The sequence below is a fragment of the Python bivittatus genome, unplaced genomic scaffold, assembly GCF_059951505.1.
Source record: "Python bivittatus isolate LINGU-HERP-01145 unplaced genomic scaffold, Pbiv_v1 ctg000180_np1212, whole genome shotgun sequence".
NCBI lineage: Eukaryota > Metazoa > Chordata > Lepidosauria > Squamata > Pythonidae > Python > Python bivittatus.
Genome location: NW_028277047.1, coordinates 2031073 through 2152968, shown reverse-complemented (window position 1 = coordinate 2152968; position 121896 = coordinate 2031073). Strand labels below are relative to the sequence as shown.

The following is a 121896-nucleotide window of genomic DNA, read 5'->3' as shown; positions in this document are numbered from 1 at the left end:
CCGTGGTAATACTTGTATTGTTTGCTCGCCCCCCCGGCCCCCTCCAGCTGGGAAAAAAGACCACGGCGGGCGTGAGAGGAGCAAAGCCAAGGCCGGGGCGCTCCTGGCTCGAGATACGAGAAGGCGAAAAGGCACCGTGGACGGTACAAGCCACCAAATTCATTTCAGCTTGGGGGGGGTGGCAGCTGAAAAGGGGGTGCACGGAGTGCATGACGCGAGCTGCCTAACCCCCTCCGGTGCCCCCCCTCCTCCAGGAAACCGCCTTTTGCACATTTTAATGTCATACACAAAAGAGTTCACACTACAAAAGGACATCGACAAACGGTCACAATATCCATGGCTAAGCTGTCTCTTTTTTGTCGTCTTCTTTTTCTCTATACAATGTACAACTTTTGTTTGTTTGTTTTCTCCCCCTCTCCCCCCCCAACTTTTTTTCTTTCTTTCTTTCTTTCTTCCTTCCTTTTTTTCATTTCTTTTCTCTGGTTTTTTTTTTTTTTTAATGTGTCAAGAAATAGCTTATATACAACAAAGGAGTCCTTGTTATAACGTTTTCGGCAGCAAGGTTACGGTTAAGCAGAGAGGGTTTTGTTGAGGAAAGGGCGCGAAGGAGCAGGAGAGGAAAATAAGGGGGGGCAGGATGGCTGTTTCCCCTCCCCGTTTTCCCAACGGAACCATTACATACAAAATAAAACGGAATAAAATAAACAAAAAACAGACAACGACAACCCCCCCCCCCCAAGCATGATTCACAAAGCAGCTAAAACTAAACTGTAACCAAAAGAAAACAGAAACAGAAGCCGGCGAATTTCATTTCTGTACCTTTTTTTTTTTAATTAAAAAAAAAAAAGGTTATTTTTCTATATTACATTCCAGAAAGAGGAGACAGAGAGAGAGAGAGAGAGAGAGAGAGAGGGAGAGAGAAGGAAATAGGAAAAGTCTTACGTTACTGGAAAGGAGTCAAATTTCCGGAGAGCGCTTTAAAAGGAAGAGGGGTGGCGGGCAGGTAAATTTACGACCCCGGCGGAAAATCTGCCTTCCGGTCTGCAAGACCCCCATCTATTTTGGCTGAGCTAATTTCGTGGCAGAAATTCGAACGGGGCTCCATCTGACCCCATCAGAGGAGCGCAGAGCAAGGGTCTCGGAAGCTACTCGCCCCACTCTGCGGACTGGCTCGCCAGGGGCGACTCGCCGATCAGGAAGTTGGGCTGTTGCTAAGCCCAGGTTTGGCTTCCCATTTTAGCACTGCCGTTTTTAGGGGAAAAAAAGAAAAAGAAAAAAGAGAGAGCCTTCCTCCTCCTCCTCTTCCTGAACTCCTCCTCCCTCCTCCGAGCCAGGCTGTGGTACAAACTTCTCCTTTCCTGACATTTAAAAGTATTTTGGGGCCAGAGAAAACAGGCAGATGCATAGATTGGGGGCGGGGGGGGGGAGGAAAGAACTTGGTGGGGGAATGGGAGAAAGCAGGGAAGGAGCACCCAGAGGTGATCTTGGCCGGGCTGAGCGGCTGGTCAGGCACCGAAAGAAATCGGGGGTTTCTTGGGATCAGCAAACCCAGGGCTGGGGCTGTTTCCGAAAGAGAAGCTTAAAGGATCTTGGGGATTCGGGATGGGGTCTTACAAGCCATTGGGGGTGGGGGGAGGACAAGATGGTGAAGAGACCCTCCCAATGGGTGGGAAAGCAAACAGGCGTCCGTCTGATTCCTGTCTAAACTGGCCAACTTGGGAAGGGGGACAAGCAGGAGGAAGAGACCCCGGATCCTTTTGGGGGGGGAATCTTCCCCTTCATTCCCAAAGGTCTGTATGGGACCACGGGCACGGGGAGAACCTGCCTGGTGGATCTGTACTCCTTCCCCCACAACTTAATCTGCAATTTATTACTGAGCAAGAATTACTGCACATTTCCTACATCATCACCACTATCGGAAGGAAGGAAGGAAGGAAGGAAGGAAGGAAGGAAGGAAGGAAGGAAGGAAGGAAGGAAGGAAGGAAGGAAGGAAGGAAGGAAGGAAGGAAGGAAGGAAGGAAGGAAGGAAGGAGAAAAAAGCAAAGAAAATTGGCACAATATCCAAACCAAACTGAAACCTCAAATCTTAAGCCGGGTGAGCCGCTGAGTTGGGGAGCCCCTTGGCGACACCCAGCTAGAACCACCACGGAGATCGAGCCGAGGGGAGGAGGATTCGGGGCGGTGTGCCGAGGGTGAGCCGAGGAGGCTTAAAACGCCCCGTTAGTTAAAAAGAACAAGAGGAGAAGAAGAAATAGGCCTCTAAGGCTGCCGCATCGCAAGGCTGGCTTTGTAGAGAATTGCACGTTTGGGGGGAGAAAGGCGCAAGGCGGCGTGGGGCTGTCTAGGTTTAGATGCTGGGGCAGGCCTGCGTCTGACTCGTCCCGAGCTTTTAAGGAGTGCTGTGTGCGCCCGAAAGCGCATAAACCAGGTCTCTCTCTCTCTCTCTCTCGTGCGCGTGCACGCCCAGTTCCTTCCACCTCCTGTTATTTGTAAGTGCTCAGAGGTTGGAGGGCAGGAGAGGGAGCAGGGGTGTGCCGGGGAGAACGTCCCGGGAGCCGCCTGTCTTTCAGAGGGACTGATGGCTGGGGAGGGCTGCTTGGGACCCCGAAGAACCTGCTGGCAGGTCCTGGGCTAATACTTTGGAGCAAGGAGGGAATGGCGGTGCCAAAGGCCAGGAAGTCCTCTTGGGGTGCTTATTCTGAGCAGAAAATAGCTTCGCTGCTCCTTGGGCAGGCCGGGCAGAGAATTGGCGAGTTGCAGACACAACCGGGGGAAGAGGAAGCGTCAAGCGCGAAAGGGGCCTGGCGGCTTCGGGAACGCTCTGCAGGAGACCCAACCCACAAGCGCAGATTCCCCCCACTTCCCTGGCTGCTCCCGCACCCAGCATCTATTGGTGGGAGGGCAGAGAGACCCAGCGGATGCGAGGAGGACCGGGCTCCCTGCCCGGGCCAGGAGCCCCCTCTGCTGGCCAGCGGCTTGCAGGGTCAGGACGGGAGCCGGAGCCCGGAGACCCTGGATCTCTCCGAGAGAGACTGCCTGCGGCCACCGTGGAGACAGGAGGAGGAGGAGGAACCCCAAGACAAGGGTTCAGCGAGTCTCCGGCGTGCGGAAGCGTCATTTTCCTAGTGTGGGCAGTTCAAAAAGCGATGCCCTCTTTCTATTGCTGGTGGCCTTCCCGCCCCCCAAGGCAGCCTTCTCCCCATGGACCCTCTCCTGGGAACCCCAAAACAGGGCTGGCTCTAGGGCGCAGTCCGGCAGCGGAGGGGGGCAACCGTTATATCCCCTGTCCCTCCTTTTAGGCCAGAGGGAGAAAGCTGTCCCGAGACCCCAGAAGCCCCTTGCCCCGAGGGTCTCCTTTTCACCCTCCCGTCGAGGCAAAAAGCAACAGGGAGGCGTTAAAAAACGAGAAGAGCGGCCGTTAAAAATTCTACACGTTGCCATTACAAACGGAAAGCCAAACGAAAGAAAAAGAAAAAAAAATAGCGCGTAACACCAGCGCGAATCGGGCCACGGTGCAGGGTCCGAGCGGATGTGTCCGGACCTCGAGGGGGAAGTGGGGGGGGGGCAGGGAGGGCTCGGGGGCTCCCACCGCCAAAGTCGAAATCCAGAGCGGGCGGGGCGCGCAAGCGAGCCGGCTGCAGAAGAGGGTGGGCCGCGCGGACGTTTCAGGAGGTTCCTGTCTCTCTTTTTGCCTCTGCGTGGTTTTCTTCTCCTCTTTCCGACTGTTTTTGGGGCCCTTCCCTCCACGGGTGGCCGTGGGCACCAGGACAGGCGCTGCATGCGACGGACGAGGGGGCTCAGACGGGGAGTCACGGGGAGGAGGAGGAGGGGGGGCACGGCTGGTGTTATTTTTGCCCGCTGATGGATTGCGATATAGAGCGTGGGGGGATCATATCTAAAAGATATTCCCGCTGCCGGTCTGCCAAGCTGGACCCTTTGTGGCCTCCGATCCCGGCGTTCAGGTAGGCAATGTTGACTCCTGAAGGGAGGAAAGGGAGAAAAAGTTAAGCCCCTTTTTGGGAAAACTCGGGCGGCGACTCGCTCCCGGGGGAATTTCGTCGCCCGAAAAGACACCTCACAATTTCAGTTTGAAGAACCCCCGCGCCCCCCTCCCGGCCCCAGTGTGGCCCGCTTACCTGGCATCCCGAGGAGACCGCTGGCGACAGGGAGCTGCGGGGCCTGCGCGAAGTTGGACAGCATGGAGCGTGCTGAGGTGGGGAGGCTGCGTGGTAGGGAGCTTTGGGGCTGGGGGGCCTGTAGGGAGGGAAGGAGGAAGGAAAAGAGGGGCGGGTTAACGGAATGGCCTGACTTCCCATCGGGGGCCAAAGCCCCCCCCCAAGGGGCTGCTTCATTGGGGAGGCAGGAAGGAGAGGAAAAGCGTGGGGATCGCCCCACGGCATTCAATCTGCCCTGCTTGGCTAGAGAAGGGGCCAAGCAAACAAGGGCTGGGCCACGGACACAGGCCAGCTGGATGACCCTTTATGCGCAAAAGAGACGGCAGACAGGCCTTTCTAGGCCCGCCCTGAGCACAGAATCCCACCACTTAACTATCTCGGCTTTCATTCTGTTAAGTTTCGAGTCCTCATGAAGGCTGGGGACGAGCTGGATGAGGCTGGCCGAACGCAAGCCTGTGCGTTTACTGTTCTTCGAGGAATCAAGGTTTAACATGGGAAAAGGCTGCCCGCCAGCAACGGGTGCCAAGGGGAACCGTGGGACGCCCATGGGGAGCCCTTGAACCGAATGGCGTTTTGACCGAAGGCGCAACTCCCGGGGGGATGAGGGGATGATGAGCCAGGCGGGATCCCCCGAGGGGGAAAAGGGCCTCACCTGACGGAGGGTGTGATGTCGCATGATGGTCTCCTGTTTGCTGACGCTGGCCACGCTGGCGGGAGCGGTGGTGGGTGACAGGGCGGCCTGCTGCTGCAGCCGCTGCTCGATTTCCTGGGGAAGGCAGGAGGGAGGCCGTCGCAACCCAGACTGTGAGGCGAACCCGCCCCGGCCAGTCCCCCCCACGTCTGGCCACCCCCAGCTGTATCCCCTCTCCCACCAGCCCCAAATCTCTGCCCCTCAAAAGCTGGTTCCTCCAGGAGGTCCTACGTAGCTTGCAATGGGGGGGGGATCTGCTTTGCCCATGCCGCCCGCCCCCCTCCACCTGCCTGTTCCTGCTGCAGGGCTTTCACGAAGGCGTTCTTCAGCCGGTTGGTGTGCTCGGCCTTGAGGGCCTTTTTCTGGTTGGAGGTCATGCACTGCTCGCACAGGATCTTCCCATTCTTCTCCTGCTTCCAGTGCGGGGTGAAGTCTGTGCGGCACTGGGCGCAGACGAAGGGCTCCACTCGCAGGAGGGAGGCGCAGCCCTTGCCTGAGGATTTGGGGGGGGGGAGAAGCCGTGTTATCCAAAGAATGCAGTTAACAGAAGAGAATATACATAGCTCAGGGTCGAACTGGGGAGTCCTTGGGGCTCCCGGAGCTCGGTGGTTTGTGGCAGACGTTTCGTGACCCGACTAGGGAACATCATCAGGGCTGGGGAGGGTAGGGTTTGCTCCCTGTTTGTAGACAATGCCCTAATCAAGGGACTAGCAAGGAGAAAACTTCGCCCCACCCACACTGGTGGGGCAAGCGACTGCATATGGACAGGGAGCAAACCCCACGCTCACTAGCCCTGATGGTGTTACCTAGTTGGGTCATGAAACGTCTGCAAACAATCCACCAAGCTCAGAGAACCCCAAGGATGCCATGAAAGCAATTAAACCAGGAACGCGCGAGGTTAAGGCTGATTTCTAGGGCCTCCTGAACTTATTGGTAAGAGGTCCCTCCTATCTCCCCCAACCTTCTCCCCAGTGCAACCAGTATCTGCTTGGAAGCAGAGAGACTTTTGAAGGCCAATTCCTGGCTGAATTTGGAGAAAAGGCTGGAAAGAGGGGAAAAAGTTAGCAGCAAGTTAATCTAGGGAAAAACATGGAGGATGCTGGTCTTCCTCCTACAACGGCCCCCCAAATGAAGGCTGCTGGGGAACGGAAAATAAAATTTGGGGCTTTTCCTGTTCAAGTCTGGCGCCGGCTGACCAAGTTTCGATCCCCACTTTGCCCTGCCCGGCCCTTTACCTTGGCTGTCGATGACACTCTGCACCACTTCCTCCAGTCCCACCATATAGATGAACTCGCTGTTGGCCGCGCTGGGCAGGAAATGAAGCAAGGGGGCGGGGGGCTTGGGGGGCGGGATCTCCAGCAGAGTCTTTTCCAGCTGCTTGCGCAAGGCAAGCTTGGCGGCGGCCTGGGAGTTGGCGGCGTCATTCAGGGTGCTGGGGCTGGGCAGGGGCGACGCCACCCTGTTCACCGTCCCGGGCTGGATGTGGGAGGCGAGGTTCATGTAGATGGCGGAGGACGTGGTTCGCTGGCAGGGGACCGCTGAGGAGGACTGCTGGGGGGAGAGAGATAAAAGACACAGCTTCGAAGTTTCGCCCTACGGTTGTGGGGCACCAGCCTGCTCCTCCTCTGCGTCCCCACCCTTCCTCTCCCAACGGAAAGGTTCAGGCTTGGCTGGGCCTCTCCTCCGGCTCCCGTCCGCCACTCACCGGCTGGTAGTTGATGGCAGGGCTCATGTTGGGAGTGGTGCTGCGAATGAGGCCCGGTTTGGGAGGGATGCGCTGTCCTTGAAGCTGGGTGGGGTTGGGGGCAATGACGCGCTGGGACATAAGCATGTGGGGAAGGGCGGTATTGGTGGCCGATCGGATGACGCTGTGACCCTGTCCGAGGGGGCAAGAGAAAGGTTAAGTCACCTTCAAGGCCTGGTTTGCTAACGCTGGGACCGTTTTCCGACTTCCCACTCCAGTTCAGCGATACCCAGGGGGTGCCCATCCAAGGCCTGCCCAGATCAGACCTTGCTTAGCTTCCTGGCCTAGACCACGCTGGCAGACAAGCACAATCTGCCTCCAAAGTGGAGAAGAAGGGAAAGGATCGAATGCAAGTTTGTCTTCCTTTAAGTTACCATCTCACTCAGCCTGCTATTGAGCATTAAAGAGAGAAATCAGAAAAGCTTCCTCTCTTCTCATTTAAAAACAAGCTCCTTAAAAATAGCAGAACGTCAGCTGGTGGAATCGGTGGGATCGTTCAAAAGGTAGTGGGCCAACGAACAGGCTTAGAAAGATCAAAACAGCCAACTGCAGATTAAAAAACATCTCCACCACCTCTTTAACGTGTCTCCCCTCACCCTAATTCCAAAGGAACAATGGACCTCAGATTGGGCTACAAACGGCCTTTGGGGGCTCGCAGGACGGGGCCATGCCAGAGATATCAGCCACTCCTTCTTGGCTTTCCTAAACATTCAATAGTTTTAAGGCAACTTTTACTAGGCTATCAAGCAGAATACCATTTATTCTGTTCGCGCACGCTTCTGATCTTTACAGGCACGCATGTTTCTTTTCATACACTCATTTCTGATCCACACCGGGGAGAGTTTTCAGGGAGAGGGTCTGTTTGAAGGTGGGAGCACAGCAGGGAGAGGCCCTGGGTGGGAAAGATACAGGAAGCGAACATGCTCACGTCTGGAGGTCTCTCACCTGTAATGTTCGGAGGTTTTGGGGCTCAACCCCTTGAACTCCAGGTCGGGAGGGGAGTTTGGACAGAGCCTGCTGTCCGACGTGGGCAGGAGATGGCTGGACTATAGACGCTGCGTTTTGGACAACCGGGGTCTGGCCGAGCGCAAAAGGAAAGGAAAGGAGAGAATTTAGAAGTTTGTGGAATAAAACGGGAGGGGACGTTTCTTGGAGGGAAGAAGAGAAGACAAACTTTTCTTTATCAGCTCGCAGGGAACGGGCGATCCTGCCCACCCAGCCAGGGAGAATCTTTGGGAGGGAAAAACTTTTATGGGCAATAGGGGAAAAGCAGAGTTAGGCTTCCACGTGGTTGTTGGCTAAACTGAAGGTCAGAGTTACCGTTTCGTTTTTGCACTGGGAGAAAACCTGGGTGACCAAGGTTCTCCGTGCCCCCTTCTGGACTGGCAAGGCTGGCTGACTTGGCCTGGCAAAACCCACGTTGGGAAGGGACGGCCGGGCCCACCAGCAGTCGGCGCCTCACCTTCTGTACCACGTTCTCCTTCTGCAGCTGGCTTTGCCGTAGTTTCTTCAGCAGCACCAGCCGGGCTTCCTCGAGTCGTAGCTCGTCCCGGAGCTGTTTGATGAGTTGCTGCCTCTCCTCGACCCCTTTCCCCTGTGAAAAAGAGGCCCGGGGCTGAGGATGGTTGGCAACCTTCCTGCAGGGCTGGCTCGTGCCCTTGTTGGCCTTTGGTGGCGAGGGATCGCTGGTCAAGACTCCCAGCGGGCATTTCCTGCCTCCCGTTCGCATGGTTTAAGTTGCCGCCGTGGCCCTGGAGCCAGGCCCAACCCAGGGAGCGTCCTGTGCAAGCCGCAAACCTCCATGTACTTTTGCGACCCTGCTCCTCCAGCCCTTGATGTACCTTGAACATTTCCAGATTGGCCGCCTTCAGCCTCTCTTCCATGCGGGAACTGGAGCGAGGACTGGAGGCTTCATTATCAGACAGGACGATGATGTCTGGAGAAGGGGTGAGCCGTCCCCTATCTTGATCGCTGCTGATTTAAGAAGGGGTGGGGGGAGGAGGTGGGGAAAGGAAACCCAAGTTACGTAGTTTTTCTGGACCAGGATCCAACAAGCTATCTGAAGTTCCCTGTTACACAGCCTGACCCACAAAGGAAAGGTATCAGAGCCCGTAACAGCTGCTATCCCCTCTCAAATGTTGCTGCCAATGGGTGATGCAGTTTCAAACCTGTTTAGCGGGCATCATGTCAAGACAAGGTTGGGGGGGGCAGATTATTCTAAGACACTGATGGATTATGTGATATCAAGCAACTACATTGATTTTCTCCAGGAAGATCTGTCCCCAACCTGGCCTTCCAATGGGGCAATCCATCACCGCTATAACCGAGCATCTGGACGTCCCCTTCTTTGCTTTCAACTTCCACCTTTCCCAGCGTAAGAGCTTTCTTTAGAGAGCTGGGTCTTTACCCAACGGGTCCAAAACATGATCGTTTGGCCCTGATCATTTGTGCCTCGAGCGAGAGCTTTGGAGCAATTCGGTCTATGACTCATTTGCTTGGTGTTTTGGGCTATCCCTCACATGTCTTTTCCAACACCAACATTCAAAGGGGTCAATGTGCTTTCTCTCCTGCTTGCTCGAGGACATCATGAGGATTTTTATTCTTACGTTCAATTCTTAAGTCTGGCCCTCTTTACAAAAACACCTTCCCAAGGTGCGTGCGTGTGTGAACGGATGAGAACCGAGCAGAAAACTGCCTTCAGAATAATCAAGGCGGTCTCTTGCCGGCCATCAAATGATGGTTGTCGGCTTTTTATAGCTTTTCCTGAGCAACTATTTTCTGCCTCATCTCTGCTCTGATCCTGCCTGGGGTGTTCAATTATATAAGCCCACGTGAACAAACAGCCTGAACAGCCTACGAGTCAACAAAAGCACACTTTTCTCGGGGTGTGTGTGTGTGTGTGTGTTTGGAAAATAGCCACAAAGGCTGTGACTTAGCGGTGGAGCACCGGGTCTGCCCTAGCAAAGTCCTGGGTTCCAGCTGTGGCCCTTCGGATTTCAACCTGCAAAAGGGCTTCCGCAAGTCAGATGGTCTCAAAGTTGCCATCTAGTCGCCTATAGTGAATCGGAATTACCTGGAGGAGATCAGGAAGGTACACATTAAAAGGAATGTTTTTCCCCCCCTCGACAGATCTCAAAGTTACGGATTTGTTTGCAAAGGCACCATACACATCTGGAAAGGAAAATTAACTGCCACGCGTGTCCACGATTCTGGAGGACTGGATAACTTGCATTTTTACGGCCCTGTTTGGGTTGGTGCTAAGAAACCTATTCCCTGACTAAGAAAAAAGCCACACGACTCGGCTGGTGCCTCCTGGAGCTGGGGTTCCCTGCCACATTTCTGGCAAAGGGGGCCCAGCGCTATGCCTTAATTAACGGGTCCTTGCCTTGTTAACTGGTTCAAATTTGGGTCATCCGAGGAATGACGTTTCTAAGAGGCCGATTAGCCGGGCGTTTCGAAGAGCGCAGCACAAGCTAACCGAGTTCTGATTCAACAGTAAGCAAGAATAAGGGGGTGGGGGGAGTCCCTGCTTAGGGGCTGATGGAGAACGGGCAATTCCTTGGCCAAACCCTCCGGAAAAGCTGACTGAAAGAAGCCCTGAAATCGGAACGCCAGCCGGTACCTGAATCCCACGCTCATTTTGGCCCGGTGCGCTCCTCCAGAGGAAGGGTAAGCGGCGACTAAACCAAATTGAGACCTGGAAGGAGACCAGTGGACACCAGAGGCGGCCGCCCCTTCCCGTTGCCTGGAGACGAATGATGTAGCCCAGTGGTAACCAAGCGCTGCTGGACGCATTATGACGTCACACAGAGGGGAGGCCCACTGGCCACCCAGGCTGTTTGGTGGGCAACTGGCCCCCAAACCACAGGCATTGGAATCCAGGGGGGAAGCATGGCTCTGTTCTCTCAATCCCTCGACCTGAGATGGCTCTTTTCCCTCGAGGGGAAAGGGGAATGAGATGGCCACCACGGTGGAAGGACAGGTTGCAATATTTAACTTCACAAATGGAGACCCTCTCCTCCCTTGAAGGAATTCTAGTTGCCCAGGAAGCTTGGATGGCCACAGGGATCTTAGGTTCTTCCCCTCATCCAGGATCTTCTGCCCCCCACATGCACAACAGGACTATGCAAGGTGGAAAGTCCAGACATCCCCCTTCCATGAAGACCACAGGGTCCGACCTGCTTCCTAGTTTTGCTCAGGTCTCATCCAATAAGGCTTGACCCGGTCACCTCAGCTCTGCCCCCTCCTCACCCAAAGGCATGCAGTCTGCTTCTCTCGTAACAGCTCACAGCCCCTATGGAAGTGGGGCTCCTGCAGCTGGTCCGAAAGCATCTTCTGTTCAAGGTCAAGGGAAGGGAGGATGACCAACGAGCAGAGGCGGTGGGGCAGATGGTGAGTAGACAGCCTGGACCCTCACCAGCAAACAGAGCAAGATCCAAGGAGGTTCTGCCTTGGAGACGCTCTTCACCCGCCTACGGCTGACAACTTGTCCCTTTGCCACCCGAATGCACGAGTGAGTCAGGCATTCACAGCTGACGCCAGGCCCCTGCTAAACCTTGGTCTGATTGACACCTCTTCCACCCCTTGCATCGTGGTGTAACAGCATGAGTTCTCCAGGCGTCCGAAGTGGACAGCGTATCTGTTATGGACCCACAACCCTTCTCTCCCCACCATCGTATCTGCTGGACCAGCATTCAGTAGAAGGTTAAAAGCTGGAAGAGATGGAATCCTTCCAAAAAAATATCAGGTTCTAGAACAGATGCTTTCGGGGGAAGTTATCTAAGGGAGACTTAAGACACGACGTTGCTGCATAAAATAACCCTCGTCAACTACAGACGATTCGGTCATCTTGGGGCGGGGGGGAAACTTGGCTACTATTCATGGCATATTCTGGAATCAGGTGAAATCTGCAGGAAGTATGGATCAAGAAATACGTTAATTTCTTTTTTTCCCTTCTCTTTTTCCCTTTTTAATGAGGTGTAGACATTTCAGATTTTCTTCGCTTCCACTTGCTTTGCTTAAACAAAGCCAATTTAATTAATTTTAACACATTAACATAATTCTATTAAAGAAGGTCAGAAGAGGGCTTAATCCAAGGCACTTTCACATGTTCCATCATTTTATGTGAGACAGTCATCCTTGACGATTAAGAAACGTGGAAGAAGAGCTCACGGAATAATATAGCGACTCTTACGATACCTCAATGCTTTCGAACCATCAGAGCTGGCTGTACGCTAACCCTGGTTCGTGAGAATTAAAACAACAGGTAGCCCCTGAGATTTCTTCTCCACGTGTAATACTACTAAGACCTAACAAATGGGTGTTTTCCTCTTAAATACTGGTTTCCCTTCCTAGACTTCAAGTTTGGCACAGCCCAAAGTGTTTTTCGCTGCCAAGATGGCGTGGTCTGCTGACTTGTCCTGAGTTCTGGTCCACTGCAGGATCCAGAGCCATGCTGAGAGACGAGTCCTTCTTAAAACAGAACCCCAAACCAGTACCTGGCCCCTGGTTCTAAATGGCACAATTCTTAAGACCAAATAGCGTTTTTTACCTATTATCTATCAGAATAAAGAGGAAGCAGAATGCACAGTGGCCAAAACTGATTTTCTCATGGAACTGGGCACTTGGCTTCCAACTGATCAAAATTCATATGCACCACGCCTCCAGACCAGCCGTGGGGGTGAAAAAGAAGCCACAGGGAAGATGCCCTTCTGCTCCCCTCCCTACCTTCGTCTTGCAGTCATATCCACCGGCTCCTCATTGATGTTCTCCTTGCCGGACCTCCCTGAAGACCGGCCATCTGTGTGGGGTCTCAAGTTTCCATTCAGCTTTTCCTCGTAGACTTTCAGGCCATCCTGCTTGACAGGCAGCTCGTGGGGCACCTCGATCCCCGCCAGGTCTTTCCTCTTGAGCAACGCCAGCATCTTGAGGCGCTCCATGGCCTCATGGCCCTCCATCTTCAGCCTCTTGGCCAAGACATCATCCCGCTCTTCGGCTTGGTCCAGAGTCCGCTTCAAGCGGTTGAGGCGCAGAGCATCCTCGGTCATGCGGTCCATCCTGCCGTGGGGGAGGGCGAAGCAAAGAATGAGAAACCACCACCTGAAGATGTTACCTCGTCTGGTAACGAAACATCTCAAGAAGAAAAGCCAGCTAAGAAAACACCAAGAACCCAACACCTCAACCCTGAATTACTGTCCATCATTCAAAGCCATGCACCAGGTATCACCTCTTAGTGTTGGTGGTGGACAGTAGTAACCAATTCTTACTGTCCTCAGTCTTAGGGATCCAAGCTAGCTTGGGCTTGTGGAAAGAACAGCCAACTCCTGAGCTCCATCATTCTTCCTACAGCACATTTTAATGTAACTGATTGAAAGTATCTGTAAACTGCTCTCTCCCCAGCTTAAAAAAAAATTAGAAATATTTAACCACCACAGTATAAAGGCTGCCTTATTTCACGTTGATTCTTGAAGGATCTCTCTTGACTGGAGGAGGCTGCCTAGAGTTTCATGTCTGTCCCCCATCCTCTGTCAGCTGGAAATCCCATGCACCAAGTTGGAATTCCCTATTCCAAATCTTCTCCCTTTATTATTTATCGGTTGGATTCATAATCTGCCTTTCCTGCAAGAGCTGCAGCCACTGTATATAGCCCTTCCTCCTATTTTTTCCCCACCACAACAATCCTGCAAAGCTGGCTGGGCAAAGATAGAGTGGTTATCCCAAAGTCCCCCAGGGCTGAGGATGGACCAGAACCTGCATCGTCCCACTATTAGTCCACCTTAGTTACTACATGATGTACAGCAACGAAAAAGCTTCCTAGCTCCCCAACACTTGGGGTTCTGCTCTGGGTGCTTTAAATGCAAATAAATGTGTTCGTGTTGATGATGTTGTTCCTAGGACAGTTTCCAAGTGACTTTTAAGAAGACAAAGAGTTCTGGTTTTACAGGTCTACAATTCAATGCATCTTCCTGCCCCAATGTTTTATAGGAAGCATTGCCGCCTTCCCCAACCTGGTGCCCTCCAGAAGCTGCTGGCTTATAACATTTCAGGCAGTTAAACCCCAATCCAGCTGCCTCCGTAAGCATACTTTGAACCCACAGCAGCATAATTTGCTTAGAAATCTAAAAACCGAGTTAGGCGGATAAAGCAATGTCCCCTTATTGCCTGGGAAGGGACAAACTTCCAACGGAGCCAAGAGCAAACGTTTTAAAACCCAACACGAAACATTGCAAGAGAAGACGAAAATGTTTAGTGTTATAAGACCGCAGAAGAGTGATGAGTGTGGGACTGGTAAGAGTTGAGGAATAATCGTCTTAATCACAGCACAGGAGTGAACAGACTACACTTGACATTGACCGCCAGATGCCACCAAGTCTCTCTTTAGAGGGGGGTAAGATGGTGGGCCCCCAAAACAATGGTGGGTTTCTACCATGTGTCTCTCCTGTAAAGCCAGAGGTCTCCCCTGATCTTGACCAGTGCCGGAACCTTCTCGGCTTGCTGTGAAGGCTACTGGAACCAAGGCGTGAAAAACCACCCCTTTCCAATTCAAGGTGAGAAAACCAGCAATTTTCCAATATGCCTCTCCCTTTTTCCATCTTATGAACCGGGGGGTGCATTATTCCCCCTGGCAAATGAGCGCAGGAGAATGCTGAGTCTGCAGGTGAGGACGAGGATGAAGATGGTATTGCTGGTGGCTATCTGAGGAAAGACAGAGAATGTAATCCTTCCTGAAGGATTTTGGTGCTGCAGGTGGGGTTATCTCTGATGATCTGCTACAGTTTTATGATAGGCTTAGAGAGGGGACAAGCTGCTCCATCTGTCAGCCCAGCCACTTAGCCTCATAAAATGCCCTGTCACCTGTGGACTATCAGCCCCATGGTTAAATATGGATTGAACCAGCCTAGATTTTTTTCTTCCTAGTCACATCATTTGTGGAGCGTGCACCAGCTGACAAAGGGGAGAACCTTTTCCTAAGAAGGCCCACCTTGAAAGCAACGGTGACTCGCCCTAGGCGAGTGGCGACTGGCCAACCTTATCCACAGGTCTAAGAAGGACCGACAAGCTTACTTTTTGGGGGGGGGGGTTCAGTTCCTTCTACAGAATATATTAAAGGTATTTCTGGGTAGGTCTGGAGAAAAGGGAAGCCCGTGGGTCAGTCTGCCGTTTTAGCAACCATCTCAGAGAGAAGATTTGGAGAATAATTGAGGAGTTCACGGAGTGATGGTAACGAGATGGCCAGGATGAAGCTATGCATTGAATGGTTTGCATCAAAGGGCGATGCACCCGGCGTTCGTCTAAGGGCTGTGAGAAAAACAGGATTCAAATATTCCTGATACCCCCTGCTGACAAGTTCAGTGAGTCCTCAAGGCAGCTTTTTCATGTGGTCCAGAAGGTGAACCTCCCCCAGTTCTGGAAAAGACTTGGTGTGGGAAAGGATTTTGGAAGTCAGACAAGCTGAGACATGTTTAGGAGGAGATGCGCAAAATTGTATGCGTGCCTGTTTTTTTTTAAAGCATGCATCTTAGGAACCAGGACTCACCAGAGGCTGACAATTCTGTCCAGTAATCGATTCGTCCCAGTCAATGTCAAGGTAGATATTTCTTACTGCTTTTTTTTTTTTTTTCCAAACGAAGCTTAAAATAAATCGCAGTTTCGAAAAGTCAGCCTGATTAAAACAAAACAGCGCCTTCCATTTCCTTTCCCTGATTTCTTTTTATCCCGGACTAGGAAACAGATAGATCGCCTTTTCTCTCCCAAATCTACAAGTCGAAATTTCACTGGCTAATCTAGCAATGAAACTCAGATATCAACATCAACAACAAACATGGGGATCAGTGCAGATTTGGTTATTGCTGGACACCAAATTCCAACCCAAAATTCACCTGGGAGCATATCCTGGTTAATCCATGAGAGGCTAATTCTCAAGTAACCGGGTTTGGGCCTAGCCACCGCAAAACTGGACCTGTGCCCCATACGTAGCACCGGAAGCACCCTTCCTTTAAGCCCCCCTACCCAAAACTTAGCAGATGGATAGAAATCAGCACGAGAAATTTAGCCTCTCATCCTGAAAATGAAGCTCTTCTAAAACTCCGGGAAAAGAAGGTGGAGAAGCCGTGGTCAAGAATTTAAGAGGGACTAAGAGGAATGTTGATGAGGTCTTGCTGCTGTATCACCTGATCCTGGTTTATTCTTCTGAAGTTAAGGTATATCACAAAACGAGCCACAGGAGAGTTTCTAGTCTCACTGGGGCTGTAGAAAAACAAAGGTGGGGGGAGACATACAGGCTGGCCCAGCATATGTGAAGCCTCTGGGTCCCAACGCCATTTCTTGCTAGAGCTGCCCAAGACTTTCCCTCTGTCCAGCGACCATCCAGCCGGACACCCCTGAAACTGCCCTCCCCGTTTCTCCTCTCCCCCTGCGCCGGTGATGAACATTGGAGCCCATCGTAACATCGGCAGCCCTGGGACCATCTTCTCACCAATACTCAGAGAGGTTTCTGAGAAGTTCTACTGCTAGCATACCTCTCTAGAGACGGTGTTGCTTTGATGAAATCTCTAAGGCAGTGTTGTCCAAACTTGGCCACTTTAAGATGAGTGGACTTCAACTCCCAGAATGGCTGGCTGGGGAATTCTGGGAGTTGAAGTCCACTCATCTTAAAGTGGCCAAGTTTGGACAACATTGCTCTAAGGGTTGGGTCGTTCTTCTGAAACAAAGAAGCTCTCCAGCTCTTTTTGAGTCCATCCAGGACACCAGCCGTGCCTAATGTCGAACCCTTTCCAAAAGGAGCGTATTCTTTTGAATACGGCTCCCCGTTCTCAGCCAGAGAAGGCTGCAAAGGTCCTTCGAGGAAGCGTCCTGTGTTTTATTTTAATTTTTTTAAAAAAAATGAAGAGCTTGCTTTACAGGCCCTCTTGAAAACGAGGTGCACTGGGCAGCTCTTGAACTTAGATGAGGATCGTGATCCTTTCCCTGCTCATTACCTTCCCGCCAAGGAAGCTGCTGAGGAAACAGAAGAGTCCCCAGGAGAAACGAGCTCTCTGTTGGAGGTGAAATCTACCATATCTGGCAAGACAAGGTTGAGGAAGATCAAATAAAGCAGGGCAAAGTGGAGGCAGCAAGATGCTTTTCGGGCAGTGATGTTTCATACAATTGGACAACTTGGGTACAAAGGACCGGGTCTCAGAAAACTGAACATAACTGCACATGACGTTCGAGCGGGAACCTTGCGCGCTAGATTAAATCTCGGACGCAGAATGGGGATTCCAGCAACCTGAGAAACCAAGTGCGTTGGCTCTAATGTGGAAGTTGACGGCTCTGTCTTCGAGGACAGTAGTTGTCTTGACTGGTTTCGGGCTAAATCAACAGAGGCAAGCCTGCTTTGCACGAGTTGTGAAAACTGAAGGGGCTGGCTTGCTGGAAGAGATCAGAAGATGATTGACCGGCAAGCTCATCTGAGGTTTTCCCCCAAAATCCCACAATTAGACCCAAAAGCTTTGACTGCTGTGGCTTTTTTCCCTTCAAATATCCTAATGGAGATGGCTTCTGTCTGTGGAGTTTCCACCGAAATAATTTAGCCACCCGGAGCCTTCCACCGTGCGCCGGAGTTGTAAAAGTTCTATGGGAAAAGAGCGTTCCCCACGATCCAAGATGCGCTTATGAAGAGTTCCCTTGATTCAGGGACAGGCAAAGTCATCTGTGAAGAATTTGCAGAAACTCTCCTGTACATCTACAGCAGTGTTTCTCAACCGTGGCGACTTGAAGATGAGTGGACTTCAACTCCCAGAATTCCCCAGCCAGCCTGGCTGGCTGGGGAATTCTGGGAGTTGAAGTCCACACATCTTCAAGTTGCCACGGTTGAGAAACACTGATCGACAGTAATAATAACAATAGCCTTCTGTCGTTGGCACCAATTCCAAGTTTGAAAAGTGGAACCCGGAAGCCCGTAAGTCATTTTCTAAGAACGGTTCAAAGATGGCCTACGACGAAAAATCATCACTTTTCAGCCCACCTGAGATCCTTCTCCGTCCATCCTTGGAATCACCCTGATTAGGCTCTGCAGATGACTGCTCCATGGTAGCAACAACAGAAACCAACCTGGCTTTTCCAGAGCCCCCCAGTGTTTGAGGTCCAAGAACAACGTTATCTTTGGCCTGGTTTTCTAGGAAGAATGTTTTTTTTCCCTCCTCCCAGCTGACATGCTCCCAAGTTCTTTGGGGATTTTGCAGAGCACGTGCAAAGTGGCAACGCGATTCGGGGCTGCTCGACCCTGGGGAAGCGTGGCTCAGTTTCTGCTGCAAAATGCATCTTTCACCAACCGCAGTCGGGACCACAGACTGGGAACTTTGCGCTACCCCTAAGACTATCGCCGGTTTGGCCCAGTGGGGCAATTCCAGAGTTTGGGTTTTGCCCCCTTCCCCGGCCTTCCCCACGATTCAAGACCCTAAAGATGTCCGCAAAGCATGTGAGCGCAATCAAGCCGTTGGTGCTCAAAAACAAGACGGAAGGCATTGCTCAGCCTTGCCTGATCTAAGTCAGCAAAAGCAACATTTAAAAAAGAAAGGGGGTCAAATAAAACGCATTTCCACCCTCCTCTTCGTCCCTTCCTATGGGAACAGCACAGGAGGGCAATCTACGAGCCTCTAGTAAAATAAATACCAAGAAGGAGAAACCAGGAATCTTCTGCCTCATTCAGTAGCCTACTTGATTTCCGGGCTGAGTGCGCTGGACGGGTAGGAGATCTGTCAGATCCCGCCAACCTTATTCCCAGGCGTCTATGGCTAGATACGAGCCAGATCCAGTGATTACAAGGTTAGTAGATCTCTCTGTGTTACACAATCCTTTTTAAAGACACCCCCCCCCCCAAGACGATCTAAGGCGATGATTTCTGTTGCATTATAACACCCCATCACATGCTAGGCATTTCTGTGAGAGGCCCGTGGTAACTGCGTGAATGTTACAGATTTCAATGATGATTTCCAATGAGCTTTTTGGAAAGAAAAGCGAGAGATCCATCGAAACCACGGAAATTTTATTAATGAAGCCCTTCCCAATTATCTCGGGTTCTCCATCTCACAAAGAGGGGCTCGATCAGATCAACAGTCTGTCAACACACGTTGCTAGGAACGCTGAGCCCACCCGGCGGTTGGCACAACTTCTCAGCCACAGCAATCTATGCTCAGAGATGCCAGGAATGGCACCTGCGCAGTGACGGGAGGACCGCTGTCCCACGGCTACCGATCTAGCCAAGCATCCGGTTCCTGGCAACGGCCAACCAGAGGCTTTGGAAAAAAAAAAAAAAAAAGCAGCTAAGCGGATAAAAGCACCTTCTCTTTTGCTCGGGCAACAGAGATAGACTGCTTCTAAACGTGGAAGGTTTCCTTCTCTCGTATTCTAGCGAATGAAGAAGAGCGAAGGGGGTCAGGGCGGCTCATCTAAGCAACAGGAGGAGGAGAAAGCGACACGCAGCCTATTCTGAAGTTGGACCCCAGAGGATGGCATCCAGGGGTAGACTACTCCTGGGCACAGAGGCTCCATCTAGTTATCCGGTTTACGTCTTGGCACTGGTTTCTACCCTTCAGCCGAGGGGGATATTCTCTGAGGCCCAAAAGCGCTTCTGAGAAAGTGGGATTGTCAAGATGCGCTTGGCAAAGAGATGTCCCCCCCCACCCCCTCCATTCCAGCTCGTCCCGGAGTTCAGCCCTTGGGGCCTGGGGAAAAGAGCGAAGGGAGGCAGGCGACCAGCGGCCCCCCCCGCCGCCTGCATCTCTCCAACTTCTCGGCGTGGTGCTAACCGCGAAAGATGCATTTCGAGACAGAACACACAAAATGGCTGTCTCCCAAGACGAACCGTTTCCATACAATACTATAAAAAGGACAATCTCCTAAAAAGGAAATCGGGAATTGACAGCCAGCAGGTCACCGAGGGTGGGGGGGAGAGGGAAGGGGAGGGAGGGGGAGGGAGGGAGGAAGATGCAAGCAGATTAGATCGGCCCGCTGGCTCCGGCCCAGACCCTGCTCCGTCCTCCCGGACGCCTCTCGTCACGACCTTTTCCCACAGTCTCAACCCTGTACAGAACTTGCACACAATGCTGCGACGCCTTCTTACACTGGGAGGTGCTGGGGAGCCAGGCAGGCGGGGGGAAAGCCTGCGTGCTCGGCAGCCGAAGAGCGAAATGCGGCGGTCTGCCGAGGGGGCCCGCGATCCTGACGGTCCATCTCGAGAAAAGGAAGGGGGGGTTCAGGTCGGGCTCCCTGGAGGGCTGTTGCTGGGATCCTCCGGTGGAGGGACCCCCCCCCAGACAAGGTGGGCTCCGCTGGCGAAGAAGGGGAGACTTGTTGAGCACACGTCTGCCCCCCTCCTCCTCTTCCTCACCCCTCTCTGGGTCTTCAGAAGGCTGCGGCTTGGATTTTAAGGGAGCCTTTAAGGAAGAGGAAGGGCGCAGCAGGACGGTGACCGACCCAGGAGGGAAGGGGATCAAGAAGGCCAAGGGAAGGGATCCGGGATGCTCCAAGGGCCAAAATGGGCCCAAAGCAGCCCTTACAAGCCGATTCTTCTAAGGGCCCCTAAAGGTTAAACCTACGGCTAGCAAAACTGCCGGCCCAGGAAGTAGGAACGACCGAGGGCTTTCCAGGAATTTTAAGTCCAAAGATGCAAAGTAAGTGGCCTGGGAGCTTCATGCCCTTCTGCCCATCTGTTTGAACCCCCACGCGGGGTACGTCGTTCCCAGGCCCACCTATAAAAGCAGAAAAGGGTCGCCCAGGGACCAGCCATTTAGAGCCATCCTCCCTGCAAGAGAGAGAGAGTCGGTTCATCTCAGGAAAGCTAAGTAGACCGGTCCCTCCAAAGCGTGGAGCCAGGTTGGTTTTTAAAGGGCCTGCTCCACTTTATCCCAAGGAAACTGACAAGCGACAGACGCAAGGCAGACAAACACTTGATTGGTCTACAGGCCTCCTTGCCATGGGACCAGGGAAGGACCTGGCAGAGGGTACAACGTGCCCGCTTTGATTGGGGTGTGTGTGGCTCAGTGTCCACTTCAAACAACCGGACAGCCAATTTGGGTACAAACGCCGGTGCACGCGAGCGGCTGGGTCTGCCGGAAGAGCAGGAAGCCGCTTTAGGCCACCCAGTTCGGTGGCAGGGGGAGGGATGACGAAGACCTGCTGTAAAGAATCTCTGCCCATGCTCAGAGGCAATCAGCGAAGGAACAAGACTAAGGAGTAATAGAAAAAATGTAGCGCAGGTGGGTATCTCATGGCCTTGACATCCAGCAGTTGGGGGGGGTCTCCGGAGTGGGGAGGCAGCTGGTTGGATGCAAAAAAGCTGAGGGACTAGAAGCTTAAGAGGACCCTGTCTGGTTTCCCAAGCCAGTTCTTGCCACTGAACTGAAGACCCACAGAGCTAAAACGTTTCCAAAGCGAGCATTTTGATTTCATTTTACCTAGTTCCGTACACGCGGGGAGTTAAAAAGAATCAATCCAATCGCCCCCCTGCCTAACTCGGACAGGACATAAAGACCGATCTGCCCTCGGCTCCTACAGGTGGGGAGGAAAAATAAAGCAGAACCAATATGCCATTTTGGAGCGTTCACAGAAAACACAGAGCTTATCATTTTATCGGGCCCCCAAGCGAGGCTGCAATTCTGCTGACATTAAAGGGCGTAACAGGCGAGCAGAGGGAATATACTCAGCAGAACTCCAATGGTCCCCGAGCGACTTGAAAAAGTTCTGCGACGCGGTCCTCAGATCCAAGATCTGGATGCGAGATTTTTGTGGGTGCGGACTCTGGGCCCCTTCGATTTCGCCAGCCAAACGGTGCCACTTCCGTGAACATCCGCTCCTCATCCTTGAAATAACTGGGGGAAACTCTTCCGTACAGCGGTGTTATCCGTGGGCATCACGGATGGTAGGAGAAAGCCCTCCGGGGTCGTCTGCTCTCCTCTAAACACGCAACGCCCGTGTTAAATCTAGCAGTGCCGACTCTCACGGGAGCAAATGGGGAAAGAGATGGACACCGTGCATGCCCAGAGTGCCAGCTAGGGGGATCAACTCAGGCTGCTGCCCGTCTTCCAGGGGGACAGAGAGGGCCCGGGGCCAGAATGACAACAGGACGGCCGCTCTCCCAAAGCCCTACGTACCAAACCTCGCTACGGAAAAAAAAAAAGCAGGGATGAAAATCGGTTCAGAAATCAGGAAAACGAGCTACGTCGGCGGGGAAACGATGCGGGGAATCCTGCAACCGAACCAAGATCTTTTCAGTTCTCTCCCTGGAATCCCCGAGCCACGTGCCCAGAGAGGAGAAATGGGGTGTGTGTGTGTGTGTGTGTGGGTCTTTGCCCCCCAGGAAAATTGAAGGACCACTCCGGGACAGCTCCGGATTTTCAGGAGAAGGAAAAAGAAGCAGGGGGCGAAGCCTGACGCTCTCACCCCCGTAGGGAAAATAAAGGGAGGCGGGTGGGCGAGGGGGCTTCAAAGCTCTCTCCTCTAGGGCTGCAATTTCCCTAGAGTGCAAGAAAGGCCTTCCTCGCTCTTCCACGCTTTGTGTTCGCCTCTGTACACTTCACACACGCGCACAGCTGACTTCCAGCCCTTGGCACCGGGCCAGCCCCGCGCGCTTGCTCTCTCGTCAGCCCGTCCCTTCCATTCACAGAGCAGGGTTGTAACTGACATGAAGGGGGGGGGCGGGAAGGAGGTGGGGGGGCCGAGGGAGAGAAGGAGAAGGTTGGGGTGTTTGATCCAACTACCAGCACGCCAGACAGACAATAGAACGCGTTTGCCGTATGCCTTAAAATCACGCCGCCCCTCCGCCTGCTCGCTCGCTTTCCGAGGATCCTCTCCTCCTTCAGGGTGGGGGGGCCCTCCAGGACCGGTAACGGATGAATGCGCAAAGAAACGCCTTGCATTAAGGATTATTGATTGGAAAGTGGGGTGGGGGGAAGAGGAAGAGGGGGGGAAACCAGATTGGGAGAGCCCCGACCCTAGGCGGGGGGGCGGGGGGAAGAATGAGCGAGAGAAGATGGAGACGTTAATTTGGGAAAGTCTCCACTGATCCCCGAGGGGTGCACTGTTTTTGTTTCCAAAAAAAAAAAGAAGGAAAAAAGAAAAAGAGGGAGAGGAAAAGACGGTGAGAGATAAATGGAAGCGCAGACGGCCCCAAAGAATACTTACAGGTAGCGTATTCTATCACCCTCCTTGACTTGTCAAGAGGGGGGGAGAGGCAGACAGATGGAGGGGAAGCCGGATCGTGAGCACGCGAAGAGGGCAGGGGGCAGAGGCGCCAGGGGGCTTTTTCACCAGAAGCCCCCTCGGTGGAACAGGGGCGGCCGCGGCGTGCCATCCCCCTCCAGGGACCAGCCTGAGCCCAGCCGCGGAACGGGCACGTCGCTGCCAATCATCTGTGGTGCCGTTATATTAAACAAAAGAAAGGGGGGTGGGGGGAGAAGGCTTACTTTTACCCATGATGCCTAGCGGGGGCAGGGGAGAGGAAGGGAAAAAAAAATAAAACCAGTTGCAGCCGGTTTGTAACCTCAGGACATGGAATTATCGCTAAAAAAAAAAATAAAAAAAAAATTAAGTTGGTGGTGGCACGGGAGCCGTCGCCCGGCTTCGGCACCCCCTGCCCTCGCCTGGCACCGCTGGGGCGCTTGCTGTGCCTGCCCCCCCGCTGAAAGGAGAGGCTGGCACCCCGCCAAACTTTGCCTCCCATTCATAAGTGTGAACTTTTCCTCGGAGGGTCTCTGAAGCATTTGGGGCCAAGGATGGAGGACGGAGGGGAGGGGGGAGGTTGGTTTTTTTTTTTAAATGCCCCCAAGGGGGGCGTCTTCGAGGTGGGGCGAGCCAAGGAGCAGAGCCCGAAAAGGTTCGACCCGGGAAAAGGAAAACGATTTCCGCTCAGCTTTGCCACTGGAAAGTCGACAGCGCCAAAGCGGGACCCGGAGCCCAACCGCTGCTAAATTAGAACCCAGGGGTTTGCCCACTTGCATGCAATTCCATTAAAAAAAGAAAAAAAGTTGCTGTGGGACGCCAGGCCGAGGCTTCAGCACGCCTCGCCATCAGATGAAATCTCCCTCTGGCATCGGCTCCGGATGGGCTAACACGCCGGGTGCTGTCTTCCTATCAATCATCGTCGTCATCGTCATAATTTATTAAATTTATATGCCACCCAACTCCCAGCGACTCTATCATCCAGAGGGAAGAAGAAGAATGGGAGCTTGTGAACCACCAGGCCTCACCTGGAGGCTGCTGGCCAGCCAAGGCTGCTCAGGCCTGGGACGGGGCCCCGTTCAAACCACTCAGGCTGGATTCAGAGACCCGTTCGGCCGAGGATGCCCGCCAGCTTCTGAACCTTTTTGCTTCTTGACACTCTGTCCTGAAATGGGCTGACTGGGGCAACAATGGGGTTGGCCACGTGTTGGACTTCAGCTCCTATAATGCCCAGCCCAGCCCAGAAGTCCTGCTTTGGAGGATCTCTTGCCTAGCCAACATACAAAATCTAGCTACCTGGAGGCCTTGGTCTACCCACCAGTGGTTGACCTACGTAGGGCGTTGGTGGGGTGGGAGCAGTTGGGTTCTTCAACTGAAGGGGGGCAGCAGACATAAAGCCCTTTCACCCTAAAAACCAACGAAGAACCTGATGAATTGGAGTTCCGGGGCAGCTACCTTAAGACATTAAATTCAGATTGCGTGTCTTATTTCTGAGGGAAGCCAAGCTCAGTCTGGATCCTCACCCTTGGATCAATTCCACAGAAGCTTGGACAAACCTATCTTCTACCTTCCATGCCCACGTTTTCCACTTAAAATCACGAGGCCACTAATGCAAAATGGCCTGCGGAGACTGCGCCCGTGCAGATATGACATTATGGCATCTTGAAGGACATTGATGCTGGTGGGAAACCGTCTATCCGTGAGCCTTCTCGTGTGCGAGTAACAGAGATCTTCCCAGCTCTAATGTCCAATCCATGTATTTCTTCCCCAGATGATTCCAGTATCTGATGGATGGCAGAGGAGACACCGTACACATTGTGACATCATCAACCCAAGGACGCAAACGACACAACTTGCCAACTGACACAAACGACATCACGGCGTCATCAGTGTGATGACATTGTGTCACGTGGGATGTCACTATGGTAGTGATGCCTACAATCTAAGGAAGGATCCCATCACCACAGCGCCCTCCCTGAGGGGGCTTCGAGTCAGGAATGAGTACCCGTTTAGTTGGAGCAACCTGATGCAAATCAGAAACTGTTCTCCACCCCAGGGATCCTTGTTGAGACAGACCAATCTGGAATAACAGGTGGTTGGCGAGAGATAAACCCATCACAAAGCTGCCCCTCGGTTCACTCTGCCCCAGAGGAAGGAAGGAAGGAAGGAAGGAAGGAAGGAAGGAAGGAAGGAAGGAAGGAAGGAAGGAAGGAAGGAAGGAAGGAAGGAAGGAAGGAAGGAAGGAGAGGAGTGGCGGTGAAGGGTATGGATGGATGGAGGAAGAGGAAGAGGAAGAGGAAGAGGAAGAGGAAGGAAGGAAGGAAGGAAGGAAGGAAGGAAGGAAGGAAGGAAGGAAGGAAGGAAGGAAGGAAGGAAGGTAGGTAGGTTTTGGAATCAGAGGGAGCGCAGCCAAAGAGCTGCTTAGCATTGGGTTGAATGGCAGCTAACCTGGACCTGGAGGACCTTAATAGTTGGAGCGGGTCCTTCAGACAAATAGGCTTTGATCTGACTCTGTTATCAATTTGCAGGGAACGTTTTCTCCCTGTGACGGTGCTGAGACCAAGCCACGGGGAAAATACAGGAGGCGGTTAGTGCTGGCCTTCAGCCTGGGCATCCGTCTCTTGCACCCCACCTGCAGTGTGCTACGGGTGCCCTGCGTGGGAAGCGTTTCTACAACTCGCATCTCCAGCCTGCACCCCAAGCAGATCGACTGTCACCTCTTCTTTCTTTAAAGCAGCCGATCCCTGAAAACGTTGCTGGAGCAGGGGGGCCTCAAGCTGAGAACCGCCAGCTGCTCTTTTGCAGAAGCATCCCGTCTTTGCACCCTACCACAAATAAGACCTTCCTTGCCCCATCAGTGCAACAGGAGGCGCTGCTGAGGTATCGGCCGAGTGGCCTGGATGGACTGGGGGGGCCGCGCACCAAATCCCCTCCCGTTTCGTCTCCTTCGGGCCAAAACAGACAATTTGGGGCAGGTTTGCTAGTTCTGTTAATTATTCATGTCTATACATAAGACAACCACGAATGAGGGAGCCCTGCTAGCGATTCAAAAAGCGATGAGCAGAGAAATAAAATATGGAATATGGAAGCAGGCTGAGGTGGGAGGTTCACTTTCAACCATCTGGTTACAGACCTCTTCTAAGCACTTCACCCCTCGCTTTTAAAGCCCATCGAAACCAACGGTTTTCACCTCGTCTTGGGGCAAGGAGTTCCCGTGAAAAGGGGGCACCTGGATTGCCCCAAGACAATCCGCCAGCAGAATTAGAGGAGGCTCATGGGTCACGGGGCCACGGTCATTCAGGACCTCAGCGTATCTCACAGAGTCCATTTGTGGCTGATGGCTGCCATGGGCCGCAATCTGGTTCAAGAAATCACCAATCGATTAAGCTTCTACATTTTAGCAGACTAAGGAGCTAATTACATTAGGTGGGGAGTGAAATCCATCCATTTAAAGATTGAAAGAAAGAAAGAAAGACAGAAAGAGTGAGAGAGAGAGAGAGAGAGAGAGAGAGAGAAGGAGAGAGGGAGGGAGGGAGGGAGGGGGGCAACTGCCTGCAATAGGTAAGAATTATTTTAACGCAGACAGGAGGCATGATTTTTGAAGTTGAACAACGAGTAACAGATCTTTGCTAAGACACTGCTACTTTCTGTCCATTTAAACATTAGAGTGGTGCTTCTCAGCCTTGGCAACTTGAAGATGTGTGGACTTCAACTCCCAGAATTCCCCAGCCAGCTGGCTGGGGAATTCTGGGAGTTGAAGTCCACACATCTTCAAGTTGCCAAGGTTGAGAAGCACTGCATCAGAGTAACTAAAATAGGAGGGAAAAGTATACCCCGATGTTGCTTTAATTGGGGGGGTAGGGTTTTTTTTAGCTGATCCCAAGTTTGTTTTTAATCCATTAACTTTACCTGCCTACACCTTCCTGCTTTAATTCAAAATGATGATTACTACACCATTTGCAGTTAGGCGCTATTCAAATGGGGTCTGTTCAGGAAGGTGGCTTAATCTGGCCTGTAATGGAAGTGAGAAAAGTCATTTAATCATTACAGTTGGAGCAACCGTTTTTTCTCTCTGTTACCAAACAGTCCAAATTCTGACCAAACAGTCCAAATTCTGTGCTCTCAGTGAGGCAAATCGAGTCAACATCTGGAGATCACGGGTTCCCCTGTTCTGCAATATAACTTTAGATAATGGTGGTGATGGCAATAATAATAAATGGGAAATAGTCCATAATTTTGCTCCCTTCTTATGAACCTCTCAGGACTATCGTCCCGTTGGAGACATTATCAACTGGGCTTTGCTGAACGGGTGGGGTCACACAACGCCTTAAATGAGTCAAAGCGGGGGGGTTTTCACAATTCTAAAAAAATCAACCAGGCTTAACAGTGTGCAGTAAGTCGGTTATCTGAATGCAGCTGTCATTCTGGAGCTGACTTGCGACGCGGGCACAGGCAAGGGGTATCGTAACATTCAACCAAAGGAATTGCCCAAAGAGACCGTGGGATTGCAAAGAAATTGGACGCCGGAGCGTGCAGGGAAACGTACCCAGATCCTCCCCCGAGCCCATCGAAATCCTTAATTAACCCAGCCGTTCGGCCAGTTCAACGTCAAGACGGAGCCCAAATCCACCTAACCCCTCTTTAAAGGAGTCTTCTTTTTTTTAAGGAAAGCCGGGATTTCACCGGCCGTTGTGAGAAACGTTGGCGTCTCCCCCGCGAGCCCCCAAACAGAAAAAGCCAAGTTCACGTTCTGTAACTTTTCTGCACTCCTGCAAAACGGCACTGTCCGAGCGGTCCTACCTAACAGGTAACTCGTTCAGGAATGAAATACACACGCTATCGATTCTGTCTGTCTCAACAGCAGAGAGGCAGTTCCTATATAACGGTTTCGAATGGCAGAATGGGTTTTCTTCTCCAGAGCAAGGAAAGAAAGAAAGAAAAAAAAGCAGGAAAAAGGACAAGAAAGCCCTTGTTCCATTCCCAAGGCCCAGGCAGAATTGGGTTGCGTTCAATATTTCCCACTTTTATTTTAGTTCCCAAAGGGGCACCACGGCCATCTTTATGCAATCGAAGGAAATTAAGATGGCCTGAAAAGCGTTATTAACACTGGCTCAAATGACGGGACAGCGCTGTTCGCAAACCAGGGTTTCAAGATTTTGAAAGTGTGTGTGTGTGTGTGTGTGTGTGTGTGTGTGTGTTTTATATCAATGGGGCCTGGGGGTGGATGAAACTGCCCCACCTCCTAAGTCAGAAGCCGGGGACTGCCCCATGGAGTTCGCAAGCTGTTTTCTGTTCACTTTCCCACATCAATCCTCATTCCCTTTGCAACGAACTGACCTCAAGGCTAACTTGGGTTTGTGCAAACCACCTGCACAAAACTGGAATCCCAGAAGGGCCCAGCACCGAAATTCCTTTCGTCTGCAACCTCTCTGAGATGGGGGAACCAGCTTCTGGTAAGCAAACCGGGCCTGGCACCGTGCCCCAGTACCCACAAAAGAGCCTCCAAGTGGGGTGCCCCTTGTTAGCCTCATAGGCAAAGTCAGCCAATGGGAGCCAGCTCATCAAATCTGGGTGCTCCGCTCTCTAAAAAGTGGAACCCAGTTTCTGGCAAGATGTTGCATTAACGTGGAGAATGCATCAGGGAGAATCCCAGCTCTCCTGTTCCTTGTTCAGCTGGAAGAAAAGGAGGAGACTCTGACTAATACCAAAATAGCCCCCCCCCCCAAAAAAACACACCTTGGATCAAGCAGACTAGGCAAATGTCTGTTATGGCTCAAACTTTGCAGATGCTCAGGAGATACAGGAACAAGTCCCCCCCCCACCTTTGCACCAGGGCAGCAGAAGCTGAGCCTTGTCAGCTTACATGGTCTCGACTTCTACAGCAGCCACAGCAACTGCTGGGCACATCACCTGCTTCTTCTGCTCTGAGCACTTAGTTCCCCTACAAACGCACTCCGCTCCGGGTTTTGGGGGGGTTCCTGAGGCTGCGGCTTGAACGTTCCATCAGCTGTCCCCAACCGCCAATCCCGGCTCGCCAGGCCCTATAAAAGCAGCCACCTCCAAGTGGGACACTCAGTTCAAGGAGGTCCTTACAGGACGGAGGATGCTCTATGGGCTCCGACTCCCGTGGATCACGGTCCGTCATCCTCAGGAGCTCATCCCCCACCCGGGTTCCTTGCTTAGCTCTTTCAGCCTCTCCGGCGCGCCTACCTGATACCTGATCGCGGATCCTCTACCCTGCCAGCGCCAGGAGCTCCCTCTGCACGCGTTCCTTGGGGAGACAAGTGGCCAAGATGCAAGTTAATTTTATTCCACTCCGGCTGTAAATCTGGGGCTGTGAGAAGGGGAGGAGGACTAAAAATGAAGACCCACTGCAGGGAAACAAGTTTTATAATTCATTAAAGTGAATTATCTTGCCTCCCGTACACACAAGGATAAAGCAGCTGGGGTGGGGAGATGGGGAGACAGAAGGGAGGTGGTGGAGGAATCCAACAAGCAAACTGTGTGTGTGTGTGTCTGTGTGTGTGTAAATAAAGTGTTTGGGGGGGGTGGAAAGGTGGCTAGTCAGCAGCAAAAACCTTGTCTTCCGAGCCATTTGCAGCTATCCATCACACTTAACGTCACCCTGCTCCTAGAAAGCAGGATTCAGTACCGCCACTGAGATACGGTGAGTAGCCTGACGGGTCGCAGGGAAAGAGGTAATGAACCTCACGAAGGGACAGAAAAAGGAAGGAAGTGGAGGGCAGGGGTGCGTGGGTGGGTGAGACAGCATCTCTGCCTTGTCTGGCCCCACTTGGCCACCAGACCCCAGGACGGTGCACTGGGGAATCCGTGCAGGTCGAAAGAAATGCAACTAATCGGGGATGGAGGGGTGCCAGAAGCCTCAGAGGAGGCGGCTGGTGGCTTTATCCACCCCCAAATCATGTTGTTTCTGGATCGGAGTCCATCAAACCCTTGATTCTTGGGGTACGGGGCCTCTCCCCAGGGCTCTGCAGTCAGGTGTGAGCGGAGTGTCTGTTCATTTGGGAAAGAACCCACGGGAGAATTAGCCACTTCCAGAGATTGCTCCATGGCTGCCTTTCCAGGATTATTCCGGCTTTACCTTCGCCTGCACCCGGATAGGGAGAGAGCAGATCGTTTCCCAATGCAAATATATTGGAATGAACCCCTCCTGGATGACCACTGTGCCCGATACCAGCCCCAACTCAGGGCTTTCTATCTTCCAGCCCGCAGAATTGGGCTCTGCCGCTATTGAAGGGTCTGGTGAGTTCTTATTTAAACCCTCCAAGCTGAGGTTGTAGTACTTGAAATCGAGAACCAGGTAGAGTTGACGCTGCCAAGATATGGCTGCATGGACACACGTGGAAGCTCGGCATGAACGCAGCCTTAAAACAGACATGCAGGGATTCTAGTCCTCATGACTACAGGGCAGCTTGAGGATTTCGGGCTAACGCACGGCAAAACCTGAAAGAGACAGTGGCAGGGTGTGCAATACATGGTTTTGCTTTCTTTTCCTGCCCCTGACAACCATTTTTCTCCACTCCATCTCTAAAACTTTAGAGCAGTGTTTCTCAACCTTGGGAACTCTAAGATGTGTGGACTTCAACTCCCAGAATTCCCCAGCCAGCATGGCTGGCTGGGGAATTCTGGGAGTTGAAGTCCACACATCTTAAGAGTTCCCAAGGTTGAGAAACTGCTTTAGAGACTTTCTTTTCCGAAATCAAACTGGGAGACACATTTCAATTTTTGCACCAATCTTAAGGAAAAATTCCATCTTCCAAGGAGGAACAGGACCTGTTATTTATTGGACACTTTCACACGGAGCAAAAGACATTCCCGCAGAGCGTAGCCGCCTCCGCGAGACCCCCTGCCCTTCCCCAAAATGAAAGAAAAAGGGGGTTAAATTGTCCCAAGCTTTTCCTGAACTGCTAACGTACAGCTCATGTCATTCTCAGCGGGGAATTGTCTTGCTATCAATTTTGCTTGCATTCTTTATCCCTATCTTATGCAGATTTGGTTAGATTATCTGAAAAACCCTCTCGCCATCGCTGAGACTATAGGATAGGCTAGGAGTCTCAAGGCCACACATTTCGAAAGAAAGCCACCCTCTGGCCATCAAGCCGGCATTTCATCACGACAGGGGACTCATCTCTGCACCGTCACTGGCATGGAGTAACCAAGGAAAGGGTTGGGACAATTCCCATAAGGAAAGAGATGACATGCAGCTGAACTATTGAGAAAACCAATGGTGCTATTATTTGCAGGACGTTCAGAACACAGGAACATAACCAGATTGGACCCCGGCTCAGTCTGTCTTCACAAAGGCCAACCAGCTACACCAGGAACCCCACACATCTCCTAGCAAATGGCCTTCAGAGGCAGTCACACGGCCATCAAGGCGAAGGGTCATTGCCCTCCAGGACTTCCATGAACGTTGCCATCCCCAAAATCAAAACTGGCTTGAAATTCCGTCCTATTCTTTAGCAAAGGGGAGAATCTCTCGGCTTCCAGATGTGTCTAAGTGGCTGGCTGCGAACATCTGGAAGCATGAGATCCTCTTGCCCCGTTTGATAGCAACCGGACAGGAAGCGGATCAGACTATTAGGGTCAGTCTCTACGTGGCCTGATCTCCAACAGAGACAGCTGATGCCTCCGGGATGCACGGAAGTTCCCGTCTCGTTGCTAAAAGGAAGAAAAACTGCTTGGTTGCTTAGGAAAATACTGGTCTAACCTCGTTTACCATAATGCTTATGGAAGACTAAGAAGTTCAGATGTATGAAATGAGAAATACTGGGAAAAGCACGAATCAGAAAATCTGCAACGTACGCCATGGTGAAGGAGACGCAGGAGCAGAGGACGGGGCACATTTTTCTCTGCCTTAAGTTGAATTAGAGAAGCCATTCGTTCAAATTTAATTTTAGAGGGCCACTGTGCCTCAACAGCTTCAATATCCTACTCTCACCTAAGTCGGAAAGACGGGCTTGTAGGTCTTCACTTACACCTACAGAAACTTTTTACAGACGCCATTCAAACTTTTGCAGAAGCTGAACGGAGTTTTCTGAACAAAGCCAAGACCGGTTTCCAAACTCCCCTCGTTTTCTGGGGTCTCTCAGTCCTAGAGCAAGCCAGATGGGGAGGTTCAGTGCTGACTGCTAATTTGGGGCAAAGTTACCCCCAAATCTGTGAAAGATGCCAGTTAGAAAGAAGACAAACGGTTCTGTAGTGGAGTAACCTGTAGATTGTGCCACTAGCCAGAGGATCTCAGGATGCATCCGAAAACTGAAACAAGGACACAAACTAAGGAGTTTCTCCTGTGATCATGACACATTGTGAGGCTAGGAAGTGACTTCTCGGTCTAGGCAAAAAAGAAAAGGAATTGGCACTGAGTTGAAGGATAAAAGATCTGACTCAGTTTAAGATTGGTTTTCTTTGCCCCCCGCCCCCCCCCGCTGCCCCATTTCTCAAATTTGGTTGGGATGATCAGAAACAGATGCAAAATTTGCTTCTCCTGTAGTTAGCAACGCTTTCTATAGACATGGGATTGGAGGCAGGGAAGGTGTTTTAAAGTGCAGGGAAAAAGAGTGATCAAGGACTGTATGGCGGTCATATATTCAACCAGGTTAGCAATGACTGACTCAGCTCGGAGGCTTCCCCTGGCCTTGGGGATACTAGGCCGTGCTGGATTGGGGCCGGAAAACTGAGAATCCTAACGCTGGCTGACAGATCCTAAGAAAGAATGAAAAGGAGGATTCGGAACCCGCAGGCACTGCTCAAAGAGCCAGAAGGATGTCTCTGAAGGCCTGGCCGACCAACTGCAACCACACCACCCTTTTGGAGCGACACAGAAATACTAGTAAATTTAGCAAACCGAGGATGGGGCAGAGGACAGGTCCCCCCTTCTGCAAACCGAGAGGCTGCCCCCACAAAGGCTTCTCCACGGCGTAACAGCCAGGAGCGTATGCAGCCCACGCTTCGAAAATAAAATCAAATAAAAACCAAACTTTTATCGGTTTTCCAATTTGTACAGGCAAAGTTAAATTTCTTCCCCTGCCGTGGGATTTACGTGGAACCTCCTGAAACAGCTCGAGGCCAAGGAGTGCCCAAGCCAAAACTTCTAGCTTAGGCACCTACCTCTGTGTCCAACACAGCAATTTAGTATGTGTACAAACACACACACACACACACGCACGCAGCACACACATCTACCACATTCTCCCCATGGGCTAGGGCGGGGCTCAGACATTCCAGAAAAAGCTGCTGCCAATCTCCACCGAAGGATTTTCTCCTGGAGATGCTGAAAGTCTACCCGCCGGAGGGTCCCAACCAGCTGGATTCATTTGGAGGAAGCGCATCCCCGGGGTGGCAGGGGGTGGAGGGAGATCTCCCATCCCCTTCCCTGCACATCCTGGCCTATCGAACAAATCAAATCGTACCAGGAGCCTGTCTGAAAATAGACTCTACTTCCTCCAATTAGCTGTGGGGGATGCTACAGAATCTGGGTCTTCGTGAAGTGGCCGCTTGTAGTATCTGGGTTCCCTTTCCTCACCCTCGGCTGGATAAAACCTTCGCTCGAGCTGCCCGGTGCTGCCAAGCAAACCAGCAACTGCGCGGTGCCTGTCTTCTTTCCCCTCCCTTCTGCCAGTTCCACCATCTCCGGTCAAAGCCTCCAAGAAGCATTAACCCTTCACTCCAGGGAGAAAGGAACAAGAACGCCGCACGCTTTCCAAATTAAAATGTCCTCTCCAGCAAGGGGAGGGGACAAGGAGACCTTCGCGCCTCCCCTCCTTCCAAGCAGCTCAGCGTTTTTGGGAACCCCTGGGGATACCTTGGCCCCAGAGGTGCCCAGGGCGAGGAAAAAAGCCTCCCCCCGAGTTTTTTCAGGGCAATCAAATGAAATCTGAAGGCAGCAACCAGATTCATCTCGCCACCCACGAGAGGCGGCTTCAGCAGCCCCGAGGGGGCGAGGACGAGTGGGTTGAGAAAGCACAATTTGGAAGGCAAATCATCGCGCCGGGCTGGGCGGAAAAGAAGCGCGAAGGGGGGCCGAGGCTCCCCCCTCCCCACGGAGCAAACGCCAAAATCAACAAGGCCAGATTTTGGAGGACAGATGTTCCATGCAGAGGCTAGGTTGGGTTTAAAAAAAAAAAAAAAAGCCTGCAGCTATTCATTCGCGCTCTCCCCTGGGTCTAAGGCCGGCATCCCCCAAGCCTTTGGGGAGAGATTCACCGTTCCCCACGTGCCTGGAGAAGCGCAGCCAGCCACAGCAAAGGGAGCCAGATGCCCTTTGCTCCCCCAAATAAGAGGGGGAGGGACCAATCCCACATCTCTCCCTGAGAAGATGAGCCCCACTGAGAAGAGAACATCCTCAAGACAGCTGTGCCTCCTCCCTGGTCCTCTTCCTCTCCAGCCTCCAATTCACTTCGGGGGGACCCCCAACCCCCCATCCCTCTGCTGACTTTGGAATGGCCGTCAGGAGCATTTCAGGGGAATGCCAAGGCTGTTAATCTCCCTGCAGTTGCCAAGTCAGCCTCTCTGCTCCGGGCTGGCACTGTGACCCTTCAGGGAGGGACTTTCTGCTCTGCGAGGCCTAGTTTTGCCTTTTCTTCTCCATCTCAGACAGGTGTTTTGACCCCCATCTGGCTGAAGAGAACCCCCCAAGAGCTCCCGCTTCCCCAAAGGTCTCACTCCTCGGGAGCACAACCCAATCCCCTCCCTCTCAACTCCAAACCCCCTTTCCTCGATCATGGTCTCCTTGGACCGCTTAGCCTTCCCTGCTTCTTTTGAAACTGACCCCCACCTGGGAAAACCACAGCCCCCCCCTTCTAAAGAACCAGAAGACTAGCCTCTCCCAAATGACGAATGCCCCTGTACCCGCTTGCCCACCAATGCAGGGGGAGTCCTGCTACCAAAGGCTAGCCCCCCCCCCCATATTCCCCTGCTGAAAGTGATCGCCCCACGGTTTAGAGGCCTGCCAGGATGTTGCCTCCACACTGGGCAACGCTCCCAGAAAAAGCCACCCCCAAACCTTTAATTTGAGGCACATAAGCCACGGCTTGGTTTCCTAGTCACTAGTATCAGCCCCCCCGCCGTTCCAAGGCTCCCCCAACCTCAAGACGGCGGACCCCCAGAAGCCCCCAACCCAGGTTTCATTGGCCCAGCATCCCCCACGGCAACGCTTCTCCCGATGGCATCCCCAGACTTTGCCAGGCGCCCAAAGAGAAATGAATGAACGGAGCGAACGAATGAATGGACGCGCGAGCCACCCCTCCAAAGGCCGGCTTCCCAGCTGACCTCTCCCTGGGGGGAGAAAAAAGACCCCCGGCCCTCCGGCCTGGCCCACAGCCCCCCCCCAAGTCCACAGAGGCTGCCCCTTTTTCTGCCCCCCCGGATCTGGGCAGCACCCCTGCCTCCTCGCAGCCGGACAGCTCCCAAGGCTGCCCCACATCTCGGAACAAAGGTAACCCCCGGAACAGCCAAAGGGGAGCCCCCCATTCAGGCCCCCCGCCCCAAAAGCCAGATGTGCCTTTCCTGGACTGGGGAAAGGGTGGTGGGGCCAAGGGCAGGCGGGGGGGTGGGCTGCCGAGTTGCAACAGGCAACCCCATCCCTCCATCCCTCCATCGGGGCTGCTCGCCCCCCAAGGGCGCCCCCCGCACGCGCCTGAGCCCCCAAAGCAGACGTGTCTCCCGGGGGGCACTATTCAAGATGGCCCCTTCGCCCCCAAATTGACAACCCCACCCCTTGGCGGACCCCCGCCCGGTGCTGGCGGCGGGCGAAGCCCCCTCCCGGCAGACGCCCCCCAGCTGCCCGCGGCTGGCGGCGAGCGGGGATCCCCATAGGACGCCGGCCTGTCAATCAAGCCTCGGCCCCGCCCCCCTCCGGCTCCACTCACCTGACGGCGTCCGCGGCTCCCCCGCGGTCCCTCAGGCCGAGCAGGAAGGCGGCGGCGGCGGCGGCGGGAGGGCGCAGGGGGCCGGGCGGCGGACAGCAGACGCGGCGCCACCAGCAGCGACACCGACACCTCCGCCGCCGCCGCCGGAGCCGGCACCCGCCACAAACAATGCTTTTGATTGGGCTGCGGGCCCCGCCGGGCACGTCCCGCCCCCGCGGCCGCCAGCGACGACGACCGTTGGGCGGCGGGCGGGAGCGACGTGCCGAGCGGCCAATGGGCCGGCGAGCCAGGCGCGCGGGGGGCCGGGGGAGGGCCCCGCCGGGCGGCGCCCATTGGCTCAGCCGAGCGGGTGACTGGCGTCGGGCGAGGCCAACGAGCGGCGCCGAAGCTTCCCCCGCGGAGCGCCTTTTTTTTTTTAATGAGCCGCCACATCCGGGTATCCAGCCTCATGAAAGATGTGTCGGCGTGCGGGGGAGAGGCGTCTGTAGGCGCCCGAGGGCGTTTTTTAGGCCCTCGCAGGCCACCGTAGGCTGCATTGCTTTGCTCCAAGTAGCTAGGAAAAAAATCCCTAATTAAAATGTGCAATAATTACACCCCAAAAATGCATAATAGTTGTGGAGCCTCCTGGCTTGGGCAAGTCCTAAGCTGTCTTTGCACGATTCAGAGTGGCAACAGGCAGACCTAAAGCAAGAGCCAAATGCGGCCTGTATAAATGGCCCCAAAGCAGAAAATCTGGAGTCCCCCCAGGCAAAACCATGATTTGCTGGACCATGGTTAAATGAATAAGCCCCTCTCGGCTGGGTTTGCACCAACCCTTATGCCTCCCCCATAATGGCTTGTGTGAACCAAGGTTGGTTTGGCAATGTTCCAGAAGCAGCTGCCATTGACGGGTTTCACCCCGTGCCCCAAGCAGTAAGCCATGGTTTCCTACTGAATTAAACCACGGTTGAGCCACATGGGAACATGATTGGTGGTGGCACTCACGCTGTTTGTTAAGTCGCTTGCATTTGCTCACATCCCACCTTTCCTCCAGCAGCTCGAGGCAATGCAAATTGCCATCCCTCTTCCATTTCCTTAACAACCACCCTGTAAAGTAGGCTGGGTTGAGAGCGACTGACCCCAAGGCACTCCATTGTCATGGCTGAGGCTGGACTTTACCAGCACGTAAGGCAGAGTTTCTCAATCTCGGCCACTTCAAGATGGGTGGACTTCAACTCCCAGAATTCCCCAGCCAGCATTGGGGAATTCTGGGAGTTGAAGTCTACAACACACACACACACACACACACAATGAGCATCATTGCCCTCTACCTCTCTGCAGCCATAAAGAAACGTGAGAACATGAATGTTAAGAACATCCAAACAAAAAAAGGACTTTTTCCTGCAAGGGAAGAAGAAAAAGGGGGGGGCTATGCAGGATCTTTGATTGAATTGATCCTTCTCGATTCCCCATCAGCAGACGGGGGGGTGGACAAGTGGGGAAAATATGTTTTTAGGGCCTGGGTCCCTCTGGATTCCATTTTGCATTGTCCCATAAAGCCGGCTCCTGCTGGACCATGTTGCTCAAGGACACCCTATATTGGGGCAGGGGTTGGACTAGATGACCTCAGAGACCCCTCTGATTCTACCAGCGTTGTCTTCTGTGCCCAGAGCTGCCGTCAACCCACCTTCTCCCCCAGCAGGCTGGGAAGCGGACCCCCGAGGGCCTCAGCCCCAGAGGCGGAAGGCCCTCTGCGCGTTCTCAGAGGCCCTCTTTCCGTCGGGCCGGACGGATGCGCCGGGAGCTTGGCTCCGTCCGGGCTTCCCCTGTCATGAAACGGGAGGCAGACCCGGAAGGAAAATACAGAAGCATCTTTTATTTACAGGACGAGAGGAACGTGGAAAATCCAACTCAAACAGTAACACAACTCGGCAAAAGGGGTCTCGGGGGGCTCCATATTGCTCGGCCTGAGCCCTGAGGAAGGAGGGGGGGCGGGTCACCAGCGCAGGGGGTCTCCCCACTCCGCCACCCCCAGTGCAGAGAGAGTTTGCTGCCCTGGGTCGGCAGAGGAAAACCCTCCCCGGGGGGTCCCCAGAGGGGACCCTTTCCCCAAACCGAAATAGGGTGCCGCGGAGAAGCAGCGCGCCCCTCTTTCCGCAGCGGGGCACCCCGACAGTTAAAGCACGTGCCACGACGTGGGACAGGGAGAACAGCAGGAGGGTCTCGGTAATAAATAAATTTACAGAATAGCTTCTTCTCCATCTCCCTTTTCCTTTTCCCCTCCCTTGTAACACTGGAGGTAAAAATAATACTTTAAAAAAAAAGGACAAACACTGAGCGAACCAACTCGGCTGGAAGTCGGACAGGAGGGGCGGTGGGGACTGCCCCCTCCCCAATTAACCCCCCATGAATCGGGGGGGCGGGTGGAAGAGAGGGGAGAGAGCGCAGTGGCTGGAGGGGCCTTGTCCTTCACGGGGGGGTCCTAAACACCCCCCCTTCCGCAACGAACACTGTGCACAAAAATAGACATTTACGGGGGCGAAGGCCCAGATTTGGGGGGAGAAAGAAAGAGACTCGGTGGGGGGGGAGAGTCGGGGCTCCTAGGCATGTGCGAAGTGCAGTGCTGGGCCTGGAATCGGAGACTAGAGCCCCCCTCCTCCGAATTGGCAAGGAAGGGGGAAACTTCGGGGCATGGTCGGATGGCCGAGAGGGTGCCTCCCCCATCTCCGTCCCAGGGCCCCCCAAAAGGGCACAGCACCCAGGGGGGCTGGGAGCAGCCAACGGGGCCCGGCTGCGGCCCCCAGCCCCCGCCCCCCCTTTGGTATCAGCTCCAGTTTCCTCCTCGGCCTCCCTTCCTACGCCGCAGCAGCCTCTGGAGGGTCTCCCGGGCCGGGAGCAGCCGGGGGCCCGCTAGCATTCCAGATTGGCCCCGAAACTCTTCCGGCAGTCGACGGCCTTGGAGGTGAGCGGCTGGGCCCGCTGCTGCCTGAGGGCCTCCTTGCCCATGCTGCCGGCCAGCTTTGAGAAGGCCGACTTGTACTTCTTGTCGAAGTCGGCTGCGGAGAGACAGGCGGGGATGGTGGTTCAGAGACCCGGCTTTCCTGCGTTTTTTCCCCTTTTATAAGGGCACGGGCAAGGTGCTAGTCCTCATGGTGGGAGATCCTGGTGGTGTTTTTTTCCCCCTTTTATAAAACTCACCGGGCATGGGCTGGGTGCTAGTCCTCGTGGAGGCCGCCTAACAAAAGCCTGAAACGGCTGAATCCCAAATGCTACAGCGAGGGCAGCATTCTCCCCCCACCCGTCCAACTCAGAGGGACGCGTCTGCACCCCCTTCAGCCCTGTCCTCCATCTCCCTCCAGGTTCCTACCGATGTCCACACGGTCTCTGCCCAGCGCGGCTATTTTCAGGAAGAGGAATTCACGATAAACGCTCCTGAAGGGGGGGAAAAATGGGGCGGTTGTGAATATTTGCCAAGATGCTCTCCAGAGAGCTGTTTTCCCCCCTCCCCAGCTTGGCAAAAGCTAACGTTCGGGAAACTAAGGGGCGCTGGAGATTCTGCCCCAAATCCCTCCTGATCAGGGGCTTATTTCCCCCTGCCGTTGTCTTTTTTGGGGGGGGGCTTCCAGCCAGGGGTCTCGACCCAGGGACAGGAGGGGGGAGCGTACCTGTGCACCAGCCCGGGGCTGGCGTGGCCTGCCAGCTTCTCCACGAAGAGGACGATGGCCTTGTGGATCTCGCCCAGCCCAAGGTAGTTGATCACGGCTTCCAGGACGGAGAGCGAGAACGGGTGGTTGCGCCGGCGCCAGTGCTGCAGGCGGGTGGGGATCTGGCCTGGGAAAGCGAGGTCACCGGGGTCACGCCCGACGGTTCCTCCCCCCGCCCCGCCGGCCGAGGGCAGGACGGAAGGCCCAGCGCCCGCGGAAAACAGGTGCCGACTTCACGGTCGGCCAAGCCCGGAGGGACCCCTGCGCCTCGGCCGCGCCGCTTGACCGAGTCCTGAGTTACGTCTCCTGCCGCTTTCCTTCCCAGGGGAGCCCGCCGGGGGCCGGCAAGGGCATCCTGAAAGGGACCGTGTGTCGAGGGTCATCGTAATGCCCCATGGGGACGGAGGGGAGGCTCACGGGTCAGCCGCCAGAAGCGGTGTTCCTTGGAACTGGGCGTGTGACGATGACGGGGCCTTTGACCGTCTGAGACGCTCGGGAGGGACTTGATAGGGAACAGACAGGCAGAACCACCTGGTAAACTGGGCGTAAATAGCAATAATAATAATGATAATGCTGATAATAATAAGAGGAGGAGGAGGAAAGAGGAGGAGGAGGAGGAAGAAGGAAAGGAAGAAGAACAAGAAGGTGAAGGAGGAGGAGGAAGAAGAGGAGGAGGAGGAGAAGGAAGAAGAAGAGGGTGAAGAAGAGGAGGAAGAAGAAGGTGAAGGGGGAGGAGGAAGAGGAGGAGGAGGAGGAGAAAGGAGGGGGAGGAGGAAGAGAAGGAAGAAGAAGAAGGTGGAGGAGGAGGAGGAGGAGAACGGCAGCAAATTAACAGGCAATGAAAAAAAATCAGGCTGGGAAGGTGGGAATAAAGACATCTTTTCCTTGTAAGTTTGTGTTTTTAACCACGGGAGCGTGATTTCCCTGGGGCCAGCTTAAAATACTACAGGGAGATCCAATCTGAGAAGGTTTGGGAACGAGGGGGTGTTGGTGGGGGGGGAACCCTTTGGAAACACACCCGCCTCTCTCTGCTCCCCTTCTCAGCTTCCCGGCTCCAGAGACGCTGCAAATCTGGTCTCCTCATGAGTAAGGGGGTGCCCCTCTTGCCTGGAAACTCAACCCTGGTGAGGGCTGCCTGGGTTTTTAAAAACCTTTGGGGCACCGCTGCACTGGGCAGGGGGTTGGACTAGCGGACCTCCGAGATCCCTTCCGAGCCCGGCATTCTCGGACTCCTGACAGCGCCTCCCACCCGACGCTTCGGCGCTGCGGTTCCTGCTTTGTGTCGGCCCCGGGGGCTTTTCCGGGGCTCTCGCACTCACCGTGCAGCCTCCAGAGGACATAGAGGGGGGGGAAGCTGTCCGGGTCGGGGCTCAGCACATCCCAGAGCAAGCGCACGTTGACGGGGGGCCCCTCCTGCGTCGGCCCCTGAAAAAGAAAGGAAGCAGGAGGGTCTGAAGGATCTGAAACCCTCTGGCGCCCATTTCTCCTCGGACGCCGGCTCTGCTTTCGGGAGGAGCTGGTTGGGAGGGGCACCCCGAGGTCATCGAGTCCAGCCCCCTGCCCCTGCCGGAAAGCCATTCCTGAGAGCTGGCCGTCCAGCCCCTTCTCGAAAGCCTCCAGAGATGGACCTAGACCCCGACTCTCTTTCCGCCGCGATCCCCTCGATCCCCTCCTCGGCCTCGCCTCCCTCACAGGGTGGTGGCGGAGGACAGGCACGCTACCTGGGAGCCCGGCTGGACGTGCTTGGAAGCCAGGAGCAGCTGGGGCAGGCCGCTGCACAGGCCCAGCCGCTGGAAATACCACACCAGGTTCCAGTATATTATGGGATGGTTGTCCACCAGCTCCGGCTGAGACAAGAACACGGCCCCCTCGTTCTCCAGCAGGGTCTCCAGCTCCTTGCGCAGGACCAAGGGGCTGAGGTAGGCGAAAGCCAGCTGTTCCACGTGGGGGGCAGGACCCTGAGGCACCTGGGAGGAAAAGGAGGGGTCCTAATTCCCCATCAGCCCCAGCCAATCCCCAGGAATATGGGAGTTGTAGTCTCAGACTCTGGGAAGGGGACCAAGTGGCGTGGCGTTCTGTTCTATTCTATTTGTAATTCTCATTATGCTAATTGGGACCGTAAGTCGAAAAACCACAGGACCATACTGCTTAGCGACGGCAGTCCCGGCAGTCCCAGTTGCCATCGTTAAGTGAGGACTGCACAGGTCATTAAGCGAGGACCTCGTGTGACCGTGACCTCCGACTTCCTGCCAGCTTCCCCACTGACTTTGCTTGCGGGAAGCCGGCAGGGAAAGGTCACAGATCGTGATCGTGTGACTGCGGGATGCTGTGATGGCTGTATGAGGTCCGGTCATAACTTCCACTTGTTCAGCGCCGTCGTAAGTTCAAACGGTTGCTGAACCGAGGACCTGTTCTGTTCTGTTCTGTTCTGTCAGATCGGCTGAAAACCTGCCCGCCTGCCAATTATTCTTTCTGTCCTGCTTGGCATCCTCTGCTTTTCCCAGGCCCCCGAGAGGCTCAAAAGCACCCACACGGGCTACAACCTCCGTGTGTGTACCGGTGAAGGCGAACCCTCGCCATGAGGACTGGAAACTTAATGCTCAGGAGGAAGGCCAGGACGGGTACCTACTTGTAGCATCTGAGGCGTTTGGGACTAATTTGCTACACCTCCTTCAGAAATGAGCCTCTGAAACAGAAACGCCATTTGCATTTGCACATCCCAACCTATCCGTGCCAGCGTCCGTACCGGGGATTCACTGAAGCCGTTGCACAGAGACCCATTCCTGGATTTCCGCCGTGGATCTGACTCGGCCTCGTCCAGGAGGAGGCACTGGGACCGATCGCTGAGCACCGGGCCCTGACCCCCTGGGACGGGTGCTTCATTGTCCCGGGGCCAATCAGAGGAGACCGAACTGGTGTCAGAAGCATCAGCCATGCTGAAAGGGGATGAACGGATCAGAGATGATTTATTGCTGTCGTTCTTTCTGACAGCTTGAGGACTAGAAGACTGCTTTAGAAACAAAACGTCTCTCTATCCAGAATTGCAAGCTCTCTCTCTCTTTTAATCCATGTTTAGCTTCAACTGTTTCATAGATCAGACAGTCAAGGTTTTTTAAGCTCACTTCAGACGGTGGGAAGAGGAATCTGATGAAGAAACACTTCTGGGCATGAAATATCAAAAAGTCCCTGTTTGTAGAAAACTAGCAAGTCAAGGAGATGGTAGCATGGAGGAACCGTTGGTAGCATTCTCCTACCTATTTTTGTTCTGGGCTGGGTTTTATTTTTGTTAACAAGACAGGCCCTGCAGAGTATTATCTTTGATACTGCACACACTGAGGACAGATTTGAACTTGGGCTTTCTCCTCTCAAAGCTCTGTTTTGTTTACTCCAGCGCAGATGGCTCAAGCAAGTGAGTCAAGTTACAGGGAGGGTAGAAAACCATCACACGTGCCCACAAGTCTCACAATACACTTAACTTGGTGAATGCATTAAATCCATTTTCTGGGTTCACAGGACCCCTTGTACCCACCTTTGCATGGCAGGTTAGCCACAAAACCCCCCAAAACAAACAAAAAAACTAATGTGGAGTCCTTGGGGTTCTCTGAGTTTGGTTCTTTTCTTGCAAACGTTGCATTACCCGGCTAGGTAACATCTTCAGTGGTAAAACTAATCAAATGCAGCTACCAGGTTTTCACCAGTCTGGTGAAGGGCGTTGTATTTACTTAACACAATGTGGCTGCAACAGTGGTCACCAAACGGACCGTGAGGGCAGCAGATCTGGGTGGCTAGGTGGGTACCCCCTTTCTCCCTCACTACCCATGTGGGTCCCTCCTGAAGTCGGACGCTCGGTGGAAGAGGACAGCTGTCCCAGATCATAGTCAAGGCTATATGATAGCTGCCAAGATCAAGGGTGGCAGGCTGGCACTCGGGCCCTGGGGGAACCGTCAGGAGCGAGCCTCAGATGCCAGGGGTAGGGGCGGAAAGCACCACCGGGGCTCTGACCTGAGCGAAACAATCTGGAAATCTTGGATCTCGATGCTGAGGAAGGGCACGAAGGGGCGCCCGCAGAAGGGGCAGGTGGTGTTCAGGTTGGAGTCGTCCGAACTCCACCCCGCCATCACCTCTTCGTCGTACACCAGCGAGTTGCAAGCCTGGCAGCGCGAGCAGCTGGAAAGCAGCACCTGAAGAAGCAGGACAGTCGTTCAGAGCGGGTAACGGTGGGGCCAGGGACGAGGAGTCCTCCGAGCGAGCAGGGACGCGGGGGATTGAGCTGAAAAATACCTCAACTGCCGGAGGCTCCAAGAGACGATCGCTGGATTTACGGAGGTTGAAACTGCACAGGGAAGTATCCGAGAGATCGTACTCGCTGCCCAGCGAGGCAGAACTCTGTTGCAGGAAAGAGCGGGTTAAGCCGAGAAAAAGGGAGACCTCGGACAAACGATCGGGATGGCTCGTTCTGCATGAGATCCTGCACGGGCATACCAACCTCTGAGGCTGTGGATCTGGGACGTTCCGGCGGGAGCAGCAAGTGACCGTCAAGCGGACTCTGGCGAGAGGCGTGTTCTCGGTGCTCGGACCCGCCGCGCCCGTGGGAGATCTCCCCGCCAGCCCCCTGTCTCAGAGAAGGCCGCTTGATGGGGGACAGAAACTGCTGAAGCTTGGCTGTCAGACTCCGGCGGGGGGTGCTCCCCAGGCGACGGTTTTCAGCAGCCTGGCCCGGCCCCGGCATCGTTCCCTCGGGATGTCCGGTCTCCACGCTGCTCACGGTTATCCTGTCGCTCTCGTCCGTCAAGAAACTGGTGATGTCTGAAAGACTGCTGTCCTCCGAGCTTCCGGGCCCGTCCCGTCCACCGCGCAGCCAGGGAGGGAGAGTGGATAGCGTGTTGGTGCTTTCGGATCTGGGACTACCCAGTGTTTTTGCTGCAGCAAGTAAGAGATCTTACTTTTAAAATGTTATCTTTCCATCCCAATTTCTCCACCTCGCGGAGAACGAGATCCTCCCTCCCGGAATCCAGACTCACCCGCGATTGCGCCTGCTGGCGTTTCCTGGTGCGGAAAAGTCAAGCTGCCACTCTTTGCGAGAGAAGCGGGTTGCAGGTTCTCACTCAAGCTGCTCCCAGACCAGGTTGTCTGCCGCTGAAGGCCGGTGCGGGGCTGGGATTTGGGGGGCTTGGCCCCTCTGCCGTCTGCCAGCCGAAAACAGAGAAAACCCACCCCCTTTGAGAGATGCAGCATGTTCACCAGCTTCTCTGAGCTGCTGTTAATTACTCCCTGTCTGTTTGGCTAGGATCAATCATCGTTTCTCTCCTCTCTCCACTGGACTAGTAGCCTTCCCTGCTCCAAAATGTATTGCCGGCCTATCATCTCAAACAAATGTTGTTCTATTTCTCTCCATCATTGTTTTCCTTGCATCGCATTAGAGCACAAATATTATTTTGAGCTAACAGCTGACCTGGGACAACACATGAAACCAGGGTTTCTCAACCTTGGCAACTCGAAGATGTGTGGACTTCAACTCCCAGAATTCCCCAGCCAGCATGCTGGCTGAGGAATTCTAGGAGTTGAAGTCCACACGTTTAAAGCTCTACTAAATCTAATAGTTGACATAAATTGATAGTTGATTGCGCGGATACTGACAGCTGGCTGGAGAATTCTGGGAGTTGTAGTTCACACATCTTAAAAGCATGCTGGCTGGGGAATTCTGGGAGTTGAAGTCCACACATCTTAAAGTGGCCAAGTTCGAAAAACATTGCACTAAGTCCTAGTTGACAATGAGAAGCACGTGCTCTTGACTTCAGGTGACTCAGAGTTAAGGCTGTGGGAAAGGATTCCTGCCTTAGGCAACGGAGTGGACTATATGATCTCCCAACCCCCTTCTATGCACACACATGCACACAACATTTGATGAAAATACATGCAAAACCAATCACGTATTTTAACCAATGCACATGCTTTGTTCCAGCTCTGCAAACGTGAAAGTACTGATCGATTTGTGGAACTGGCGCCGCCAGGTTCGGTGGGGTGGGCATCATCTGGGTCTTGCCTGTACCTGTTGGAGGGCTGAGGCTCCGTGATTCCGCCTCCCGCTGGCGCTGGCGCAGGGGCTGCCGGAACTGGGCGGCCCCCAGGACGACGTTGCGAAGCTTGGCCCAGCGAAGACGCCCCCCTTGGCTACTGGACGGCCACTTGCACTCCAGGATGGCCTGCAGCGAAAGCGGGGGGGGGGCGGGAAGCCCGGGAGATGAAGCTGAGCCCACCAGCTGGGGCAGAGAATTCAGGGCTGCCGGTGACCCGCTTCGTTTATTTTTATTTGGTTTATTTATATTTCAAATTCGTCACCGCCCATCTCACCATGGAAGTGACTCTGGGCGGTTTACAGTAAAGATAAAATAAACGTGAGTTAAAATTGGGGGGAGATGGGTGGGGGAACAAATTTAATAAATAAATAAAAATAAATAAAAAGAGAGAAATAGTAATTAATTAATTAATTAAAATAGGCTAAAGACAAAAAGCACAACGCTTCTGCCCCCCCCCCCCCCGCCAGCACTCTTCCTGATGTTTTAAAGAACTGGGTTCCTCTTTCAGACTTTCAAATTTTGTTTTCGCTCTTCTGGGAACCATCTACGTTTTCTGAGTTTTGGAGGGGCTTTTCCCTTCTTTTTTTATCATTTGGGACATCACGGTTATGATGATTTTCCTTTCCCCATCTTTTTCGGACCTTTTGGATACGGTCACGGAGCTCGCTCCACCTTTTTCTGGATGGTCCGGACTTCCGAATTTTAATTAATGGTGCTTTCCATCTTTTTCGGGATCCTTCAGACCTCGTTCCCCACCATCACCGCCACCGTTATAATTTCCTTTTGCCAGCTTCCTTGATCTTTTGGACGATGGTAAATTGGTGATTTTTTTTATTCGTAAACTGCCTAGAGTCGCTTATGCAGGGAGACGGGAGGTGTATAAATTTGATAAATAAGTAAATAAATAAATAGATGACGATGATTATGATGAAATTTGCTTTCCCTGCCTGACCATGCCGCTTCAGGGTCACGGCTACGTGCTGTAACCATGCTAAACCGAGGGGAAAATGCATTCAACGGGGAGAGAAGGGGGCAGAAATACCTTGTTATAATAGCCGTAGGTGATGGTGTTGGGGACGATCCCGGCCCGCTTCATTTCCAGCATGACTTGCACGGACAGTATCGGTTCCCCGTATTGCCCGCAGAGCTGCATCAGGATGCGATAGCACACCTTTCAAGGAGGAAGGGGAGGAGGTGTGGATGCCAAGGAGACACGGGGCCCTCTGCCCTCTGCCCCAGCTAGGTCTAGGGGGAATCCTGACCACGGCTTAGCGGCTGTGGGTTCACGCGGGGCCACTGCGAAAGAAGGGTCTCTCAGGACGAGCGGGGAGCCGCACAGCAGATTGGGGAGCCGCACCGCTGGAGCAGGTTGGGCATGGCCAGGGGTGATGGCTGCTGGAAACTGTAGTTCTACAACATCTGGAGGGCTATAGCCCCCCCAGCATCAGGGGCTGGGGTCTGCCCGTCACTACATCCGAGGATTGGCGATCGATAAAAAGCGAGATAATCCACCGCGAGCAAATTCAGCAGAATGGATATAAAGGCCTCCCTCGACCCATAACCAAACTCCCTCTCTGCTGGAGCCACACGGCTTACCCCGGGGGGAGGGGGGAATTTCAGAACCCCCAAGTTACCAGTCCTCAAGGTGGAGAAAAGCTCGGAAAACTTGGAGGTTAGGAAGGGCGGACCTCGAAGCAGGTCCTGCCTGCGCCAAGCTCAGGATCGCTCCAGCTGGAACCTCTCCGTGGAAGAATGGAGTCCTACCTCGTCTGGTAAGACCACCTCTTTGGTCTCCATCTGCTTGAGTGCCTCGTACGCGATTTGCAGGGCCTGCACCTTCGATGTCGCCATGCGGACGTAAGCGGGCAGCGTGATAAACCACAGAGCGTAGCAGTGACCCAGCAGGCACTTGGCCCACATGTCCGGCACCGAAGAATACTTCTGTGCTACTTTCTGAGCGACCTTGATTTCCTGAAAAGGATGGTGATTTCATTTCAGTTCATTTCTTCCTATTCCATAGAAGCCCATGGTAATCGTTCGCTCAGTCCGCGAGATCTCCCAAATGGATCCCTAGTGCTGGGAAGAACCCCGTTTCCCCTTCAACCGGAAAAGAGGGGCACTGTGCCAAGGGATGAGATGCCTAAAAATAAGCTCGAAAGGCAGGGAGGCACCTGACCAGCCAAGCGGGGGGGCGCGATTGGAAATCTCCCCCCGCCAATATTGATTCTCTGACATGGAGGGATGCGGTAAGCTCTCACCACCGATCCTGGGGATCGTTTACCTGCTGGGTCCGGCGAGGGGCGGGGCTGCTGGGGGCGCTGCTTCGGGCTTGGCAGAGTGAGGGCATGAGCTGGTCCTGGGGCCGCTGAAAGAGCTTGGTCTGGAGCATTGGGAAGCCATCATATCTAGGGGGAGAAATAACCGGAGAGCCGAACCTGGATGTCTCGTTCTGGGCAGCAGGAGCGATGCAGGGAGGCCATTTTTAAGCCAAAAGGCATTTCAGAGCCACCTTGTTGGTCTTTTATGTACTTCGGTAATTTAGACAGGCGCCCAGCTCGAGCGTCGTGACTCTGGACCGGTCACAAGGCTTACCCACGAAAGCAAAACAGAAAGAACGCTGCGGGTGGATTCTCTTCCCTTCTCCTGTAACTGACGTACTTGGGGGGGGGGGGAGAAAAGCGTTTGGGTTTGCAGGGAAGAAGAAAGAGGGTGGAAAGAGAATCCCAAAGTCTCCATCTTAGCATTCACAGAGACGTCTTGGGTCTAAATGGGAACTGGTTCCGTTGCTGGAATTCTTGCAACTCCATCGTTTCCCTCTCAATAAATCTCGCTAAAGAAAACTCCGGCTTGGAAAAGAATCTGGATACGGCTTGTGACCCTCCCAGCCTGGCGAACTACGGGTTCCGGCTTTGGGTTGCCTACCCGGCAAGGTGCTAACAAACAGAGGAGGCACTCTGCGCCCTGCCCCGAGCGCTTTTCTGCGGGATAGAGTTGGGAGGGTGAAGGAGGAAGGAGCAAGGAAAGAGGCTAAGACAGAACGATTTGACGTTATATTCCCGTCGGAAAGCCACCCGGCTGGGACACTCACTGGTAACGGGGTGGCAGTTCCAAGCCGTTGGGCCCCGTGGGTTCTTCGGGGGGCATGATGAAGACGGTGTGCTCGCTGCCGTGCGTGTCGTCCAGTTCAATCAGAGGAGCTTCCTCTGGTTTCTCTAAATCCACCTGCACCTGAGTCGACGTGCCGAAAGGAGAAGAGGAGTTGAAATTTAAGCCGCCGTCCCACGGAGGAGGCATCTTAAGGACTTGGCCAACAACTGCTCATCTAGGATTGAGAGGTGGGCCTCGCAGGCAGAAACTCTGCTCTTGGTGTTGAAAAACCTCCAAAGCAGGAAACACTGAGAAAATTTAACTTCTAATTGCTTCCCCCACTTTTTAGTAGCATCTGCTCAGTCATTTATGGGCCCCTGCAACTAAGGTTCAACTTTTCAGGACAGCACGGGAATAATTTTGGTGTTGGGCTTCACCTCCCTCTCTCTCTCTATATATATCTACAGGGTGCACCAAAATTCAGGCCCCATAGACAAATTTATTACATAAATTCCATTAAATGTTCCAATCGGTTGCCATTTTCTTCTACACTCTCCCTTATTCGTTCGACGCACAACCTTGGAACACTCCTAAGTAGTCACCTTTGCTCTGAGAAAAGAAATATTATTAATAAGACATTGTGACTAGACACTTGGTACACTATATATGTGTGTGTGTGTGTGTGTGTGTGTGTGTGTGTTTTTCATCTTCTGCTGCGGTTCTGCCTCGTTTTAGAACTTCTTTAAATCCAGTTTTTACTGTTTTGGCTCTTGTTGTTTGGCTGATAATATTATTATTATTATTATTATTATTATTATTATTATTATTAAACTTAACAACTTAACTTAAATTATCGTCATCCTTCAAATAGAAATTGAGCAAATCTAATGGTGGGGCCAATAGCCATCGACCATAAGAAAGAATCTTTTTCTCTTTCTCATATTATGAATAACAATCAAATATAGTAGATAAAAGGTTTTTTTTTTTTAAAAAAAGGGGGTTGATGGAAATATTTATTTCCATGGTTTCAGAAAAATGTGATGCTTGGAAAAACTCTGCCTCGATCTGTTTTGGCTCAACAACTTTCTCACCCTCTACAAGTTTTACACTGGTTAGGGAGCCAGTAATTAGAGCCCAGGTATGTAGGTTAGGGACAGTAATTAAAATAAAGCCCAGTTGAAGGTAAATTCAGGTCCCCTTCCAGCTACCTTGTCAACGCAGGAATCAAAAAACTCTAAGCAAGCATGCCGGTCGCTGACAAAGGAGCATTCCTCGATGAATTGTGTGAAGAGCTGCGTGCGTAAAAGCTGCCCGTAGAATTTGTGGTAGGCTCGATCGCGTGACTTCAGGAAGCCTGTAAAGGGAGCAAGCGAGAGAGGAGTTCCTTTTACTATGGTTCTTGCAATTACCGTTGCCCCAAAGTTCACAAGGAGCAACAACCATAAAGGAAAGGGAGTGGGGAGGGATGAGGAAAACACACGCAAGCGTTCCTTCCTAGGCTGACGGGAGGGGCCAAACGTCTCTCCACATCAGTAGCACGATATGGAGTGGATTCTTAATTCAGAGACCTTTCTCTTCTTATCCTGGCTCCCTCCAGATGCTTGAAGCGCTCCCTTGCTTCGCGTCCTCGTTCCGGAAGCCGCCGTTTTCAAAAAGGATTTTTAAAAAAAAACTGTTTATGGAGGGGACTGTCGGCAGCAAGCCTTTGAAGAAGCCGTGCCCTTCACACCCAGGGAGACGCTTGCTCTGAAACACGTACATCACCAAGAGCGGGGAAAAAAAGGGGGGGCCCCAACGACAACACGTTTTTGGGCAAGGGGAAGAACCGATCAACCCCAGGCTTGAATGGGAACAGCCGATGCCAGCCTGGGTTCAAACAGGGGGAATCTCCCCGGTCTCTCCCGGTTCTGCGCCTGCCACCCCTGACCTGCGTCTTGTCCCCGAAACGAGGCTACCTTGCAGGAAGAAAAGACTGCTGGAATCGCGGGTCTTCTCCGAAGGCGCCTGCGTGATGGGCCGGAGGTAGCTGCGGTAGCCCTTCAGCAGACAAGCCATGAATCGGAGGAGGGCCCCTCGGATGTCCAGCTCCAGCTGTTTCCGGCGCCCGTAGATGACGTCGTAGTCGGTCAGCAGAAACTCCAGCGAGGCTTCTTCCACCGGCCGGTTGTACACTGCGGAGGAAGGACTGAACCGTCGGCCGGAGAAGGCAACGCCGAAAACCGCCTTCGCCAAGTCAGGGAGCTTGCCCATTAAGGGAGGTGGGCAACCCTTAATTCTGGCTTAATATTTTGCAGAGGGCGGGCCGCACTGAAGAGGGCGGCGTCGGGGCTTGAAGGACATCTGGGGTCCTCGATTCTGAAGGGTTCGAAATAGCAAGAAATGGCGCTTTGGGTTTTCAGGTCAGGGGAGCAGAGGATGGGAAAAAAGGGGATCTGGGGGGCACCGGGAACCCCACCGTGTTGTCTTCCCCAACAGCCTCACTCCCGTTTCGTGATCAGAGACGGTCGGTTTGTCGGTGGTGGGACGCCACGCCGAGACACTCCCACTGGGACTTACTCTCATCCAGCTGGTGGTACTGGGAGTTTAATGACGCCAGCAACACTTTGCACGGTTTCCGGGGCAGAGCGCGGGTCGACAACGGCTTCCGCTCCTCACACCTGCGCACACAGCAAAGCTGTCCCTACGATTAGTGCCTCCTGCTGGGGTCCCCGGGAACGCTAGCCTCTCCCCCGGATTGCTCAGCCTGAGACCCTTCCCCTGCCCACGGGGTAGAGAATCGAATCAGGAGGAAGAAGGGCATCGATCAAGAAGAAGTGCCAAAAGCCACCGGGCGGACTTTGGGGCTCACTGAAAAAAAGGGCGCGTCCCAAGGTAGAAGGGAAGGTGAGAAACAAACTCAAAGCGGCCCCATCTTGATTTTCTTTAGTATGCGATGGGACAGAAAGGACCACTTTTGAGATTCGGTGGTTAGGGTTAGGGTGTTATAGGTATAAACCCTAGAACAATAATAAAAAAAAAGAATCTTATTTCTCAACTTGGCTTGTTGACAATGCAAACTTCTACAAATATTGCCTTCATTCCTAGCTTTGGCTGACAGAGTTCAGTGGCCACGCTTCGCCCTGATTCGATCCCCGAGGTTTTCAGACCGGGGTAGGAAAAATCTCTGCCCCAAATCCTGCGTCAGGTCTTGCAATCTTTTGAACCGACGGAGTTGGGACCTTCTGCTTGCGCGCTGGGCTGGGGTCTGTGGATCCCACGACTGCGGGGCCCTGATGAAGCGGGATGAGAAGACTCACTGGAAGATGGTGTTCGTGTCAAGGTCGACGCAGATGACGTCGTGCGGAGGGTCGTAGATGTCGAAGTAACTGGAGTGGACCCCCACGATGAAGGGCACCGGGGCGCACAGCACATCGGCCAGGGTAAGTGGACAGAGGGGGATATACGGGCATTGCCAACGCAAGGGGAAAATCATCTGGAGGAACAAAGAGAAGGGGGGGTGAATATAGAATTATATTATGCGCGCGCACGCACACACACGCATATACATAGGCGTGTTCGCTGCTCTGAGTTGACCCAATAGTTTTTAAAAGCTGGATTAAAAATATAATAATAATATAGGTACGGATGTATCTAAAATTTTACACAAAGCTTCCACGGAGGGAGACTGCATTTCACGGCAACCGTCCATCCGTAATCTACGCCACAAGGCAACAAGGTTGGGCTTTCCATCCGCGGCGTAACGCTCGATCCTTCCAATTTCTCTTAGCCAAAGAACGGCACACGGAGACCCCCCCCTTGTTTTGTGTGTGCTTGAGGTTTCCAGCCCCCCTCTTTTCCCCTTCCCCAGCCTTTCGGATTGAAGGCCACGGACGCTCACCGAGACCAAGGCTTCCCCGATGCTGGTCAAGACGTCCGGCCGGAGGGAATGGATAAGGAGCTTCTGCTCGGTCAGCACGGCCACCAGGAGGGCCACCGTGTGCTCGGAGCCCAGTGTCTGTAGCAGGGTGAGAAAGCTGGCCCCGCTGCAAGCAGAGGAGGGAACCGTCAATTCTCCGCCCCGGCAGAATTTGGGCGAGAGTGCAGATCCGGCTGCCCCGTCCCGCCCATACCTGAGAGGTAACGGTGACGACACGGGTTGGCACAGCAGCAGGTTGTCGTAGGGGGACATCTAGGGAGCGAAAAAGAGGAAGGGGGGATGAAGATGGAGGAGCTGATCCGCGACCCCACGCGGGGCGAAAACGCACGGCCGGCGGCGCTCCTCTTTGCGCTCCCGTTGGCACCCGAGCAAAACGCCCCAAAGGTGTCGCAAAGGAGGTGCCCGGGTTTCTTTGCAGCAAACGGGAATTGTCTTGAGCCTTGGAGAGATGCATGATGGGCCCAGGTGGGGCAAATTAAAGGCAAAGCAAAATAATAATAATAATAATAATAATAATAATAATAATAATAATAATAATAATATAGCAGCAATAATTTAGCCTCCAGAAATGGTCATTTAGACGTCAGCAGGATAAGCAAGTTCCTTTCCCCCCCTTAAAACTGAACATGGGCAGAGCAGGGAGATTTTCCTGTTTCCGAAAACCCGCCTGGAGATAGACTGACGAATGCCAACGCCCAAATGCCACCTACAGATCGGGCCCCTGGGTCCCACTTACCTGGACCAGGATCCGAGGCCTCTGCGGAGACGGGAAGGGGACGTTGTGCATGAAATGAGACACGTGCCTAGGAAAAACAACAGGGAAGTCACCGGAAAGGAAGGGAGGGGGTGGTTGAAAATAACAAGACACCCCCCACTGCCATGATGATAGATACGACACGTAGGCATCCGAGGAACAACGGTTGGGCCACTGCGTGCATTTGGACTTGAGAAGCCTTAGGATGGCCTGGACTGGAACTTCCACAGCCACGGGCAGTCTACCTGAGAATGCCAGCGGGTGGAGCACGAACCAGAGAGGAGGGCCGGCTTCTTCATGCTCCCCGCCCGCCCCGTGGGCTTCCCAGGACCACCTCTCCGGCCCCATCCTCCACTTACGCCTCGAGGGGCAACACGTGGGGCCCCGAGATGCTGTAGCGGTAGAGGAAAGTGAGGAATTTGCGGAAGACGTCGAAGAACGGCCAGTGGGACAACACGCAGATGCTCTTGCGGGTCTGCACGGACTTGCTGGTGATGGGGCGGCGGTCCACCACGGTCAGCAGGTTGAGGGACATGGACTGCCGGTCAGTGAGGCGCTCCCGGGGAAACGGCTCGTAGAACTGCATGGCAGCCCCGTAAACCTGGGTTGGGGGGAAGAGAGGCCCTGGGTCGCTCCAGCCACCGGTCACCTCGGGCGGGCGGCAAGAGGATCTAAGCGAGCGGGTCAGGGGGGGTCTTTCATTTGAACGCAGCAAAACGTATTCAGAGATGCCCGGCTGCCAAGCAACCCCTTTTGCCCCGTCCTGCCGAAGGGGTAACCAGCTAGTCACCTCGGGCGAGCACGAAGAGGCTCTAGGCGACCCGGCGGGTGGTGGGGGAGCCTTGGGTAAATGGGCAGCTCCATGTTTCAACATGGCAAAGAACATCCAGAGACGCTTCGGGGTAAAGCCTTAACATCGATTTCTACAAGGCTGACGCTGAGGTTGTGGATATTATGGGCCCAAAGTATGTGCCAAACGAAACACAAGTTTTGTGCCCTCCTGGAAAACGGGAGAACCGCCTTCCAGCTCAGAGAAGCCCAGGTGGGGACCCCCAACGTGGCATCTGTGCTTCGTGGCGCCATCTAGACTGGCCCAAGGGAAGCCCCTTCCCTCGGCATCACGGTACCTTGTCCCCCGAAGCGCCCGTCAGCACAAAGGTGGAGAACACGGGTAGCTGGTACTTGGTGTCGGCTGGCCAGCTCTCGATGGTGGCCCCCATGGGTAGGCAGAAAACGGGGACCGACTCGGGAAGCGGGAAAGCCTCGTTGTCTTCCTCCGGGTAGCGGCTGAGGAGGCCTAGAGAGCAAGAAGGCCACCTTCTTTATTTTCATTTTATTTATTGATTAAATTTATACGCCCCCCATCTCCCCCAGAGTTTTCCTCCTGGGTGAAAACAAGCCATTTTACAGGACAGAGACTTCAGGCTATCCGGATCAGTGTTTTTCAAACTTGGCCACTTTAAGATGTGGGGACTTCAACTCCCAGAATTCCCCAGCCAGCATGGGCGGACTTCAACTCCCAGAATTCCCCAGCCAGCGTGCTGGCTGGGGAATTCTGGGAATTGAAGTCCCCACATCTTAAAGTGGCCAAGTCTGAAAAGCACTGGTGTAGATCATGGTCCTTGATATTTGAGTTTATCTTGGGCCAGTTTAATTCTCCTTCTCTGTCTCTCCCTTGACGGAAGAACTGCCCTGCTCTCTGCGCTTCGGCAAACTCCGGGATTGACTACTGGATCCCTACCTTTGCGGGTCTGCCCTTGAAGACGGTGCCCGGCTAATAAACCTGCAAAGGCCAAGATTCCTATCGTCCCATTTCTGCCGCACGAACCCTTACCTGCTTCGTACACCAGGGTGTTTCCTTTAGCCAGAGCCATCTTGTAGCAGATGTAGAGGGCTGGGCCCCACTGCGGGGAGAGAAGAGCATTAAGGAGAGTCTGTCCCACGGAGCAGCTGACGTACGTCTCGTAGACCAGGCGGTTCATCCGCCTTGTCTAGAGCGGTTGCAAGGCCTGAAACCAGGGACGGGCTCCCCGTTCTCCGTAAAAGACCGTGGAGCTGTCCCCACCCTGGCCGAATTTCCAAGACCGGGAGTCTGGTCCTCTCCAGGGGCTTCAGACCACAACTGCCGGATCCCGTGACCCATGGGCCACGCTGGGAGGGACTGCCGGGAGCTGCAACGGCCCGGACCGTTGCTCTTCCTTGCCCGCCCTGCTGCCCACTCACCATGCCGGCGTTGAGGTTCCGGTCCACGCGGCAGAAGGTGTGCGGCGTGCTCTCGCCTTTGCTCGGCATGATCAGGCAGATGTCCGTGATGCCCAAGGCGCTGTACGCCTGGCCCTCGCTGGCCCGCCGGTACGTCAGGAAAGTGTGCTGGTGCCCGGGCGCTCCCGAGGCCAGGTTTGCCGAGTGGCTGTAGGGCGTGGTGTCGATGATTTTGTAGCCCGGTTTGGGCTGGTCCTTCCCACCGTAATGCACCCTAGGGGGAACAGGACGCCAGACCAGGTGAATGGGGTGGGGGAGTCTCCCTCAGGTGGGAATACTGGGAGGTGCCCCACGAATTCTGGGCACTGCAGCCTGGCCTTTCCAAAAGGGACCGGACGGGAAAGGCTGTTCCTGGTACAAAGCGGGTCCCTGCCCCGCCGAACCCTCTCCCTGCCGCTACCTACCCAAGTTCCACGATCGAGGGCTTATCCCGCCCCCGCCGGTAGCAGATGAACATCTGGGGGTTGCTGAGCAGGCTGGTGTTGAGTTCCACGGGGTGCCCCGAGGTGGTACGGTCGATGCAGGTGAAGCCATGGGGCACCTCCTCGCCTTGCGAGCGGACGATGACCGCCACGTCCACGATGGGCTCGCTCGGCCGGGCGGGGCGGGGCGCCTGGCTCTCGTCCTCCAGCGGCTTGAAGGTGTCCACCAAGCCGGCTACCACGAAGTAGTCCACCAGCTGGGGGGCCCGCTCCTCCGCCATGGCGGGGGCTCACGGCATCTGGGGCAGGGAAGAAAAGCGAGAGGGTGAGGCCAGGGGCAGGAGGTTCCCCCAGCTGACCGTCCGCCTGTCCGGGTAGGCCTGGCCAACAGCGGAAGCCCCGTGCGGAACGTTGGGGGGCCGGTTGCCGTGGGAGAGACGGCGAGACCCCCATTCCCTCGTTTTCCTTGTTTTCTCCCTAATTTTCTACTGGATCAGGTTTGATCTGAACCAGAGTTGGTACATTTCCCTCTAAACATATGGAAAAGAATTAAAGTTTAAAGCAGTGTTTCTCAACCTTGGGAACTTTAAGATGCGTGGACTTCAACCCCCAGAATTCCCCAGCCAGCCAGCCTAACCCTAACCCTAACCCTAACCCTGGCTGGCTGGGGAATTCTGGGAGTTGAAGTCCACGCATCTTAAAGTTCCCAAGGTTGAGAAACACTGCTTTAAAGAGTATTTTTAAAAAAAAGAAAAAGAGGAAAAGAAAAAAAGCATTTCCGTGTCTCTTTAAACGCATTCCTGACCCAGCCTCTTCTTGCTCCCCATCGTCATTTCCCCCCACCCGTAAGGGCGACCCAGCCAACAGTGCTGGAGTCCAGTTCCCATCACTCCAGCAGCCAGAGCAATGGGATCTGGAGTCCCTCAGCCTGGCTGAGGCTGCTGGGCGCCGCCACTCAGTCCCCGCGCTCTTCCTCCCGGGTGCCACACGGTGCCGTCCGACCGGCGTTCAGCACCTCCTCCGTCCGGTGGCCCACCTGCCCAGCTGAAACGCGGCTGCCAACCCCAAGGTCTCCAAACCAGGGAGGGCCCGATACCCAGTTCCCCGTGGCGAACGGGGCTCGGCCGCCTCTTGAACCCTCGGCCGGGCTGCAAACGATCTCTGGGTCTTCTCCCCAGAAAGGAGAAGGGTTGGGGCGTGAGGCTGCAACTGCTGGGTTGGTATTTTTGCAGCGAACGCAGAAAGCCGGGAAGCGAGAAGAGGAAGTGCTCCACTTCTCGTTTCTTAACGTCGCTTTAAAAAAAAAAAATCCCCCGAGATTTATTCAGAGTAAAAGTCACCTTCTCCAAAAGGGCCTTTAGTTCAAGGCGCAGAAGTCACGGCCAGGATGGACTCTGTGCATGCTCAGAGGCGTGCAAACCTCCCCCACCTTTGGGGAACCTCAGGGCGAAACAAGAGCTGGGTTCCTACCGGAAGGATACCACAGAAAAACCGAGGAGAAAAACAAACGGCGTCACTGAAGGAGGTGGGGAGCAGAAACATCCCCGGTGAATTGGAAATCTGGCATCAGCAAACGGGGAACGGCCCTTTCCCCCCTGAACTGCTACTTTTCTACTGGCGGGGAGCCGGTTTCTAATATGGACCCCCTTCCCCTTTTCCTAACCGGCTGGGTCTCACTTGCTGGAGAAAAACGGACAATGCACCATAAGTATTGAGTTTTTACTTCTTCCAGCCCCTCCCCGCCAGTGCCAAAGTGTGATCAGCTATTTTGGGCCTGGTGCACAAGCAGTTCACACTTCCACCATCACCTGGCTGTGGAAACAGGAACACCAGTGCGTCCTGCTTCCCCTCCTGTCCCCAAATGACCGGCTGGCTCGGCCCTGCAGCAAAATCATTTTCTGCAAAAGACCGTTCACAGCCCTCCAGCCCTGGATGACCAGACGGGTGGGTGGGGGGCTTCGGCTACCAGCCCCACCCTTTGAACTCCTGTCTGGAAACTGCATTGAGGGAGCCAGGAACCTGGAGGCTCTGATTGGCTTTAGCCAACCCGACCCTCCGCTCTCAATTTCTCCTTGGATTTTTTTGCAAAAAGCCCCCGCGCAGTCTGCAAAACGGCAGTCACCGCAATAAAAATTCGGCCACGCGTCTCTCGGGATGTGCTGGGGGCCGAGGAAGCAGAAATTCCAGGGTCTTTTTATGCAGAAACCCCGCTTCCGGCTCCCCAAAATCTTCTCGTTCCCCATAGGATGTGGCTGTCTCGGTGGCATATCCCCGCACACAGACAACTAGTATCTCCAGGAAAATGGCTGAGTCTTCTCGGGTGCACCGTCGGCTTCCTGCAATGGCCTTCCACCACGCAGCGGAAACACCCTGCAAACCGGGTTTTTGCAAACCACACATTTGAGGCTGTTTTGGAAGAAGGCGGCAGAGACCCCCTGAATGAAACCCACCGATGCTCAAGGTTGCTCTCCTCCGCCCAACCCGTGGGGAGCCTAGCCAGCCCTTTACCCCCAACCCCAGAACTGCCAGCCTGCTCGCCTGGCTTGGGGTTGGCGCTAACAGCTCTCCAAGCACAGCCTGCCAAAACATCCCGGCTTATAAGCCTCTGGCCTTCCTGTCCAGCTGCTTATCTGACACTGCAGGCGTGGAGCACGCTCCACTCTACTTCGATCCCGGCTTAGGGCTGATGCGCACGCTCCCCCTGCGAGGGAGGCCAGCCGGCAATGCCCTTCCCCAGCCTCTGCACGCTCTCCCTGTTTAACGTTTTTAAAAATGCTCCAACCTGGCGTGCCTTCAGCTGCGTCAGCCGGGGATGATCGGAACGCTTCCCCGACTCGGTTTATCTGTCTCCGTCAGAGGCCGCACGGCCCGCGCGAGGAAATACCAGCTGGCCGCCACGCGCAATGCCGTTCTGCCAGGCTTTGCACACCCGGGGAGCAGATTCAGCAAAAAATACTGTTGGGCATGCCACAGAGGCTGGAGAACAGCACCTTCCACCGGCAAGAGATTTAGTCAGGGGGTCACTGCCAGTCCACGTCCTCCCACTTCCTCCGCGGGCGCCAAGGGGAGGACAGAGAAAGTGAAAGCAAGCGAGAACAAATGCCGCCCGGCCTGCTCTCGGCCGAGGGCAGCGTGACGGGTGGGTGTGCAAGAGAGAGGGCGTGCAAGAGACAGAGGCCTTCCCTCCCCGCCGGGTGCAAGTCCTCGGCTGGAGCGCCGATCACTTAGCTTCTTGTGGTTAGAAATCGTTCATTGCCACCCGTGCCAACCTCTTTTTTCGGAGGCTTCAGATCAGCCCTCCTGCAATCCAGGGCAACAGAGGGGCCTTTTGGGGACGGCTACCCGATCCGTGGCATCCCTCCCCAGGAAAGACCCGCCGAGCGCCTTCTCTTCTCCCTTTCGGGTGGCTTTTAACCAGCTTCCCATTTTTGCGCGGCTTTTGATTCGCACGGGACTTGTTTTCTCACGCCTGTTACTCTAGTGCATTCAGCGGGCAGTTTTTCTTCTAATCCGCCCTTCTCTTTGGCACGCGGCGTGTTTCCAATGCCTCTGCACATGCGCAGAGATCCGATCCATGGCGTCCTAGGACCGAATCTGGAAATTAAATCCCACTCCGGGTTGTTTGTGGGTGGAAAGAGCAGGGGAGCGCAGGGCTTGCCTATGGGGGGCTAGCCTGGGAAATAACGACTCACCTGGGGCGAGCAGGAATATTATTCCTAGGCGACCACCCAGCCAGGGGAACATGGATGCCTCCCTGCAGGCCCAGTTGGCATCTATCAAAGGGGTAAGAGGGCAGGTGTTTGGAAAAGGGGTCTGATGGGGGAGGGAATGGGAGGGGGGTATCCTGGTGGGGTTTAACTGCCCGGCACAAGACGCAGGTGCCGAGCTGAAACCAGAAACTCAAAGGCACGGAAATCTGGGTTTCAACTTGAAGGGGGAAAAGAAACAGAGAAAAGGAAGCCAGAAGTCCCCAAAGACACCTGCCTGCCTACCGCAGACACGTGCTCAATCCTATTACAATGGTTATTAACCCCCAAACAGCTGCCCGCATTCATTTCAAAACCCAGCGGTTGCCAGGGGGGTAAAGAGGGCACCCTTTCCCCTCCGCCCAGACTCCGGGTGAGACCTTGAAAAGCCCACAAAGGCTCCCCGCTGCGGTGCCCCCGAAACGGAGCTCAGGTAGACTGCCTTGGGACCCGGAGGCTCTGCTCGGACGCTGCAGGAAGACAGGAGAGGGGCTAGAAGGGGTTGGGGGAGAGTGAACAGTAGGGCAAAAAACGGGGGGGCTGGGAATGCAGCTGGGGGGAGAAGCTGGGGCACGGCTCCCATCATCCCCAGCCAGCCCCCCGGCTGCGCACGATGGGCCCCAAGCGGGAGGAAAGCACGCAACGCCGCCGCTTTGACAGAGGAGGCGCCTGCTCCAACAGCGGAAAAAATGCAGTTGCGGGAGGGGTCCTCCACGCCAGCCGACGCCCCCCCGCAAGGGTCAGCTGGGCGGAGAGGGAGGGGCCAGAGGGGGTCTCTCCAGCCCCCCCCTTGCAACCCCGCTTTGCAAAACCCCCGGAGTTGCAATGCTGCAATCCGCGCTGGGGCACTGCAATGGGGGGCAGGGAGGGGGCGCGCGGGAAGGGGCCTGGGGCGGCGGGGGGCCCCCGCTGCAAAGCACGGGGGGGCACGCGAGCGCGGCGTCACGCCTGCAGACGTGCGCGGCCACCTACCTGTGCAAACTTCAGCCCCGCTCGCGCCGCTCCTCCCTGTCGCTGCCCCCCCACCCCGCGGGCCGCTCTGGCCTGGCGCGGCTCGGTGGCTGGCGGGGGCGCACGCGCGCCCTCTGGCGGCGCGGAGGGCCTTCCCTCCGCCGCCCTCCGGCCCCGCCCGCGTGAAGGCGCGACGGCACGTGTGAACGCCTCCCAGCAACCCGTGTTCCGGGAAGAGGAAAAAAACCGCACCCGGGCGGCTTCCCAGCGACGCGGGAAGAGGAGGAGGAGAAGGAGGTCGCTTTTCCTACGGAAAAAAGTCCAGGTTTTCTGCAGCAACTTTTCGGGAGCGTTGCCCCTAGGGCGAGACAGGGGGCCCCCACGGGCGGGGCACCACCAGGAGATCCCGGAGCGGGACCCTTCCTGCGGCTTGCTTTCTTTTGCGACGCGATTGCCCCCCGAAAACGGAAACCAGGGAGCAAATAATTGCAAGGACAACGTTGGGGGGAAACAGCATCAACCCCCATCAAAGCCCCGGAACATGACACCGCAAACCCAAGTCGAAGCATTGGAAAAAGACCTTGCGGTGCAGGCCTGGAGCTCAGCTTGTATGGCAAGTGTCCAAGGCACTCTGTACATGCTCTACGGCGCTGTGTTGAATCTTTTCCATCCCCTTGGAAGCAGCCGCAGAACGGACCGGTAGGAATTTTCGGCCTCGGGGGGGGGTCTCTTTCTCCTGGGCCAAGAGGAGATCCGTTTCACAAGGTCTCTGTTCTGGTTTTTAAACCCGTTTTGCTTTTTAAACCGGTTTTGCACCCGAATCGAAACTGCGGGAGGGGAATTTCGCCTGGGCGGGGCGCCCTCTAGCGGAAAGGCGACGCCACCAGCAGCCTGCAACCGGCCGCCTCGCCCAGCGGAGCGTCGGACCGCAACCCCATCATCCACAGCCAACGTGGCCCGTTTAGGAGGCACAGGGCGCTCTGAAAGGGGCTGTTGGCCACCCCAGCCGAGGATTAGGGGACCTGTAGTCCTGCCCCTGGACCCGGCGGGGGGAGCCAACGATGGCTGAAGAGGGTGATGAGGAAGATGAGGAAGATGAGGAAGATGGCCTTATGTATTCAATGTATAGTCTGCCCGACTCCCGACAGCTCTGAGACCCTGCTGGTAAAGCCTGTCGAAATCCAGCCAGGAGGCAGGGGACGATGGGATCTGGGGGAAAAGTGGGAGCCAAACGTTTGGCGGACGCCGGCCGAGGATGGGGTCCTCTGTGCTTCTGGTTTGAGCACCCCGTGCATCAAAAAAAGAATTAATCCGATAACCAAGTTGCAGGAACAAACCCGTAATAAAGCAGATGTTGGCCGGGGGGGGTCCTTTACCTGTCCGCTCCGATCACCAGCTGGAGATGGGTGGGAGAAGGATCAACGAAGGATCCCTTCATCGCTGGGAGTTTCCTGCGTCTTCGGATAAACCAGGTTCTTAAAAGGCTGAGCGATCCACTTTGGGATCGTGCTCCGTTTCAAAGGAGAGAGGACGGGAGACTTATTTTTGCCCCCCCCCCCCAGTTTGTGGGTTGGCTTGAAAAGGGGTCTGGAGATCCATCACGACTCCTTATGCCGAAAGGGGCTTCCTTGACGCGGAGACGGGCTACGAAGAAATGCCTTTTTCCCATGACGCGGAAAATTCCTGCAATTTCCCCTTTGCCGGGAGCGAAGGATGGAGGGACCCCATCCTTGGGAAACCCACTTCTCAAAATCCAGGCCGCCGGACCCCCTCCCCCCTGCTTCGAATCATGCCCCTGCGTGATTTTTAAAATGCATTTGTGCCTTTATTCTGATTTTTGACCGATCGTATCTGGAGGCAAAGATGCGCCTCGCGTTTCCAGCGGCATTTCTTAATTCTTCACATTGGATTTCTTTCACCTTGATTTTTATTGGCGACCGATAATATTTGGAGGCAAAACGGAGCCCAAGGCAGGGAAGTCACAGATATTTATTCCTTTCTCCCTTTTTTCTGCCCCCGGAAAACTCGATTTTTTTTTTTTTTGAAGGGCGGGGAGTGCTCAGGTGAGACAAATGGAGAAATCCCCAAAGAGCGGAAGCTGGTCATTGGCTTGCAATGCATCTGAAGCAACCGCTGAGTTTCTTGCAACAAAAAGGTGTCACTTAGTGAGAATTAAAATCCACTTCCTTAAAAGCCTTTTGTTGGGAAGCTTGAGAAATCCTTCAGCCTGTTGGTCTTCCTGCTCTTTGCAGGCCAAGATTTTTATTTTTATTTTTTAATTGTAAGCCACCCAGAGCCACCCTCTGGGGGAGATGGGCGGCATATAAATTTAATATTGAAGAAAGAAAGGAATGCAGATTGGAAGAAACTTGCCTCTGGGATTTTAAAAGCTTTTCTCCCAGGCTGTCACTCATTGGCATGACTCCAAAAAACCACCAGTGCCAAAAACAGAAACAAAAAACACACCTTTCCAAATGCCGGCTGGGGAATTCTGGGAGTTGAAGTCCACACATCTGGAAGCTGCCAAGGTTGAGAAACCCTGGGCTAGCGATAACGGGCAACGATAAAGTGGGTTTTTTTGGCCTCATCCAACGAGACGATGGAACCCGTCTGAGGTTGAACACGACAACTCCAAGCAATTGTGAGTGTGGGTTCGTGTGTGCGTGGGCGTGCGTGGATGGATGGAGAGGCCTGATCCAGGATCTCCATGGGAAGTTGCCCCTTCAGCACAACGGAGAGCTCTGGGGAGTCAGAACAAGCTGTGGAATAAGGCTGACTTGGATTCCGACAACGCCTTAATCCGCAGGGGGAGACACACTTATCCAGGTTAAAATTAACCAGGGATAGAATGGGTGGGACCTCACCCCATGGGTGGGTGGGTTCTTTCTGTGGGTTGGGCAGAGCGAGCACGCGTGTTCCTGCCGTGCCGCGTGCAGAGGGTCAAGAATGCATATGTTCAACCGTTTGGGGGATTGTTTTTTAATCTCGTTTTTATCGAGGGTCAAAAAAAACGAAGACAAACTAATATAAAGTCAGAAAAAGCAAAGAGAAAAGCAAAGAGAAAACTAAACGGGCAAGGAAGGGGGGGGGAGGAAAAATAGAAAAGGAAGAAAAACGATCCGTCCTTTAAAGTCAGCCCACCTCGGCGGATCTTAAACAGCTGAGCGAGATCGGACCAGATTAATACTTGGAGAGGAGACCACCCAGAAACCTTGCACGACTCGGCTGAAAAGGAGAGAAGAGCAAAGCATCTGAGTTGCGCTTGACTCGACGGAAACGTTGCAAGCCAATGCGATCAACAGCCCCCCGCCCGGTCCTCCCCTAAATAAATACCCTTTAAAAAAACAGGAGGGGAGAACGGACACAAGGCTAGATGTTTACGCTTCAGATAAGATCTTAACGTGTCTAAGCATTTCCTGGCGCTGCGACTTAGCTCTGAGCAGCGGAGACCAAGAAGCCTTACTCATTTGAATTGCTTATTTCTTAACGTTTAAGAAATCCACCTTTTGCCATCAAGACTGTACAAAGATTGCTGGAAACAGCTGAACTGGGTGACGGGGAGGGGAGCGAGGTCTGTTGTGCAATATTTCGCACTCGGGGCTAAAGGAAACAGGGCGCCCTGGAATAACCATCCCCTAAGGTTTCGGATGAGAGTGACTGACGTGGGTCTCCCCGGCCTTCCCGATCTAATTCAGCCCCTTCCCACTTGGGTTGACATCCAACGCCGAAAGTCTTATTCACAAGCTTGGCTTTTGACGTGCCTCTTCCTAGCTCTGCAAGGGGAATGGCTTTGGGGCTGATCTTCCAGAAGAGCCGGCGGTTTCCCAAAGCTGTAGCTTTTTTTATGGGGGGGGGGCTCTGAATCATGGCATTCCTGCCATTTTAATCTAGGGTATGGCTGCACCCGAAAAACGAAACTCAGAAGGGGAAACTTTGATTCCCTCCCCCAAGCAGGACAATTTGCGTGCCAGCAGACACCCCAAATGAGAGAGAGTGTGTTCGATTTGGCGTGACAAGGGGGCCCTCCTCACCATTTGAGAATGCATTGTTAATCAAATATATATATATATATATATATATATATATATATATATATATATATAAATCAATTATGCACTCAGTTAATCAATTATGCACTCAGTCCATCAATTCAATCAATTATTTAATTCACTCCATTCAATCAGTTAACAATTCGCCATCGAAGGCTTCCCAACCTTTCAGTCGGCGTTGTGAAGCCGAAGTTCACCTATAACGCAATTCCACCGTGCTTTCTCTCTTTTTGAAACTCCTCTGTATGTGTGTGTGTGTGTGTGTCTTCCCAATGCAGATCAAAAGCTTGGAAAGAATGAATTGCATTCCAAAAGAAGGGAGTTGCCGTGTTGCGCTCGTGTGGGTGTGTATAAAGGGGAGTGCACGGCCTGGAATTGGGCTCCCGGCTCTCTGCCAGTTGGGTTTCTGATAAACGGCTCGTCCCCAGCAGCCATTGTGTGAGTGTGCTCGCAGCCGGCACGCCCAATCCGGAATGGGTCTGCCGGTTCCAAAACACTGCTTAATAACCCTGTTTTTCATTTGGAATTGTTTTTATGTATGCATTTATTCTTTTTAATGGTTATACCCCACCCAGAGTCATTTGGTCTGAGACGGGCAGCTGTGTAAATACAGTAAATAAAAATTAACATCAATTTATCCAACCAGCTTCTCCTTGTTTTTTATCCTCCCTAAAGGAATCCTCGGGACTCTCTGAAAAGGGGGGGGGGGAGATAAAATTCCTGCAACTTTTGCACAAGGGCATTGAGGGTTCGTTCCCCCATGACCTCAGTCGAGTGGCAAAGCGCCTCCAGGCGCCATTGCCAGAGAAATGGAAATCAATCGTCCAATGGATTTCCATCCAGTCAATAGAGATCTGTGTTGGAGATGATCTGCTCATCTCTGATGATGATAATAAGAATGCCCCGGGCTCTGAAAGGTTTGGCTCCAGTCAAAAGAAGATGAAATCACCCGCATCTCGTAAGAGGAATCCCGGTGGCTGCTAGATGCCCGCGATTCCTGCCCATGCTCTTTCCAGAAATGTCAGCTCATGCCAGTTGTGAGGATCTGCTCTGTGCTTTCCCCCTCGCCAAACCTTTTTTTGCAACGACCCACCGAGGGATCAGATCCTGAGATCTTCAACGCGGGCGTGTTTTTCTGACCCTCACCTGGCCTAATAAACTTCTTAACCAAGCTGAGGTTTGGAAACAGACCTGTTTAGCAATTTCCAAACAGGAATTTGGGTGAAGGGGACTAATCTGAGCTATTTCGAAAGTGTAGCAACGGAGCTATAGGTCAGCCGTAGCTGTAGATCCCCTGTATGGTTCTGGAATGGTTTTTAGACACTAAAGAGTAAAGGGGCAGATTAAAATGGCACAGCACAAAAGGAAATAGACATGGGGAGGGTGGAGGGAAAAAAAAACCCCCAAGCTCAATTAACCGAAACTGCACCACCAGCTCAAGGAGAAACACAAGGAAACTGGAGAACAGAGACCAAAATGCTTCTATATTTTGTTCAAAGCATATTTGCTCACAAAACAAGGGACGGTGCATTACCTAAAGAATTAAAAGAAGGGGTCCGTGTCTACAGGGATTTTCCATTGGCTCCTAATCAGTTGCCGGTTTCTGAAAGGAAGTCAAAGGCAAAATATTTCTCCTTTTCAAGGATGGCCCTTTAGAATAAAGACACAGATAGAAATGCTTCTTCCCTTCGGGCATCTGTAGCATGGATGGAAAAGTTTATGGAAGTTTAGGGGAAGCCAAGCGCATCGAAGATCTTCAGGCCCAGCCTCGTCACCATTCCTGCTTTTCTCGGCTTGTTGCTTAGGTACACGAAATCTGTACAGATGCGTTTACTCAGGAGTAAGCCAGGCCAGCCAAGTTCCTTCTGCCATCATCAGAAAATGGATCTGCAGATATTTTAGCAAGCCATTATAATGCTTGTGGTGTTTGGTAAGAAACGTTTGACCCACAGGTTCTGCAGCTTAAGAGTAGGGTTGGTTGGTGACACAATACCCAAGGTGTGTGTTTCTATATGGATGTGGAAGAAAGAAAGAAAGAAAGAGAGAGAGAGAGAGAGAAAGAAAGAGGAAAAGAAAAAAAAAAAGAAAAAGAAAAAGAAAAAGAAAGAAAGAAAGAAAGAAAGAAAGAAAGAAAGAAAGAAAGAAAGAAAGAAAGAAAGAAAGAAAGGAGGGAGGGAGGGAGGGAGGGAGGGAGGAAAGAAGGGAAGGAAGGACAGAAAGAAAGAAGGAAGGGAGGAAGGAAGGAAGGAAGGAAGGAAGGAAGGAAGGAAGGAAGGAAGAAAGAGAGAGAAAGAAAGAGAAAGGAAGGAAGGAAGGAAGGAAGGAAGGAAGGAAGGAAGGAAGGAAGGAGGGAGGGAGGGAGGGAGGGAGGGAGGGAGGAAGGAAGGAAGGAAGGAAGGAAGGAAGGAAGGAAGGAAGGAAGGAAGGAAGGAAGGAAGGAAGGAAGGAAGGAAGGACAAGCAGTTTCCTTGTTCCTTCTCATAGAATTATGGAGTATTTCTTGATTTCTCTCCTCTTGAAAGCTTAAACTTTCCCCAAGCAGAATCTTTTCGTGTGCTCCTTTCCCACCAAATCTCCTCGCCCTTTTCCATTCTCCCCTCCTCACTTCAATGACAGATTTTTTTTTCCTGGAGGACCCTCACTGTTGTGTGTTTTTTTTTTAAAAAGACCCAACTCCCCCAAAGACACATTACAGGTTTTCTTGAGGGCTGCCGAACCCTCCAAGATGGAGAGGTGGGGTTTTTGGACGCGGCCGCCACACCAGAGCGAGTAGGATTCGCCAGGCCAAGGGCTCACCCTGGAGAGCAAACTCCCTTGGATTTCCGACATCGGAGCCCCTTGGCAAGGAAGGGAGGAGCAAAATAAGTTGTTTTCCTGCAATAATGATTGCCAGCCAGGTCATGCTGTGGACCTCGGCTGCGTAATTCTTGCAGCAGAGAATGAGTGGCTAACCCAGGCTTGCCCAAAAGGTATGAAGCAAGTGAGGGCCCTTTTCCCCGAAGCTTGGAAATCCAGCTTGCTTGATCATCCCCAAACTCGCTCTTCCAGCAGATCTGCATTTTCTTCTCTGCACGCCACGCATCTCCAATCTTTCCCCGAAAGCCACGTGGAGGAAATGTCCTTCGGCCAAATTGGAGCTGGCTGCAGCTGGGGGCGACCCGAATCCAAGCCCCTGTCCCCAAACAGAGCTCTTGTTTTTCGAAAAACAGGCGGTTGCGCAGTGGGACGCCACCGGCTGCCTTGGGGGAAGCTCCAAGAATTAAGACTCGCTTTGCTGGATGAGTCCAAAGACACATTTCTGGCTCGGGGTCCAAATTCTGATGCAGTTCCAGAGGCATTTCTCGCTACGTTGGTCCAGCCGCGCTGTGCACGTCCAGAGGTGGACTGCTTTTGGACAGGGAGGTTCCACAGAGAGCTTTTGAGCCAATCTCTAGGAATGCTTATCACAGAGGAGAATCAAGAGAGGAAGTTGGGTGACTTTTCAGCCAGGGCAAAAGCAGGGGAAATAATTAACCCACAACAAGCAGGGCTCTTGTTCTCCCGGGATGAGCCTTAATGGGCTTATCAAGCCAGCCAGGCACCTCCACCACGTCTTGGGGCGATGAGTTCCACAGGTTGTAATTAGGCTCCTGCAAAGTGACCTTTCCCAGACCGGTTCTGCTTCCGTCAGATCACTCTTGAACCCTGGTTTGGAAATGGGGAGGAAGAGATTTTAAAAAATCCTCCATCCCCTATGCGTTATTTAACACTTTTTCCCCCTGGTAGCCTGGATGGAGTATTTTCCACGTCCTTCCAGCTGTGACAAAGCGGGCAGGGTTAGGGTTAGGGCAGGAAGATCCTGACCTGCTCCTTGAAATGTTTGAAGTGAAGCAATAAAACGAAGAGGAATCAGCAGCGGGAATAAGAGAATCATAGAAAAGCAGGGTTGAGGGGCATTTGGGAGACCATCGAATCCAGGGTTGCTCGGCCTTAAGATGTGTGGACTCCAACACCCACAACAGGAAAAGGAATAACACACGGATGCTACTTGACCGTTGTAAAATACCGTGGAATCTACGCCAAAGAGAAACGTATCGCTTCATTTTCAGATTAGTGGGGAACAACGGGCTTTTCCAAAGCAGATAAATTGCACATATCCCAAATCCAGCAGCCGGGTCTGGTCGTGAGGGTGCTTAGCTGCTGACCCCGTTGGCCAAGGCTAATCGGAGTTTTCCCCGGATGGTCCGGGGGGCCCAGCCTTGACCTGGTTTGTGACGTTCTCCAAACAGGGTTCCACTTGTCTGGGTGACGAAGCATCTCAACCTTTGCACCCCCAGGCCCAATGAGTTTGGACACCCTCCTGGACGAAGACCGTATAAACAGAACCCTTGGGAAAGCGAGTCTGATTCTTCCTCCCTCCCTTCCGTCCTTCCTCTTTTGCCTGTTGTGGAAAACACGATGCAACTAGTGGAGTGTGCAATGCTTGGGTCACGTTGCTTGATTCCTGGTGTTGGGGCGGCCAACGGAGCACGGATGGCGTGGAGTCTGGAAGGCACCCTTCTAAGTTAACATCACGGTCCCAATCCAAAGGCTTCAGCAAAAAAGTTCATTTTCCTTGCCAAAGGGTGCTGAATGAGGAGGTTTACGATTTAGGAAGACACAACACAAAAAGAGAGCGGGATGGGGAGGGAGGAGGAAAAACTCAGCAAACTTGGGAATCACTTTATACAGTTTCTGTCCCCCACCCCTGCGCTTAGGATACAGAAAGGCACAGCCTCGGGAGAAAGGCAGGTTGGGGAGGGTGTTGAAAAAACAAAATATATTTTGGGACTCAATTAATAAAGCTCTTGTAAAGTTTAACTAGAATGGGAAAAGTGGGCTCACAGCTGAAAAATCAGGCAGGCCTTCCATCCCCCAGTTTCAAAGTTTTATATCCTGGACTTCTTACTTTCTGAAAAAGAAAATAGTATATTTCTGAGCAAAGCACACACTTCACTATGTTGCCTGCTGTCCCCCCATTCTGGAAATGCCCAGAGCTGTTTGGGGGCCAATTCCAAACACCTACATGGGATAAAAGGGATTTTAAAAAAGAAAAAGAAAAAGAGAAAAAAACAGATAAATGTTGTTTGCAAGGTTGAGTAACAGAAACGGTGTGTTTGTGCAAAACCTTTGGGCAGGAAATTATAAAGCAAGATGGGCTGTTGGAAAAACTGATTGGCAAAGTCAGCGATTGAGGAAGCCTTTAGCAAGAAGAGAGTTACGATGGTTCAGCGCAGGTGGGCTGTTCCAAGGGAGAAGGATTTCGCAAGGAAGGGCGGAGGAAAGACCCTATAAAAGTGGGGACCGCTGCAAGAATCCTCAACCCACCCGGGACCAAACTCGCTCTCTTCACGATCGACGCCGGAGGTAAGTGGGAGACTTGGCGAGACTCTTGGCCAGGGGTTGGAAACCTCCCTGGATCCCGAGGCCAAAAGCCTGGGAGCGCTTAGCAAGGGCATCGAGGCAGGAAAACACAGCCTCACCAGCAAGAGCTGGAAGGGACGCAGCCCCTGATTCAGCCTTGGGACAGCTGAAAATCTGGAGGCCCTCAGCCTTGCTCCTGAAGGCTGGGTCTCAGGAGAAAGCAGTTTCCTCTCCTTGATGGAGAAGCATGAGGACTAGAGCCTTTACCTCCAGGGGAACGGCCACGGCTCCAGAAGGAACGTCGAAGGGCCAACGAGGGTGCAGCAACGACTCGTTCGGTCTTCTTCACAAGTCCACCCCCTTCCCAAAGCTAGGGATCCTCTCTTAAGTCCTTTCAAGGTCTCTCCTTACGAACCAGCTGTCCTGTGGGATGGTGTCAGGCCCAGCCCAAGAACAGCGTTGAAAGAGGCCAGTCAGTCCAGTCCAGTCCAGTCCAGTCCAGTCCCTTTATCAGCTTACATCTTATAGACAGAATCTTGCCAGACTCAATCTATACTAGAGCAACTAGTGGATATACCCTGGGGGCTTCTAGGGAGTGGCTATCCTGAATCTCTTTCTCTTCTCATGCTCCTCCCATGGACTGTGTTGCCTCTTGCCTTGTCCCCCCTCCTGGAATGCACCCCCTCCTTCCTGATAGCCTTGATCTCCCACGTCCCTCTCCTCCTTGTAGATACATTCCATCACAGATGGGCACCCAGTACTGCCCAGGTGCCAGTAAAGGGGAAAGAGCCTGGAGGCGGTGGCCAGGGTAAAAATCAGGACGGGCTCCTTGTTCTATCTTGGAGTCTGTCCGATCTCTTTTCTAACCCTCTTTCCTGCTTCACATCCTGGGGGTGACCAGGAGAGGCTGGAGGTTGGTAGAGCAGCCAGCGAAGCCCGATTGATGGCCGGATCCGGCCAGAAGGCCGTGAGTGGTCCACCCCTGCTGCCAACGGGCCCAACAGAAAGGACGGGGTCATTATTATTGGGAACGGCCATGCCAGCGCCCTCCAGAGGTCTTCAATTACAACTCCCCCTTCTTTTGTTGTTATTCCTACTGGCGGGCATGATGGGTGCTGTGGTCCAAGCGTTCCGGACAAGGGCCCGATGCCCTGCCGAGGCTGATGGGTTCTTCCTTAGCTCTTCCTGAAAATCTTGGATGTTGAATTGGGGACCTCTTGAATTCTCCATCTCCAAGATGTGGCTCTTCACCAAGCCACACAGCCACAGGGCAGAAAGCCAGGGACGTGGGCTCAGAAAGGGAAAAGTTAACCTTTTTTGAGGGCTTACACCCACATTTATTTCCCTGGTATGGTCAGCATGTAACAGCTGTTTGTCTAGATTGCAAAGAGAGGGGTGGGGACCTGCGTTCTCGGTAGGAAACCCGCTGACTCTGTCCTTCGGGTATACGTTGCAAAGGTTGTGGCCATCTCGGGTTTATCTGGATCCCCCAAACTATCTCAAATTTTGAACTGCTGTCCTTGGTGCTTCGTTTTGTCTCACGGGAGTGGGCTTTCTGTTATCGATGGCTTCGGCAATACTGGGCGTTGGATAGAAAGAGGAGCCTGCGGTAAAAAATTGAATAAACAGCCAGGGCGAAATACAGTGGGTGAAACGTTTTGGACTCGGAGCTCTGGAGGAGTTGAAGAAACCAACCTTATCTTCTTATAACATTCTTATCATGTTATATCTCCAGATCAGAAGGAAAGCAGGATGTCTCTGACTCAGCTGGAAAAAGACCTTGAGAGTATCATTGACATCTTTCACAAGTATTCTATACGACAGGAACACCATGACAGGCTGTCTAAGAAAGAGCTGTCCAGGTTGCTGAAGGAACAACTTCCAAACTTTCTTAAGGTGAGAACAAACCATGTTTTTTTCCTTTGATTTTTTGCAACAGGAGCAGGGCAGGGAAAGAAAAGGGGGAAGGTAGAAAGGGGTCTCCACCACTGATAAGCGTGAAGGTCCTGGAGAGCGTAGCAAGAAGTTGAGGGCATCAGGAGGAGCTTCACCAGAGATCTTCAGCTCTTTCCAGAGGGTGGCGCTTTGGAGCAGAGGCCTCCAGTGGCCGCCGAGAGTACTGCAGCCGGTCCCTCTGTGGAACCCTTTGATGGCTTCCAAAATCAGAGGCGAAACGGAGCAAAATGGGTAGAAAGCCAACAGACGCAGAAAAGCAGAAGGCTGTGGTGGTCCCACCTGATGGTTTTAAATGCCATGGGAAGCAGATCGAGGGAAACAGCCAGATCTGATCAGCAGCCTGGATCGGCCCATCTGATGAGAGTGGGGTCATTTAAGTGTTGAGAAAATGAAATTTCGGAATGCTTAGGAGACTACGTAGGGTGGAGTGAGCCCCGTTGGCCAGCTCCTGTTTTGGATGGTTGTCCTCCAAATCCAGGGCTCTCTATGGGAGGTCCTTTGAAGATCCAAAGGACTTCCCATTGATTCTTGTTGACCCCAATCTTCCCCCATCTCCAAAGAGTTACATCTGAATATCCCCTTGGTCTTTCCTTCTGTGGCCTTTCCATGATGTCCCAGCAATTCTCCTCAAAGGAGTTGGTTTTCTAGGCCTACCGCTTTGCAAAAACCGTTAAAACAACCTTTCGCTTTGGATTCGCAGAAACAGAAGAACCCGGATGCCATTGACCATATCTTTAAGGAGCTGGACCAGAACAAGGATGGTGAAGTGTCTTTTGAAGAATGTATGGCTCTCATCGTCAAGGTCTTAATTTACACCCATGATAAAATCCACCATGACCACTGAGCCTGCAGTGGGAGGCCAAGATGTCGCAGATACTTCTCCTCCCTAACCTGAAAATGGGTCCCCCTCAAGGCTTCTGGGCTCTGTACTGGGGGCCACAATAAAGAATTTGTTGTTCCACAGATGGTTGCCCTGTCATGTTCTTCAAAGTTGAATTGGTGGGGAGGATCATGGAGCACTAGGATGGGCTTAAGGGGTCTCTTCCATCTTCCTGCGTTGAGTGTCTGAGATGGATGGATTGACTGGAAGGTTTACTGAAATCCCCCTTCGTTTTTTCAACTGCCCCCTCTGGGAGAGATTACATTCCCTGGTGGTCCTGTTACACACGATGCTCCCAGGTTCGGCTTATGGTCACTCCCTCACACACGCACAGCCTGTTGAGGCACGTGGATCTTGCCAGCCCCCCTTGCTTTCTACCTGGGTTTCCAGAGAGGTGCGGCTGGAGCAGACAGACACACAGCCCTGGTCCACAGCGGGGAAATAATTGGGGATACACCCAAATCATTCCCAACCGAACACCGAGGCCCAAGAGGTTCTTTGTCATACATGGAGACCCAGTGAATTTGAAGTAACAGCAAAGCTTTACTGGTTGCAAGGTACATTTGCTCTTCCTCATACACACACACACACTTACCCACGTCCTTCCCAACTAGGCTGCCAGGCACTAGCTAGAGGGAGGAAGCCGCCAAGTCTGGATGACTCAGATGACCAAGACGACTCCGAGTGGGTGGGCTTTGGGACCCCTTTTATCCCCAAAAGGACAAGTTGATGGGATTGGGGTGAAGGCCTCCATGTGCTCAGGCCCAACCTCCTCTTTCTGGTTCAGGTCCTGTTTTTTCCTAAATTTTCCTTAATGACTTGCTTCCTTCTTATCTACCTCCCTGAAGGGATCTCATAGATAAGATTCCTGGCTTTTGTCCTCTCTGCTTTCCTGCCTGCTTCATCTTTAGGTTATGGCAGTGTCAGCCTAGTCTCACAGTCCCCCCTCCAACTTGAACCAGGTCCAAACCCAGTTAGCTCCTTCATAGCATCAGGAATGGATAAAGGCTGCTGCGTGTTTCCACAAAAAAACCCTTGTTGGCATGGATGATTGGTGGAAGCGACGCAGATGCCCCAGCTCCCCGGTTTCACACGATCCTCTGAATTCCCCACCATCCCCATTCACACCCCTGCTAGGGAAACCCAGGAATGCCTGTGCCTCTCGGTGCCCGCAAACAGGGCGTTATCAACCCCCCCATCGTCACCCCAGAAAAGCTTTTTGTTGAATGCCTCCCGGTCAGGTTCAGCCCAAAGAACTCCACGAGACAGTTCAGACATAGTTCTGTAGCATTCATTAGCTTCCGCCTGCAAGACAGAGTCTCGCCAGACACAATTTACATTTGCCAAACCAGCAAGCAAGCACTGCAAATTCCTTAGGGTGGTGCCAGCCTCATCCTCTTCAGCTTCCCACGCTCCTCCTGGGGGCTAAGGAAAGGCTTATCTCTATGTCTGTGCCTCTCGCCCCCCGCAAACCGGGCATCATTTATCCGTCTGACTCCCCATCTTCACCCTGGAATAGTTTTGGATCAATCTCTCCCTCTCCTGTCCCAGCAGTACCTAGGTTCGTGAATTCACCCAGCACATAAATAGTTTCCTTCAAACCTTTTTGCAGAAGGGGCTTCTTAGACCCACATCTCCATTGTTTGGAGGGATTCACACCCTTCCTTTATCAAGGACCCCCCATTCCCCAGGAATCCATGGTACGACCCCCTCCCTGAAATTGATCCTGTCCATCCACATGACGAACGAGGGAGTGTTGCTGAATTGAACCCTTGTGGACATCTCCTGCCAACCTCAGCTCTTCTGCTGCTGGTTCCAAGGAGTCTGGTGAGTCATCAGACCAAGATCTTCTAGGCTTCTGCACAATTAGTCCCATTATAAGGATACGTGGAATAGGAAGAACTGGGAATGCAGGAAGACGGTCTCCTGAACTGGCCACTTGCTGAGAAGGTGCCCACCCATTACATCAGCAAGGTGCCACCAAGGCCGTCCCGTGCCCCCCGGTTGTCTCAGTGCCCCAAATCTGTATCTCATCTTCTTTCCCCAACTTCATGCTTTCCCAGCTGGAATCCGCTCTCCCAAGGTCATTCCCCCAGACCATCACAATTTTTAGGAAAGAAACAAGAATAATAATTACAAGGAATTTAGGGTAAATCAGGGACTTATAATGTGTCATATATGACTGATATGTATTGATGTTTAGGACTTTCTTTTCTTATTTAAGAGTAACACATAGGAAAAAGAATAACACACGGATGCTACTTGACCGTTGTAAAATACCGTGGAATCTACGCCAAAAGAAACGTATTGCTTCATTTTCAGATTAGTGGGGAACAACAGGCTTTTCCAAAGCAGATAAATTGCAGATATCCCAAATCCAGCAGCCGGGTCTGATCGTGAGGGTGCTTAGCTGCTGACCCCGTTGGGCGAGGCTAATCGGAATTCTCCCCGGATGATCCGGCGGGCCCAGCCTTGACCTGCTTTGTGACGTTCTCCAAACAGGGTTCCACTTGTCTGGGTGACGAAGCATCTCAACCTTTGCACCCCCAGGCCCAATGAGTTTGGACACCCTCCTGGACGAAGACCGTATGAACAGAAGCCTTGGGAAAGCCAGTCTGATTCTTCCTCCCTCCCTTCCGTCCTTCCTCTTTTGCCTGTTGTGGAAAACACGTTGCAGCTTGTGGAGTGTGCAATGCTTGGGTCACGTTGCTTGATTCCTGGTGTTGGGGCTGCCAATGGAGCATGGCATTCTGGATGGCACGGAGTCTGGAAGGCACCCATCCACGCTGGCATCATGGTCTGTCAGGTGCAGCCCAGGAGCAACATGAGACAGTCCAATCGAGTATAATGGTTGAGTCACAGAAAGGGTGTGTTGTGCAAAATTTTTGGACTGGAAATGAAAAGGCGAGATGGGCTCTTTGGAAAACTGATTGGCGAAGGTAGCAATTGAGGAAGCCATTACCGAGAAGGGAGTTACGACGGTTCAGCGCACGTGGGCTGTCCCAAGGGAGAAGGATTTCGCAAGGAAGGGCGGAGGAAAGATCCCGCTGGACCCGATAAAAGCGGGGACCGCTGCAAGAATCCTCAACCCATTGAGGGCCAAACTCGCTCCCTTCTCGATCGACGCCAGAGGTAAGTGGGAGACTTGGCGAGACTCTTGGCCAGGGTTTGGAACGGCCACGGCTCCAGAAAGAACCTCGAAGGGCCTACGAGGGAGCAGCAACGACTCGGTCCGTCTTTTTTACAAGTCCACCCTCTTCCCAGAGCTAGGGATCCTCTCTTAATTTCTTTCAAGGTCTCTCCTTACAAAGCAGCTCTCATGTGGGCTGGGCACCCGTTACTGCCCAGGTGCCAGTAAAGGGGAAAGAGCCTGGAGGCGGTGGCCAGGGTAAAAATCAGGACGGGCTCCTTGTTCTATCTTGGAGTCTGTCCGATCTCTTTTCTAACCCTCTTTCCTGCTTCACATCCTGGGGGTGACCAGGAGAGGCTGGAGGTTGGTAGAGCAGCCAGCGAAGCCCGATTGATGGCCGGATCCGGCCAGAAGGCCGTGAGTGGTCCACCCCTGCTGCCAACGGGCCCAACAGAAAGGACGGGGTCATTATTATTGGGAACGGCCATGCCAGCGCCCTCCAGAGGTCTTCAATTACAACTCCCCCTTCTTTTGTTGTTATTCCTACTGGCGGGCATGATGGGTGCTGTGGTCCAAGCGTTCCGGACAAGGGCCCGATGCCCTGCCGAGGCTGATGGGTTCTTCCTTAGCTCTTCCTGAAAATCTTGGATGTTGAATTGGGGACCTCTTGAATTCTCCATCTCCAAGATGTGGCTCTTCACCAAGCCACACAGCCACAGGGCAGAAAGCCAGGGACGTGGACTCAGAAAGGGAAAAGTTAACCTTTTTTGAGGGCTTACACCCACATTTATTTCCCTGGTATGGTCAGCATGTAACAGCTGTTTGTCTAGATTGCAAAGAGAGGGGTGGGGACCTGCGTTCTCGGTAGGAAACCCGCTGACTCCGTCCTTCGGGTATACGTTGCAAAGGTTGTGGCCATCTCGGGTTTATCTGGATCCCCCAAACTATCTCAAATTTTGAACTGCTGTCCTTGGTGCTTCGTTTTGTTTCACGGGAGTGGGCTTTCTGTTATCGATGGCTTCTGTAATATTGGGAGTTGGATAGAAAGAGGAGCCTGCGGTAAAAAATTGAATAAACAGCCAGGGCGAAATACAGTGGGCGAAACGTTTTGGACTCGGAGCTCTGGAGGAGTTGAAGAAACCAACCTTATCTTCTTATAACATTCTTATCATGTTATATCTCCAGATCAGAAGGAAAGCAGGATGTCTCTGACTCAGCTGGAAAAAGACCTTGAGAGTATCATTGACATCTTTCACAAGTATTCTATACGACAGGAACACCATGACAGGCTGTCTAAGAAAGAGCTGTCCAGGTTGCTGAAGGAACAACTTCCAAACTTTCTTAAGGTGAGAACAAACCATGTTTTTTTCCTTTGATTTTTTGCAACAGGAGCAGGGCAGGGAAAGAAAAGGGGGAAGGTAGAAAGGGGTCTCCACCACTGACAAGCGTGAAGGTCCTGGAGAACCTGGCAAGAAGTTGAGGGCATCAGGAGGAGCTTCACCAGAGATCTTCAGCTCTTTCCAGAGGGTGGCGCTTTGGAGCAGAGGCCTCCAGTGGCCGCCGAGAGTACTGCAGCCGGTCCCTCTGTGGAATCCTTTGATGGCTTCCAAAATCAGAGGCGAAACGGAGCAAAATGGGTAGAAAGCCAACAGACGCAGAAAAGCAGAAGGCTGTGGTGGTCCCACCTGATGGTTTTAAATGCCATGGGAAGCAGATCGAGGGAAACAGCCAGATCTGATCAGCAGCCTGGATCGGCCATCTGATGAGAGTGGGGTCATTTAAATGTTGAGAAAATGGAATTTCGGAATTCTTAGGAGACTGCGTAGGACGGAGTGAGCACCATTCACCAGCTCCTGTTTTGGATGGTTGTCCTCCAAAGCCAGGACTCTCTATGGGAGCTCCTTTGAAGATCCAAAGGACTTCCCATCGATTCTTGTTGACCCCAATCTTCCCCCATCTCCAAAGAATTACATCTGAATATCCCCTTGGTCTTTCTTTCTGTGGCCTTTCCATGATGTCCCAGCAACTCTCCTCTAAGGAGCTGGTTTTCCAGGCCTATCGCCTTGCAAAAACTGTTAAAAGAACCCTTTGCTTTCGTTTCACAGAGCCAGAAGAACCCAGATGCCATTGACTGTATCTTTAAGGAACTGGACCAGGATCAGGATGCTCAAGTGTCTTTTCAAGAATTTCTGATTCTCATCTCCCGGGTCTTAGGTAACACCCACGATAACATCTAAAATGGCCACTGAGCCTGCAGTGGGAGGCCAAGATGTTGCAGATACTTCTCCTCCCTAATCTAAAAATGGGTCCCCCTCAAGGCTTCTGGGCTCTGTACTGGGGGCCACAATAAAGAATTTGGTGTTCCTCAGATGGTTGCCCTGTCATGTTCTTCAAAGTTGAATTGGTGGGGAGGATCATGGAGCACTAGGATGGGCTTAAGGGGTCTCTTCCATCTTTCTGCGTTGAGCGTCTGAGATGGATGGATTGACTGGAACGTTTACTGAAATCCCCCTTCGTTTTTTCAACTTCCCCCTCTGGGAGAGATTACATTCCCTGGTGGTCCCCCCTCTGACTTGAACCAGGTCCAAACCCAGTTAGCTCCTTCATAGCATCAGGAATGGATAAAGGCTGCTGCGTGTTTCCACAAAAAAACCCTTGTTGGCATGGCTGATTGGTGGAAGCGACGCAGATGCCCCAGCTCCCCGGTTTCACACGATCCTCTGAATTCCCCACCATCCCCATTCACACCCCTGCTAGGGAAACCCAGGAATGCCTGTGCCTCTCGGTGCCCGCAAACAGGGCGTTATCAAACCCCCCATCGTCACCCCAGAAAAGCTTTTTGTTGAATGCCTCCCTGTCAGGTTCAGCCCAAAGAACTCCATGAGACAGTTCAGACATAGTTCTGTAGCATTCATTAGCTTCCACCTGCAAGACAGAGTCTCGCCAGACTCAATCTACACTTCCCAAGCCAGCAAGCAAGCACTGAGAATTCCTTAGGGTGGTGCCGGCCTCATCCTCTTCACCTTCCCACGCTCCTCCTGGGGGCTAAGGAAACGCTTATCTCTATGTCTGTGCCTCTCAGCCCCTGCAAACAGGGCATCATTTATCCGTCTGACTCCCCATCTTTACCCTGGAATAGTTTTTGGGTCAATCTCTCCTTCTCCTGTCCCAGCAGTACCTAGGTTCGTGAATTCACCCAGCACAGAAATAGTTTCCTTCAAACGTTTTTGCAGAAGGGGGTTCTTAGACCCACATCTCCATTGTTTGGAGGGATTCACACCCTCCCTTTATCAAGGACCTCCCATTCCCCAGAAATCCATGGTACGACCCCCTCCCTGAAATTGATCCTGTCCATCCACATGACGAACGAGGGAATGTTGCTGAATTGAACCCTTGTGGGCATCTCCTGCCAACCTCAGCTCTTCTGCCGCTGGTTCCAAGGAGTCTGGTGAGTGATCAGACCAAGGTCTTCTGGGCTTCTGCACAATCAGTCCCGTTATAAGGATACGTGGAATAGGGAGAACTGGGAATGCAGGAAGACTGTCTCTAGAGTTGGCCACTTGCTGAGAAGGTGCCCACCCACTACCTCAGCAAGGTGCCACCAAGGCCATCCCATGTACCCTGCTTCTCTCTGTGCCCTAAATCTGTGTCTCATGTTCTTTTCCCATCTTCATGTTTTCTTAACTAGAATCCCGTGTCCCAAGGTCATTCCCACATACCATCACAACTTTTAGTAAAGAAACATATTTTTCTGCACCAATGCAGATTCTGAAAGGTTTAGCCTGATTCCTCTAGGGATCTTACCCACAAAGTTAGTGCAACTCTCTGGTTTCTCTCCCAGCAGTCCCTTGGGAACAGGAGCAAAAAGAATAAGGGGAGATGGGAAAAGTGGTTCTCCATCCATTATAACTGCAAAGGTCCTAGAGAACTTGAAAAATGTTGAGCGTATCTACCTTTCTGAACAGGATCTAGCTTTGGATAAGACTTTAAGGTGCATCCAACTGTTAGTCTGGAGACCTCTAGTGGTCACCCAAAGTAGTGCAGATGAGCGCTGAAGTCAGTTCTATCTTTAAGCAAAGAAAGTTTTTCTCTTGGGTGACCTTCATTTTTGCGTTTCGCTTCTATTTCACTGTCTCTGGTCAGCTCAGAGAAATGGGTTCATGGAGGAGATAGGTCTTCTCTGAACCGTGGACATGGCAGCGTCTTTCTCCTGGAAAGTTTGGATGTTGCTGAGAACGGTGATGGGATTCTTGTATAATCCTCCCAACTGGGACCTCTCCAAAGGTGTATTTCTCCTGTTTTTAGAAACCAGTTCAGCAAGCTTTTCAAAATGGTCTCAGTCCAGTGGGACAACATTCCTGGGTATGATCCAACCGAAGCAAAAAATTCCAAGTGTCAGAAGCTTGTAAATTTAGCTTGACCTTAGGTTACAACCCCTCATAATTATCTTTATCTCCCCTAATTCTTCTTCTTATCTGCTGTCAGAGTGCTGGAATACAGAAGGGGAGACAATTCCTCTTCCAGCTTGGGGACTACAGGCCCAACCCATCGTGGTTGGCTCAAGCTAGCTGGAGCTGATGGGACGTGTAGTCCACTGCTGCCAGAGGGACAAATTGGGGAGCAGAGACTCTGTATCCAGGTTAGTAGCAGAAGGCTGGGAATCTGGGAACGAATGACTTTTGCCGTCTCCAGGTGCCTTGAACTACATATTCCATCATCCCCAGCTGCTTGGATGACTCAAAACGCTCTTTCAGGTTCGGTAATCAGTGGGTTGGCTATGTTCACACAATACCGGCAACCCAGTTCCTGAGATAACCCCCGTCTCTTGCACAAGCTACACAACCCTAAACCAGTGTTTCTCAAACTTAGCAACTTTAAGATAGGTGGACTTCGACTCCCAGAATTCCCCAGCCAGCATGAATAAATAAAACGATAAGGTTGTGGGTTCTCCATCTCTGGAGCTTTTTAAAAGAGGCTGGTCCTCTTGAGGATGGTTAAACAGGTTGTCCTGCATATTGCAGAGGGTTGGACTAGATGACCTTTGGTGATACCTTTCACCTCCCCCATTTTGTGACCATAACTACTAACAACCAAACCACCAAATCTGAGAGGAAAAGCTAACCAAGGTTAAAATTAATCCAGGGAGGGGGGAACCCCCCCCCACTAAATTGCATTTTATGGTTTCTGCTGCCCTCTTGTGGCTGAATAGGAGCACACAAGCTGATCTGCAAAAAGTAAAGTAAAGTAAAAAGTAAAGTAAAAAGTAAAGTAAGCTAATTTTAAATTTAAATAAATAAATATATGAAATCTGAATATTTTACCGGGTCTCATGTTTTAACAGCATACCCTGCTTTTTTAAAAATTAGTTTCTCTACACTTACAGACCAAACGAACTAAGTTAAAATACAAAATCTCCAGCTCCGGTTGGGTGAGTGTGACCTCTCTGCTTTGCTCTTGTGGATTTTGGGTGTAGTGTGTTTCGGGCAACCAGCAACCCGTGGGTGTGCAGAAGTTTCTCTGTGCAGAAATCCTGCCCCGCCGCTCCACTTTTTCCAAACCTTGCACAACTCCAGGGATGGGTTTGGTGGTGCAAAATAAGTCATGCGTTAATTGCCACGATGGAAACAGAGAAACATGTGACCCAAGGGGGTCTCTTGTACAAGTCACCTCTGGGAACAGAAAGCTGTCTGTTTTTAGTGGCAACGCGTTTGACCTCGGCCCCCGCGCTAGGAAAGATTTCGACATGTCCTTGCTGATATCACAGCTCAGGGTGTCCTCCTCTGTTTCAACAGGCCACATTCTTCACCGCTGGCCTTTTAAAGTGAAGAGGTAGAACGCCACGTCCTTCGGCAAGAAGAGACCTGCAAAGGTAGGTGGAAAAACGCAGCTGCTTCCTTGCTATCCTGGCTTGTTGTATTATGCGAGCGGGAGAGGTTGAATCAGGTTGGTGTTGTGGAGTTATCTATTCCAGCCTATTTGCTTCTGCCTGCATGATAAAAACAGCTTCCTGTCGGCCTTGAGGGTCACGATTCATGGGTGAAAACAAAGAGCAACATAGCTACTAATTTGAGTTACAATGGTGGGCAACCAGGATCACCTCTGCATAGTTCCGTTCCATGAGATATCTGCTTAGATTTCAAGATCTCCAGAGAGAGAGAGATTTCCTGATTTAATAAGAAGCGTCTCCTAATCTTCAACCCATATTTTCTCTCTGATACCTTTCTCAGCTTTTTGGTTGTCCTTTCTAGAACTATTTCCAGCTCTACAGCCTCTTCTTGGAGAGGTGAAGATCCACAACTGTATGTCAGGATAGGCAAAAATGGGCCCAGGTCACCTGATGCCTGTAGATATTTCTCAGTGGTCCTCTTGGACCTATCAACCTTCACCATCAACCTTGATGGTTGGAAATAATAGAGGTTGGAGTTCAGCCATCTGGGGAAGGTGGATATACCCTTCCATGGAGGAAAACATCTTCATTGGCACTGGAACACCATCTTGCTGGGTGCTTCTTGAGTGAAGATCCTCCACATTCTTGTTCCCCCCACTGGCAAAGCTTTCTTCTCTACCACCGTTTGCTAGATTTTACTGGGTGGGGGCATCTGGAGTCAGGGTCCCAAAGAGGAACCTAATGTCCAGATTGATAATCATGATGATGTGATCCTTCAGTTCACCTGGTCTCAATTCATGAGATGCTTGAAGTTCGAAGCCTATACTTTGGATTGTGACAGGAGAACTTGACCAGGTGCCAAGATAATGGGCAGCATACTCCAGACCCTCTATCTTGATAGAATTACCACAAATGAAAAAGTTAGCAGGCCAACCCTACCATTAAACAGATTTCGGGAGGCAGCAGAGAAAGCTGGATATTTTGTTGTCCCACTATTAGTGTTAAATAAGTATTTATCAGACAAGGTGGTGTTATATATGGAAGATATATTCCTAATCAGACAACCAAAAAGCTCTTGCTATACTTGACCAATTTTGACCTCCAAACATCTTGTTCTTTTCAGAAGGCCTCAGGGCTACCAGCATCAGGAGAAGATGGTTACATTGCAGATATTGTTCTTGATTTTATGCTCTCTGTCACAAGGTGAGCCCCAAAGCTTGTTCAGGTATTGAGAGGGGCATGTGGTACAGTCCTCCGTATAATGGCGTTCCCCAACCACCCCTGAGGAGGAAGTTCCGTACATCATCTAGCTACCATGTACAATGATCATGGCATGTGGGATTCACACATTTGTGGCCAATAGTCCTGGAATCCTCCAAGCCAAAGAGCTAAATTTGGTCAAAAATCAGTCCTCCACCAAGGTCAGTTTCCAAACCATCTTGGACCTTAAATTGATAGGAACTGACTTTCTTGCTAAGCAAGGGAGAAAAACCAGGTTGAATTTCAGAGGAATATGAACCAAACCAAACCAACCTGTGGGATGGGGTGAGGGAGGGAGGCCGCTACCCCACTGAAGACTCAAGAACATAGAGCAATTTCTTGGCATCAGAGAAAATGGTCAAGAATGGGAACGACCGCTGGGGCTTGGAGCTTTATAAGGCCAGAGAGCCCTGATTGGCCCAAACAAGTCAGCTGATGGAATGTCAAGACTGGGTAGTAGAGCAGTCTAGGGGGCACCCTTGAATTTGGGCCCTTGTTGGCCCCTGCAAGACCTCACTTCTTTCATTTCCCCAGCCACGGGCTGCTTCCAACTCATCACCCCCTCGAAATGGGGAGCCAAGCCGGCCAATTGCTCCCAACCTTTGAGAGACGTCCCGCCTGAGTACGTTGTCATCATCCATACAGCTGGCAACCCCTGCAGGACTCACGCCGACTGCCGTAAGGAAGTCAAGAACATCCAAGACTTCCACATGAACCTCAAAGGGTGGTGTGATATTGCGTACAGGTGAGGGAATGGTTCAACTTCTTCCTTTAGCCCACTTGATTAACTGCCTTCCCCATAAATGTAAAGGCTGTCTTGAGCTGAGGGAAACTCCCAGTGATTTAATGGAGATGCACACCCATGTTGTTGTTATTATTATTATTATTATTAATTTTTTTGAGCAATGAGACAGAAGGGGATTGCCATTGCTTTCTTCCTGGAATTTTTGCTCAACTCCGCAGTCTAGCCTACAAACCTGATAATTTCTGGTGATCTCGCATCCAATTATGAAGCAAGTCTGATCTTGTTTAATGGTCTGAGGTCAGCCAAGGAGTCACCATCTAGCTGGATGAAAAATACATACAAGCCTAAATGGCTTGTAAAAATGATTGAAAACAGCCCCTCCCCGCTTCCTTCCTTCTTTCCTTCCAGTTTCCTGATTGGTGAAGATGGATATGTGTATGAAGGACGGGGTTGGCGCAACGAAGGATCCCACACCTATGGGTACAATGACCTCTCCCTGGGAATTGCTTTCATTGGCACTTTTGTGGGTAAGTTTGTCCACAACTTCAGAAAAACCCTTAGTTAGCAATCACAGGGAATACACAGAACCTCCATGTTTAAGGGCAGGTTATCACTAAAACTCAATGTGAAGCTTCAAATAATAGTATAGGGGAAGCAAGGGCGGGGAGAAGGATCACAGTGGCTTAAGAAAGTTGCAGTTGGACTGGGGAGAAATGTTTATTTCAGCTGCTAAGGTCAACAGGTAATCTCAGAGCAGTGGTTTTCTCTCTCTTGCTCACAACTCCCTCACAGGGTTGTTGGGAGGATTCTGGTGCATTATTTGTTTATGACATTTCTATCATGCCTTCCTAGCTCAATCAGAGGGGACTTTGGAGGGGAACAGAATACAAAAATAAGCGAATCCAAACCACCATGAAAAGCAAAATTGACATACAATTGAAAACCAAGTTAAACCATGATGGCCAAAACCTTCTGGCCTTGGATTTCTTTCCCCCCAAGTGCCAAAGAGGCCTGCCCTCTCAATTTGAGAAGAACTTGATAATTCTATGCAAGTTCTCTTTCCATCATGGGAGAAACTGGAAGGTGGCTACCTTAAACAAAGTAGCGTGCAAGCCATAGTTTGTTTGCAGTTAGGTGAGTTTCAGCTCATGTTATGTTTGGCCTGATGAGCTGAACACCTTGTTTAGTGAGTCGCCCTCTGTCTTGTCCTCCTGACATCTCCTTTTCCCCCTCCCTGAAGGACCAGAAAGCTTTGGAGAAGTTGAGCAACCAGAAAACCTCAATGGGTCCTAACACCCATCATGCTAATCCAGAATACCAGAAAGCCATAACCACAGACAGCAGAGTTTCTGCAATGCCTCACCCTTAGAGCATGTGCTCTGTGTGGGAGGGCTCATTAAATGGTGGATGGGCAGGTTTCTTCCAGAGCACCTTGTGGGCTACCAATATTCATGACAGAAGTTAAAACATCGTTTGGTAATACATTCCAAGGAATGGCACGCAAGTCGTTGCCATGACTAGCCACAAAACACTCTCCCACAGTGTAGATGCCTGAAGATTAGAACATTTTCTAACCTGAGTGAAGCAAAGCAAAATCACTTGGATTAATCTGGGTCTGGAATGCATGTATCCATCCAATAATATTACCGTTCTTCAAATGTATGCATCTCTGGCTTCCCCAGCTTGGAAATTATAGACAAATCCATTTCTGGGCTGCCCCTATTTCTGCAAAATCTGGATACACTTGCAGGACAAGCCACGGTCTATAAACAGGGAGCAAACCCCACACTCACTAGCACTGGTGATGTGACCTAGTAGGGTCATGAAACGTCTGCAAGCCAATCACCAATCTTCAAGAGCACCAAGGACTCCACAGTTCAACCCTGAGCTACAGATATTCTCTTCTACTGAAATCTGGACAAACCCAAGAAGGAACGCGTTTGTCTCCCACTCCAGTTGGTCTGTACTAAACCAGCATCCAGAGATCTTTCTCCTTCTCTAGACCAGGATGATATTTTCTGTGACTCCATAACAAACGTTGGGCTGTTCTTTTTCTTTTCTAGAGAGGTCTCCTCAAGATGTCGCTTGGAAAGCGCTGAGATGTTTCCTTAATTTCTCAGTGAAGATTGGCTACCTGGCACCAGAATATATATTATTGGCCCACAGCGATGTCAGTGACCTCGTATCCCCCGGAGAGTTTGTCCGTGCTGAAATTTCCAAGTGGCCAAACTACAAGCATTCCTTCTACGTTTTGGATCGCGGTGGTCAATAAATCTCACAGATAAAGAAAATAAACTGATTTTCCCTTTTGGCGTGCCACTGAAAGTTGACGAGTTGAGCTGCAGAATGACCATTTTCTGCCAAGAGCCCCTTTTCCAGGACACTCCATTTCATCCTCCTTTTTAAACCTGCCCCCTTCCCCGAATTAGTCCATCTCTGTGGCACCGAGCCTGTCCAGACCTCAATGAATTATTTTGGGATTTTTAGCCCACGTTTTGTTGTGCCAAGCATGTCAGATGCCTCTTGTATCTTTTAGGATGAAAAACCCACACCTCTTAACTATGGCCCCACTCTTTCTGGTTGGGTAGAGCACGTGGTGGAAAGAGAATTGCATCAATGATGTAATTATAAGGGCAACCAAGCAAAATGGGATGAGAATCTGAATTTGTGATGGAATGGAATTATGAAGGCCAAGCTCAGGGAGATAAACATTTTCTTAGCTCGCCAGAACCGCGTGAGAGGAACAAGAGGATGAGGCTGGCACGTCCCTGAGGAATTCACACTGTTGTGGCTGGAGGACTTTGGGAGTTGGGGTTTCAGTCTGGGAAGATTCTTGCTAGAGGTTGTAGCTAATAAACATAGCTGGACTGAATTGGCATGGTCTCTTGGAGTTCCTTGGGCTAGGCCTGACATCAATCAAATGTTTGTCTCCCTGAGCTTGGCCTTCATAATTCCATTCCATCACAGAATTGTAAATAAAGAAAACGTTGTCTTGGTGTTTGGAGATCTGTAGGTGGCCTTTTTTCTTTGGGATAAAGACCTTTCTTTAAGGGTGCAACAGATGGGATGAGACAAGATCCGACAAGGTTGGCCTTGCCAATTCCATAGCTTGCTCTGGTTGAGTTTTTCTCCACTACAGTCTGGCTCATCTTGCTAGTTCCCAATTAGGAAAAGGGTGTGTGAGTCGCCGAACTGCTTCATTAAAACCACCTTTTCACCCACATTTGCCCTGGTGAAACTTCAGGGCAAGGAAATGTAAACAGAGTTGGACAATGGGAGAGTCTCTTGCTTGCAAGAAGTTTCCTGAACCCCACAATTGTGTGGGGTTCAGGAAACTGGAGCCAGTCCCAGTCTGATCTTGTATCGTCTGTCACCCCCAAAACATGCTGGGAAATCCATGGAATAAATCAGGGTTTGTTGGCATGTGAGATTAAAAAAGAAAACAGAAGAGTAATTTGTACATAATGCAGGCATGTAGCATGTCTACCGTGAAAAGGGATAATCCACTCATTTTGCTTTCAAATCTGACCTGGGTCAGTTTAGACATTTGTCCCTCCACCCTGGAAAACAGACCTGAGCAGAAAATCCATACACAGTTTTGTGCCTAGTTCTGCTAACATCCACCCTTTGGATCATTTAAAGCACATTTTCTTCCTGCAAGCACCTTTCCCCTATAGAACAGACTTACATTTTTTTGTGTGTGCACATTTTTTTGTCAATAAAATAAGACTCTTGTGCTGATTCTTCCTTCACGCACACATTTTGGGGTTTTGTTGTAAACTGTACCCTAAAATCCTCGGGGGGAAAAAAAGGATTTTTTCAGCACAGGTTGTCCTCATTTAGTGACTGCTCATTTTGCAACCATTCACAGTTATGACGGTGATGAAAAAGTAATTTTACAACCAATCCTCACATTTATGACCTTTGCAGATCTGTAAAGCAAAGGAAAATGGACGTGAGATTTTAAGCAGAGTTGCTGTTTCATTTAGCGACCACTTTGCTTAATGACCAAGTTGTTGGTCCCCATTGTGGTCGCTAAACAAGGACTCCTGTATTATTTATTTCGTATATTAACTGATGAGAAGATTGGGAGAAGATGAGAAGATTGGGAGAAGTTTATAAATTTTTTTTTACGATGACCCTCACAGCCTTTTTCTTTAAAATAATCAAACATTGAAAAACCAGGTTAGGGACAGATCGTCATGGAGAAAATCTATTTATGGGGCTGCAAAGAGTCGACACCGACTGGAGGGCATATGAATCAAGTCAAGTCAAGTCAAGTCAAGTCAAGTCAAGTCAAGTCAAGTCAAGTCAAGTCAAGTCAAGTCAAGTCAAGTCAAGGTATTGATTGGAGAAAGCAAGCTTACTTTACTCAACCAATGTGTTTTCAATGGATTTCTCCAGGCGACTATCAGGTTTGCAGTTAATAAACAGTCTCCTCTTTGCATCCCAAAATGTATTGCTGTCATTTCAAGTAAAGGTAACTGAAGTGGCTGAGAGTTTTATTTCCTCTTCTAATATGTCAGAGAAGATTTGTTTATTCTCTGCATCCTCTGTTTGAGGTCAACAAGTTCCTTGCTCTTTCTCCTGGTGCAATCCATAAGAAGACATGGTAAATAGAGCAAGGGCAATATTGGAAAAGCAGGTTTGGTCAGCTCCATCCACCACCCACCTCTTCTAGACACTCAACCCAAGGAAGCTACTTTTAATGCATCTGGGGTTTGCAATTCATTCTGCTGAGCCAAGCTGGAGCCTCTGCATCACTGATCTAGGTAAGTCCCTGGCCATGTTTGGCTTTGATTTAGAACTGAAATGTAGGACGTGGGAACAGAGAAATGGTGGCAGAGGGAGGAGAAGGAGAAGAATTTAGGCAGTTTGGTAGAATTTGATACTGCCTTCACAGCCTCCCATGATTGGAAATAATCAGCCCAAAGGATTATCGTTGATCATTCCTGGGGCTGTGGATCGCAATATGAGATATACTGAAGAACAGATGCCCTGGTAGAGGCATGAGAATTAATACTAGGATTTGATATGCAATAATAATGTCCTCAAATTTATTCCTTTATTCCTCATCAGCCTTTGTAGGTCTGTTTTCAGGACCAAAGGTCCTCTTAGAGTAGCTTGTGAAAATGTAGAAAGGTAACATCCCAATCTGAGAAGATTGTATTGTCTGAAACTCAATATACAGTAAGAGAAGTTTTGAAAAGGAAGCTAGCAAAGTTCCAAAGCAGTTTTCCTTGTAAAAATCAGGTTTCAAAGAGAATAGTTACCATTTTCTAGGAGAACAAGTCCACGTTCAAAAGCCCTGGCAGATTCATACAAGTCGAACAAGCTGTATTTTAAGCGTCTCTTGTGTTTTCCTCTTCCCTTTCTCATATTTTCCCACCTTCTTTGGTGCTTTTTTTTCCAGAATGTCAGCCTGAACTTATATCGCTGGGACTGTTTTAAGTTTATTATTCTGGAAGCAAGGTAGAAATGCCCTAAATAAATATAAATAGGGTCTAGGGTCTAATAATGGCAGTTCCATTAAACTCTGATGGCTGGTTAAGATTGGTAAACTTCTCCTCTAGAACTGAACAAAATGGAGACCATCATTGTCTTGGGTTGTAGCTCTGAATCACGCATCTCTTGGTGCTCTGAATTTGTGAATTTGCTTCTTCCTGTCTGGAGCATCAGGAAACAGATGTGCAACCATACCCCCCCCATGATAATAATATAAAAGAGTGTCTAAAGCAACTGGCAAACCTTTTTAGGTTGACTATTTTTTATTTATTTCTTTTTCTAACAATTTGATACAGACACAGTTGCCAAAGCGGCCTTTCGACTTAGCAGAAACTTTAAAAAAAGGCGACCCCAAACAACTAAAAATACAAACTAAGAAAAAAAAAAGAATGAAAAAAAATCTACCTTATTTTTTACACTTATCCACAGTCACTGGTTTGTTCATCAATCCACTGTTATCATACGATTAGTCCAAAATATTATTGTAAGATAACACAATATCTGTGCTGTAGCAACACATATGGCTGTGTTGTTTCATGAGTAGAAAATCTTGCTTTCTCCAAAACAGATAGATCAGCCATTTCTGACAACTGTTCCTTGACAACTGGAATAATATCACATAATATCACACTTCCAATTTCTTGATCTGGTTCTTTTAGCCAGCCCCCCACCCCCCCAGAAAAGCTATTACCCAAACTCCAGGTAACCAAATCAATGCATAAAATTGAACCGCCCAGCAGGCCTGAACCCATTCCACCTTTGAACACAGCCCATCTCTTCAAGTAGGTCAAGCTTCTCATGCCCAGAATTTAGAAGGAAGATGGGCTGGGCCAGGTTGGCTCACCTTAACCCCACATGTTGAGTTCCTGGCAGTGATGTTGAGTTTGGAGAAGACTGGTTGAGCTTCTTAGGGAGTTTGTGCCTCTAGAGGTGAGAACTGGTTGTATCGTTCCTCCACATTGATCCCCAAAGCTTGGGCACCACCCAGAGATGTGATAGAAGATGATCAGGTCATGCCATGAGTCAATGTTGGCTCTGTCTTCTAGTTCTCCACCTCTCTCTCTTTCCAGTTGCAGGAACGGGGCTCAGCTCTGGATGTGACGCCTGTTTGCTCCATGCGGGGTGAGAAGATGGAAGACTAGGGTGACCCCTCCTTTGCTTTTACTCCTAGCTCCTGTGCTTAGGCTCCATCCATCCTTTCTCCCCACCAGGAACCTGGACAGACACTCCAAGATGTCCAACCTGTTCCGAGCCTTCACCGAGATGATTGAGGGCAACTCTAAGGTGGTCTGGAAAAAGGCCCACGACTCCGAGATGTTGAAGAAGAGCGAGTTCAAAAAGCTAATCCAGCAGGAGTTGTCCCCCAGCAAGGTAATGTGAGTTTTCAAAGAGATGGTTTGGTGGAAGTTGAGAAAGCAAGCAAGAAGAGAAGGTGGGTGGGGAGGAAGCAGAAGAAGGAGGCTGTGAGAGTTCAGAAAATAATAGATTTGTACAAACCCATGAACCTCATCCAAAAGGGAATTTCACGTGAGGAGGTCAACGAGTTGTGGGAATCCAGGACAGGAGGATACCCACAGAGATAAAAAACAGGTCATATCACCTGGGCTTTGAGTACCCAAAACCTGGCCCAAAATAATCCAATGGCTGGATACTTCCTTTTAAGGAAGTAAAAAAAAAAAATCAAGAGTTCTTCTGGATTTGGGGTTTAGCCCCATATTCTTCCCTTCAGCAGGCCATGGAGTTCAATGGGCAAGAAACAAGGGAGGGAAAAAATATTTTCAACCCAGGATGCGCTAAACCCCTTAAATGCAGGGGACTGTCATGGATTTTTTGGAATGGCTGTGGCTGCCACGAAGGAGGAACGACAGCGTGGAATTGTGAGAGCCAAGTTACTCATCTTCCAACCTTCTTTTATTAGGCTCTGAAGACCTGGTTGGGTCACCAGGCCTGGGGGGGTCTTTGGGAACCGGAGACATTCTTAGATGGCTCCCCTGTAATTAATATTCTGTTCTCTCCGTGGGGTTTGTAATATTTTAAAATCTATTTTTTTAAAAGGTGTAATATTGTTTGCATTCTAATAGCAACTTTTTATCTTTTTACAATGCCTATTTTTATTCACTTGAATATTTTAATTGTTGCACGCTGCTCAGAGTCGCTTTGGGCAGCTATATAAATGTGATACCTAAACAAGCAAATAAATAAATGTATGCTTTTCAGAAGACACACAAATACAAGCAAGTCAAACATCTCCACGACTCCGATACGGAACTGATGAATGAGAAAGAGCTGACGTCTCAACTGCATTGAAGGCGGTCCTGTGGCACGAACGGGAAAGAAGGTAAAGCATGGAAACGTGTATTTGCATACTCTTAACCCTCCGTGACTACTGCCAGATTTCCGTGTCATTGACGCGTTGGAAAGAAAAATAGAAGATCTGACTGCCAGCCCAACAAGGTATACCAGGCTTAAGGCGTTTTCTCAAGTTACTTTTCGGGGCTGGGCTCAAGTTCCTCTTATCTAATCATTGCCTTGTTAGCAGCTGTTCCTCCTGTTCTTCAAGGCCGTTCCCTCTGCCCTCCGTATCGACCCATCATACACTGAATTTTTGCATGTTTGGCAGGGACCTTTTCTTCACGACACAGTTTTGCACGCAAGTGTTGAATGCGAGACCAGGATGGCAAACTCCAGAGATGTGCCAGAGCTGAACTATAACTCTCTTCTGACCTACATAGCATTCCTGGGAATGCAAGCCAGAATATTTCCTGAAAAAGATGGAGCAACATTTCCCTATGTTACTTAACCCAGCATTGCAAGAACATTGGAAAGAAAGAGAAAAAAATTATGAATTTGTGCATCAGCTCACCGAAATGGGAGTGAAAAAATACTCTTGACTAAGACTCTAGTTAAAAAGAAAAAGTGAGAACCCCACAGAGGGAGGGAGCCAATTTCAAAGTTTCTCCAGTGAAACATTGGGTGAAATGTTAAAAGGTTTCGATCCATGGAAATTGGGCACCCACCTTTATCTTTTCTCTTACAGGATTAACAAACCCCACTAGAAGAACATAGATCAAGCAGGAACGATCTCTGGAAAATGTTTGGAAGGAGAATGTGTTGGGAGGGGAGGGAGGGGAGAAGAAAGACTTTTCTAAAAAAAAAAAAAATGCAGAATATTACATATCCAGCCCCCCTTTCTAACATTGCCCCCACCTGCTTTTTCTTGCACATGGTATCTCCCAGAGGACAACCTTATTGTCCTCCTGGAAGGTCGGCCAGATACAAAATTGTTGTTGAATGGAGATTTGAATGGACCTGCTTGGAGGCTGGCGAAGAGGCCATGATGTCACGGGAGGGAGGGAGGATGTCATAAAATTGGGGACCAAGCCAAGGTAAGGCTGGAAATAAAACCTGGTTCCAAATTTGTCGATTTGCAAGAGTTTTTACCGTGTTTCTTCTCAAGCATTAGAACCACCCTCTTGAAAGAGTGGAAGGATAAGTTTGCCCAGTGTGTTAACTGCATTTATTTCTTTCTCTTTCGAAAGTGCTTTTCTATACCTTCATAGGGAATAGCACTCTGCTTATGCTCAGGAGCTGCCGTCCTGCCGTTGCAATGCTATCTGAGCAAATTGCACACGGAGGCGGCCGCATCATCTTGGAGGTCTCACTTCGAGCTTTGTGTCAGCCTATTTGGAGCAATGGTGGAGCGATCAATGCCATTTTCATGGGCACTGAAAACAGTGAAAACCCTATTTTCCCCAAAACACACACTTTCGCAAAGCAGTTAGTCCATATGAAGGACAAGGAGCTGTCTCTTCAAATTTTGTTGGGCTTTTTATAATGATACGTATGTTGAAGGAGGGATGTGTGAGTGAAACAATCATGTGAAATAAAGCCAAAAATTTCTAAAGCTAATTTTTTCCAAACATTATGTAGGGTGTAAAATTCCTGATTTGAAATTTCAGCCTGTTTGGCTTCCTTCTTCATTCCTTGGGTTCAATTTGCAAATAGTCAGAAGTTTGTATTAATATATACATATATTTATATTTATTTTCAAGGAAACCATCCCACATTTGCTTTCTTTCCAACACTATTTTATCTTTTTCCGTCTTCTACAATCCATTAACAAAAAAGTATCGGAAGATAAGGTTTGCCTGCTCCATCATTAAGAACTGTTGGGAAACTAAAATTAAATTTAATGCCCAGTGTTCTGTAACTGAGTATAAATAGAAATAGCCAATTGGTATCCTCTAGTTCAAAATTTTAAAGAGTCTTAGAAACAGCAAGACAAGCTTTGGGGAATTTTATTCAAAAAGATTGAAACAGCGATTAGTAAAATCTATTCCCCAGGAGTTGGGTGGCTAATACATTTGAATGAATGAATGAATGAATGAATGAATGAATGAATGAATCAATCAATCAATCAATCAATCAATCAATCAATCAATCAATCATCAATCCCAGGTAAGTATATATGCTTGCAATCTAAGATATTCTCTCTAAATGGGGGTGCAAAGAATAGCTCTGTGTGTGTGTGTCTGTGTGTGTGGATATGGAACACATCCAGATACATATTACTTAATAATGACTATTTAAAAAAGTGTAAAAATTCTTGGCTAGGAGAATTCAGCCTGAATGAACCAGCTAATTTCAAATACACACACACACACACACACACATTCCTCTTGTTGCAGGATATTGAAATGATACTGGATGAGGAAAGCAACAGTGGACAATTCTTTAAAAAGTTTAGCGATAGCGGACCACAATTCACCATCCCAGAGGGTTCATCTTGTCCGCCAGTCACAAAACGTCCAAGTTGCACGCATAGTCTAATCTTCTAGGCCATCCGTGGTAGTTCCTAAGGCCCAGCCACATCCAGAAATTGTGGAGTTTGGGCCTCATGCAAAAATCAGACCCGTAAAACATATTCCCAGTTCTTGTCTTGCTTTGATCTCGCAAATAGCTCTCCAGATAAGGCTAGCAGTGTTCCACACTTAAATCTCTTCTGCCCAACCCACAGATGCCATTACTTTCCTTCTGCTCCTCTTTTTTACAAACAGACTATAAAAAGAGAACTCTGCTAACCAATTTGTTCTCTGACCAGATACTGGGAAGTGCCATCTGCTTTTCCTTCACCTTCGATTGTATTTTCTGCAGTTCTGTGCTGTGCTGTGCAATTTCTGCCTGTGCTGACTTAAAAGCAACAGGAGATGTTTTGTTCCTTATCTTAAAGACATTCCTGAAGCACAAAAAACAAAGCATTATATTACATACCATTCACCATAAAACACACGAGGCGGGATGAACCCTCTACCATGTTTTAGCAGTCTCGAGTAAATACCTGGGAAGTGCTGCCTATATCCAGAGAACAATCAGAACTTAGAGTTGATCCAACACCAAGACTGCTATCAGGAGCAAGTTGCATTATCTACCAAAATATGTCCAGGTCCAATTTGAAGTGAGAGTTCCATATATGACCAGCTATGGTGCGAACTGTGTAATGTAACACACAACTCACTTAACTGGAGGCTGGATTCCATAACCACGATACTTGCTTCTTCTCGTTGTTGCTGTTATGTAATATCTACTTCTACTTCCCCCTGTAGAAAGTTCCCTTGAAGCAGTGATAAAATGTAAAATACCAACAAATGAAAAAGAACAGAATACACAATAAAAGGGCAGTGGGGGAAGAAGAACTAAAGCAGAAAGAAAATCGATGAATCCCACCATCATGAAGAAGGTCTGGATCAAAGGAGAAGTCTTCGAGAAGTGAGGAAAAAGTGCAGTAATGTCAAGGTCACAGCATTCCTGAATGTAGAAGCCACCAGAGACAGTATGCACAGGAGTGACCACAGAGAAATGTTCCATATATTTTGGCATAGATGTATAACAAGTCTTCCATTTCTGATCTCAGTGATCCACCCATTCCATCCCTTATCCTGATACCAAGTTTTTAAGGGCCTTCTATATCAAAAGCAGGACTTTAGTAGCTAACAGGCAACCTGTCAACAGAAAGTAACACGTCTATCACCAGTGGAGATCCAAAACTTGCTGCCCACAGGTAGCCCCAGCTTCCATTTCTACTCTGAGTTCAAGGGCTGCCCCACAAGTGGCACACTGCAGTAGTCTAAACATGAGGTTACTAGTGTGTGAACCTCAATTGCTTTGCAACCTCCATCCAGGAAAGGATGCAGCTGTTATCTCAAACAAAGCTGGAGACAGTAACTTCTAGGTGCAATGACACGGTGGTCTCTATTGACAATTTTAATGTTTTTTTGAAGGATTGCAACCCTATTAAGAAAACTCCTCAAGTTCCACCCCCAGAAACCATGATCTACAAGGTCTCTGTCTTGCTAGGATTCCATCTCACTTTACTGGTCCTCTTCCATCCCACCTCTGCCTCAAGACATGGCTTCAGCACAAGCATGACCTCTCCTTCAGAAGTTGTGGAGATGTTGAGACCTCTGTAGAGGCTGTCCTGTGGTGGTGGTGGTGGTGGGGAATGATTGTATGGCTTCACACGTGGTGTGTGACCACAGCTTGTTTGATAACCTTTCACAGTATGAGCACAGACCCAGAAATTGGGATAGGAGAGCAACCAAATTTCCACCTAGCCAACAGAGATTTCTCTGATGGTTCAGCTCGAACCTGAGATCTTCTCCAAAGATCTTGGAGTATCAAGTATCTTCATACTTCCTGAAGCTCTCATTGTATAAATCAAGCATGATTCTAGCTCTGGTGGCTTTGAGAAAGGCTTGATTAAATAGGAATGTCAGAAGTTGCTGTCTCAAACCTGGCCAGTAGTCCACACTACCGTGCCACAGTTGTGCTCTTGATCTTCCTCTCCACACCCATACCCACACCCACCCACACCCACATGCACTGAAACAAAGGACCAAATAAGAGACAACTTTCCAATGTCAGCTAATTCATGCAATTTAATAATGTTTTGCCAACGGACAAGCAGAGCGCAGGGCAAGGGACCAGAAGGGGAAGAGATGAGATGTTTTACATAATTAAGGATGACAAAACTGGTACTTCTTGGAACTCCTTGTGTTGAATGCTGGTTGCCTCTGGAGCATTTTGGCTGCAAAGTTTTCCAACAGCACGGGCCCTTGGTGGCTGGGATAGGTTTCAGATTGGTGGAGGGGCATGGATGTTTCTTAACACATCAATTCCCAGATCTTCTTTTCTTGGTGAGCTCCCAACAGCAAGTATACTTCCGAGTTGGACCACGGTTGAGGCTGGAAGTCAAGAGCCGGATCTTCTCTTTCCTCGTTCCCCCTTCTGGTGCTGACATGACCCTCAATGACCCCTTAGCAGCATTTTGGATCTTGGTCCTGCTGCTGGGGGCAACATTGCTGGGGAGGGGGGCAGCACTGCTGGGGAGGGGGGCAGCACTGCTGGGGAGGGGGGCAGCACTTCTGGGGAGGGGGGCAGTACTGCTGAGGCGGGGGGCAGCACTGCTCGGGAGGGGGAATGGTCTTTTTGCATTGGGGAGGGATTGGGCAGGGCTGTTTGCACTGTTGATTCAGGTAGGACATCTCGGTGGATTTCAAGAAACCTGGAAGGAAGACGAGAGAACATTGCCTTGATGTTTCAATCATCACCCACATCATCAGAAAGGGTTATGCTAGTAATCAGGTCCCCTCTGGCCTGCCCAGGGCCTCCCTGCTTCCCTTGGAGGTAGACTGCCCCTGAACATGGGGGATCTGCTCTCCCGCATCTCACTGCTTTCCACCCTGATGGGGATGACGGTGAATGGGCCCCCCTTCCCCAAAGAAGCAAGTTCCCTTCCTTTTTCATCGTAAACACAGGGAGAAGAAACATTGACACCTTCTACATCGATGCCCCACTGGGCTGGAAGGGACGGGCTGGAATTCTTGCATTGCAACGTGAAAATGCCTCCTGATCAAGATCATTTCATCTGAGATCTTGGACTGTTACTCCTGACTAGACTGGTCTGCCCACCATTTGATTCCTTTGGAAATAACCCGACCATCGGAGGCTGGAATTGTCCCACTTCCAGAACTGCAAGCAATTAAGCTTGGTCTGCAAAAAAACTCACCCTATAAATTAGATTGAGTTAGTGGCAACCCTGCTTACAGTGGGTTTTCTCTGCTTTTTCGGCGAATCGATGGGGGCTCATCCAGCAACCTAACGTTCTGTAACCAAGTTAACCCAAGTTGTTTGTACCTATTATTATAATCCAGTTCAGGCCAATCACCAACTCCTACATTCATAAACCTAAACAATCTATTCTCAGGTAGGATTATTTTTGTCTGTGTTTAACCAAAATCACCACCATTCATTCATTCATTCATTCATTCATTCATTCATTCATTCATTCATTCATTCATTCATTCATTCTATTTATCCTTGGTTCAGAAGACAATCCTTTATAACAGTGTTTCTCAAACTTGGCAATTTTAAGACAGGGAGACTTCAACTCCCAGAATTCCCCAGCCAACATGGCTGGCTAGGGAATTCTGGGAGTTGAAGTCTACCCGTCTTAAAGTGGCCAAGGTTGAGAAACACAGCTCTATAAACACCATCAATAAATCCATCCAGTTCATCATCATTGTTTCTCCCGGTGTGTAAACATAAAGGGAAAAGATGCCCACTAAATGCCCACTAAAATGCCCACTAAAGACTCAGAAAGCCACAGTCAATTCTACTGTAGATTACCCAATAACCCAGTTTTCTATAACTGGGCTTCCTTCCTCCTCCAAGATTGCAACCTTCGTTCGCGTTCAAACTGAAATAAAACTGAATTTAAGCTCGCGAGCCCATCGATGCGCAGGCTGCGGAAACGGGCACAGGGACTTACCCGCTCAGAGTGACGATCGAGTCGAAGAGCAAAGCGAATTGAGGAAGCAAAGAGCTTGGAGAATTTATAAAGCGCTGCTGAATATTCCGTTTGCATCCAGTTCCTCCTTATTCACATGCTGAGGGGGAAAAAAATCTGGAAACACCCTTTCTGAATGTGAAACAAACCCTTTTGCAATTCCAAACCTGTTTATGTGCCCGTAGTTGCATTACTCATAGCCACGTTGGGAAGGGGGTTAATTTTGAGGCTGAAGAGCTCCTACAGAAACTGCCACCTAATATTCATGAGAAGATAATGGCCCCATTTCCTTATCAGATCGGACTTGGTTTCCTCCTCTTGGGTGAATGACGTTTCTTGAGCCCATCTGGTTGGAAAGGGGAAGAGAAAATGGAAACTGTAATCATGATTTATTACATTTACAGGGCGCTTGACTCCCAAATGAATTGGTTTAATGGGAGAGCCCTCTAGGGAAGGCCCTGGGGTGAGGCCAAAATCTTGGAGCCTCACTGAAGCATAGGTGCTGGAAAGCAACATTTAACTGTCCCCTTTTTCCTTCTCGGACAATAAAATAGGACAACAGAGTGATCAGTGTTGGAGGGGTGGATTCAAATTCCCCATCGGATCACGATTCTCCTAGTTTTTGAAAAATCCCATATGAAGATGGTCTTTATCCATGAGAGATGGGCTCTGTGGATACCATAGCCCATATCTCTTATGGATCCGAGAACACCCAAGCTGAAACACACACACACACACACACACACACACACACACACACAGAGGTAGTCCTCGTTAATGACCACAATTTGGACCAGTAACTCCATCGCTAAGCTTGCTGGTCATTAAGCGAGGCATCATGTGACCGCAACTTACGATTTTACTTCCGCCTTCTCTATTCACTCTGCTTGTCACAAGCTGGTTGCGAAGCACGCAAATGGTGATCATGTAAACGTGGGATGCTGGGACGGTCATAAATGCGCAATGGTTGCAAAACTCCTGAATGGGGATCATGTGATTGCAGGACATTGAAATGGTTGTAAATGTGTGCTGGTTGTGAAGTGCCCAAATGGTGATTACGTGACAGCAGGATGGTGCGATGGTCATAAATGTGAGGAATGGTACCAAAATTGTTGTTTTTCAACTGTTGTAACTTTGAACGGTTGTTAAATGAGGACTGCTTGTACTTATTCTCTTGCTTGTCAACTACACATTAAGTTTGACTTGTTCATATAATCATATAACTTTTTGCTTTTATGTTCGCTTGGGAGGTACAAACATGGTACCTCCCAAAAAACACAAGGGGGTTGCAAATTGTGCCAATTCCCCAGCTAGCCTTAATGAGGTGAAACCAACCATGGCTTGTTTGTGATGTTAGAATCAGATCTGTGTCGTTCGCCTTTTGGCATGGTTTATGGCACAGAGGCAACCTTTGTGTGTTCCTGTCTTTTTCTGCCCTTTTCCCTGACGGTGAAAAAGTCATGCAGAATGAGAGACAGGTTTGTAGGGTGGAGATTACAGGCTTCAGGATGGAGTCAAAATCAAGGGATGTGACACGGCAGAATCTTAGCTCACTGTTGTGATTAATGGTTGTTTTATTAATGGATTAATTATTTAAGCAGCACATCAAGGCCCTGGCTGAGTGGAGAGTGCAGGAAATCAGAATTGATGCCTGTCGCCTTTCATCATCTTCGGCCTGGATGTCTTTTCTGAAATGCTGGAGGCACCGTCCTTTCTGTCCACACCCATTTCGTTCCACCCTTTGGGTGAAGCAACTCCCAATTTGCACTCATCAAAACACAGGAGATGGGGGGGGGGCTGATGACCTCATGGCCTAACACTCCCGTCGCTCTTCCGGTCAGGGTGGCTGCAGGAAGAGATACAGGTGATTTCTGTGACCCTCCCATTCTTAAGCAGGCCACGGTGCCAAGGAACACCAGGTGCATTGGCAAATACCCTTCCTTCCTTCCTTCCTTCCTTCCTTCCTTCCTTCCTTCCTTCCTTCCTTCCTTCCTTCCTTCCTTCCTTCCTTCCTTCCTTCCTCCCCCCTCCCTCCTTCCTTCCTTCCTTCCTCCCCCGTCCCTCCCTCCCTCCCTCCCTCCCTCCTTCCTCCCACTCCCTCCCTCCTTCCTTCCTTCCTTCCTTCCTTCCTTCCTTCCTTCCTTCCTTCCTTCCTTCCTTCCTTCCTTCCTTCCTTCCCACGGTTCAGCATCTTGCACTAACACATGGACTACACTATCTCTTACCCAGCCATGGCTTCTATAGGACCCATAACACACTGCCCCGGGATATGCTAAATCCATATATCAGAACAGCCCTTCTAACCAGCTGCACCAACGTCCCCCTTCTAAGCTAAAGACTTGAAATGAAAATGGGACATTTTCCCTCATTCCAAACCCAGACCGTAACAAGCCGGGGAGCCCCAATAACATTCATTTATTTCAGCCTCTCCAGCCTGCCTCCGAGCACAAGGCCACGAGAATAATTTCTAACCACGCACGGCACCCTAAATTAAAATATCTCCTTTCCATTCCAGCCACACCAGCGACCGTTGCAAAGAGGCGCTTCAAAGCAATTTCACCTCTGCTTTCTATAGGGGCCCAAAGAACAATAAAAACCCATTTTTTCCCCAGGCTGGATGCGGGTGGACTAAAATTCCCACCACCTCCATCTAAATCTGGCAAGGCACTCTTTAGAAACCATGGCTAATAAAGTTTTAATAAGGCTTCCTTTAACACCACCTGATTGTGTTACAAACAGCCTGGAAGAAGAGAGATTGGAGCTTTATAATCCGTGCTCACGGGTTCAAATCGGGGCATTTCGTTGCTGTTCTCCCCCCCATGGCGCTCTTTCTGTATTTATTAGACGGCTGGATAAGGGGGGCTCCAGTTTACACATCTGTTCGCTTACAGCAGAGTGAAAACCAAGCCAGGATTTCCCCCGAAGGGCACTTTTGCACTCCTGTTAGATCGATCCTCTCTTTCACCCCTATCGTGGGCATTCGAGGACATCAGGAAACGTCTCGTTCCTCGATGCAGCCCAAGCAATTGCGGGGTGGATTTTTCTTGGCAGCACCCGAGCCGGATGATTTCAATGCTTCCTCCTGAGTAAGCCGGCCGACTCAGAAGGAAAAGTAGCCAAGCCGGTGATTGCAATCCCTATTGAAAAGTCAGGTGGAGGGGTTAGGTAACGTGTGAGCTGGGCCTGAAGATCGAACTCTTTCGCCACCCAAGTTAATAGCACCTCCTGTGACTACCGGATGATCCCATAAACAGGTCTGGATTGCAAAAAGCCAAGGGAAAAAAAATCTGTTACTCAAACCAATTTTACTGGCCTCTCCCACCCTCTGAATTTGACTCAAGCCAATGACACTCACTGGATGAGAAAAAGTTTAGAATATAAATAGCCGAGGAGGATCTAAGGTTTGCATACAACCTTGACTGAGCGTGGTCCTCTCTCGCGTTGGTAAGTAGAGGCCACAGATTTTTATTTCTTTCTTTCCTCCGCAGAAAAGAGGAGAAAGATGCTTTTCAGGAAGAGGGAGGGCAGGATATTAGTCTGTTAAAAGGAAGGAGGGAGAGAGGAGGAGGCAGACGTGGAAGAAATTCAGGCTGTGTAGCAAAACGGGTGCAAAAACGCATCAGCAAACTGGAGAGGTTCACCCCCCCATCGGCCGATTTTGGCTAGGCAGTTTGCAGCTAAGGACTTAATTCCGGGTGTCTGTATTAACGGAAACTGTGTGTAAGGAGGGCACGCGTTTTGCGTTATTTATTAAAAGTTCAGCGGCATTTTGCATCACTGTTAATAGTGCCCAGAAGTACATTCATATTAGGTTGCTAAGTGAGATGATGCTCTCTTTCTGCCCACTTGGAGCAAAGGAGGTTTTCACTTCCTTTCCCCCTAAATACATACACTTAGCACACCTAAATATATACAAAATGTATATATTTGTGTGTGCATATAGAGTGTATTATTATATGTGTCTGCCTGTGGGTGGGTGTAAAAATGCATCACCGCGCACACATATATGAATATATATTTTTTTCCAAACTGATTTGCCCGCTGTAAAGGAGGGCAACATTGGTAAAACAAGAAATGTTCTGAAAGGGGAGTTTGTCTTTCGCAAATTGCCAGGGCTGGGTTTACAGGTCGATTTTCGGCTCGCTCTGGGATTTCGCAAGACTTCTGGCCAAAATAGGACAGAGGTGGTCATTGTTAGACATCCTTGGTATCTCAAGAGAATATTTCTCCCAGGGACATTCCTGATGCTTGTAAAATGGGGGGTCGGGGAGGTAGTTTGGGGCTTTGGGTCTATACCTCTGTTGGGGACTGAGCGGAAGAATCTGGGAAATGGGTCATTAAAAGCTGAGTTTTCTTTTTTTAATCTCCTTCTCAAGCTCACTCAACCACCCAAGATGTCTTACCATCAGCAACAGTGTAAGCAGCCTTGCCAGCCTCCTCCACAATGTCAGAAGACCTCTTGCCCACCGGCCTGCCCTCCGCAAAAGTGTGTCCCCAAACCCTGCCCCCCGCAAGAGTGTGTCCCCAAACCCTGCCCCCCGCAAGAGTGTGTCCCCAAACCCTGCCCCCCGCAAGAGTGTGTCCCCAAACCCTGCCCCCCGCAACAGTGTGTCCCCAAACCCTGCCCCCCGCAAGTGTGTCCCCCCAAACCCTGCCCCCCACCCCAGCAATGCTGCCAAAATCCAAAACGCTGCTAAGAAGTCTTCAAAGGAACAAGCTGGAGAAGGAAGAGAGACACAGGATGGAGCTCTGTTGATTTCTGCACCAGGATGGACTCTGTTCTAAGCAGCTTGGCTAACAGCTTGGGATGGGCCTGCTTTGACACCCGTGACTCTTTCTGTTTCTTGTGCCATGTGATCCTGCCTCGTGTGGTCAAAAGCCACACATATTTTGGTGCCTACTGTCAACCTTGCCTGAAGACTGAACATCTCTGAGAACCCAAGATGGCTTCTGGATGGGCAAGTGGAAGTTCTGGAGAACTTCTTGCTGAGATTGTTTTCCAACGTACATTCTAGCATGCGTCCAGTATTCCTCTGATGTGTTGCAACCAATGTTTTGCTAAATAGCATTCCTTCCTCCTCTTGGTCTATTTGTTCTGTGTTCTCCTTTGGTGGCTGAGAGCTATAATTAAAGCATGCATGACATATATGAAATCTGGATTTGAATCTCTGGATTATTGCTTGCTAAGTATTGATGACACCAGTTACGTTTGTCCGGGTGAGGCAAGTTGGCCCAACCTGGGAAATCTTCAGGCACTTTTTGGAGGTGGGTGCTGGGAGGGCAGTAATTCTTAGGGACACTTATACATCTCATTAAAAATATACACACACAAACAGAAACACACCCCAAAGAATCCATAACATGTTCTACTTAACATTCTCTACTTTGACTTGACTCTGAGAACTGCTGGGGAAGACTTCTTGATTAAAACTTCCCAAAGTTTGGAGATGGCAGAGTCTTCTCAGTGGTGGCTCACCAGTTATGGAAAACACTCTCTATTGTAAGTTAGATACTAGCTGGTCTTCAGCACCAGCAAAAGCCACGTTTTCTTGATCGGGGGCCTCAGAATGGGAGCTTTGAGCTCCTGATGAAGAACAACCCTAAATGGAGGTCGGGGGGACAAAGTGTCCAACAACTCCGGAAGGAAGCAAACAGATGTTGTTCCCAAACATTGCAAACTTGGCATTTCCAGTTTGGAATTTGAGGCATTTCATCCATTTCCCAGTGCCATCATTCCTCTCCACGGATGTTCAACGAGTTTATCTGGAACATCTGGGAAGGAATTTTTGGAGGAGAACTTATGACCAGGTGCATGGCATTCATTGCAACATGACAACTGAATCATGAGCCAACAAGTTGAGAAAGGGCTGGCAACATTAGGAAGCTGCTCGCCCATGTCTTTTCATGGGAGCCTGGCTGATATTTGCTCCCTTGCTTTGGAGAACGCCAATGCTGGCTTCTCGATGTCTTCTAGGAATCTGACTCAGCCTGGATCACCTGCAAATCGTCTGTCATTCCTTTGTTTTTTAAGGAGCTAAGCTGCAAAAGATCTTGTTCAAACAACCCCAACTATGTTCATGGAAAGGCTGAGATTAATTCAGGGGAGGCTTATAATAACTCGCTGAGTTATGTAAACAGAGATTCCACCCTCAAGGTATTCTCTTTTTCAAGCACCATCAGGGAGAAGACAGATGCCCCAGGCCTCCATCCCATGGAGATTCCTGCTTGATGGTCCAGAGAAGAACCTCTGTTTCCGAAAGCAGTCTACCTTGGATGACAGTTGCTGGAGAGAAACGACGTATGGAGCCCAGGCACCCTTAAGGCCCAGCGGGAGTTGGAAAGGATGGGGAAAATCTCTCCGGGGGGGGCAGAAGTTGGAGGAAATCACAAAGTGCCTGAAATCTAGATTGTGGCATAACATTTGGCCACACTCCCTACGTTCCTCCACCTGGTCTCCGTGCCACGGACACGAGTGGAAAACAGTCGGTCTTTCTCCTCGAACTCAACCCCTTGAGCAAGGGTCTTCCCCCCTCTGCCCCTTCGGCTGGGCGTCAAATCGTTTTTCCGATAGCGAGATGCGACCCTGTCCTCTCTCGAGGGGGCTTGCCGTCCCGAATCGTGGGCCGGATGACTCATTCTTTCCACACCTGGGTCTGTAGACATGCTTGTTGGGGGTCTATCCAGGAAGGAAAGAAGCTTTTTAAAAGGAGCGTTGGATGCCAACTTGAAAGCAAGGGCGTTCCGTGTTCGTTTCTCAATCAAACTTCCCACGATTCTAGCCTGTCAACCCCAACTGCCACAACAGGCGCTGGGGACAATATTTTCCAACGTTGCAAGCTTGCCAAGGCTAATTGGGAGCAGATCTTTGGGATCTCAGATAAGGCATTTTCCCAACCCCACCTGGAGATGCTATGTCAACACTGGCATGCCAACCACGCAAGTGCCAGCTAAGCCAGGGCACTTCTTTTAAAAATAAACCAAGTACCCAGTCCTCATGGCTCTGAGTAAACAGCTCAACGTGGCCCGCAATACTTCTCTAACTTTCCCAATGACATCCCCCAAGGGTATTTAACCAGGATCCAGACGCGTATCTGTGAAAAATCTGAGTTTTCATTGGGAAAAAAATAAAATAAAATAAAATCCAAGCTCAAACTAGTTTATACGTCGGGCCAAGCTCTACAGGAGCGTGCTTAAAGGTGAAAAGCTCAGCTCATCATGTCACCATATAATCTGGATTAAGCAGCGAGGCTTTCCCATTCACTCTGCGTCCTTTTTTACTGGGGCTAATTTATTGCCAAGCCTCTCAGCTTGATTTTTCCATCGTTGGAGGATTGGCAGAGGGCAAGAATGCCACGCTGGACTGGGCCGCCTTCGCTGGGGTTTCTTTGAAGTGTTAATTTGGGGTTGAGTCTCTCCCCACTTTGCAATTCTTTGAGTGCGGGTTTAATTGGGGAGGATAATGTGACAGTTCAGCAATATCGGCCCCAAAATGTGGACTCCAAAGGCCACCAGCCTGGGCCTCGTCACAGCGGCAAGCGACGTAATTCTAGTTTTTTGCCCCTTTTATGACCGAGAGCATTTTTATTCCTGATTTCAATACACGGGCTCTCCCCAGTGGAATAGAGCCATCTCCGAAATAAATTTCTGCCCTGGCAAATTTATTGTTGTCATCGTCTTCATCATCATGGTTATTCGAAGTCGCCGTAGCCATATGTCTCAAAGGTTAATTAAGTTTTGCGTGGGGTTCTAACCCAATAATTATTTTAATTTTAGATTGAGCGCAGGGTTAGGACTCTGGGGAATTGCAGCTGGCAGCATTATTCAAATCCACCACACGTCTTTGTGGAGAAAACAGGAAACGGGAGTGAAACGTTCGGCTTTTTGGAAGAAGGCTTAACATTTCATTCTTAATTTTCCCCCTTGATTTCCTGCCAAATTTTGACCGCCCTGGCACATCTGGGGCACCCTGTACATGATTCCCTTGACTGGATCTGGAGTGACACAACGTTTGGCCCTTCGGTCCATGGAGGGGAGAATCGAGATTACTTTTCAGTCTTCCTTTTCGGGGTCTTGTAACCCAAACAGACCAGCGCTGAAATTCACTGCCCGCTGATGCAGTTTTCCGTGCAATTCTATTTAGATTTCGGTGATTTGGGGGGTTATTTGAATTGTTCCAGCGGGCCTGGATTTGGCAAAACATCCTGATTGAGAGAAAAGGAAAGTTTGCTCGAGGATTGGGTTAACCCGCGCTTCGATTTCCCCTGGAATGCTTAGCAGATTGCTGAATGAAGGGGGGGCTGTGGCAGAGAGGGGTAGCGTGACTCATTCGAATCTCCAAGGTAGACTGTGTCTGTCCATGGAAGCTCAGCAAAGCAAAGCAAAGCAAAGCAAAGCAAAGCAAAGCAAAGCAAAGCAAAGCTGCCGGATTGTTTTTAAATGTGGAATGCTCCAGGCCAGAAAACAGAATTGGCGTGTTTCAGATCAAAACTCAGCAAATTGATTCTATTCGGAGATTTGTTCCAGTTGGCTTCAAGTCAAATTGCCAAAGGAAATGTTTGTTCGGCTTTACTACTCTTTTTTTCCCCCCCTTATAAATCACTTTTTTGGGGCAGTGGTTTACCCAGGCCAATAAGGAAATGACACAATATAAATAACGAGAGAGAAACTACCTTAAAAAATGTAAGAAAGGAACGCCTTTGCTAAGGGCACGGCCCCGTTTGCCTCAAGTCAGTTTTGAAATTAAATCAAGTCCGTTTTGAAATCTTTTGGAGGGAAATAGACTTGAGCAGGCAAGTCAGGGAAAGGATAATTAAGGTAAATTAAGAGGCAGGCAGGATTTAGGGAGTTCCTAAATTTCACTGCTTAAAAATCTCTGGAAATGTTTGTGAAGATTCCATCGCTTGATGCCTGCCGCCCCCTTGTGGCGGCTCTGAGAAACAGCAGGGTCACCATTAAAGAGGAAATGCATTTAATACACGATGAAACTCGTTTAAATAAAGAAAACATACATGTTCTTTTTTTTTTTTAAACTGCACATCCCTTAGGGGTGATAGAGGGGGGAAAAAGCCCCCCCCAAATCTGTGCATTTTTAAAAACGATCATGCAGAAATGGGAGCAGAATAAACTTCTTCTCTCATTTCGCGGTCCTGAAACAGCAGGGGCTTGCGTCGCCAGCAGAGGGCGCTGCTGCTTTGCTGATCAGTCCGACTTGCCAGCGAAACCGCGGCTTGAGCCTCCCAGCAGAACCTCCATGGCTCAAGACAGTCTACCTCAGAGAGTCCCAAGATGGGGGCAAAGCAGATCCTTACACAGAGACGCCTTTGCCCCTTTTAAACCCCGTATATTTCAATAATGGTGGAAGCTCGGGAAGCAGGGAGACAGGATACCGGCATATATAGAAAAAAAAGACCTCTTCTTGGCTATACCCAGATGTCTCCAGGGGTCAACTTAAAGAAGATTTTTTTTTTCCTATTTTATTCATTGCAACCTCTGGTGGAAGCACGAGACAATTTGCAGCCGACAGATCAGATTCGTGCCTCGGGCTCATCTCTTGTTCCAGAGGCGGGCATGCACCGGTGCCAGTGTGGAAAAGCTGGTTGCTTCTGGGCGAGGAAGCAAGACTGGTCTGCTTCTCTCCACCTCCCAAAACTGGTGCAATCCTCTAGGACAGTGTTTCTCAACCTTGGCAGCTTGACGATGCGTGGACTTCAACTCCCAGAATTCCCCAGCCAGCCTGGCTGGCTGGGGAATTCTGGGAGTTGAAGTCCACGCATCGTCAAGCTGCCAAGGTTGAGAAACACTGATCTAGAGGAAAAAAACAGAATGAAAAGACACTTAGAAGCAAAGCTGAAAGCTCTCAAAGAGAACAACTGGAAAACCAGTGGGATTTTCAAGCCTCCAGCTGGAGTGTTAATCCCTGGAAAGTGTGCCAGGCTAATAAGAACAACAAACCAGAGAACCTCTGAGCATGTGTTTCCATCCTACAAGCTTCCATAAACATGGTTTGTTCCCAAGCCTGAAGTTAGACTGCCTGTTAAGCCCTTGATGGTTTTCTTTATAATGCAGCGGGTAATTTTGCCTGGCCACACATGTTCATCTCTTGTTAAATTGCCTTTTTCTCTTTTTAACTAGGTAAGCTGCCCGAAGTCCCAAGGAGCTGATTGGCCTTCTCCATCTAAACAAAGCAATAAGGTAATTGTTGGATCCCCTGCCTTGCTTTGTTCAACTTAGTATATAAGAAAAAAAAGAATAATCAACTGGAAACAAAGTGGAACTTGGTTTAAAAAAATAATAATCAACTTGAAACAAGTTAAAAAAGAGAATAATCAACTTGAAACAAAGTGGAACTTGCTTTAAAAAAAATAATCAACTTGAAACAAAGTGGAACTTGGTTGAAAAAAATAATAATCATCTGGAAACAAAGTGGAACTTGGTTGAAAAAAATAATAATCAACTGGAAACAAAGTGGAACTTGGTTTAAGAAAATAATAATCACTGAAATATCAGGGAAAGCAATGCAGGGAAAGCCATTGCACAATTACAAAAAATTGTAGGAATTAAAATACTGTGCTTAACCTAAACGAAAACTTAAAGGCGGGGGGGGGGGAGGAGAAAGGAAATGGAAGTATATTAATATATTTGGCCTCTCGATCCACAAGGATTTAGTAAAGTCGAAAAGCCTTCTTTGGAGAAATGGACCCGAAGGAGGATTTAAGCAGGTAGCCCTCAGAAATGCCCAGATCTCTTCGGCTTTAGGAAAAGGGAAGGATGCTAAACCCAGATAAGATCTCAGAGCCAGGGACCTGCTGGAAAAATTAATCTGGAAGAAGAAGGTCATAATCTTTTGTACAAAATTACAAGGCGTTGTCGCGATGTAGAAAGCAATGGTGCCTTCCGCAAACTAGCTAAAAACAATGCATCGTGTGAAATCTTGACCAGTTTTATAGGCCAACACTGAAGGGCAGAGAGAATTCCTCGGCGAAAAGGCTGAAACCAGAAGCAGTGACTACCATCAACACAGAGTCCAAGAATAATAAACGTAACAACAGGAACAACAACTTCAGTACTATATCAGATACTAGATCTTGATAAACTGATTATCCTGTTATTATGATCGTGACACACTGAAGGTTGGATCCAACTTGTCAGATCCACCCAATACAGTTAATTGCATACTTAAGAGACACAGCAGATGAACGCACCGGATGGTCCTGTTTGGATCACACACTTAAGTGGGTCAATAAGGGGAATAATGGGTTATGGGAACGCCAAAAAGGGGACAGACCCAGTCATGGAACCTCCCGGGAGGTTCCATTCAACCTAGAGCAGAACCAGTTGTCCAGAGAGTTCAGTTCCCTCCACCGAGGGAGTTGGACGTGTTGTAGGAACACCTCAATCCAATCCATCAACTCTTTTGGCCTACTTAGTCCTCCAAGGAAAAGAGCTGGTGGGACAGAGTGACTAAGAAAACCACCCTTTGCTCCAAACAGGGCAGCAGTCTTGCTAAGTCAACTCTGTGATGGAATGGACTTATGAAGGCCAGGCTCAGGGAGATAAGCGTGGTCTTAGCCCCCAACAGGAGTGTGGGAAGTTCAAGAAGAGGAGGCTGACACCTCCCTAAGGAATTCACGGTGTTGTGGCTGGCTGGCCTGGGAACTAGGGTCCAGTCTGGGGTGATTTCTGTCTGGAGGTTGAAGCTAATAAATGCAACAGAACTGTATTTGCATTGCCTCTTGGAGTTCTTGGGGCTGAACTTGACAACTCTTAATTACTTGGCCAAGAAGAAGAGGCCATGTCAATGCTCCCTTGGTGCACAGGCTCATGGGATAGCAGATGCTTCTTGGAGAAAGCGGGCAGGGCTTCTGTATTCCCCGAATGGTGATGTTTTGACCCAGTTGGCATAATAGGGTGCTGCCCACATTCCCCAATAAGGGGTTGGGTCTGGGTTAGGGGTTGATGTGGATCGTGTATGTTGAGGAACAGGGCCACCCAGAGGCACACCCGCCATGCTTATCTTGTTACTCAATTACAGGGGCTTCCATGACATCTGAAGTCCCCAAACCTAGACAAAACATGATCCCAGTTGAACCAGGTCAGTTATAGATTGGATTGCCACCTGGGGAAACACGTTGTGTGAACGCAGCAGCACCTGCACATATTTTCCATAGGTGCCTCCTGATATTGGAATGTGTGGTTGTAGCCTTGTGAGTGTGAGCCACGTGTACCTGATCTGGTTTATCAGTGACTGGAAAGAGCTGTGCGAGGGAGTGGCTTGGATCCCCTTTTGCTAATCAGGAAGTTGATGATTTTAGCCTGCCTTATCCCAGCTTTAGATCCAAATCTTTCGTCTTCATGGTTTCTCTCCAACCAGGGAATGCAATGCAGAGATGGAAGAGCCATTCATACCAGGAAGTGTGTACAACAATGGGTAGGGTAGGAGAAGCGGGCACCAATTTTCCTTGCGGCTCATCCTGGGGCTCTCCCACTTCAACTGGACTGGGTCCTCCATGCAGCATTTGCTGGTGAGAAGTTAACCTAGACCTGCTGATGAAAATCATTGACCTCAGGAAGAGTTTCCAAGCAGGGGCCCATGAACGTTCTTCATGCTGGTTGGATCTGAATGACACACTCAACTAAGATGCGGTTGGCTATTTTACAGTTGTATCAGACAAGCACTGCCTCTGTGGACATGTTAGAGGAACCAGGGGCCTGATTCTGTCCCCGGTTGTAGGTAGACATTGATTGAATCCTGTAGACTTAAACGCAGTTTCCCTGGTCCCAACAAACTGGTGGAAACTGAGTAACCGATTTTCATCCATATGAGAGGTACATCTCTTGGTATTCTATGAAGGTGTTCACACAACACACGCAGGATGCAACTGTACAACATGCAATGCTTGGTTAGGGTTGAACTTGGTTAGTTTTCTTTCATGGCTGGGTTTCTCGTGCCAACCTAGCCTGTTGGGTTGGTTTAGGATTCCACATGTTACGGAATCCCAGAAGATCAGTAATCAAGTTAAATGTGTTGTGTGAACATTACCGTAGGCAGAACTTCAAGCATCACAAGGCACATTAGCTGAGGTGACTCCCGCACTAAGTCCAAATCCATGCGCCACATTATGGGGTAGTTTGTCTGCCTTTAGTGGGACTGTCTTCAATCTAACTAGGCTTGGGACCTTATTCAGATCCATGGTTAACCTGGTTAGTCATTAACCCAGTTAAATCTCTTCACATAGTTAAGTTGTTTGAGTCCAAAGCCACCAATTTAAAAGCATGGAGACCCCATCCACATTTTCTAGTTCCCCCTGGGAGCCCTTGAGCCCAGAGAGTACTGGCAAGACTTCATGACATCACTACTGGCAAGACTTCATGACATCACCAACCTCTTCCCCATTGGCCAGGAAGGTTGAAATAGGTGCGGCTTAGTGGTTGCACTCAATGTTTGGGGAAAAGTACCTCCTGTCATCTTAATGAGAAATGTGGCTTTGCTTCTAATCATTTTTTAAACTCTGGTTGTTTAACCCTGTTTTTTTAATTGGGGTTAGGTATTCCCAGAAGACCAGGTGAGTTACTTCCAGGTCAATTGAACCTTTTTTGACCCAGTGAAGGAAGCTATGGGAACAGTGCCCTGGAATTGTCTCCTCCAGACATTTGTACTACAACTCCCACAATCCTTTCCTTTGGGGATGGAGCTTGATGTGAATTAAACACCTGAACATCTTCAAAACCTTGGTTTGTCCACCTGGATTCCCACACATTTACCCCACCCCTACCCTCTTCCCTGTGAACGATATTATTTTTATTGACTTCACTCCCATAACCCTCTTCAACAAGAGGAGCTAATAACCTCACCCCTCGCTTCCCACAACTTGATGTCTTTCTTTGTCGTGTTGTGTAAACCCAGCCCGTGGTATGACATAGTATACAAATCGGGAAAATCAACGACCCCCTTGTTAATTCTAAAAAAGGGTCTAAGAACGTTGGCGAACCTCCCCAATTCACCCCATTCTTCCCCAAGACACAGCTTCAATAAGGACATCACCTCAATTCGTTTGCAGGCAAGGCACTTTTAATAGCTTTGCAGGGGTTCAAAAGCAGGGAAGTCCAGAAGGTGAACCTTTCTCAGGTCTACCCTTTTGGTTTCTGGCAAGAAGAAGGAGGTGCTCAAGGTAGCGGCTGGTTGCATGGGTTCTTTGAAGGCATCTACTTCAGCTTCTGTTGGGAAGATCCTCCACTGCAGCACCCACCACCGCAGCGCCGGCCGCAGCACCGACCGCAACAGGGGCCCGTTCGGTTGATACAACAACATCTGCTACTCTGTTGAACGTAGATGGCACCACCGCTGGAACCACAGCACCCACCGCCAGTGCCTCGGCTGCAGCAGCCACCGCCGCTGCCTCGCCTGCAGCACCCACCGCCACAGCGCCGGCCACAGCACCGACCGCAACAGGCGCCTGTTCGGTTGATACAACAGCCTCTGCTGCTCTGCTGGCTCTGCTGAACGTAGACGACACCACCGCTGGAACCACAGCACCCACCACCACTGCCTCGGCTGCAGCACCCTCCACTAGATCCACAACAGCAGCAGCAGGAGCTTCCTTGTTGTATCTGCTGGCTCATGTTTACCACAAAATCTGCAGGGTGAAAGACAGAGACACGGGCATCATTTTCAGGCCAGAGAAGAATGTGAGTACAGATGTGCATTTCAACAGAAGAAGAGTTCTGACTTATCTATCACCCTATCACCCCCTCTGTTTCTAGTGGTTGACTCACGCTTCCTGTGGTTTTGGTTTCGGTAACCCTTGAGGAGAAGTGATGGAGCGACTGGCATCCTGTTGTGGCTTCAGATGATGGGCAATTCTGCTATTAAATATATATTAAGGATGTTTCTCTCTTGGTTACCATCCGGATGCGTCTCTCTTGCTATCTACCTTAATTTAGTTAGATATCGACTTCGAAAGAGCCATGGAGGAGGTATCCCCAGGCTTCTGGAAGCTGAGCTTAGCAAAATTCAAGGTTTGCAGAAGTGATATGTTGGTTGGAGGTTATGGGAGTTGAAGGCCAAGACGTCGGAGGGCGCCACGTTGGAGAAGGTTGCCTGAATTAGTCTAGGGATCTCCAGAATCCCTTCGTCTATCTTGAAGAGGACAGCTCTTCTCATCTAGGGTTGGAATCACTCATGGTACGTGAAGGCAACGTTCAGTCTCAGTACCAAAGTGAACTTCAGTACAATCGAATTCTTGTTGGTATCTCTCAGAGCAATCCCTGTAAATGTCCCACTTTCAATAACTTTCAGCAGAACCAGCAAAGAATCAATCTGATCTCTCTGATCAAATATCTAATCAAATCCAACAAGGAACATTACATTTCTGCTCCTGTCGTTCCACCAAGCCAAAGGGTCAACAGAGAAAGACCATCTCTTGACCAGAGGCAACCCCTTTGCCCAGAGAAAATCCTATGTTCCATTCTTGGCATCTCCAAGAGTGGACTTGACATCCAGCTCAACCCTACGCTTGATTATTAAAGAAAGGCTTTCTCATACTTACAAGCTGGTTATCAGGTAGAGGAACCGTGGACTTGGTTGAGTCAAGTTCTCTCAAGCGAATGAGGAAGCTCTGGGCAAAGCAGTCTTTTTATACCATCTTCCACTGTCCCATCTCAGAACCCAAAGCATGTTCTGAGAAAACCATTGGCTGTTGTGGCATCCAATACCCGACCTTAAGGCACATACTGATTTACATAACTTAGGTGATTCATTGTTGCTTGTGATCCTAATCTACGGATAAGGCTAGAAAAAGCATACGATTCTACTATGACTTGTGTGTGGCATCCTTGTGAACCCAGAAATGATGTCACGGCTTAGGAAGTAGAGCAGAGGTTTCCTAATCTTTCCAGTCTGAATATTCTAGGACTCTGGGGGAAAAAGAGAAAAAACTGTGGTCCATGCTCCCACCTAGCTGTTCCCTTAAAACCCATGAACATCGATGTTATTCTTGAGAAAGAAGGTGCCACGAGCTTTCTCAAGGTGAATATGGATCCTGTGTCCTCTACAGAACATTTGCTGGATCACACTGAGACACAAACGTTGTTTGATTTGGAGCTGTGTGTTGGCAAACCCAACTATCATGGTTTGTTGAATGGTAGAAGGTCCAAACCTAGCCAGTTATGGATAAACCAACAAACCATGGTTAATATATTATAGTTCAGTGCAATATGAGTTAGGGCTGTCGCCAATTCTGTAGATGGGGCTAAGGAACCATTGGTCTTTTGAGGTTTCTAAATTACAACATGTAGCATCCTTTATCCTTGGCCACTGCTGTAGAATTTCCCAATTTTGGATAGGGGGAGGTAAAGGTCAGCTTGTTTCAACCACTGAATCCATGTTATTTTCAAATGTATTTCCCCTAACTCCTATTCCATTCCTCATTCCCCTGCACGTTTCTTTTAAAAAATGTATTAACAACATGTCAATATTTATCAGTGTCTGTATTAAAAAATGTTCTTGTTTTCTCATAAGGAGATCTCTTTTGAAAAATATATGTTCACAGGGCTCACCCTGAGAACTGAATGAACCCATTTTCAGGGTACAGTTAAAGCTCAGATCTGGGTTTTAACTAACCTAGTGGAACTCGCCTGCTATGCTAAACCACACGAAGACACACACTCACACAACACATCAGGGATAAGACTAATTAACAGTAGGATGTTGTACAACTGTGGGTCTTTCAAAAGGCAGATGGGGTCTCATGTGGGTGGATATGTTTCAGCCAAGGATTGGCACTCAACTTCTGAATAGGGTTGTGTCTTCTATTTCAATTCCAGCTGTGAAGCCCTGAGGTTCAGTGGGAACAGAAAAGTTCAGAAGAAAAATCTCTTCCCTTCCCTTTCATCCCCTTCTCCATTTCCCTTGCTCCTCCTGGCTTGAAAATGTCCAGAAATTTCACATCTCATTCAATAAGTCCCCTTGTTCTCCTCGACTACCTGCTTGGACATCTGATAAGGGAATTACAAGTAATTTAATCCCACCAACATCACCTTCCTTAGAGGATAGCTCCAGGGAACATTCAAAACTTCATAGTAATTTACAAGCACTAGCAATTCATTTTCCCACTAGCTTTGCCAAGACAAGCATAATTGCAGTTGCAAAAGATGCCCTACTAAAATAGAGATTTTACATATATTTCTTCTTTTGGGGTGTGTTTATTCAAAATGAGGCTAAAGGTTTCCCCTGTCCTTCAGGGAGAGACAGCATTGACAAGAGATGACATCTCTGCCTTCTTCTCTGAGTTTCAACCTTCTGTCAGGAAATTCTAAACCATGAGGATTTGCACAAGTTTGATGTCCAGAAATTGGCAGGTGTGTATAGGTGTGTATCTAAGACATGGGGTGGAACTGAATCGTTCTCTAATCTTCCACTGTCCAATTCTTAATGTTCAACCCCAAAGTACTTCTGTAACTTAACCTGCTTAGATTTCATCCTGTCCCTTAACCTGCTTAGATTTCATCCCATATGGGGATGAATTTTTTTAATATATTTTTTTCTCCAGAGGAGTTACTTTTAGGAGATGGGCATCTGAGGACATGCATAGTAGCTTAATTGGGAGTGTCTTCACCACAGACCTATAAAGTAGGTTAGCTTAGGAATATGGCCGGGGACCTGGTGAATTTATTTACTAGAATGTCCCTCAGATCTCCCCAGGCTTAGCTTAAGATGCTCTAGAGATCATGCCATGCTTTCTGGAACCAAAATAAAATAAATCAGTCAATGATATGGTGTACACATGCAATTGAGCTGTTATACTAATCTGGACAATGATCTGTACAGTTATGCACTCTGAAAAGCAGTGATGGAAGTCAAGGAATTTCAAGACAGGGCCACTACGATCATCGGAGAGCGGTTGAGTTCCCCGGATTCCACCCAGAGATGAGTGTATCTAAAAGAAATCTCTCACTGTGTCACTTCCTATGCAATTAGAAGGCCCACATGTTTCTGTGGGTGAGATGATCAGCGTTGGAGAGCTATCTCTGAAAAATCCTGATGGCTGAGGTGGCATCTCAACGCAGTCCTTGGATGGTCCAGGCAATTGAGAACTTCCATCGATAGGGTAATAGAGAGATTGGGCCATGAGACCTCAACCAGGAGATACATCCAATTGTGCGAGGTGTAGTGAGTTCATGTAGCTTGTAGTTCAAGGGGAGATCTCCTGCTTTGCATCCAAGAAGGTTTTAGCTTAATCCTCACACCTCGAGGGGTGTTGCCCTACTTTGCACACAGAAGGTTTTAAGGAGTCCTGACCCCTCCCAGGAATGCTCTGAAAACTCCAGCTGGAAACTTGGGAAGATGCCACGAGATCCATTCAACTCAATGCTAAGTAGCATGTCATGAAATTAAACGGTAATGCAACAAATTGGGCGTTTGTCACATCTGTCAAATCCTCCTAGCTCTGAGGTAATCATAATCCAACCTGTCTCCATATAAAAATAATGAGGTAATGAATAATAACAGAAGAACAGCCCCAAAGTAATATTCACAAGGACTTCTGCCAAGATGTTTTCCACCTCTAATGCAAAACATGAGTCTTCATCTCTGACTTGGGACAAAGGGCAAGTAAACAGGAGAAGGTCTTTTTCTATTTCTGCTGGGTCTTTTGGGAGTTAAACCACTGAGCTGAACACTTTTCCAACCTACAGAAGGCCATCCACAGCAGATTCCTCAGCAGCCAGTCTTGGATGCCCTAGATCTGCCTCCTTCTACTGATGAGATTAAGAAAGTGATCTCGTAGATGAACTCAAATAAAGCAACAGGGCAGGATGGCATTCCTGCTGAGATCTATACAGCACTACACCCAAACGCCTTACAGATGTTTAAAGAGAACTTGGAAGACAGTTGGTTCACAGAGGAGACGCCTGACGACTTTGTGATGCCCTCATTGTGGCTGTCTATAAAAATAAGGGAAGGAAATTAGACTACGGAAATTACAGGGGTATCTCACTGCTGTCCACCAAGATTTTTGCCCCCATTCTCCTGGACAGACTTTTCCCTGTCTTGGAAAGGAACCTCCCGGAGGCGCAATGTGGCTTTCGGCCAGAATGGAGTACAGTAGACGTGATATTTGCCACGAGGCAAGTCCAGGAGAAGTGCATTGAGCAGAACAAGCCTCTTTACTCCATCTTCATTGACCTGACCAAGACATTGGACAATGTAAACAAGGAGGCTCTCTGGATCATCATGTTATGGATGCCCAAAAAAATGTGTGAAGTTGATTCAGCTGCTCCACAATGGAATGACAGGACAGGTCCTTTACAAGGGTGATATGTCAGCTGCGTTTGCCACTTCCAATGGGGTGAAGCAGGGTTGGGTACTAGCCCCAGTCCTATTCAATCTGTTCATCGCTCGCATGTTGCCACATGCTGTCCAAGGTCTGAAGGAGGGAGTGTACATCAGGTACTGATTGGACGGCTCTCTCTTTGACCTTCGCCGCTTGAATGCACGGACAAAGTGCCTCCATACAGTCATTCAGGAAACTCTCTTTGCTGATGACTGTGCATTCCTGGCACACAAAGACAGTGTTCTACAGTTGATGCTGAACACCTTCTCAGATGCTGCTACGCTCTTCGATCTGACTATCAGCCAGAACAAGACTGAAGTAGTCTGTGCCAAATATCAACTCCACAGAACCAAAAATCACTGTTGATAACACTCAGCTGACAAATGTAAACAGCTTCAATACTTGAGAAGCATCATCTTGAGCAATGTGTCTTTGGATAAAGAAACTGACTCCAGGATCTGTAAGGCCAGCCAGGCTCAGGGGAAGCTGCGTACTAGAGTGCTCAATCAACACAACATCTGTATCTCCTCAAAGACGAAAGTCTACAGAGCTGTGGTTATCCCATTTCTCCTATATGGATGTGAGTCCTGGACTTTGTACCAATGACACATCAAACAGCTGAAGACATTTCACATGCACACCCTCCACTCCATCCTTGGCATTCGTTGGCAAGACTATATCTCCAACCTGGAGATCTTAGATCATGTGGACTCCACCAGCGATGAGTCCCTGATTATCAGAGTCCAAATGTAGTGGGTGGGACACGTATGCCTCGCCAGTTGCTCTATGGTGAACGGGAACCTGGAAAGAGATTTTGAGGTTGTCCACGCAAGCGCTACGAAGACGCTGTGAAGGAAACCCCACGCCACTGTGATATCCAGCCAAGGGAACGAGAAAATGTGGCTGCTGACCGAACCCACGGGCGAGCCCTGTGCTATGAAGCCTCCACCGGCTTTGAAGACAGGTGCCACCAAAAACTGATGGAAAACCATGAGTGGTGTCGCAGAATAACACCCACAGCTATTGTAACAATGCACTTCCAGTGCCCCCATTGTGTTAGACTCTGCACTTCCAGATTGGGACCGCAGAGCCACCTCCGTGGTCACAGATGAACTGCACAAAGCGTGTCTTCTCCAAACCAGAAGGACCACTTATTATTATAATTCAAAAAATGGAGAGTTAATGGCTAGGGAAGACTCCTACTCCCTGAGAAAATGATAACTTCTGCTTGGAAATTTTCCCATACAGTTGAAAAATAAACTTGATAGAAAATCTGGGAAGATCACCCTCTGGTCCAGTCAAACCCACCCCATCTGGTATAGTCATATTCACTTGTCTACCGAGCTGAAGATCTAATGGAGAACATATGGTGGTCAGAAGAAATGAGAATTTAAAAGGCCAGGAGTGGATTTTTATAGGCCGTATTGCAAAAACACCCAATGGGGTTTCTATCTTGTGCATTTTTAAATACATGAGTCTCCATTGCTCAATGAACCAAAATTTATTGTACCGCACGTTGGCTGCGAGGGTACATATTAAGACTAGGTTGGATTCTGTTTTTGGAAACTATCTGCTTTTTCCTCTCACTAAATCTGTTCTGCTTCATTTGCTGTCCCTCATCAGAAGTGTTTTTAGTGGCTTAGTGGTTGCACACAATGTTTGTAGGAAAGTACCTCCTGTCTTCTTAATGAGAAATGCGGCTTTGCTTCTAATCATTTTTTAAACTGTGGTTGTTTAACCCTGTTTTTTTAATTGGGGTTAGGTATTCCCAGAAGACCAGGTGAGTTACTTCCAGGTCAATTGAACCTTTTTTGACCCAGTGAAGGAAGCTGTGGGAACAGTGCCCTGGAATTGGGGATTGGAACGGTAGGTGATGGGTTTAGAAGTTTACTGGTTCTAAAATAGGAGGGTGTAATCTGGTCTCCTCCAGACATTTGTACTACAACTCCCACAATCCCTTTCCTTTGGGGATGGAGCTTGATGTGAATTAAACACCTGAACATCTTCAAAACCTTGGTTTGTCCACTTGGATTCCCACACATTTACCCCACCCCTACCCTCTTCCCTGTGAACGATATTATTTTTATTGACTTCACTCCCATAACCCTCTTCAACAAGAGAAGCTAATAACCTCACCCCTCGCTTCCCACAACTTGATGTCTTTCTTTGTCGTGTTGTGTAAACCCAGCCCGTGGTATGACATAGTATACAAATCGGGAAAATCAACGACCCCCTTGTTAATTCTAAAAAAGGGTCTAAGAACGTTGGCGAACCTCCCCAATTCACCCCATTCTTCCCCAAGACACAGCTTCAATAAGGACATCACCTCAATTCGTTTGCAGGCAAGGCACTTTTAATAGCTTTGCAGGGGTTCAAAAGCAGGGAAGTCCAGAAGGTGAACCTTTCTCAGGTCTACCCTTTTGGTTTCTGGCAAGAAGAAGGAGGTGCTCAAGGTAGCGGCTGGTTGCATGGGTTCTTTGAAGGCATCTACTTCAGCTTCTGTTGGGAAGATCCTCCACTGCAGCACCCACCACCGCAGCGCCGGCCGCAGCACCGACCGCAACAGGGGCCCGTTCGGTTGATACAACAACATCTGCTACTCTGTTGAACGTAGATGGCACCACCGCTGGAACCACAGCACCCACCGCCAGTGCCTCGGCTGCAGCAGCCACCGCCGCTGCCTCGCCTGCAGCACCCACCGCCACAGCGCCGGCCACAGCACCGACCGCAACAGGCGCCTGTTCGGTTGATACAACAGCCTCTGCTGCTCTGCTGGCTCTGCTGAACGTAGACGACACCACCGCTGGAACCACAGCACCCACCACCACTGCCTCGGCTGCAGCACCCTCCACTAGATCCACAACAGCAGCAGCAGGAGCTTCCTTGTTGTATCTGCTGGCTCATGTTTACCACAAAATCTGCAGGGTGAAAGACAGAGACACGGGCATCATTTTCAGGCCAGAGAAGAATGTGAGTACAGATGTGCATTTCAACAGAAGAAGAGTTCTGACTTATCTATCACCCTATCACCCCCTCTGTTTCTAGTGGTTGACTCACGCTTCCTGTGGTTTTGGTTTCGGTAACCCTTGAGGAGAAGTGATGGAGCGACTGGCATCCTGTTGTGGCTTCAGATGATGGGCAATTCTGCTATTAAATATATATTAAGGATGTTTCTCTCTTGGTTACCATCCGGATGTGTCTCTCTTGCTATCTACCTTAATTTAGTTAGATATCGACTTTGAAAGAGCCATGGAGGAGGTATCCCCAGGCTTCTGGAAGCTGAGCTTAGCAAAATTCAAGGTTTGCAGAAGTGATATGTTGGTTGGAGGTTATGGGAGTTGAAGGCCAAGACGTCGGAGGGCGCCACGTTGGAGAAGGTTGCCTGAATTAGTCTAGGGATCTCCAGAATCCCTTCGTCTATCTTGAAGAGGACAGCTCTTCTCATCTAGGGTTGGAATCACTCATGGTACGTGAAGGCAACGTTCAGTCTCAGTACCAAAGTGAACTTCAGTACAATCGAATTCTTGTTGGTATCTCTCAGAGCAATCCCTGTAAATGTCCCACTTTCAATAACTTTCAGCAGAACCAGCAAAGAATCAATCTGATCTCTCTGATCAAATATCTAATCAAATCCAACAAGGAACATTACATTTCTGCTCCTGTCGTTCCACCAAGCCAAAGGGTCAACAGAGAAAGACCATCTCTTGACCAGAGGCAACCCCTTTGCCCAGAGAAAATCCTATGTTCCATTCTTGGCATCTCCAAGAGTGGACTTGACATCCAGCTCAACCCTACGCTTGATTATTAAAGAAAGGCTTTCTCATACTTACAAGCTGGTTATCAGGTAGAGGAACCGTGGACTTGGTTGAGTCAAGTTCTCTCAAGCGAATGAGGAAGCTCTGGGCAAAGCAGTCTTTTTATACCATCTTCCACTGTCCCATCTCAGAACCCAAAGCATGTTCTGAGAAAACCATTGGCTGTTGTGGCATCCAATACCCGACCTTAAGGCACATACTGATTTACATAACTTAGGTGATTCATTGTTGCTTGTGATCCTAATCTACGGATAAGGCTAGAAAAAGCATACGATTCTACTATGACTTGTGTGTGGCATCCTTGTGAACCCAGAAATGATGTCACAGCTTAGGAAGTAGAGCAGAGGTTTCCTAATCTTTCCAGTCTGAATATTCTAGGACTCTGGGGGAAAAAGAGAAAAAACTGTGGTCCATGCTCCCACCTAGCTGTTCCCTTAAAACCCATGAACGTCGATGTTATTCTTGAGAAAGAAGGTGCCACGAGCTTTCTCAAGGTGAATATGGATCCTGTGTCCTCTA

At 50.4% G+C, this 121896-nt stretch overlaps 5 protein-coding genes and 1 long non-coding RNA gene across 13 annotated transcripts; 4 read left to right on the top strand and 2 right to left on the bottom strand.

The window, feature by feature from the left end:
* Positions 1–3122: 3122 nt before the first annotated feature.
* GATAD2B (GATA zinc finger domain containing 2B) lies at positions 3123–35858 on the bottom strand. 4 transcript variants are annotated; one of them, XM_088137194.1, is made up of 11 exons: positions 35698–35858; positions 12338–12667; positions 8452–8584; positions 8073–8204; positions 7556–7687; positions 6572–6742; positions 6102–6417; positions 5157–5359; positions 4828–4941; positions 4137–4254; positions 3123–3979 (listed from the first exon to the last, which is right to left on the bottom strand). In XM_088137194.1, exons 2-11 carry the CDS (start codon positions 12664–12666, stop codon positions 3846–3848), a joined length of 1782 nt encoding a protein of 593 aa, XP_087993320.1. In that variant the 5' UTR covers position 12667; positions 35698–35858; the 3' UTR covers positions 3123–3845. The 4 variants fall into 4 exon arrangements, with proteins under 4 accessions (XP_087993320.1, XP_025029799.1, XP_015745611.1 ...); XM_025174031.2 differs by lacking the exon at positions 35698–35858 and adding an exon at positions 22772–23034 and having other exon boundaries at positions 6102–6414; XM_015890125.3 differs by lacking the exon at positions 35698–35858 and adding an exon at positions 22772–23033.
* On the top strand, positions 22629–26297 carry LOC148216355 (uncharacterized). The gene is made up of 3 exons (XR_015795516.1): positions 22629–22773; positions 24579–24899; positions 25336–26297. It is a non-coding gene; the product is annotated as an uncharacterized LOC148216355 (long non-coding RNA).
* A 1675-nt stretch (positions 35859–37533) lies between the features above and the next one.
* On the bottom strand, positions 37534–60697 carry DENND4B (DENN domain containing 4B). Of its 5 annotated transcripts, none has more exons than XM_088137188.1 (28): positions 60617–60697; positions 55881–56197; positions 55438–55690; positions 55049–55118; positions 54342–54511; positions 53574–53815; positions 53197–53263; positions 52654–52712; positions 52422–52566; positions 51841–52016; positions 51101–51201; positions 50500–50715; positions 49753–49898; positions 48546–48685; positions 47739–47862; positions 47222–47428; positions 46500–46628; positions 45430–45583; positions 44402–44566; positions 43867–44300; positions 43662–43766; positions 43383–43561; positions 42127–42316; positions 41102–41347; positions 40700–40805; positions 39342–39507; positions 39044–39108; positions 37534–38732 (listed from the first exon to the last, which is right to left on the bottom strand). In XM_088137188.1, exons 2-28 carry the CDS (start codon positions 56177–56179, stop codon positions 38587–38589), a joined length of 4500 nt encoding a protein of 1499 aa, XP_087993314.1. In that variant the 5' UTR covers positions 56180–56197; positions 60617–60697; the 3' UTR covers positions 37534–38586. The 5 variants fall into 5 exon arrangements, with proteins under 5 accessions (XP_087993314.1, XP_087993318.1, XP_087993316.1 ...); XM_088137192.1 differs by lacking the exon at positions 60617–60697 and adding an exon at positions 59591–59682; XM_088137190.1 differs by lacking the exon at positions 60617–60697 and adding an exon at positions 58681–59507.
* A 9306-nt stretch (positions 60698–70003) lies between these two features.
* On the top strand, positions 70004–72908 carry LOC103050025 (protein S100-A12-like). Its single transcript, XM_088137525.1, has 3 exons — positions 70004–70029; positions 71762–71922; positions 72683–72908. Exons 2-3 carry the CDS (start codon positions 71779–71781, stop codon positions 72824–72826), a joined length of 288 nt encoding a protein of 95 aa, XP_087993651.1. The 5' UTR covers positions 70004–70029; positions 71762–71778; the 3' UTR covers positions 72827–72908.
* A 4286-nt stretch (positions 72909–77194) lies between these two features.
* On the top strand, positions 77195–78229 carry LOC148216354 (protein S100-A12-like). The gene is made up of 2 exons (XM_088137524.1): positions 77195–77338; positions 78098–78229. Exons 1-2 carry the CDS (start codon positions 77195–77197, stop codon positions 78227–78229), a joined length of 276 nt encoding a protein of 91 aa, XP_087993650.1.
* A 4804-nt stretch (positions 78230–83033) lies between these two features.
* On the top strand, positions 83034–86156 carry LOC103050272 (peptidoglycan recognition protein 3-like). The gene is made up of 4 exons (XM_025176119.2): positions 83034–83082; positions 83674–83884; positions 84293–84411; positions 85948–86156. Exons 1-4 carry the CDS (start codon positions 83034–83036, stop codon positions 86154–86156), a joined length of 588 nt encoding a protein of 195 aa, XP_025031887.2.
* Positions 86157–121896: the final 35740 nt, after the last annotated feature.

Bases quoted from the DNA above. Each gene is read 5' to 3' on its own strand.
- DENND4B (XM_088137188.1), bottom strand. From the start codon at position 56,179: ATGGCGGAGGAGCGGGCCCCCCAGCTGGTGGACTACTTCGTGGTAGCC. The intron at 52,017-52,421 runs GTGAGCGTCCGT...TTGTTCCTCCAG, and splicing joins TCGGGGAAGCCTTGGTCTCG to ATGATTTTCCCCTTGCGTTG. The intron at 51,202-51,840 runs GTGAGTCTTCTC...CTGTGTGCGCAG, and splicing joins GACACGAACACCATCTTCCA to GTGTGAGGAGCGGAAGCCGT.
- LOC148216354 (XM_088137524.1), top strand. From the start codon at position 77,195: ATGTCTCTGACTCAGCTGGAAAAAGACCTTGAGAGTATCATTGACATC. The intron at 77,339-78,097 runs GTGAGAACAAAC...TTCGTTTCACAG, and splicing joins AACTTCCAAACTTTCTTAAG to AGCCAGAAGAACCCAGATGC.
- GATAD2B (XM_088137194.1), bottom strand. From the start codon at position 12,666: ATGGACCGCATGACCGAGGATGCTCTGCGCCTCAACCGCTTGAAGCGG. The intron at 7,688-8,072 runs GTGAGGCGCCGA...GCGCTCGGCCAG, and splicing joins AGGAGAACGTGGTACAGAAG to ACCCCGGTTGTCCAAAACGC. The intron at 6,418-6,571 runs GTGAGTGGCGGA...CTCTCCCCCCAG, and splicing joins CTGCCATCAACTACCAGCCG to CAGTCCTCCTCAGCGGTCCC.
- LOC103050025 (XM_088137525.1), top strand. From the start codon at position 71,779: ATGTCTCTGACTCAGCTGGAAAAAGACCTTGAGAGTATCATTGACATC. The intron at 71,923-72,682 runs GTGAGAACAAAC...TTGGATTCGCAG, and splicing joins AACTTCCAAACTTTCTTAAG to AAACAGAAGAACCCGGATGC.
- LOC103050272 (XM_025176119.2), top strand. From the start codon at position 83,034: ATGGTTACATTGCAGATATTGTTCTTGATTTTATGCTCTCTGTCACAA. The intron at 83,083-83,673 runs GTGAGCCCCAAA...TCATTTCCCCAG, and splicing joins TTTATGCTCTCTGTCACAAG to CCACGGGCTGCTTCCAACTC. The intron at 84,412-85,947 runs GTAAGTTTGTCC...TTTCTTTTCTAG, and splicing joins TTTCATTGGCACTTTTGTGG to AGAGGTCTCCTCAAGATGTC.